At 37.0% G+C, this 144,179-nt stretch overlaps 6 protein-coding genes across 9 annotated transcripts; 3 read left to right on the forward strand and 3 right to left on the reverse strand.

The window, feature by feature from the left end:
* Positions 1–15,345: 15,345 nt before the first annotated feature.
* On the reverse strand, positions 15,346–20,273 carry LOC122034263 (putative disease resistance protein RGA3). Its single transcript, XM_042593440.1, has 3 exons — positions 19,467–20,273; positions 16,326–19,377; positions 15,346–16,135 (listed from the first exon to the last, which is right to left on the reverse strand). The coding sequence occupies exons 1-2, from the start codon at positions 20,242–20,244 to the stop codon at positions 16,379–16,381; spliced, it is 3,777 nt and encodes a 1,258-aa protein (XP_042449374.1). The 5' UTR covers positions 20,245–20,273; the 3' UTR covers positions 15,346–16,135; positions 16,326–16,378.
* Positions 20,274–24,881: 4,608 nt separating this feature from the next.
* LOC122033786 (putative disease resistance protein RGA1) lies at positions 24,882–28,923 on the forward strand. Its single transcript, XM_042592947.1, has 3 exons — positions 24,882–26,948; positions 27,115–28,316; positions 28,642–28,923. Exons 1-2 carry the CDS (start codon positions 24,882–24,884, stop codon positions 28,261–28,263), a joined length of 3,216 nt encoding a protein of 1,071 aa, XP_042448881.1. The 3' UTR covers positions 28,264–28,316; positions 28,642–28,923.
* Positions 28,924–30,561: 1,638 nt separating this feature from the next.
* LOC122034860 (probable inactive serine/threonine-protein kinase scy1) lies at positions 30,562–88,558 on the forward strand. 4 transcript variants are annotated; one of them, XR_006126803.1, is made up of 22 exons: positions 30,562–30,811; positions 32,416–32,514; positions 32,900–33,051; positions 35,616–35,688; positions 36,346–36,468; positions 39,899–40,007; positions 53,345–53,424; positions 53,632–53,713; positions 55,396–55,535; positions 55,645–55,755; positions 55,838–55,954; positions 56,073–56,162; positions 63,594–63,647; positions 63,807–63,881; positions 64,097–64,172; positions 64,339–64,438; positions 65,508–65,577; positions 66,173–66,246; positions 66,695–66,804; positions 84,026–84,169; positions 84,245–84,378; positions 86,682–86,879. XR_006126803.1 is itself a non-coding variant. In XM_042594221.1 (21 exons), exons 1-21 carry the CDS (start codon positions 30,686–30,688, stop codon positions 88,343–88,345), a joined length of 2,445 nt encoding a protein of 814 aa, XP_042450155.1. In that variant the 5' UTR covers positions 30,567–30,685; the 3' UTR covers positions 88,346–88,558. The 4 variants fall into 4 exon arrangements, 2 of the variants coding, with proteins under 2 accessions (XP_042450155.1, XP_042450156.1); XR_006126802.1 differs by having other exon boundaries at positions 84,026–84,378; XM_042594221.1 differs by lacking the exons at positions 84,026–84,169; positions 84,245–84,378 and adding an exon at positions 87,981–88,558 and having other exon boundaries at positions 30,567–30,811; positions 86,682–86,900.
* Positions 88,559–90,902: 2,344 nt separating this feature from the next.
* On the reverse strand, positions 90,903–102,474 carry LOC122034525 (eukaryotic translation initiation factor 2 subunit beta-like). Its single transcript, XM_042593812.1, has 10 exons — positions 102,290–102,474; positions 102,120–102,189; positions 99,655–99,760; positions 99,462–99,517; positions 99,322–99,376; positions 99,098–99,195; positions 96,624–96,769; positions 92,969–93,111; positions 92,360–92,445; positions 90,903–91,196 (listed from the first exon to the last, which is right to left on the reverse strand). The coding sequence occupies exons 2-10, from the start codon at positions 102,162–102,164 to the stop codon at positions 91,119–91,121; spliced, it is 813 nt and encodes a 270-aa protein (XP_042449746.1). The 5' UTR covers positions 102,165–102,189; positions 102,290–102,474; the 3' UTR covers positions 90,903–91,118.
* An 813-nt stretch (positions 102,475–103,287) lies between these two features.
* Positions 103,288–107,977, reverse strand: LOC122034405 (quinone oxidoreductase-like protein 2 homolog). Its single transcript, XM_042593641.1, has 6 exons — positions 107,577–107,977; positions 105,808–105,916; positions 104,623–104,714; positions 104,231–104,489; positions 103,869–104,012; positions 103,288–103,560 (listed from the first exon to the last, which is right to left on the reverse strand). The coding sequence occupies exons 1-6, from the start codon at positions 107,915–107,917 to the stop codon at positions 103,465–103,467; spliced, it is 1,041 nt and encodes a 346-aa protein (XP_042449575.1). The 5' UTR covers positions 107,918–107,977; the 3' UTR covers positions 103,288–103,464.
* Positions 107,978–140,269: 32,292 nt separating this feature from the next.
* On the forward strand, positions 140,270–142,382 carry LOC122034621 (cytochrome P450 78A9-like). The gene is made up of 2 exons (XM_042593936.1): positions 140,270–141,281; positions 141,356–142,382. Exons 1-2 carry the CDS (start codon positions 140,274–140,276, stop codon positions 141,986–141,988), a joined length of 1,641 nt encoding a protein of 546 aa, XP_042449870.1. The 5' UTR covers positions 140,270–140,273; the 3' UTR covers positions 141,989–142,382.
* The last annotated feature ends 1,797 nt before the right edge of the window (positions 142,383–144,179 follow it).

A 144,179-nucleotide genomic window follows, 5' to 3' on the forward strand; every position in this document is an offset into this window, starting at 1 on the left:
GTTGGACTTGGAATAAATACAATAAGGAATATGAATTTATTTTTCATACACATTCATGGCAGTAAGTTGTACTATGTTAATATAATTGATCAAGATAAATATTACTGTCCTGACTGACCAAATGACTGAAATTTATATGTAGAAAATTTCAATCTCACATTACATGGTTCCATTGCAAACGAGAAAAATATTGTATCAAGATGTTTCCATGCATGAGAGTCACAATGATGACACATTATATCTTCTTCATTCACATGTTCATGATGTCAACTCATGTAGCATACTGTTGCAGCAGATACATACAAGCGTTGAAGTCTAACAGTTATGGGAAGTAATACATATCTTTTCATGCAATTTTTTTTCTTCTTTTTCCCTAATATGCAACTACCATACTTATAATGAAGGTGAGTGCAGATTCTGCATTCAATCAGTTCATTTTCTTCATTCCAAAATATCATGCAGTTATTAATATAATAATCAATTTTCTCTATAGGCAAACCTAAACCCCTCACCAATTTCATTGCATTGTAGAAATTATCAGTCATTAGGTAATCAGCAGGAATCAACTCTAACATCAATTGATAAATGTCATCATAATATCATTCTGAGAAATGATATTCAGCTTTGATGTTCAATAGCATTGCAGTATATGATAGTTGGAAATGACCAAATGGAATGTAGTCTCACACTTCTCTTTCACAAGCTTTTAATATGTCATATAATTGCTAAACTTCAGGTGTTGGTATTTCATCTATATTGAAATAATCAACTACATTCATTGCATCATAGATCATTGATTGCATTGCATGGTCATTATATGTTGTTTCCCCTAGAGTAGTTGTGTTAGATGAAAAAGCAACCAAAGTTCCAATTGGTTCTTAAAAATAAGGCTCTCTGTGATAGTACCAGTTGAAGTAATTTGGAACAAATCTTTTTTCATAAAGATGTACTTTCATAATATCCTGATCATAGAAAGCTTTATTTCTATATTTGGAATGATTACACAGACAACGTAACTTGACATCATTCATACATTCTGTATGACTCTTAGCAAAGTTCACAAACTCTTCAACTGCAGCAAAATATTCATTTCGGATAAATCTATTTTCTAATATGTTGTGCATCAAACTGTATTCATATACATTACATCTTAATGAGTATAAAATTGTTGGGGCACCCGGAGCTAAGGGGTGAATAACTCGCTCGCTTTGTTGATGATGATCTTTTGTAGCAGAAATACTCGAAGCAAACTCCTCAATGTTAACACAAAAGATTTACTTGGTATACACCTTAAGATAAGGTGACTAATCCAAGGATCTATGCCAAGCACACTCTTCACTATGAATACACCCCTTCTCAGAATAATCCGGAGGTGGAGAAATCCTGTATAACTCAAGAATAAGAATACAACTCTAAACAAGAAGTAAATATAAAAATATAAATAAAAAACCTTCTTGCTTGATCTCTTGTTGCTTGAAGATGTCTCTTGTAAGCTTGGAAATGCAGCAACAATTCAACCCTAAGCTTTCAAGAACTGACTATGAAGAATCGTAAGCTCGATGAGTTGTTGTGGAGAAGAGATGCGGCATTTGAACTAGCCAACAACTTTATCTCTACGTTTTTAGGATTCCCAATCGATTGGACTTGCTCTCAATTGATTGTCACATCAGATCCAATCAATCCCAGCCGTCCAAAGCTCACAACATGCACAATGATCATAACCCAATTGACTAACTGATCGATTGGGAAGCTAGATCAATCGGCTGATCGATCCAGAAGTCTTTCGTGCTCTCGCAAAAGATCCCAAAATTGATTGACCAATCAATTCTAGTTGTCTCACATCATCGTGAGAAAACTAGCCCCAATCAATCAACTAATCGATTGGAGTAGCCTAATTGATTGACTGATCAATTTCATAAGGTATGGGGATTAAAATTCTCAAAATTATTTTAGAAATATTCTATGATTTTTCTGGAATTTTAGAATATTTTTATGGAATTTTTAGAGTTGCGGAAGTAGCAAAAGAACGTAAAATAGCTTAAGCGGGAATCGAACCCGAGACCTATTGGGTCCTACGACTTATAGTGGACTCTAGTAACCAAGTGAACCCAGCAGGGCCGTGCTGAAAGGAAAGGGAAACAATTTTATTTAAGTTATAATTGGGTGAATTAACTCCTTAATATAAATAGGGAATTAAGTGAGGAGTTTTAATTTTACCGTGACTTACCTCTTCTCCTCACCCTAGTCACGCCACCCCCTTCTCCTCTTCTTTCTCTCGGCGCACCAAGCCCCCAAAGGCTAGGGTTCCGTCCCAAGGGTTCCAGGAGCACCTTCCGGCGACAACTCCGGCACGAGGACGTTTCTCTCCGCAAGAAGAACGCGTGGACGCGAGAAAATCGTCGAGAAGATCGTCTCCACCGGAAATCTAGCGATCAGATCGTAAGGAAATCTAGCGCAAGATGTAAGAAACCCCTCACCTGTAGTATAAGTAGCTTCCGTATGAATTTTATGCTTCAGTTTAGTAGTATGTAGATTTTCGGCACAAAGGATGTGCAATAGTGCACACTAGGTGTTCGATAATATGTGCAGCACAGGAAAAGAATGCAACGTAGGCATTTTAATAGCTTAGTAAATGCAATAGAAGCATTTATTCAGTATGTATAGTTTTACTATAGTCATATGGGGCTACGGTCCAATGGGTGGGCTCCCACAGTCGCCTCTAGGTTCAGATAACCTAGCTATAGGTTTAGATAACCTAGAAATAGCAATATAAGAAGAACTCAGCTATAATCAGTATTTTATTTTAACAGTGGCACTGTACTAGATTAGATATCCATTGGGTTGGACTCCCATAGTCGTCCCTAGATTCAGATAACCTAGTAACCCTACTAAATTCGGGACTCGCGCATAGCACGTCTGGATGTCGGGCCCATCAGTGAGATGATTATTATTTTAATCTATTTATGGTAAATAGTTTTCAAAACTCACAAATCGATTGTGTATTTTAAATTCGGTTCTAGCTTAGTTTTAGTTTTAGCTCAGTTCATGATTGAGCTTAGTTTCCATTATTGATACATGTGATAGCTCTATGATTAGTTTTGGTTTCTATGTTGTATGATATCATGTCATGCTCTCACCTGTTCAGCATGTATTTCAAATAGCATGTTTTCAAATCATAAATTGTTTCGTATGCATGTTTTGTGAAGTAGATGGTTTCTTACTAAGCGAAAGCTTACAGATACTTCTTTTCCTTATACTGCAGATAAAGGTAAAGGAAAGATGGACTAGTGGAGGCTGGGGGACAATGTGATGAAGATGTGTGTGGAAAAAGGAACTTGGAATAACGATGCTTGGGAACTAGCCCACTTAGAACATAGCATTTTCTTTATGTCATTACTTTCCTGCACTTTAGTTGTTTGAGTGTTTTGAATTATGACAGTTATGCATAGATGGTTAGTTGTCATGATATTAGATAGCACTCCATGAGTAATGTTATGCTTAGTAGTTCTATTTTATGCTTATAGAGTTGCTGTATGTGATTTCGGCACGAACTAGTGCTGAAATCAGACTTCTGATACGAAATCAGAAACTCCGATCGATCCACCGATCGATTGGGGGTCTTCAATCGATCTGTTGATCGATTGGTGAACTTGTTCTGCGAACAGTGAGCTCCTGGATCGATCAGCCGATCTATCCAGTCACTTTCTGTCGCGAATAGATCGAGTTCGGGGAAATCGCTCCCGCGAACAGAGAGCTCTAGAATCGATCACTGGATCGATTGACCAGTCTGGATCGATCAGCTGATCGATCCAGAATGCTACCCCGAGCACAGTAGCCATCTGAATCGATCCATGGATCGATCCAACAGCTTGCAATCGATCGAGTTCAATCTGGATCGATTGGGAAGTTGGGTTTCGACCAAGAGACCTTGTAGTTCAGCTCCTTGACCATAGAGGATGTAGGGTATGCCATGAATATCTTAGATTGCATCCCTTAACACGTGTAGGACCAAGAACTTGTATTAGCTTAGCAAAGTTTTAAATTGGTACAGCTTTCCGCACCTAGACTTAGTAATGGTCATGGATATAGCTTAGCACAGCATAATGTGACGGTCCAGCTTTACAGCCTAGCCAGTAGAAGGCGGGTCGTCACAATAGTACACCAGAAAATCAACCTCATCTCCCTAAGCAATCCCAATTTTAGATGCTACAGTAAGTGTTACAGTAATCTAAAGTACATATAAAGATCTAATATTCTTGAAATTAATCTATTCTCTCGAACAATATCACAAATGTCTCTGAGCAATATACTCAAGTTCTCCAGAGTAATACAAATAAATCTCACTAAGCAATTTGTCAAGTTCTGCTGAGCATTGAAGTATCCAAAGCTTCTATTTGTGAATATATGACAATCATTAAGTGGGCAGGCAAGTAGTGGATGTCAGATCTTGTTCCCTTGACTCATTTCTCTCGACACATGGTGATCGATAAATAGATAAGTGAGTAATGTCGGAGGCTATGTTTTAACTCATATAGGAGAAAGTGGGAAGGACGCAAAGGATCCAATATGGAGATGCCTTTCTGATAGTTATATAAGCACTAGGAGAGGTAAGATACAAGGAAGTTGGGTGTCTTTTTCTTGCAAGTAGAGGCAATTCCTTTCTATTAGATTTCTTTTTCATCTTTTTCTTTAGTTTTCATCTTCTTCTTCCTTCTTTGATTGATGGTTGACTTGAGCATCGGAGGAGTCATGCCGGCAAGCAAGCCCAAGCTCTAATCCATGTTACATCTCAAGGTGCTTGGATCTCGCCAGGTGAGAGATCAATCTCACGAGTCGGTTAGCAGTCATTAGCAGTCTAGCTTTCTGGAGAGGAGGATCCCGAGCTAAAGGAAAAAGAGGCCACTAAGTATGTTGGAAAATCATAGATCATCCATAATATGGCAACATGCAATATAAAATTAGTTTTTCTTGCAACATCATAAATCTCTGAGTCTACATTCCATAATTCATTCATCTCAACAATTAGATATTTTAAGAAAATATTTATATTCTCTTTTAGATTTGTTGGACTTGGAATAAATACAATAAGGAATATGAATTTATTTTTCATACACATTCATGGCAGTAAGTTGTACTATGTTAATATAATTGATCAAGATAAATATTACTGTCCTGACTGACCAAATGACTGAAATTTATATGTAGAAAATTTCAATCTCACATTACATGGTTCCATTGCAAACGAGAAAAATATTGTATCAAGATGTTTCCATGCATGAGAGTCACAATGATGACACATTATATCTTCTTCATTCACATGTTCATGATGTCAACTCATGTAGCATACTGTTGCAGCAGATACATACAAGCGTTGAAGTCTAACAGTTATGGGAAGTAATACATATCTTTTCATGCAATTTTTTTTCTTCTTTTTCCCTAATATGCAACTACCATACTTATAATGAAGGTGAGTGCAGATTCTGCATTCAATCAGTTCATTTTTTTTATTCCAAAATATCATGCAGTTATTAATATAATAATCAATTTTCTCTATAGGCAAACCTAAACCCCTCACCAATTTCATTGCATTGTAGAAATTATCAGTCATTAGGTAATCAGCAGGAATCAACTCTAACATCAATTGATAAATGTCATCATAATATCATTCTGAGAAATGATATTCAGCTTTGATGTTCAATAGCATTGCAGTATATGATAGTTGGAAATGACCAAATGGAATGTAGTCTCACACTTCTCTTTCACAAGCTTTTAATATGTCATATAATTGCTAAACTTCAGGTGTTGGTATTTCATCTATATTGAAATAATCAACTACATTCATTGCATCATAGATCATTGATTGCATTGCATGGTCATTATATGTTGTTTCCCCTAGAGTAGTTGTGTTAGATGAAAAAGCAACCAAAGTTCCAATTGGTTCTTAAAAATAAGGCTCTCTGTGATAGTACCAGTTGAAGTAATTTGGAACAAATCTTTTTTCATAAAGATGTACTTTCATAATATCCTGATCATAGAAAGCTTTATTTCTATATTTGGAATGATTACACAGACAACGTAACTTGACATCATTCATACATTCTGTATGACTCTTAGCAAAGTTCACAAACTCTTCAACTGCAGCAAAATATTCATTTCGGATAAATCTATTTTCTAATATGTTGTGCATCAAACTGTATTCATATACATTACATCTTAATGAGTATAAAATTGTTGGGGCACCCGGAGCTAAGGGGTGAATAACTCGCTCGCTTTGTTGATGATGATCTTTTGTAGCAGAAATACTCGAAGCAAACTCCTCAATGTTAACACAAAAGATTTACTTGGTATACACCTTAAGATAAGGTGACTAATCCAAGGATCTATGCCAAGCACACTCTTCACTATGAATACACCCCTTCTCAGAATAATCCGGAGGTGGAGAAATCCTGTATAACTCAAGAATAAGAATACAACTCTAAACAAGAAGTAAATATAAAAATATAAATAAAAAACCTTCTTGCTTGATCTCTTGTTGCTTGAAGATGTCTCTTGTAAGCTTGGAAATGCAGCAACAATTCAACCCTAAGCTTTCAAGAACTGACTATGAAGAATCGTAAGCTCGATGAGTTGTTGTGGAGAAGAGATGCGGCATTTGAACTAGCCAACAACTTTATCTCTACGTTTTTAGGATTCCCAATCGATTGGACTTGCTCTCAATTGATTGTCACATCAGATCCAATCAATCCCAGCCGTCCAAAGCTCACAACATGCACAATGATCATAACCCAATTGACTAACTGATCGATTGGGAAGCTAGATCAATCGGCTGATCGATCCAGAAGTCTTTCGTGCTCTCGCAAAAGATCCCAAAATTGATTGACCAATCAATTCTAGTTGTCTCACATCATCGTGAGAAAACTAGCCCCAATCAATCAACTAATCGATTGGAGTAGCCTAATTGATTGACTGATCAATTGGGGAGTACACTGTGCTCTCACAATTTTCTCTCAATTGATCAACTAATCGATTGAGCTGCTTATGTCAAAAACATGACCTAATAAATCAACTGATCGATTGGGCTACCTTTGCTGACAACACTCTTCTAATCGATCCCTGGTTCAATCGATCACCTGATCGATTGACCAACTCTAACTTGCTTAACTCAAGTCTAGGTTTCCTAATCCCAACATCCGGTCAACCGTAACCTATTAGAACTCCTTCATGCTTAGCATCTCGTCAACCTTGACCTATCGGGACTTCGTCATCAAGTGTCTGACCGATTCTTTGACCCACTTGGACTTTTCTCCCCATATTAAGTGTCCGATCCTCTATGACACACTTGGACTTCCAAACACCAGTATCCAATCAACTTTGATCCACTTGGATTTCCACATGTCTGGCTTCACTCACCAGAACTTCTTCATTGCCTAGCTTCACTCACTTGAAATTTTCACCTGGCTTTACTCACCAGGATTTCCATCTGCCTAACTTCACTCACTAGGGCTTTCACCTAACTTTACTTACTATGATTACCATCTACCTAGTTTCACTCACTAGGGCTTTCACCTAACTTCACTCACAATTTTCCAACTGTCTGGCTTCACTCACCAGGACTTTTTACCACCTAGCTTCATTCACTTGGATTTTCATCTGTCTAACTTCACTCACTAGGGTTTTCACCTAGCTTCACTCATTAAGGCTTTCACCTAGCTTCACTTACTAGAATTTTTCAACTGTTTATCTTCACTTACCAGGACTTTCCAACTTCCTTGATTCACTCACTAGGGCTTTCACTAGGCTTCACTCACCAAGACTTTTCATCACCTAGCATCACTCAATAGGATTTTCCTACTACCCAGCTTCACTCACCGTGACTTCTCATCACCTAGCTTCACTCACTAGGATTTTTTCACTGCATGACTTCACTCACCGGAACTTCCATACCAAGTGTCTGGTCAACACTAACCCACTTGGATTTTCATCTTCTGTCAACCTTTTCGTTGGACTTGCCCTTGCCTAACTTCCAATTAGAACTTTTCTAGTCAAGTATTCAGTCAACCTTGACCTACTTAACTTATGGTCAAACTTTGAACATCAATCTTCATATGGATAATTGCACTTGCAATCTCTATATATTGTCAAGCATCAAAACTCAAACATCAAAACTCAAGCTTGTGCCAATTCAAGCTTAGTCAACCTAGTCAACCTTGACCCAGAGAGAATTGTACCGATAAAAATTTTCAACATTACCACACAAGTACAATAAATTTATAACCTAATTTAGTAACATAAAATTAACTTTTTACCTAATCTATTGTACAACATTGGTAACAAGTTTTGACCTAACATAACTATTCAACAACTACAACATATTGCAATCTAAGAATTGGTGCATCAGAAGGAAATTCATACATAGAAGCTATCATGGTCTATAATATCAAAATATTTTAAATCAAAATTTAGATTTTTTTAATCAAGACCTAGATATCTATGGTCGAGGTCGCGACAACCACGCAACCATCCCCACGGGCGGTCAGGTCCAAGATGACTGAGAGCAACCTAGCTATGATTGCAAGCAAGCTGGTCACAATTGTGCAAGCTCACAACCAAGGGGTCGCGAGAAGTCGGTCATGACTAACCAAGCTCACATCGAAGGAGCTGCAAGCAAGCCAACGGAGCTAGAGAGGAGCCAGAGAGAAAAGAGGCTTACCGGAGTGGAAGAGGAGCTGGACAGAAGATGCACCAAAGAGAAGTCATGCTGAAGAATTTACAGCCAAGATCGAAATAACATAAGGAGAATGAAGGGGGTCAGATTGGGGATATTAGGGAAAATTCACCGACTGAATCTTAATTCTATCGATCTTTTACCGATTGAATTTGGATTCAGTTAGCGAATATAATTCACCGACTGAATCTTAATTCAGTCGGTAAATATAAATTCACTAACTAAATTAGGATTCAGTCAATATTTCATCAATAGATTTCTAATTCAATCATTAAAATCTTATTAAATTATGACGAAATTAAAATTCATCGCTAATTATGTAGTTATTTGAAAACATTCTTCAAGTACAATATTATTACAGCTACTAAAAGACTAATACAATAGTAGCTAATTAGTGGCATTATAATAATATTATGGTGAATTTCAGAATATTGTAATGATTTTGATAAATTTAAATATTTTTTTATCCAATTGTTAAAGATTGTTTGATATAAAAATACTTTATATCTATAGAGTTATAAGACGAACCATTTCGGAGTGGACAAGCCTACCAGCTTGGTTGGGTTAGGGAATCCCTAACCCAACCTAATATGGAATGCCAACTAAGCAGACTAGCCAACCAAAAAATATATTAAAAATATTAAAAACTATAATTTTTAAGTTTAGATTACAATTAAGTGGACCAAAAATTATATTAAAAATATTAAAAATTATAATTTTTAAGTTTAGATTACAATTAAGTGAGTCAGCACACGAGCTCATACAATTTTGTACTTTAATTTTAAATTTTAATTTTTTTTTCAACCCATGGGTCGATCTAAGCTGCCATGGGTCAACTTACTTGGATCCGTAATCTGCACAAGCTAATCGGTTAGGCTTAGGTTGAAATGTGCTAATAAAATTTCAACCAAATCATTTAAATTGTTCAACCAGACTAACCAATCCAACGACTGTAGTACTAACTGTAGAGAAAACCAGAATCGACGAAACTTCCGTCACTCCAAGAATATCGAAGTGACTTACCGTGAAGAAGCTCTTGATATGAAGAAATTTTAAGAGATAAAAAACTGGACGATGGAATAATAAAAACCCTCTTACATTAAAATTCAGAAAAGAAGGAGCCTATAAATAGGCTTTACAAACTATCGCTAGATCCTATAAAATAGGATCGCGTAAGACCAGATCCTATAAATTAGGATCACAAAGATAAATTCTAATCACCTAAAGACTCGGACAAGATTATCCTAATTAAAGACTCGGACAATGATTAACCTTTCAAATTATAAAATAAAATATTTAAATCATAACTAAAAAATTACGAACCAAAAAAATAAAACATCACTTTATAATTCAACACTCCCCCTTAAAGTGATGTTCTCAGAACTAATCCGAGCTTTGATCGCAGATCTTCAAATGCACCCTTTGGAAGTGTTTTTGTAAAAATGTCAGCAATGTTGTCTTCACTCTTAACTGCGACCATATCAATAATTCCGTCGAGCACTTTCTCACGAATGAAATGATGCTCAAGTTCAATATGTTTTGTCCTCGCGTGGAAGACAGGATTAGACGTAAGTTTGATTGCACTCAGATTATCTCCATGAATAGGAATGGGTTTATCAATGGGTACGTGCAGATCTTCAAAGAGTCTACGAAGCCACATACACTCTTGAGCAGCCTGAGCAGATGCTTTGTACTCTGCTTCAGTCGTGGATAGAGATACTGAACTTTGCTTTTTGCTACACCATGATATACTTGTTGCTCCTCGCAGAAATACAAAACCAGAAGTTGATCTCCGATCATCCAAGTCTCCACCAAAATCAGCATCTGCAAATCCTTGTAAAGAAAACTCTACACCCTTCTCATAGAGTAGACCCAAGTTAAGAGTAGAATTAACATATTTTAAGATCTTCTTAGCCTCTTCGAAGTGTGGCTTCCTTGGCTCTTGCATGTATCGACTGACCATACCAACAGAGAAGGCAATATCCGGCCTTGTTATTGTCAAATAAATAAGACTTCCCACAAGTGTACGAAAGGGACGAGGGTCCGACAAACATGTTCCTTCGTCACGACGAAGTCTTGTATTTACATCAAGTGGTGTAGATCGCTTCTTTCCATCAATCAAACCAAATTTCTCAATGAGTCGTTTAGCATAACTGAACTGAGACACATAAATTCCTTTATCCAGATTTTCAATTTGCAACCCAAGAAAATTACTAAGCTCCCCAAGTTTCTTCATATCAAATTGCAATGAAAGTTCTTCCTGAAGACGAGTGACCTCTGCATAATTGCTGCCTGTTAGAATTATGTCGTCCACATACAACAGAACGATCACCATGAGTCCTTGATGTTTCTTGATAAAGAGACTTGAATCTGCTTCAGAAGTTGCGTAGCCACAGAATCTTAAATATTCTGCAATTTTTCCGTACCACGCACGTGGAGCTTGCTTTAATCCGTAGAGGGCCTTCTTTAATTTACACACAAAATCCGGATGGTACTCGGACACAAATCCAAGCGGTTGATCCATATAAATATGTCTATCAAGCTCTCCATATACGAAGGCATTTTTGACGTCCAACTGCCACAATTTCCAATCCAGGCTAGCCGCTAGTGCTAGAACAGTACGTACCGAAGTCATTTTTGCCACGGGACTAAATGTTTCTTCATAATCTTCCCCGTACTTTTGAGAGAAACCTCGAGCTACTAGCCTTGATTTGAATCGGTCTATGCTCCCATCAGCCTTCCTCTTTATTCGAAAGACCCATTTGCACGAAACTGGTTGCACTTCAGGGGGTTTAGGAACCAAGTCCCATGTCTGATTTTTCTGCAAGGCATCCATTTCTTCTTTCATAGCAGCTTCCCATTCTTTTACTCCTTTAGCATCATCATAAGAGGAAGGTTCATCATCATCAATAGGATTAGCAAATAAGCAAGAAAAATTTGTAACAAAATTATCATCTCTATAACGAGATGGTCGCACAATATTTCGTCTCGGGCGTTGGTTGGTTATTTCCTCCTGAGAGCCATCATCTTGGTTTGGACACAAGCTCTCCTTTTCTCCTTGATTTTCTTTAGATATGTCTTCTGAGAAATGGGATAATGGCAAAGTTATCATATTATTTTCTTCCTTGTTGATATCTGCAGAATCATGGGAAGAAATCTCATCAAAGATAACATCGCGAGAAACAACACATTTATTAGTCGTAGGATCCATACACCGCCAGCCCTTTCTTTGTTCGTCATAACCGACGAAAATGCATTTGATTACTTTAGCATCCAACTTACTTCTTTGAGAATCAGACACATGAACGTAGCAGATTGAACCAAAGACTCGAAGATACTTCACGTTTGGTTTAGCATCAAAAAGCAATTCATAAGGTGCCTTATTATTGCTTGATCTGAGTGGCACCCGATTAATAACATAAGCTGCACATTTTATGCCTTCTGCCCATAATGCCTTGGATAAATTCTTCGCATGCAACCAACACTTGCAGGTCTCCACAAGGTGTCTAATTTTTCGCTCAGCCACGCCATTTTGTTGTGGTGTCTCCGGACAAGATAATTCTCTTTTAATGCCATTATTTCGACAAAATGAGAAAAATTCATTTGAACAGAATTCCCCTCCGTTATCTGTCCGTAAAATCTTGATTTTTCTACACAATTCTCCTTCCACAGTTTCCTTGAATTTTAGAAATTTTGAAAATATCTCTGATTTGTGTTTCACAAAATAAACCCATGTGAACCGCGTATAATCATCCACAAACAGCAACATATAGTGACATCCGGAATAAGAAGCAGTTAGAGTGGGACCCATCAAATCACTATGTATTCGTTCCAAAGGAGTTGTGCATCGTGAATTTGAACTTTTGAAAGGAAGTCTATGTGCCTTTCCAAACTGACAACCTTCACAAATTTTTTCATCCTCAACTTTTGATAGATCGGGCAAACCATCAACTAATTTTCTTTGAATCATAACCTTCAACTTAGTCATGTTTAAATGACCAAGTCTTGCATGCCACAAAGAGGAATTATCATTGCTACTCATCTTTTCAATGTATGAATTTGATGCAGATAGAACAAATAAATCATTCACACGCGTACCAGTATGAACAACGTCGGCTTTAATTTCTTTGACGTTCCGAAGAAACTTCACATCTCGCGGTCCAAAGAGCACGAAGTTTCCAGCATCCACCGCATTTGCAACAGAGAAAAGGTTCTTTTGTATCCCAGGCACGTGATATACACTGTTTAGTGTTATTGATTCTCCATGATTATTATCAATAACAACGGTGCCTTCTTTTTGAATTTTATAAATTGTATTATCAGCGGTGATAATACCCTTGCCGCTATCATGTAACTGAGAGCATGAAAAAGTTGATTCGTCTCCTGTGAGATGATGACCACAACCGGAATCTACAATCCATTCATTATTGGTTGGATGCTTTGTGTGAGAAGTTTCTTTTGCTACTAAGCATGTTCCTCGTTGAGTATCAACAATATCAGTAAGAAAGCAATTCTTCTAATCATCTTCTTTTTCAAGCTTTTTGTCCACATCGGCCAAATTTGCATAATTTTCTGACTTTAATTTAACTCGACAATTTTTTCTAATATGACCGAGTTTGCCGCACCTATAACATTTGAACGTCTTCTTAGGTGCATTTGAATGATCTGGAGTACTTTCTTCTATCTTACCCTTTCCTTTATAAAAATTGCCTTTTTTAACAAACAAGGCACTCTTTGGCTCCTCCTTAATACTCGTTGTAGCCATTTGCTTGGCCAATGATTCCTGCGACGAGAGAAGATTTTCAAGTTCTTCTAGTGATGGTTGTTGAGCCCATCCTTGAATTGAAGTGATAAACGGAGTATACTCAGGTTGAAGACCACGAATAATATATCGCTTCTTTCTTGCTTTCGAGATTCGTTCTTCAGGATTTATAAGAGAGATTTCTGAACATAAATTTTTTACTTTGAGAAAATATTCAGAAATAGAGATACCTTCTTGCTTCGTAACTGCCAACTCATTTTCGAGCATTTGCAACTGAGCCTCATTCTTTTTATTGAACAATCGATCGAGAGTTTGCCAAATTTCACGAGCAGACTCACATCCGATTATATGCTCAAATATTCCATGAGAAATGGATCTCTTCAAAACAAATTCTGCCTTAGCATTTTGTTGCTTCCATTTCTTAAACGCTTCTGCATTTTCGATGATATTTGCCGGAGCGACAACTCCATTAGTGGAAACGACATCCCACAAATCTTCACCGACTAGATACGACTCCATACACGTCTTCTAAATCCGGTAGTTGGACTGATTCAACAATTCCAAACCAAGTCCCGCTACACGACCAGTGCCTTCCATATCGAGAGAGCAATAACCTTCTTCACGAAAATAACCAAAGCTCTGATACCATGTAGAGAAAACCAGAATCGACGAAACTTCCGTCACTCCAAGAATATCGAAGTGACTTACCGTGAAGAAGCTCTTGATATGAAGAAATTTTAAGAGATAAAAAACTGGACGATGGAATAATAAAAACTCTCTTACATTAAAATTCAGAAAAGAAGGAGCCTATAAATAGGCTTTACAAACTATCGCTAGATCCTATAAAATAGGATCACGTAAGACCAGATCCTATAAATTAGGATCACAAAGATAAATTCTAATCACCTAAAGACTCGGACAAGATTATCCTAATTAAAGACTCGGACAATGATTAACCTTTCAAATTATAAAATAAAATATTTAAATCATAACTAAAAAATTACGAACCAAAAAAATAAAACATCACTTTATAATTCAACACTAACAACATTATAATTGATATAATTTTTGTCTTAAAATAATTAGGGCCACAACTGCTCCAACATAAGTCAAGATAACTTAACATTATAATCGTTTTGATTGTCAATCGTATTAATGTGATAGTTTAAACTTTACTATCAATACGACTAAAAAGGTTTAGACAGAAAAAATAAATGCAATTAAAAAAATGATATTTGAGTGGATAGTTCGTGTTCCTTATCAGACAGGGCAAAGACCTTCCACTTTGATACAAATTCTTTTGTAGAGAAAAGAGAGTACAAAACATTAAATTTTGTAGTCCCACTTTTCATGTTCCAAGCACATGGCTTCCCCTTTTCTCCCCTCCTCACATGGAATGGAATTGACTTAGAGATAAAAATGTGAACGGACCCTTAACACCTTGACGTGAGCATGCTAAACTATGATCTCGTTCCACTCTTTGATCGACACCATGAAGAAGTCAGAGGAAGACGAAGGGTATAATAGAGCATTGGAGTTTAACCAACTCTTTTGCCTTCCTCTTATGTCCTTGTCCCTCCATGAGAACACATGTATTTGTGCCGTGGTCCACTCTCCATTGTTTGCTTCTAACAATAAACACGCAAGTTGCTCTGCAGGTCGCATTACTTCTTTCTTGCTATGCTTGGGCAAAATCGAGTATCTTCCTCTTCTTAGCTAGGGTCGTAAATGAATTAAATATTGATGAGCAAATTTAGCATTGATTTGATAAATATTTTTTAATTTTGTTTAATATATATAAACTCAATAAAAAGTTATCAGCTCAAACAATCTATCTAATTGCGAGTTCAATGACATATAAGCAAATCAAGCTCAAACTCGTAAAAAGAAATTAAGTAAAGCTTAAAGAGTCGTTTCAACAACTTGATTCATTTTAACTTGACTTGACTTAGCTCACTTATCTTTTTAAATAAATTTGAACAATATAAAATTTAGTTGAGCTTGGCTCATTCACAATCTAATTCTCCTCAGTTTGGCTGGATTGAGTCTCATCAGATGACAACCAATGCCTTTTTCTGCTTCTCTACGTGACTGTGCAAGTTCCAGCCAAGCCTGGCTCGACATTTACAGTCTTCAAGGGATTTTGGAGCAGCGAGGTTCCAAGCATCAAATCAGTGCCCTCCATGAGTTCACCTCACATGCAGTGGCGTGCCGAGGGATCAATTCTTGTACACAAACTACATGAATTCAATGCTGGTGAGGAGAGATTTCGGTGCATGTGGGCTTTATCCTGCAAATCTTGTCTTGATGCCAGGGGAAAGGGAAAGGCCAGGGGATTGGATTTGGGTGGACCAGGAATTAAATTGAAGATCGCAAAAGGGGAGGTTTTGGGACAGGGTCATGTGCACCTCCCCTTCAATGGAGAGCTTGAAGCTATTGAGGAACTAACCATGTGGGGGTGGGGGTGCATTAAATAGTTTGTTAGATTGCTCTTGGTGGAAAGGATTGGAAGTAATGAATGAAATGAAACTGCAGAAATGATTTAGTTGAACATATTGAACCTTGCACAACAAGTGAATCTAACTCAGCTAACCTTCTTTTTTGGTTTGAGTTATCAGCTGAAATGGAGCTCCATTTAACTACTGCACCTGAAAAGAGAATGGTTGAATTGTCACGAGACATAGGGAAGTTTACAGTTTCCTACTTTCAGTTTACACTACAATACTGAATAGTTAAACACAAGAGCCCAGGTAAATTTATAAAAGTTGCATTTTTCAGAAACAAAGAAGGCAGCATCGATAAACCGTTATAACAATTCAAAACATGAAATTTGCGTACCAAGGCTGCAAGTGGAAAGAACACATCAGTAGAGAGTGTCTTCTTTAGTAAGTTTATAACTGATAATTCTCAAATGGTTTCTGCTTGTGCTCAAAAGTCAACTTCTCTAGGTTAGTCAATCTGACAATGCATCTGGGAAGTACCTCAATGCCAACTTCAGAAAGTTCAAGTTGACACAAATTAGCAAGGTTTTCAATGCCACTGGGCAACTCTTGAAGATCCAAATTACCATTCAGATTTAGCACTTTCAGATTAGAAAGCTGACAGAATGATGCAGGCAAAGCCTTGATTTTTGTCTCTGTGACTTCTAGATTACTAAGTTCTGAAAGATCTCCAATACTCTCAGGTAACTTGCAGAGCCTTTGGCAACCATTTAGCTCCAGATTTTGCAGGTTAGATAGCTGACCTATAGATTCAGGTAACTCTTGTATTTCTGTATCCGAGAGCTTAAGTTGATGCAGTTTAGTAAGATAGCCAATGCCATCAGGTAAACTGAAAAATTTTCTGCAGCCATCCATCTCAAGAACTTCCAGGTTCAACAATTGGCATACAGATGCAGGCAACTGTTCAATATTGATGCCAGAAACTACCAGATGGCTTAATCTTTTCAAGGCTCCAATACCACTCGGTAATTGAGAAAGATTTGTGCAACCATTCAACTTCAATATACGAAGTCTATACAAGTAACATAATGACTCTGGAAGAATAGAAATATTTGTATATGAAAGTGCAAGGTAATTCAAGTTGGAGAGGTTACCTATGTCATTGGGTAACTCTGAAAGATTGCTGTAAGCCAAATCTAAAGTGAGTAGGTTGAACAATAAACAGATGGACTCAGGTAGTTTTGTGATTTTTGTCTTACAAGCTGTAACATGTCTAAGGTTCACAAGGTTTCCTATGGAACTGGGTAACGCCATTAGGATTTTGCATTGGTCCAATTTTAGTGTTGACAGTTTGGATAGGCAATGTACAGATCTAGGCAACCTTTTGATAGATGTTCCAGAAAGCCTGAGATGGCAAAGATTGACAAGACTGCCAATGTTGTAGGGTAGATCCTTCAGATTTCTGCAATAATCAACTTTCAAGGATTGAAGGTTTCGCAATTGATAAACAGATTTCGGCAACTTTTCAATGTTTGCTTCAGAAAGTCCAAGATACCGTAGGTTAACAAGCTTGCCTATGTCACTTGGTAGTTCTATTAACTTTAAACATTTGTCCAAGGTCAGTGTCTGGAGGTTGTAAAGCTCGCACACGGCTGCAGGAAGGAGTTCAATAAATCTATCACAAATTCGAAGATATCGCAGGTGAATGAATCTTAGGCTTGATACCGAAGATGCATTAAGTTTATCCAATGCTTTCTCCTGAATTGTTTCAGCTATTGAAGAATCTCCATGACATGTCAACTCCAAGGCCCGAATGCCTTGCACGGACTCGATCAACGTCATAGTTAAAATATCATTAGGTAGGAAACCACCTAAACTTTTATATAATAACTGCAATGTCAAGTTTGCATTAGAAGACTGGAGTTCATTTGTCCCCTTGCTACTTGTCACGTATAATTGACGAATTTTACCTGAGTCCTTATACATCTTCCCATATGGCAAGGAAGAGCATTCTCCATTTGACATATACCTCGACACATCGTATAGCAAGTTATGGATTGTGAATGTCCCATCCCATGATCTGTCAAAAATTGTTAGCATCTGCAACTCATGGAAGTAATTACAACCAACGGTTTCCAGACTTTGACCATACTCATGCTGAATGTAACCTTGTGCCATCCACAATCTGACTAACTCATATTTATCAAACTTATATCCTCTAGGAAAAAGAGAACAGTAGAGGAAACACGGTTTCAAGTAAGTGGGCAATAGATAGTAGCTCAACTGAAGAGCTGGAGAAATGTCAGTTTCAGTTTCTTGTAATTCCCACAATTCACTATCCAAAACATCTAACCATATCTGTTTATCCATTTGATAGCCAAGAACACTTCCAAGAGTTTTCACAGCTATAGGCAATCCCCTACACTCTTGAACAATACGTTTTCCGATTTCAATGAGCTTAGGTGGGTGACTGGAATCTTCACGAAATGCACAGTGCTGGAATAAATCCCATGACAGATCTAGAGGCAAGCAACCCAATGGATAAGATTCGATTCCTCTTAATTTGCTAGCTTCTAGCTCAGTCCGGGAAGTAATTATAAACTTGGCCATTCTGACACCAGCTAAGGGAGCTTGCAAGTATTCCCACAGTCTCGGATTCAGGTCCTGAAGATCATCCAGCACGAGCAAAAGCTTTTTTCCCTTTAGTTCTTCCTTCATAACACTTTGAAGATGAACCGGTAGTTTACCATCACATGACTTTCCCGTTATAGAGACAAAAAATGCTTTTGAAAAGCTTACAGCATCAGATTCCTCAGTGAAGTGAAGCCAGACTCTTGAGTTGAAGTATTTGCATATGAGGGGATCGTTGTATACTTCCTTAGCTAGGGTTGTTTTTCCAACACCTGCCTCGCCGACTATCGAAATAGCAGAGAACTTATTTCTACTGCGTTCATCCTCAAATAGAGAAAATCTGGAATTTGTACTGAATAGCCAACTAATGATAAACTCCTTGTCCCTGTTCCTCCCATAGATTTGTTTAGTTACATCAAAAGCATTGTAATGCTTCCTTCCACGGATGGTATCCGCCGGAAAGTAGTTCAAATCTTTGGTTGATTTCTGACTCGATGACTCTGCAAGAAGAAACTCTCTTACCCTTTGCAACTTCTCAGAATCTTGATTCTCTTGCGAAACTAGCAGCAGGTGGCTTGCGAATTTCTGGGACTTCTGGAGTTGTGCGAGGAGATTGTGTTTCACCCATGCAATCCTGACAACAATATTGAATGGACCCTTGATTGGAGAAGCGTCTACCTCATTCCGTATCGTAGACGGCCCTACCACCTCCCTAAATCCCGGGGAATGCCTTGCCCCTCCGTCAAGTCCCGAGGAAGGGTCTGTTGTTATACAGGAAATTACCTCCTCCTCCTTCTTCCAGGATGAGATTATCTTATCTGTAAAGATTGGATCAGTCTTTAATTCAATTTTTGTATTAGTGGGGATCAATCATCCCCTACTTATTAATAGATAAGGGTTCTCTTACCAATCTTTTTATGTTGATCCAACAACTGATCCAATAACGAAGAATGAGGACCAAAGAATCCGATCCTCCTCCTCCCGTCAAGTTCCGGGGAAAAATCTGGAGAAGGGTCTATTGTAAAAAATTCTGGAGAAGGATCTATGGTAGACCTTGCCCCTCCACCAAGTCCCGAGGAAAATTCTGGAGAAGGGTCTATTGTAGACCTTGCCCCTCCACCAAATCCCGAGGAAAAGTCTGTTATACCCGAATGATGACTTGTCCCTACATCAAGTCCCGAAGAATGACTTGCTCCTACGCTAAGTTCCGGAGAAGGATGTATTGAAGACCTTGCCCCTCCTCCAAGTCCCGGGCAAGAGTCTATTATACACGACTTTGCCGCTCCGTCGAGTCCCGGGGAATGCATTGCCCCTCCATCAAGTCCCCGCAAAGGATCTGAAGATACGTAACCTGACGGCTGCTCGATTTTATTAAGAAATTCCGCTTCGCGTTGGAACATCTTGTATTGATAATCATCCACCAAATCTTCAACCTCGATGACCAAATCTTGGAGCTCCTTCAGCCACAGTTTGATATCATCTTCCCTGATCTGGCGCCCCGAATCATACAGCAGCCCTTTGATATTCTTCAAAATCACTTTAATACCTTCTAATTTATATCGCTGTACCTCGGGCATAGATCTCGCTGCAAGATCTGATAATGATACTCTTATCATCTCTGCAGCAAGCGGCCGGAACAGGTTGCCGATCTTGGTGGCGAAGCGAGAGACAGAGTCGTTCGCCATTGGTAAATAACTAACTAATCCTATTTTCAGGAGAACAATGATATTAGTAGAGCTGTGTTAACTACAGAATCTAATCCACAGGGGAAGACTTGACGAGTCAACGAACACGATATTTTGAGCTCATTTTTAAAATGCCCCTCAAATATTCAGGAGTTTTCTTAAAATACATTTTAAAATTTTCTTAGATTTATTTATTATAAAAAATAAATATATTTTGAATCATTTTTAAAATGCCGCTCAAATATTTTGAGTCATTTTTAAAATATCCCTCGAACATTTAGTAGTTTTCTTAAAACACAGTTTAAAGTTTTCTTAATATTTATTATAAAAAAATATTAAATATAGTATTTATTATAAAGGTCCTTCATTATCTAATCCACAAGAGAAGACTAATCAACCAATTGGATATTTCGAGTCATTTTTAAAATGCCCCTCAAATATTTAGTAGCTTTCTTAAAATATATTTTAAAATTTTCTTAGTATCTATTATAAAAAAAAAGATTAAATATAATATTTATTTTAAAGGATAGTATTTATTCCACAAGAGAAGACTAGCCGATGAACTAGATATTTTGAGTCATATTAAAATGCCCAATAAATATTTTGAGTTATTTTTAAAATGTCCCCCAACATTAAGTAGCTTTCTTAAAATTATCTTTTTTGCTTTATTAAAACACATTTTAAATTTTTCTTAGTATATATTATTAAAAAAATAGGATAAAAATTAAAAGGTCGCTCTAAATTAATAGAAACACCATATTATCATTTTTATTTTAAAAAAAGTCAAATAATCACTCCTCTTACGAGTTTATCTTGAAAATACTCTTAAATTCATATCGTAGAAGCTATCGGTTACCTTCTATATCATGTTTTTAATTTTTTAAATATTTATTATAAAAAAATTAAGTATAGTAGTATTACTGGATAAGACTAGCCAACGATATAAATATTTTGACTCATTTATAAAAAATGTCCCTCAAATATTTTGAGTCATTTTTAAAATACCCCTCAAACATTTAATAGCTTTCTTAAAACTCATTTAAATTTTTGTATTATTTATTATAAAAAAAATTAAATATAGTATTTATTATAAAGGTCATTATCTAATCCACAAAACAAGACTAGCCAACGAGTTGGATATTTTGAGACATTTTTAAAATGCCCCTCAAATATTTTGAGTTATTTTTAAAATACTCTCAAACATTTAGTAGCTTTCTTAAACCACATTTTAAATTTTCTTAATATTTATTATAAAAAATATTAGATATAGTATTTAATTTAAAGGGCAGTATCTAATCCACTAGCAAATCAACAAACTAGATATTTTGAGACAATTTTAAAATGTCCCTAAAATATTTTGAGTCATTTTTAAAAGTCCCTCAAACATTTAGTAGCTTTCTTAAAACACAATTAAAAATTTCTTAGTATTTATTATAAAAAAGAACAGGAGAAGACTACCAAGTCAACGAACTAGATATTTTGAATCATTTTTAAAATGCACCTCAAATCTTTTGCGTCATTGTTAAGGTACATTTTAAATTTTATTAGTGTTTATTATAAAAAGAGAAGAAAATAAAAAAGATCTTTATTCATATAAAATATTTCTTTTTTAAAAAAAATATCAAAATTGTGCCCAATTGATAATTTTTTAATAAAAAAATATTCTTTTTTGTTCTCGACCTTAAAATTAATTTGTACGAAAAAAATACCATTTTAAAATTGCTTTATCCAAAGTAACTTCAAGGTAGATGAAAATAAGGCTATAAACAAGTCAAGCCGAGCTGAGGTTTAGAGTGTTTAAATTTATTTGATAAGATAATCAAGCTGAGCCGAGCCGAGCTGAGCTTAAAATGAACTAAGCTTTTGAAATGAGTGTTCAAGCTTGGCTTGGTTTATTTTTTATGAGCTTGAGCTTGTTTTAAACTTGGCTTGAGCTTGATTCGTTTAGATGTTATCAAGCTCTCAATTCAAGTTTGGCTTGAAATTGGTTCGAGCTTGACTTGAGCTTGGTTGAGCTTGGTTCATTTAGATGTTATCAAGCTCTCAATTTAAGCATGCTTGATTGTTTGAAATTTTTAATTGTTTGATTGATTATTAAGATTGATAATTTAAATTTATTTATTTTATTTTTTATTTAGCATATTGAAAAGAGTTTTATTAATAAATATGGTTTGTGAACATTGTTCACGAACGTATTTATGAACATTGTTCATGAACGTTGTTCACAAACGTTAACGAGCTGAACACATATGTGTTCAAGTTTATTTATTTAGTTTAACGAGCTGTTCAAGCTTGTTTGTTTAATTAATCTTATATATAGTGAATGAACATAAACAAGCTATTACCAAATTGAATATCAAATTTGTTCATGAACGCTTGATTTATTTACAACCCTAGATGAAAAGAATGTTTTTTATTTTATTTCAAAATACTTTTTTAAAAAAAAATAAAAAAATAAAAAAATATATTTAATTTATTTATAAAAAACATTTAGGATTCTTATCTAAAATGGATATGTTATGTGAACCGTTGAACCAAATTAAAATACTAACAAATATTTTATATATTTTAGACTGGTATAAAAAATTAAAATGATTTTTATTTTAAAAAATTAAGTAAAGTTTTAATCAAATCTAGTTGGACCTTTTTCTTGATCGGATTAAAACTTTACTTAATTTTTTAAAATAAAAATCATTTTAATTTTTGTATATCAGTCTAAAATATATAAAATATTTGTTAGTATTTTAATTTGGTTGAACGGTTTACATAACATATCCATTTTAGATAAGAATCCTAAATGTTTTTAATAAATAAATTAAATATTTTTTTTGAATTAAAAAAATGTATTTTGACATAAAATAGTAAAGCATTCTTTTCATCTACCTTGAAGTTGCTTCGGATAAAGCAATTTTAAAATAGTGTTTTTTCGTACAAATTAATTTTAAGGTCGAGAACGAAAAGAGTATTTTTTTATTAAAAAATTATCAATTGGGCACAATTTTGATATTTTTTAAAAAAAGAAATATTTTATACTAATAAAGGATCTTTTTTATTTTCATCTCTTTTTATAATAAACACTAATAAAATTTAAGATGTACCTTAAAAATGACTCAAAAGATTTGAGGTGCATTTTAAAAATGATTCAAAATATCTAGTTCGTTGACTTGGTAGACCTCTCCTGTGGATTAGATAATGTCCTTTAAAATAAATATTACATTTAATCCTTTTTATAATAAATACTAAGAAAATTTTTAATTGTGTTTTAAAAATGGCTCAAAATATTTTAGAGACATTTTAAAATTGACTCAAAATATATAGTTTGTTGATTTGCTAGAGGAAAGATACTGTCCTTTAAAATAAATACTATATCTAATATTTTTTTATAATAAATATTAAGAAAATTTAAAATGTGGTTTAAGAAAGCTTCTAAATGTTTGAGAGTATTTTAAAAATAACTCAAAATATTTGAGGGGCATTTTAAAAATGTCTCAAAATATCCAACTAGTTGGCTAGTCATCTTTTGTGGATTAGATAATGACCTTTATAATAAATACTATATTTAATATTTTTTTAGAATAAATAATACAAAAATTTAAATGAGTTTTAAGAAAGCTATTAAATGTTCGAGGGGCATTTTAAAAACGACTCAAAATATTTGAGGGATATTTTTTATAAATGAGTTAAAATATCCATATCGTTAGCTAGTCTTATTCAGTAATAAATACTATACTTAATTTTTTATAATAAATATTTAAAAAATTAAAAACATGGTATAGAAGGTAACCGATAGCTTCTACCATATGAATTTAAGAGTATTTTCAAGATAAACTCGTAAGAGGAGTGATTATTTGATTTTTTTTTAAATAAAAATGATAATATGGTGTTTCCATTAATTTAGAGCGGCCTTTTAATTTTTATCCTATTTTTTAAATAATATATACTAAGAAAAATTTAAAATTTGTTTTAATAAAACAAAAAAGGTAATTTTAAGAAAGCTACTTAATGTTGGGGGATATTTTAAAAATAACTCAAAATATTTATTGGGCATTTTAAATATGACTCAAAATATCTAGTTCATTGACCGGCTAGTCTTTTCTTGTGGAATAAATACTATCATTTAAAATAAATATTATATTTAATCTTTTTTTATAATAGATACTAAGAAAACTTTAAAATATATTTTAAGAAAGCTACTAAATATTTGAGGGGCATTTTAAAAATGACTCGAAATATCCAATTGGTTGATTAGTCTTCTCCTGTGGATTAGATAATGAAGGACCTTTGTAATAAATACTATATTTAATTTTTTTTATAATAAATATTAAGAAAACTTTAAATGTGTTTTAAGAAAACTAGTAAATGTTCGACGGATATTTTAAAAATGACTCAAAATATTTGAGCGGCATTTTAAAAATGATTCAAAATATATTTATTTTTTATAATAAAATAAATCTAAGAAAATTTTAGAATGTATTTTAAGAAAGCTGCTGAATATTTGAGGGGCATTTTAAAAATGACCTCAAAATATCGTGTTCGTCGACTCGTCAAGTCTTCCCCTGTGGATTAGATTCTGTAGTTAACACAGCTCTACTAATATCATTGTTCTCCTGAAAATAGAATTAGTTAGTTATTTACCAATGAAGAACGACTCTTTCTCTCGCTTCGCCTCCAAGATCGACGACCTGTTCCGGCAGCTTGCTGCAGAGATGATCGAATTATCACGACGACCTTGGCGTGAGGTATCGCAGGAAGAATTAAAAGATATTAAAGCGACTCTGAAGAATATCAAAGGGCTGCTGTATGATTCGGGCCGCCAGATCAAGGAAGATGCTATCAAACTGCGGCTGAAGGAGCTCCAAGATTTGGTCGTCGAAGTTGAAGATTTTGTGGACGATTATCAATACAAGATGTTCCTACCCCAAGCGGAATTTCATAATAAAATCAAGCAGCTGTTAAGTTACCTATATTCAGATCCTTCGCCGGGACTTGATGGAGGGACAATGCATTTCCCGGGACTCGACGGAGCGGCAAAGTCGTGTATAACAGACTCTTCCCCGGGACTTGGCGGAGGGGCAAGGTCTCCAATAAATCCTTCTCCGGAACTTAGCGTAGAAGCAAGTCATTCTTCGGGACATGACAATCTTGTTGTCAGGATTGCAGGGGCGAAACACAATCTCCTCGCACAACTCCAGAAGTCCCAGAAATTCGCAAGCCACCTGCTGCTAGTTTCGCAAGAGAATCAAGATTCTGAGAAGTTGCAAAGGGTAACAGAGTTTCTTCTTGCAGAGTCATCGAGTCAGAAATCAACCAAAGATTTGAACTACTTTCCGGAGGATACCATCCGTGGAAGGAAGCATTACAATGCTTTTGATGTAACTAAACAAATCTATGGGAGGAACAGTGACCGGGAGCATATCATTAGCTGGCTACTACTCGGTACGAATTCCAGATTTTCTTTATTTGAGGATGAACGCAGTAGAAATAAGTTCTCTGCTATTTCGATAGTCGGCGAAGCAGGTGTTGGAAAAACAGTACTAGCTAAGGAAGTATACAACGATCCCCTCGTATGCAAATACTTCAACTCAAGAGTCTGGCTTCACTTCACTGAGGAATCTGATGCTGTAAGCTTATCAAAAGCATTTTTTGTCTCTATAACTGGAAAATCATGTGATGGTAAAGAACCACTTCATCTTCAAAGTGTTATGAAGGAAACGCTTAAAGGAAAAAAGCTTTTGCTCGTGCTGGATGATCTTCAGGACCTGAATCCGAGACTGTGGGAATACTTGCAAGCTCCCTTAGCTGGTGTCAGAATGGCTAAGTTTATAATTACTTCCCGGACTGAGCTAGAAGCTAGCAAATTAAGTGGAATCGAATCTTATCCATTGGGTTGCTTGCCTCTAGATCTGTCATGGGATTTATTCCAGCACTGTGCATTTCGTGAAGATCATTCCAGTCACCCACCTAGACTCGTTCGAATTGGAAAATATATTGTACAAAAGTGCAGGGGATTGCCTATAGCTGTGAAAACTCTTGGAAGCCTTCTTGGTTATCAAATGAATAGACGGATATGGATAGATGTTTTGGAGAGTGAATTGTGGAAACTACAAGAAACTGAAAATGACATTTCTCCAGCTCTTCAGTTGAGCTACTATCTATTGCCCACTTATTTGAAACCGTGTTTCCTCTACTGTTCTCTGTTTCCTAGGGGATATAAGTTTGACAAATACGAGTTAGTCAGATTGTGGATGGCACAAGGTTACATTCAGCATGAGGATGAGGACTATCAAAGTCTGGAAACTGTTGGTTGTAATTACTTCCATGAGTTGCAGATGTTAACAATTTTTGACAGATCATGGGATGGGACATTCACAATCCATGACTTGCTATATGATGTATCGAAGTATATGTCAAATGGAGAATGCTCTTCCTTGCCAAATGTGAAGATGTATAAGGACTCAGGTAAAATCTGTCAATTATACGTGACAAGTAGCAAGGGGACAAATGAACTCCAGTCTTCTAATGCAATCTTGACATTGCAGTTATTATATAGAAGTTTAGGTGGTTTCCTACCTAATGATATTTTAACTATGGCATTGATCGAGTCCGTGCAAGGCATTCGGGCCTTGGAGTTGACATGTCATGGAGATTCTTCGATAGCTGTAACAATTCAGGAGAAATCATTGGATAAACTTAATGCATCTTCGGTATCAAGCCTAAGATTCATTCACCTGCGATATCTTCGAATTTGTGATAGATTTATTGAACTCCTTCCTGCAGCTGTGTGTCAGCTTTACAACCTCCAGACACTGACCTTGGACAAATGTTTAAAGTTAAGAGAACTAGACACTGACCTTGGACAAATGTTTAAAGTTAAGAGAACTACCAAGTGACATAGGCAAGCTTGTTAACCTACGCTATCTTGAACTTTCTGAAGCAAACATTGAAATGCTGCCGGAATCTATTTGTCTGTTGAGAAACCTTCAATCCTTGATAGTTGATTATTGCAGAAATCTGAAGAAGCTACCCCACAACATTGGCAATCTTTTCAGCCTTTGCCATCTTGGGCTTTGTGGAACATCTATCAAAATGTTGCCTGAATCTGTTGATCGCTTATCCAAACTGCCAACACTAAAATTGGACCACTGCAAAATCCTAATGGAGTTGCCCAGTTCCATAGGAAAACTTGTGAACCTTCAACATGTAACTGTTTGTATGACAAAAATCACAAAACTACCTGAGTCCATCTGTTCGTTGTCCAACCTGCTCACTTTAGATTTGGCTTACAGCAATCTTTCAGAATTACCCAATGACATAGGTAACCTCTCCAACTTAAATTACCTTGCACTTTCATATACAAATATTTCTATTCTTCCAGAGCCATTATGTCAATTGACTAGCCTTCGTACATTGAAGTTGAATGGTTGCACAAATCTTTCTCAATTACCGAGTGGTATTGGAGCCTTGAAAAGATTAAGCCACCTGGTAGTTTCTGGCATAGATATCGAACAGTTGCCAGCGTCTGTATGCCAATTGTTTAGCCTAGAAGCTCTTGAGATGGATGGCTGCAGAAGGTTTTTCAGTTTACCTGATGACATTGGATATCTTACTGAACTGCGTCAACTTAAGCTCTCGGATACAGAAATACAAGAGTTACCTGAATCAATATGTCAGCTATCTAAGCTGCAAAATCTGGAGCTGAATGGTTGCCAAAGGCTCTCCAAGTTACCTGAGAGTATTGGGGATCTTTCAGAACTTAGTAATCTAGAAGTCACAGAGACAAAAATCAAGGCATTGCCCGTATCATTCTGTCGGCTTTCTAATCTGAAAGTGCTAAATCTGAATGGTAATTTGGATCTTCAAGAGTTGCCCGGTGGCATTGAAAACCTTGCTAATTTGTCTCAACTTGAACTTTCTGAAGTTGGCATTGAGGTACTTCCTAGATGCATTGGCAGATTGACTAACCTAGAGAAGTTGAGTTTTGAGCACAAGCAGAAACCATTTGAGAATTATCAGTTATAAGCTTACTAAAGAAGACACTCTCAACTGTTGTGTTCTTACCACTTGCAGTCTTGGTACGCAAATTTCATGTTTTGAATTATTATAACAGTTTGTCGATGCTGCTTTCTTTGTTTCTGAAAAATGCAACTCTTAGAAGTTTACCTGGGCTCTTGTGTTGACTATTCAGCATTGTAGTGTAAAAGCTGATGCTTCTTTAAATGGACTTATATAATAGAAAACGCTTGCATGATGCTTCTTTTTCTGGGGAGTTATTGCTTCATCTCTTTTTGCATTTACGAGAGTGGAATTAGTCTGCACGGTCCTGTCTGAAAAAAACATGAAAGTAGGAAACTGCAAACTTCCCTGTTTCTTGTGACAATTCAACCATTTTCTTTTCAGGTGCAGCAGTTAATGGAGCTCCAGTTCAAACTGAAAAGGAGGTTAACTGAGTTAGATTCACTTACAGCATATATAAGTGAAAATAATGCATAATGGACACCTTTACGTGTCCATTGTGTGCCCTTAATAAGGTTCATTTTGTAGTTTTGCTACACACGGTTGGCTGGGAAGTGAAAAATAACTGATAAAAACAGAATTCTGCAAATTACAATTCTGGTATGTTTGTTGCATATGTAATGTTTCGTTTTTCTCTAAATACAATGTCTTTCATCTTTTCTCCAATTGTTTCTAGTATTTACAAGCCTGTTTAGATCGGGTTTCTCAGTTACAATGTAATACAATATGATACACGTTTGCTAAACTTGATTATGTATTAAGGCGGAAAAATAAGATGTCCTATTTTTTGACCTAATCTCTAAATAACTCTAAATCAACTCAACCAACTTCTAAAATTCCTAAACTCATCTAGATTCAATAATTAACCAAAAACAAAGATTGATTTTGGTAAAAACACTAAAAATTCCAATATAACCCTCAAAAGTATAAAAAATATTGATATTAATCCTAAATTGAATGGAACCGGATTAAGAAAAAAAATTATTATTTTGATCGAGTTTAATGACACAAAAAAATTATTTTTTTAAAAAATTACATTATTAGACTCATGATTATCTCATAAATTGATCTATATTTTTTTTTTATTTTTTAAACTTTAAAAATTTAAAAATACAAAAAGAAGATTAATAAAAAATTAAATAATAAAATTAACAATGATCTCCTAGTTTTATTTCACTTTTACTTATTTTCTTGTAGTTAGATATTAAATAAAAACAAAAATATTAAAGATTTTTTTATTTTTTATCAACTTTTTTGTATTTTAATTTTTTTAGTAAAGGTCCAAATTTAAAAATAAAAATATGGAGAAATTTAAGAGATTAACATGAGTTTAATAACATATTTTTTATGAAATAATTAAATTTTATTTTTTTTCTCGATTCATTTCAGTTTGATTTGGCTTAATATATTTTTTTACTTTAAATTATGATTGAAATAGCAGGAAGAATTAAGTGCGCTTTTAATTAAAAAAGAAGTACGATACATTTTTTTTTTTTGAAAACAACTAGAAAATTGAATGCGCCATTTGAAAATATATGGAAACTTATGGAATATTTAAAAACAACTATTAAACTTTAGAGAGGCATTTGGAGTCATCTACTCATCTTATTGCATTGTACAGATGCTATTGTACCACCCTTATGAATTGGTACAGTTGGTCTATATGAATATTTATTTTAATAAATTTTAAAATTAATTTTAATAGATATAAAATATTTTGTTCACATAAAGAATCTTATATTAGAATAAAATATCCCATGATTTATTTATTGTTATCATAAAACCGACAACACTAGACATTAACAAAATCAACTAGTGCTCCGACCACATATGCCATTATATCAAATGTATCACTTAAGATTTTATATTTACAAAAAAAAACAAATTTACTAAAGACCCTCTATTCCCAAAATATTCTTATAATTTTCTGTATATTTGTAAAACTTTTAAAATATTTTGATGATATTTTAGTGATCAAAATCAACAAGTAGGGGGCACAGATAGAATATTATTTTAAATTTTTAATCACCAAAAGACCTCAAATGCATTTCTTTCACATTTTTTTTTTAAAATTTGAAAACTAAAGACCATTAACATATAAATGTATTTGGCTTGCCCCTTCTTAATATATTAAAGTTAGTCATGTGTTTACCTCTTCTAATATATTATAAATAAAATTATAATTAATAATAAAAATATTTAGAGGAACAATAAAAGAATTAAAACTGAATTATAAATTGCATGATATTTTAAAAGTCAATTTATTTATAAATGTTGATATTATAGATACTCAAAGGGCCAAACTATAGGACTGTCCGCATGGTATAACTCCTTGCGCCATCTGGTGCTCCTACTCAGTCAGATCTCGCTAGTCGTTACTTCTCCTTCCCTTTCAGCGTCTCAATCGAGGAGAGAGGAGGAGGAGGAGATGTTCAAGTTTTTGAAGGGAGTGGTGGGCGGATCTGGGACGGGGATCAAGGATCTTCCCTACAACATCGGTGAGTCCTACCCCTCCTCCTGGGGCTCATGGACTCACTCTCGCGGCACTTCCAAGGTTCCGTATTTAATTTTGTTGACTCTGCTCTTCGAATTCCTATCTTGATGCCATTTAGCTCCTCTTGCTGATTATTTACCTTCGTAGTTTAATTGGGAACTGTTTGGTTACGATCTGGGACTGGGAGGAGGTTAAAATTGTTTGATCTATTATCTTCTGGAATAATGTATTATTTTATTCATTTTCCTTTTAAGTTTTGCGCTTTGGGTGAATCTAATGGAGTTGATCACTTCTCTTCTCTTCCTCTCGTACTTCCGTTTATGAAATAGGATATTAGTGTCTAAATTTAAATAGATGGCCAATCTTTTGCACTAAATAATAATAATTCTAGAACAAGTTTAGCAAACGTGTATCTTATTGTATAACATTGTAACTGAGAAACCCGTTGTAAACAATCTGAGTAAATAGCAGAAACAATTGGAGAAAAGATGAAAGACATCCTATTTAGAGAAAAACGAAACATTACATATGCACTAAACACTTCCCAGCTAACCGTGAGTAGCAAAACTACAAAATGAACCTTATGAAGGACACATAATGGACACACAAAGGTTTTACGATCTAAACCAATCTGTAGTAAGTTAAAATCCAAGTTACCATTGATTTGATCAAAACTAACAAAAAGCTATTGTATCAATTGCTTATGTTGATTAAAATGTATTTAACTATATTTTGTTTCTTATGGTATTGGATTGCTTAGTTTGTGTAAATATTTTAACATGGAATTATGGATTGCTAAGATTAATTAGTTGATAGTTTACGTTATCAGGTATACATTTTATAAATGTACGAATTGCTTGTTGATTAGTTTGATATCTTATAATGTAGGTGTAAACTTATACATATTTTTTTTTTTTTGCATTTTTGACAATATTAGTTAACAAAAATGAATATATCTCTGATATGGGTGATATATGTACCGGTATATATGTTTCCATATTGCCTCCATGTGCCGATGAAATTTTTGCTTGTTTCCATCCTTCAGCACAGTACAGGCACCCTTCCTCTTCATCAAGAAAAAATCTAGGACATATTTATGTGTAGTATTTTGTACAACCTACTTGGAGTATACTAGAATCCTATCAATGACAATTGACTAACTTGCCTTTACTCATTTTCTTTTGGTTATGATAGGTTAAATCACAACAAGCTAATTCACATATGTACTCATATTTAGCACTACTAATTAATACATCACTAGCATAAAAAACATACCCACATCAAAGAAAAAGCTTCTTGACTAATTTCTTGCAAGGATAAGGCTATGCCTACCATCTCAAACCTTGTATTTGTTGATGTGTCCTTAGTCTAGTTGAAGTTACCTAAGTTTGTAAGGCTTTTTAGGTCAGTAACACTTTGTATTTTGAGCCCTGCCATGCTGTCACTTTAACGATTTTGCAGAGAAGACAACTCGAATTAGGAAAGCAGTATCGATTCTTACCCTCATTGTTCCTATTTTGTTAGCATAGAAAAACCATCAAAACATTCTCTGTTAACTGTTTGTTTTCAATTTGTTTTTGTTATAGTATTTATGTCCCATTCTAAAATTTGTTAGTTTTCCTTCTGGCTTTGTTGGTTCATAGCTTTGTTGGTCGTGTTTCCAGGAAGATGGATCGGCAGTATCAATTTTTCTTCTTTCAGGAAGCAGTAGTCAAGATGGTCACTTGGTAGCAGGTCGTAATGGTGTTAAACGCTTGCGGACAGTATGCACTTATATGAAGCTTCCACTTGTAGATTTATGTTGCAAATCCTTTTTCTTTTGATCAGAATGATATAATATGTTTCACTTTTCTTACGTATAAAGGATGAGAATTCTTAGATGGGAATTCTTAGTTCCTTTTCTGAAACTTCTCCTTGTTCACTTGAATTACTTCTTCCTTTTTGCATAATACTGTTTTGCTGAAAATTACTCTGCAGCAATTCATGGCATCATGTTTTCACTTTAATTTGATTGGACTATTTTTATTTTTTCCATATTTCTGTCATGTCAATTGAATGTGTCAATGTCATGTTCTCCATAATCATTTTTCATGCACTCTTTGCACACATTCGAGTTATAGTTCGCAAAGTTTATGTGGTTTCTTTCAGGTTAGGCATCCGAATATACTATCCTTCCTACACAGCACTGAGGCTGAGGTTTCAGATGGATCTACTATGAAACATACTATTTACATTGTGACAGAGCCAGTTATGCCTCTCTTAGAAAAGATCAAGGAATTAAATTTAAATGGTACACAGAGGTAAGTGATTTTTCTGATGGGTTGTCTGAAAATATTGTTGTTGACACGAAATATTTATGCAAATATACCTATTTAGATTCTGCTACTATACTCTCTTGGCTAGTAGGTAACTCTTTTTTTGAGGCAATATTTTCTTCTAATGACCTGTTCTATAATCAACTTAATACAACTTTATTCTTTTTAACAATAACCTAATAATAAGATAATTGTTAAGATAGAAGATGACGAGTTATCTAAAAATGAGAGTTTTAAGTACTTATGACCATTTTGGCAAAAGGATAGAGGGATTGAGAGATGTCTTACATAAAATAGAAACAGGATGGTTGAAATGAAGGCAAGTTCATGTGTTCCTTGTGATCGTAAAGTACGTCTAAGAAATAAAGGAAAGTTTTACAAAATAACGGTTAGACATCTTATGCTATATGGAGCTGAATATTTTGTAAAAAATAACGGTTAGACATCTTATGCTATATGGAGCTGAATATTGGGCTACAACTCGAGCACATGAGTAAAAAATTAGAGTTGCAGAGATGAGGATATTAAGGTCGATGTGCATACATACAAGGATGGGCATGATAAGAAATTAAAATATTAGAGAAAAAGTCGAGATTGCACCTATTGAGGGAAACTCTGGAAAATATGTTTAAAATGGTATGGACATGTACTTAACCAATAAATGCTCCAATTAAGCGATGTGAAATTATAACAAATGTGCACATCCAACAAGGATAAGGAAGATCATAAAAGACTTGGTTACAATTATAAAATAAGACAAAATTTATTTAAATATAAATGATGATATAGTAGGGGATAGAGCTCAATGACGTAGAAGAATTCATATAGTCGACCCCACCTAGTGGGATAAGACTTGGTTGTTGACAATAACCTAATAATGCATGTTCAATAAGATACACATTATTTTTACTACATACTAATATCACTTACTTGAATCTAGAAAATTAATAAATATTTTTTTGTACAATTTTGATTTTTCAATAGAATAAATAATATATCGATTTAGGTCCTAAAAAATTTGTTTTATTCCTGCATTTCTATATTTGACAGTTTTCGTGTGTGATATTTTAGTAATTTTTTATGTTACTTCCAAGTTGCAACTATGACACATGACCTATTCAAGCATGATTATTAAAATCAGTATCAATTTTGGACTATCAAAAAACGTAAGTTTTGTCTATATTACATCAGCAAGATCGATTGATTAATTTTAAAAATAGGTTGCTAGTAGTTCTCGGAAGTACTACTACAAGAACATATAACTTATAAGCTATTCGAAGCAACAAAATGATTATAAGTGGACTACTTATTGCATATATTACTTACATCTATCTATTTGTTGCCTCCTATAAGAATACTAGATGGTAAAGATTTATGTACCGACCAAAAATAATCAGGCCATCATGACTTTTTTTGTGAGATTTTTTTTCTTTTCACATTGACTATGAGTTTTTGCATGTAGTGTTGTCAACGCATTACTTCAGGATACACCTTTTTTTAAAAATGTGTTACTTGGTTGATAAATAATGCTTGTATTTGTAACTATAGAAGTCATGCATGGACCATCACTGATTTGTTAATGAATATCCTTTGATGTATATGCCTGATTGATTGCAAGCAATTATCTCATGGATTACGACTGCTGGTTCCAACTATGCCATGAGATTGGTATCTGAGCAACATAAATGATACTTGACATTTTTGTGTGTTGCTCGATAAGTGATGATAATGGTTTGTGAAGCTCCATAAAAGTGATCAAAATACATGGGCTATGAAGCTCCATAGTAATGATATAAAATTTAATAAAGGCAATAGGAAGCTCAATATGGTGATAGGAAGTTTTGTACCCACAATGCAAAAATGTTTGGTAGAAAATTGATGACTCAAATTCAAATGAAAATTCAATGTGCATTTTTCAGGGTTTTAAAGTAAAATTTCAAGTTGGTTTATGCCTTCTGAAATGTGATATTCAGTTCCAGATTAACATTTTCGCCTTTTAGGTATTTATAGGAAAACTTGAAAACCTAAAACTTAACCTTGTTATGTACTATATGCAGAATGAAATATATATCATATATGTTGGATATATATATATATATATATATATATATAATTTCAAATCAATTTGAGTTGGATTTGCAAAAAATAAGTCCACACAGTCAAATTAGTTCCAAACAATATCATGTATTGATATGTGACCGGACTACCACTGGAATTGAAATTGAGATGCATTATAAAAAGGGTAATTTTCCTTTCCATATCTAGAATGTACCTATTTGAGTTTTGATGCATTAGAAGGATGAGATTTATAAAATTGAGGTTTAAGAGAGTATTATTTTCTTACCTTTCAAGTGAATTTAGCCATCTGAATTTTTGTCTTATCACTTTGTGTTTGGCGCCATTGAACTTTGTGTTTTTACCACGTTATGTTGTTTTTCTTCCCTTTTTTCTTCACCTGAAAGCCTTTTCATGCAGGGGTGAATATTTCACATGGGTATACATCTTGTTTTTCTTCCCTTTTTTCTTCACCTGAAAGTCTTTTCATGCAGGGATGAATATTTTGCATGGGGTCTACATCAGATATCTAAAGCTGTGAGCTTTCTGAATAATGATTGTAAGCTTGTACGTAGTCTCTTACATCTTCGACCTGAGAAATTCAGTCTATTTTAAGCTTGAATCAAGACATAATTCTATTATTTTCTTATCTAAATTGCTATAATTGATCATTCCGCTGCTTTCTTCTCTGTCAAATTCTTTGCATTCCATGCTTATTGTTTACAAGTTTGTTCCATATGATTTTTTTTCAAGATATTTCAGGGCTGTCTTCATTACCATGAGAAAATGTAGCTGCTAATTATTTGTAATCGACACATTTATCTTCTTGTGATGGATTATGAACTATTATTCATAAACTTAGAAAGTTTGTGAAAACTAAAAAACACCATTGTGTTCTTATGTGGTAAACAACATAAGTTTTTTTTACCATTTGTTTTATGCTTGGTTATCAAGTTTTTTCCCCAGAAGAAGAGAATATTTTAATAAGTGCTCCATTGACTATGCAGAAAGATTCTTTATTGTGAATCAATCTAGGATGAGCAGGAAAGTTGCTCTTCAAATTTCTGGTGCACTGGTCCTTATGTCTTGTAAAATTAGTAAAATATATACACTTGAATCTGGACTCCTGACATTATGATCTATGTATTGGACAATGCTGTTTCTTTTACAAAACTGTGAGATCATGATACTAATGATTTTCTTGATATACTTATTTTATTCCAGGTTCATGGTAATGTGTGCATGGCCAGTGTTGTGGTGACTCCAACTTTAGACTGGAAGCTACATGCCCTTGATGTGCTATCAGAATTTGATGGGAGCAGCGAAGTTTCTAACAGTGCAATGCTGGTATTTGAATCCTACCTTTTTCACTAGATTCTATTTCCGATGATTTTCTTTAAGTTATAAATTATTAGTTGATCTTGGAACATGCTAGTTTGTACAACAAACTTGAAAATCATGTCTACAACAACTATTTAGCATATTTATTCTTATTATAGTTAACTAAAGCATTTTCACAAGAGAAGTGATCTTAGGTAGATTATTGTTGGAGTTATACAAATTGAAGTATTTGCAAAGTTCATTTGCAAGAACGGATCCATCTGACATAAATTAGATTTAGGCCTGTTTTTGTGTGAGGTTTTATGGTCTATAATGACATCTAGTCCTTGTAGATTACAGTAATTGATCTTTGTATGGGAAATGTTTTTTTGAAGCAAAAGACATGGGAAATATTAAAGCTTAAACCTGCCAAACTCGGGCAAATATCAAAGCTTAATCCCGCCAACCCAGATAGTCTGAAAATCCTTGTTTTCAGACTCAGGCAAAGTATCAAAGTCCAATCATGCCAAGCTAAACTAAAGTACCAAACTAAAACAAATCCTGGACCACAAACGAACAAGTTACATTAATTACTATTGAAGCAATCTCTTCATCGTTGTACATAGTTCGAGATGGAAGTGAGAAGTTCAAGAGTGATGTTAGTATTAGGAGATAAAAGTTGACTCCTATAGTTCTCACTTGTTGCCATTTACTGAGATCAAGGAACTTTTGAAGTTATTCAGGACTTATCTTCTGTAGAACTGTTAATAATTTTCTACTTTATGAATTGTTTAAACACAATCCATCTTATTCTGAGTTCCCAATTATCACACCTAAACTACCACATGAACAGAACTGAACAAGATAAAATGAATTGGTAAGTTTAAGACTATTAGGGAAAGTTTGAGTCCTTGCATTTTTTGGCATTTTTAACCTTGAAAAAAAGAATGGTTTACAAAGAATGTTCGTTGACCATTGTGTTACAAACAAGACAACTATTAGGTTTCTATTCCCAGAGTAGATGACGTGTTAGATTTGTTAATAGGATTACATTATGATTTCTTCAATGTAGGTCACTAAATTAGAATTAGGATACGTAGATACGATTTCTTGCAAATCACTAAATCAGATTAGGATTCTTGATGAATGCAAGATCATTTTTAAAACACAAGATAAGCCATATGAATGACTGGTCATGCCCTTGGTATTTTCAAGTACTTTAAGTGCACTCATAAGGGAGATGAATTAAGTTCTTTGATCAAGTTGTTAGTAGTTTACTTCAGATGTCAGTTTGATAGGCATCAAGAGATATGATAGCAGCCTGAAGCATTTACAACTTGAACTTGGAACTTGGAAGCATTCTGAACCAAAAAATTTGTTTGTAATCAAGACATTTTCTTTCACAACTTAGGCCCTGTTTCTTGAGTTCATTATGTTTGTCCTAGGTATTTCCATGAATTGTGACAAAATTAGAGAAATTAATGATTGACTCAACCCAATTACATCAAAAACATAAAGTTTTCATGATTTGTCTATTTTAATGCCTTTCATTTAGGACTTATGTACAATTATGTTTAGACAAATTGACTCATATCAATTTGTCTAGGAGAGCCCCTCAGAGTTCCATTGGACTATGTTTGAATCTGCAACCTTTTTGATAATGCTCATGATGCATTAGGAGTAAAGGTTGGGTGCATTGTTGTCTGATTCAGTATCGGAATCACGATCAAATGGTGTAAACTATTTCATTGGCTCGGTAGTATCGATGAAATTGAAAAAAAAACAAAAATGAGAAAGACATAATCAAATTATTTCACAAATCAGATTGCAAAAAAGATTATAAATTCTTACAAAGAATATATATTATATGTCAATACACATATTCCATTACATGTTATTACATATCCAATTATTAATAATTGAATTTAAAAATAAAATCATATTTATTAATATAATTAATAAATAATAAAATAATTCATGGAAGATAATAAAATCATATGAACTTACTAACACTTGAGTGTGTATATATACACACACACATACAATAACAACCATGCCTTTATACTACTAAGTGAGGTCGGCTATATGGATCCTTTTGTCTCATTGGGTTCAATTCCCTATTATATTATCATTTACAGTTAAATGAACTTTATCATGTTTTATCGTTGCTAACCAAATCTTCTTTGGTCTCTCTCTTCCTTGCTTAATATGTGTATTTATTATGGTCTCATTTCGCCTAATTGGGATATTTATTGGTCGCCTAAGTATATGTCTTTACCATCTTAGATATGTCTCTGGAAATTTTCTCTCAATAGCTGCAATTCCGACTTTCTATCTAATAGTTTCATTTCTTATCTACTTATGCGCATCCATTTTAACATCTTCATCTATGCAACTCTCATCATCTTCTTCTTCTTTTCTCAATTCATAACCTAAGTAATGCTCATATCATCTTAAACGTGTCTTTTGGAGTTTCACTCAATAGGTACAATCTTAATTTTTTATCTAATATTCTCATTTCTTATCATATCCATCCTCGTATGTCCGCACATCCTCGTTAACATCTTCATTTTTGCAACTCTCATCTTCTACTTGTGTGCTCGATTCATATCCTGACATTTAGCTCCATATAATATAGCAGGTTTAATCGTCATTTTATAAAACTTATCTTTGAGTAGCTTACGATTATAAAGAACACCTGACATCCTTCTCCATTTCAACCATGCTGCATATATTCTATGAAAAACATCTCTATCAACTCCTTCATCCTTTTACAAAAACGATTCTAGATATTTAAAGCTCTCGGTTATATGAATTCATCATCTCATATCTTAACAATTTTGTTCTTACGTCTAATGCTACTAAACTTAAATTCCTTATAGTTGGTCTTTACTCGACTAAACTTAAAACCTTTACTTTTTCCGCCAAGATTCAAACTTAACATTTATTCCTTCACGTGCCATCGGTTAGAAGAATGCCATCTATAAACAACATGCACCATGCTAACATGTCTTGGATATGTTTAGTGAGTCCATGACTAGTGTAAAAAGATATAAACTTAGCGTCGATCCTTGAAAAGCAAGCCCATGCTTTCAGACAACAACTTTTGAAAAGGATGAAAAGGTCATTTTGTCACTGGCCCTTCCTCTTCCTATTTAGTGTTGGATAATAAATGGTCATTATGTGATATATAATACTTTGTATTATGTTTGATAAGAAATGATGTTTGGATGAAGAGTATTTCTAATTTTTCACTGCATGATTACAAAAGATTAAAAGTTCTTCTTTATGGGTTAGTCTTCATGGAATCAAGAATTTCTCTTATATCTGTTTACACCAAAATAATGCATCTGAAATCATATTTTTCTGCATTATTTTCTTTCCATAATGACATTTTGTGCTCCTGTATAATTACAGTAAAGTATAGTATTTCATACATCTTATCCTTACAATGCAGCAATATGAATGGCTGGTTGGATCACAGTATAAGTCAATGGAGTTGGCAAAGTCAGATTGGACAACTATTAGGAAGTCACCTCCTTGGGCTATTGACTCATGGGGAATGGGTGAGTGAAGTTTACAACTAAAAACGTTTCTATTTTTTTCCCTGTGCATGCTGAATGATCTCATTGATGTACTTCTAGAAACTATGGAGTGTTTGATTAAAGAAAGGCATTCTGAAAACTTACTTCATAATGCCGTTTTTATGTACCTACCATTAATGAACTATGGATTCATTGTTAGCATAATGCATAGAATGCATTATTATGCTACTGCAAGTGCACGTTTACATCGTCAGTAATAAAAAATATCGAACTCACATGGATTGGGTATAAGCACTGGAGACTTAGCACAACGAATTAGCTAAATGATCAAGAGTTGTGAATTTACGCACTTAAAGTAAGGGAGAAGTAAGAGAAGAGAGAGTAAGAAAAGAGAGTTGGTTGGAGAAACTTGGTCTAGGGAAGCGTTCTAGGAGTTCGGTTTAGTTGTGACGCTAATTAACATACTAAGAATTGCCCATATTTAATCCTCTATCTTTATGCGCATGTAGGAAGTCTAACTCAATACCAGCACTACCCCTCGACGGTCTTGCTGGTCTATTGATATCCAATGCTACTAAGTAGATGTGGTTACCTAGGAAGTCTAGTTGAAGGGATACCCTGGTCGCTAGGCCCCCCGGTCATACGTTCACTAGGATACACAAGACACCTTCTAATATAGGATTAAAAATAGCCCATTAAGCCTAATTCATTGCTTCCTTGTAGAGAATGGTTCTCCCTTTCGAGGCAATATTCTAGATATCCGGTTAAAGGGATACCCTTGTCACTAGGCCGCCTAGTTATACGATTTAGAGCATCTCCTTTACAAGGCGAACAAATCAATACAATCATTCATTCAAACATGAGATCTAACACAAATACTTCACACACAAATTCAATCAAATAGATACAAGGCATAAACATGTCACACGGATAGGAAATTGGCGAATTAAAAGAGTATACATCAATTACACATCATAACTACTCCCTTAATCCTAGAACAAGAGAATCTACTCCATAACAAGAGGAGATGAATCCAAAGACATTGAAATTGCAAGCTTTAAAACCAAATCTAAGAAGAAGAGGAAGAAAAGCTTAGCCAAGACGACAAAAGGTCTTCGGATCCAATCCTATTCTTCCAGAGATGAAGGAGAGGGCGAAAACGTCTTCAGATCGTCAATCAGAGCACGAAGAATCAATAGATCTAGATTAAGTTCAGTCCTCCCAAAGGGAAGACCTTTCTCCTCTTGAAAAGGGGAAGAACTCTCCTTTTATAGAGCAAGGCACGACCCGGGCACGACTCAGGCACGGGTTGTGTCACGACCTTGCCTTTTAGCACGACCAGCGCTTGAAGAGCCTCTGGAAGAAGTATATGGCCGTGTTCTTTCACACGGCTTGGGCTTGATTGATCTCTGGACGGGAGACACGACCGTGTGAAACTACATAGCTAGGACTTGACCAAGCTCTGTTTAGAGGACACGACCATGTGAAACCACACGACTGGGACTTGATTGAGCTTTGGTGAAGGAGCACGATCGAGCTCTGCTTGCCCACGGGTGGGGAGACACGACCATGCCAGGGGCACGACCGGGCTCTTTTTTTCTTCTAGGGTTGTTCCACAACACGTCTTAACTCTGGAATTACATCCTATCAACAACAAAACGAGCACGAGCAGATCTCCGACAAACAGAGTAATTATGCTGAAAATATGATAAAAAATGAGTGTAATGACATAGAACATACTCAATAAAAACAAATGAATGTGCGTCAAAGTATGCATAAAAGTGTATGAAATCTACTTATATCACACCCCCAGACTTAAAACTTTGCTTGTCCTTAAGTAAAATTCCACAATCCAAATTCATGTGCTAATATAGTGCATCATAATCTCTAGTGAGACATTCTAACTCTGTCAACTAGTTTCATTGGTGAACATGATCATGGAGTAACCTAAATGTGGCCTAAATGTAAGTCCTCGTGCGCAGTGCAATGAGTGACCTAACGTTTTCAAGTTTCAATCCCTAATCATAGTCAAGTTGTCATCTAACTGAATTCCTTATGTTCCCACGCTTGATTCATCTTTTGTAATCTACCCAAGGTTTTAAAGGTGTGCCCAATATCAAGAGAAATAGTATTTATTTTCTTAGTAACTTAATTAGGTCTTAAAGGGGTAATTTGCTAGTTTTCACTTGTGAAACTATTTTTTATATCTCTTATTCTGTTTTTTTTCTTCTCAAAGTAATTGCATTCTACAATACTTGAATTTCATTCATTTTTTTTGGGTGCTTTAGATGTAGCACTAACAAATGTAGGGATATTTTGATTTTTCCAAACAAACTTAAATGATACGAGCATCATCCAGTAACCAAGATGTAGTCTAAGAAATCACTATGAAAACCCAAGTACTAAACAAGTTTGATAAATCATGACTAATCTCAGAGTTATCTATTATTCAAACTTAGGCAAGTGAAATGACGACGACAACAACAACAACCAAGCCTTTTCCCACTAGGTGGGGTCGGCTGTATGAATCCTTTTACACCATTGAGCTCTATCTCCTATTATATCATCATCTATATTTAAATAAATTTTATCTTGTTTTATTATTGCTAACCAAGTCTTTTTTGGTCTTCCTCTTCCTCGTTTGATATACATATTTATCATAGTTTCACATCGCCTAACTGAAGCATTTATTGGTCGTCTAAGTACATGTTCGTACCATCTTAAATGTGTTTCTTGGAGTTTTCCCTTAATAGATGCAACTCCGACTTTCTCTCTAATGCTTTCATTTCTTATTTTGTCCATCTTCATATGCCCACACATCCACCTTAACATCCTCATCTCTGCAACTCTCAACTCCATATAATATAGTAGGTCTAATCGCTGTTTTATAGAACTTCTCTTTAAGTTTAAGAGGTACTTTATGATCATAAAAAACACTCTCCATTTCACCCATCCTGCTTGTATTCTATGTAAGACATCTCTCTCAATCCCTCCATCATTTTGTAAAAATGATCCTAAATATTTAAATCGCTCGGTTCCAGGCAACTCGTCCTCTCCTATTTTAACAATTATTTCATTACTTCTAATATTGCTAAACTTAAATTCCATATATTCTGTCTTTAATCTACTAAGTTTAAAACCTTTCCCTTCTAGTGTTTCCCTCCAAGATTCTAACTTAGCATTTACTCCTTCACGTGTCTCATCTACCAAAATAATATCATCTGCAAACAACATGCACCACGGTACTGTGTCTTGAATGTGCGCAGTGAATTCATCCATAATTAGTGTAAAAAGATAGGAACATATTTATTGGAAATGCTTCAGTTACTCCGCCTGAAGTCTTTACTCTGGTCGTTACATCCTCATACATATCCTTAATTAATTCAATATATGTTACGCTAACACCTCTCTTTTCTAAAATTCGCCATATAATTTCTCTATCATACGCTTTTTCTAAGTCAATGAATACCATGTGTAGATCTTGTTTTTGCTCCCGATATTTTTCAATTAATTGTCTAAGAAGATGTATAGCTTCTATTGTCGACCTTCCAAGCATGAACCCAAATTGATTTTCTGTCATGGTCTCCTTCCTTAATCTTTTTTCTATTACTTTTTCCCAAAGTTTCATAGTATGACTCATTAGTTTAATACCCCTATAGTTTGCACAATTTTGTACGTCTCCCTTATTCTTATATAAGGGAACTAGAGTACTTATCCTCCATTGATCAGACATTTTTTTCGTTTTCAATATCATGTTAAATAATTTTGTAAGCCATTCAATACCTTGTTTCCCTAAGCACTTCCATACCTCTATCGGAATATTATCTGGTCCAACGGCTTTTCCATTGTGCATCTCATTTAAAGTTTGTTTTACTTCTGAAGTTTGAATTCTACGATAAAAAATAAATTTCTATGCTCATTTGACCTAATTAAATTACCCAAGTTAAGTTGGTCTCCTAAACCTTCATTAAAAAGTTGATGAAAATACCTCTTCCACCGCTCTTTTATTTCTCCATCGCTTACTAATACCCTATTACATTCATCTTTAATATATTTTATTTGGCTAAGATCTCTTGTTTTTTTTTCTCTCACTTTAGCTATTCTATAAATGTCTCTTTCCCCTTCTTTTGTATCCAATTTTTGATATAACCGTTCAAAAGTTTCCTTTTTTGCTTCACTCACCACTTTCTTAGCTTCTTTCTTGGCTATTGTATACTTTTTTAAGTTTTCTCGATATAACATAATGCTCACTTCGTGCTACTAGAGATAGAGAAAAGAAGTTCACTAAACATACTAGCACTATTCCTCACAACAACATGAATCAAGAAATGAATGTGTTAACAATTTTGCTATTGGACAAGTCAAAGGTCAAGATTGATGTTCTCAAGTGCCTCAGAGACAACTATTCTAAACAAGCCAAACAATCAAAGCAACTGAAGATCAAAGCAAATGAAGAAAAATTGCATTCAAACTGGAAACTAACATGAAAACAAACAACATACAACTAAAATGAACTAAAAAGTCAAGAAACTAAGTCTGTATAACTCCCCCAGACTTAAACTTTTCATCGTCCCGATGAAATCAATATGGTGGAGGAGGGGGAGGGGGAGGTGGAGGACCTTGTGGTGGAGGGTAGGGGTAAGGAGGTAGATCTATAAAACGAGGAGAGTGTGGCCGAGGAGGGAATCTAGACACTCCAGGAAGATGACTAATATGGTCGTGGTACTGGAAAAGAGTGGCTACCCGCTATCTGGTAATGTCTATTGAACACCTAAAATCCTCCATTCTTTCCTAATCATTGGTATAGTTAGACATAAATTTAGCCAGCTATCTTTGGAAGTTCCTCGTGAATTAAAAATGATCCCGAATTTCTTGGAATTAGTTGTCAAACATTTGAAAGTGACTCTCCAACATTTGTTGTTGGGCACTTTGCTTCTCATGAAGAGAATCCAAAGAAACCCGAAAATCTGAAAAATCGAATCTAAAGGGACCTGTGCCATAAGAAAATGAATGCATAGCTAGATCTGGATGGCCTGTCGGCTTCGAGTTTCTAGAAGACAAGGGTTTAGAGTGCGGAGTGGAGGCAAACTCAGGAGTAATGCCCCTAATAATCCAGTTTCCTGGGGTTGCGAACTGTGGTTCGTTCAGGATTGGGTAGAGGGAGTGGGAATCCATCCTTCTTAGGAAAGGCAAAGTCGTTCTCATCCCGACAGATCATTCTCATAGCAAGGCAAGTATCAATATCAATTTTGGAATTGCCATGAATAACATCCAAATTATAGAGTTCGCATTATAAATTTAAATCAATTTGGGTAATCAACCCGCCAAAGACTATTGATCCCGTAGTTGTCTTCCCAGATTTTATAAGAGTTTGTAAAAAGTAGAACCCTGAGTCAAAGTCAACTTTATTTAACATCGCTCAAAACAAGTAAAGCTTCGCCTTTCTAATCACCCTGTCACTTTCTCGTCTATTGAAAATGATTTTATTTATTCCCCGGTGGAGGTATTGAAATATGGTGTTTTGCATGCTTGAAGCTTTAGATCGAGAGGGGTCGTAGGGTTCATTTAAACTAATAATTGAATTCTAAAAAATATTGCTATTGAAATTATATGTGAATCTGTGAGATCCCCTTTAGGTAGGCCGAAGCAATTGTTAAAGTCATATAGAGTCCACCAAAAATCTTGATTCATTAACTGAAACCAGATTTTACCATCATAATCTGACAAAGTTAGTGAACTCAAAAACTCTAGGGTAATGTGGGGATAAGTTGGTGTGAGTACGTCATGTCATTCCAATCGAAAGCACTAATTAGCAAGTCTATATCATCCTTAATCCCTCATACTTCCATAGTAGTAGGATCTAAATATCTAGTGCAATCCAATTTGCGAGTAACGAGAAAGTCAAATCTAGCTTTTTGTTCATTATTTCAAAAGATAATACCAAATTCATTGTCGTTACCTTTGTCACGTGCAATCTGTTTGCCTTTGTCCTTGGAAGAAGCCTTCCCTTTGTTTTTCCCTGGGTCATTTCCTCCACTTGATCCTCCACTTCCACGTCAAATCCTCTTCAAAATGTTAGACATGGTTGAAAGAAAAGTAGGGGAGAGCGATTATTGAAGACAAAAGAGTGTGTTCTTAAGGAAGGAAAGAGGGATCTTGAGAGAGAGAGAGAGAGAGGAGAAGATCTTGAAGAGGAGTGGAGGTCTGGGAGAAAAAAGGAAGAGGAGAGCTCTTAAATCTAGATCTAGGTCTTAGAAAGAACAGATCTTAGACATAAGGAGGTCTTGGAGAAGAAATTCGAGATGGAGACGTTGAGGGAGAAGAAGGTTGTGGAATCTTACTTAGGGATGAGGAAAGAGGAAACACGATCGTACCTTATAGGCACGACCAAGCCAAGCCGTGTTGAGGTTGGTTGGTCAAATGACATGGCCGCAGCATGAACACCCTCTGCCAGTATCACAAGGTCGTGTCAAATGATATGATCACCTTGAACCTTCTCGGCTAAATTTACACAACCGTGTCAAATGACACGACCGTAGCTTGAATGGCCACAGTCTTGCACGGCCATGTCAAATGGCACGACCAGATCGTGTCTTCTTAGGAGAGAAGGCACGACCGTGTTAAATGACACGGTCATGTCGTGAGGTGTGTGCTTCGTCGAGTTTCTCTACGACATTCCTCCTTTCCGTCTTTAAGGGTGCTTCCACGCCCATGGGAGGGTCATGGCTAGCTCGTGGAGGTCACACTAAACCTGAAAATAAAATTTAAAAAGTGCATTAGACTCGATGAAAAAGAAAAATTAAGACAAATGGAAAAGAAATTTTTGGGTTACCTCCCAAGCAGCGCTTGTTTTAGGTCTTTAACTCGGCCTTGTCTCAGTTCTAACTCAGAGCTATGCCCTTAGAGGGATGGTTTTTCCCTCCAATGATGGGCATTTCTTGTTTTTCCTTCATCTTTGCTCTCGTCGGACAGATGTTCATTTTTTTTGTTGGGGGCCTCGTTTCATTATTTGCTGGACTAGGGACAACATCCGGCAGCCTTCCGTGTGGGTGAAACATCATTGCTTCTTGTTAGAATTCATCCAATCTGTTACAAGTTACAACTGCTTTTAAGAAAAGAGACATGATTAGAGGATTTAGACAAGTCAAATTCTAGCATTTCCTCACCTATCACCAAGGATAATTTATGATTTTTCACATCAATTAAAGTTCCTGCAGTGGCGAAGAATGACCTTCCCAGAATTATTGGGATCTTTAGATCTTCTTCCGTGTCTAGCATGACAAAGTCGGTGGAGATGATGTAGTCCCCCACCTCCACTGGCACATCTTCAATGATACCCATTGGGTATCTACAAAATTGGTCCACAAGTTGCAATGTCATAGTGGTTAACTTAAAGTTTTTTTAAGACCCAGCTTATTACAAATTGAAAAAGGAATGAGGCTAATACTAGCCCCCAAATCACAAAATGCTTTATCATTGACTACAGTTCCTATCTTGCAAGGAATCGAAAAACTTCCTGGATCTTGGAGCTTTGGAGGTACGGTGTCCAGCAATAGAGCACTGCACTCCTCGGTCAATGCCACGGTCTCATAGCCTTCTTTCTTTTGTTAGACATGATTTCTTTCAGAAATTTAGCAAATTTCGGCATTTGATACAACGCATCTATCAAAGAAATTTCGATGTAGAGTTCTTTGATTTTCTCAAAAAAAAAAAAAAAAAAAGATTTACCAAATTCTTTGTCCTTCTTGATGTTGGCAAGTCTTTGGGGGTAAAGAATTGCTTGACTTTGGATTCTTGGAGGAAGCTCTTCAACCTGAACGGTACTCTCCTCGTTTTCTTGAGTGCCACCTAAGTGAGATGAAGAAGGAGAGGGCTCTCCATGAGTGTCAATTCCTTTCTTAGAAGTAGTCACTTGGGGATCTCCCAAGGTTCATCCGCTTCGAAGTTCGATTCTATTACAATGCTCAACAGGATTTACATCTAGCTTTCTCGAAAAAACCCCAGGTGCTCTTGAGGGATGAAGCTATCTGTGCCACCTAACTATCAAGCATTTTCAAATGTTTTTTTAGATTTTTTTTTTAAACTTTGATTAAGTTGCTTGATGTCATTTTTGATCTCCAATTGTGTAGCTAGAATCTCCTCAAGCAATTTATCTGTTCGGAAGGGTTAATAATTGGGTTGTGTTTGTTGCGGTGGATAGCTCTGTTGTTGTCCTGGTCGATAACTTTGGCATTGCCCAATGGGTTGCCCTTGATCTTGGTTATTTTTTAGGAGAAGTTGGGGTGATTCTTTCAACCCAGATTATATGTATTAGAGTATGAGTTATTCTGTCGTGTGTTGAAGTTGTCAATAGCGTCACATTGTTCAATTTGAGCTAATTGAACAGAAATAGCTCCAAGTGGGCAAACTTCTTGAGCATGTTTCTCAGGGAACACAGATGATCGAACCTGTGTTTTGATAATGGCAAAGGGGTTCAAAGTTAAGTTGTCTTGTTGTCTAACAAGTTGAACTAAGTGTGCAAGAAAGTCTTAAGTGATCTTAGGTAAAGGAAAGTTCTAGCTGCGGTTAAGCAAGTGGAAAGTCCTAGTTACGGTTAGACAACAAAATCCTGGTTTGGGGGACTGGGCGAAGTATTGGCGGGTCGAGGACTTTGGGTAAAATCCTAGAGTCGAGGACTCTAGGTGAGAATCTTGGGGGTCGTGGACACCAGGTGGAAGACTGGACGAGTCGTGGATCCAACATTCAGCATAAAGTCTTGAAGTCTCACAAACTGAGAAAAAGTCCATATGGTCTAGAGGATCGTTCTGGCAAAAGGTAATTTCTTCTGAGAGGAGTAGGTGAGGACGTGTTCTCCGAAGAGGAACAGTAGGCATTGTCCGACCTAGAGCGAAACTCAAAGTCAGGACTGGACAGTCCGAAGGCTGTCAAATCTTGCATTCTTTGCATATTATTTGCCTGAACTAACTCTTTTTTGCAGGAAAGAGAAGTGCGAAAAAGGGGAGTCTGGGCGCTCGGAGCTGGTCCGGATGCCTTGTCACCCGGGCGGTTCGAGCGCCCGGAGCTGGTCCAAGCACTCGGACCAGAAAAGTTATCTCGAAGATGAGTTGGAGCGCGACGACTGGCCGAACCCACGTCAAGGGTCTAGGCAATTGGAGGGGTTCTAAGCACCCGGAATGGGCTATAAAAAGAGGCTTCGACCAGTGGCTCAAAAACATTAATCCAAAAAAGTCCTTCTCTTGCGCGTTGCTTAGAAAAAGCTTCCACAACGCCTGAAAGTTGCTCCGATGATGACTATGCTGAAGATTTCATTCTCCAAAGTCGTCGGTATTTTTATTGTCCAAATTACTTGTAATCATTCGAAATTATACTTATACTCTTTACGATTGATTAGTGATTGCCCATTGAAAGCACTCTCACTTGCGAGCCTTGGAGTAGAAGTTGTCACAGGATCTGAACCAAGTAATTCTTAGTTGTGTTAGCGATTGGATTGTTTTTCTCTTTCTGTCTTTATTCCGCTGCCTTTACTCCGATTGATTATAAACGAACGTGAAAGTCACGAGCGCTATTCACCCCCCCTCTAGCGCGTCTCGATACTACAGTTTCGTGCTTCCACATGATTCGATACTCCTACAATTGTGTTCATCATGTTGGTCCCTATGGACTCAAGCTTCTTTGTTAAGACATCTATTTTTGCTGATATTAGACTTAAAGCATTAACGTCATATTTACTAGGTACCTTAATTGGATTTCCAGGAAAAGAACTTCCACTTTTTTCTGACGCCCATTGATGATGGTTAATAGCTACACTTTTAATTATTTCTTCGGCTTCATCAAGACTCTTGTTCATAAGTGCTCCTCTGACCGCAGAGTCGTGATACCTTTATATGATAATTGATTCCATTATAGAATGTGTGGATCACAAACCATTTTTCCTAGCCATGGTGTGGGCATAATCTGAGCATATTTTTGAATTTATCCCATGCTCCATAGAGAGATTCAGTGTCAAACTGTCTGAAGCTAGCAATTAAATTCCGTATATGCGCTGTCTTGCTTGGTGGGTAGAATTTATTAAGGAATAATTGCTCACATTGTTCTCGAGCTGTAATGTTGTTGGCAGTAGTGAAGAGAGCCACAATTTAACTCTATCCCTTAAAGAAAAGCCGAATAAGAGAAGTCTAACCGCTTCAGCTGGTACTCCATTTATTTTTATGGTTTCATATATTTTATAGAAAACCTCTAGGTGCTGATTGGGATCCTCGTGCTGTCCTCCAAACTGATGTTGTTGCACCATAGTAATTATGACAGATTTTATCTCAAAATTATTGGCTTCGATAATTGATGTTGTTGCACCATAGTAATTATGACAGATTTTATCTCAAAATTATTGGCTTCGATAGACGGTCTTGTGATGCTAGACCGGAGTCCTCGAGCATAAGGTGCTGCGTAATCTTTAAGAGGTTTGTTTGTCATCTCCGTTTTTGTTTGTTCTTGTTACTTTTGTAAGTTTCTTCTTCTTCGGAAAGTCCTATCGATCTACGGATCAAGAAGTAATAAATCTCCCGCAGGGTTAGATCTATGCATGCAAGAACAAGACTTAATCAAATCAAGATGCAAAAATTAAATTGCAGAATAACAAATGGAGAAATTAAAAACAAAAATCAAGATGCAGAATTAAAGTGCAGTAAAGAAATTGCAGAAATTAAAATAGGAAAATGCAAGGTATATACCAAAAAGAAAATGTGGAAATATTTACAAAAAGGAAAAGAAAGCAATGCTTAGACTAAATCAAGTGTTTGTCAACTAATGTTATGCTCATAATCCCCGACAACGACGCTAAAAACTTGTTACGCTACCGTAAGTGCACGACTATGTGATAAAAGATATCTAATCCACAGGGATTGGGTACAATCACTAGAGACTTAGCACAACGAATTAGTTAAACGATCGAGAGTTGTGAATTTACACACTTAAAGTAAGAGAGAAGAGAATAGAGAGACTAAGAAAAGAGGGTTGGGGAAACTTGGTTTAGGAGAGCGCTCTAGGAGTTCAGTTTCGTTGTGACGCTAATTAACGTACTAATAATTACCCATATCTCATCCTCTATCCTTATGCGCATATAGGAAGCCTAGCTTAATACTGACACTATCCCGTAATGATCGTGTCAATGTGCTATCTTTATTTGTATCCAATGCTACTAAGTAGATGTGGTTATCTAGAAAGTCTGGTTGAAGGGATACCCTTCTCACTAGGGCCCCCGGTCATACGTTCACTAGGGTACACAAGATACCTACTATCATAGGATTAGAAATAGCCCATTAAGCCTAATTCAATGCTTCCTTGTAGAGAATGATCCTCCCTCTCAAGACAATACTCTAGATGTCCGGTTAAAAGGATACCTTTGTCACTAGGGCCTCCGGTCATAAGATCTAGAGCATCCCCTTTGCGGAACAAACAAATCAATACAATCATTCAATTAAACATGAGATCTAGCACAAATACTTCACACACAAATTCAATCAAATAGATACAAGGCATAAACATGTTATACGGATAGGAAATTGGCGAATTCAAAGAGTATACATAAATTACACATCATAACTACTCCCTTAATCCGAGAACAAGGGAACCTACTTTATAACAAAAGGAGATGAATCCAAAGACGTTGAAATTGCAAGGTTAAAAACCAAATCTAAGAAGAAGAGGAAGAAAAGCTTAGCCAAGACGATGAGAGGTCTTCGGATCCAATCCTATGCTTCCGGAGATGAAGGAGAGGGCGAAAACGGTTTTGGATCATCAATCAAAGCGCGAAGAATCAGCAGATCTGGACCAAGTTCGGTCCTCCCAAAGGGAAGACCTTCCTCCCCTTGAAAAGGGGAAAAACTCTCCTTTTATAGAGCAGGGCACAGCCTAGGCATGGGCCGTGTCACGACCGTTCCTTTTGGCACGGCTAGAGCTTGAAGAACCTCTGGAAGAAGCACACGGTCGTGTGCTTTCACATGGTCTGGGCTTGATTGGCCTCTAGACGGGAGACACGATTGTGTAAAACCACACGGCTAGGACTTAACTCTGGAGGACACGGCTGTATGAAACCATACAGCCAGGACTGGGATAAACTCTGGTGAGGGGTGCGATTGTGCCTTTTGGCACTTCCGAGCTCTGCTTGCCCATAGGTGGGTAGACACGGCCATGCCAGGGAGCATAGCCAGGCTCTGTTCTTCTTCTAGGGTTGTTCCACAGCATGTCTTAACTCCGTTCACTCTAGAATTGCATCCTGTCAACAACAAAACGAGCACGAGCAGATCTCCAATAAAAGGAGTAATTATGTTGAAAATATGATAAAGAGGAGTGTAATGGCATAGAACATACTCAAAGAAAACGAATGAATGTGTGTCAAAGTCGGCATAAAAGTGTATGAAATCTATGCACATCATGCAACAATATTCAGGATATTACCCTTTTGGCACTAGCTATTAGCAGACGGCAGACATCATTTGTTTTGTTGATACAAGCTAGCATGTATCTGTTCTTAATTGATGACAATTATACTATGAGTGCTTAATCATACATCTAAAGGCTTACCTTAAAGCCTTAATTTAGTTGCTATTGGAACATTTCTGATTTAGATCTCAGGTCATGGAAGCTAAATGGAATATCCACTTTGATTCAGTTGAAAGTAGGATCATGATAGTAAGGTAGATAAATGAAGCTGATAGCTAATGAAGCACATGTATCTAAGTATATCTAACAACAACCAAGCGTTATCCTACTAGGTGGAGTCATTTAAGTATATCTAAGCGCATTTAAAATGGAACTGAAGAACCCTGGGGTAATAATCTTCTGGGTTTTAGGATCTGCCTATTCAAATGACTTAATTGTAAAATTAGAAAGTTTAATGTAGCATGTGAATGAATTGGCTATATACTTGTAACGTCAAGAGTTTTGATGTAATTTGAAGTCAAGGCTCAACTAAAAAATGATAGTTGATTGATTTGATTGTATTGACATCCATGTAGCTTTCATTCCTTTGTGATGCTTATTATCAATGAGTGAAATTACAATCTTTGTTGGTATCGTGGCATTTACCTCTCCCACCTCCCAACATCATCAGAAAACCATGTCCATTACATCGGTTAGTGACCTAAATTGAAATACCAGCAAGTTTATGGTTATATTATCAATGCATATGTTCACTTGGGAAATACTGATATGTTATTGTTAATGCTTGTCCGATGTTTAGTGTCTGAAGTTCCAGTTGCAATCGTCTATTTTGTTAGTGCATATTCTATGGATCTGCATTCAATTTAAGTTTGGTTAGCTTGGTGGAATTTTTGTATGGTAACTTATCATCCCTTGTCCAGGGTGTTTGATTTATGAGATTTTTTCTGGGATGAAATTATCCAAAACAGAGGAACTTCGGAACACCTCTTTCATTCCAAAGGTTAGCATTGATAACTTGTTATTTGTTGCATTGTAATTTTGAAAACGTTGATTGTTTAATATTTTTACTTAAATCTATCACACCTTTGTACGAACGAAGGTTTACTAAACAACTAGAAAAGGTTATTTGTTGTTCTTTATATTTGAATGCTAAGCTACTATTAAAAGACCACTATAACATGCGTGTTTTTTCATTTTCATCCCATAGTCTCTGCTTCCAGATTACCAGAGGCTTTTGAGTTCCACACCATCTCGCAGACTGAATCCATCAAAGCTTATTGACAACAGTGGTGAGTTCTTTTCTAATTTATATGAACTTGTCTTTTGGGATTAACATCTACTAAATCTAAAATTCAATGCTTAAATAGAAGCTTCCATACTAGAGGGATTCACTTTTATAACTCCTTAAAGAGCATAGGATCACCAAAATATAGTTTTTGTATATGTTAGATACCAACAGCTGCAGGATGGGTCTCTTTCTTATTCATGTCTCATCCTGCCCTCTCTGATGTAATTTATTCAAATCTAAACAGAATGCTGACATTTTTGATAGTGCACATGTACTTTATTTAACATTTCTTAGGGTGGCAAATGGCAAATGCTAATTTTCAAGCTATTTGAAAATTTTTTTTCCATGTTTTGTTCAGCTTCTTTTTCTTGCACTGTTTTTTCCTGAAATTTTCTTGCCAACTAATTTTTTCATTTACTATCTAACCATATTAGTTACAACAATTGACTAGGTTATATTACCTTATACTTTTTTAATCTTCATATTCATATCTTCCTATAAAGAACTTTAGTTAAAGATATGCTAAAATAGACTACATGTTTCAAAGAAAACTAATCTACAATAGCTAACTTACCCCTCCATTGTAAATACTTCAAGAACATATCAAATCAAAATGAGAAAAACATTATTGACATGTTTGAAAACTTCAACATAAAATTATTAATATTTAAGCAAATAGAACAAATTTACAAACAATTTTTAATGCTTTTTTTTCAAATCGGTATTCACAATATAAATGCTAACCTTGTTCAAATAAAAAATTGATAGTGTGAAAATGGTTGCCCAGAAATTGTTTTCAACTGCAGGAGAGAAATGATAATAAGTAAAAAGTTGCCAATAGTTTGGCAAATAAAAATTCGTATATATCCGAATGAATGCATTTTACAGTTTCTTATTTCATTTTTATTTTCACTATATTTGATAAGCACATTAACTTTCTAATTTTCAAGTGATATGAACCTGTACTCAATAAGACTTTTTGTAGGTTGATTTTTGAAAATAATATTGTATATTTATTTTTATGTAATTTTTAAATTCGTTGTATCATGTATGTAGTTAATTATGAAATATAAATTCAGATGACATGATTGGCAAGAAATTGTTCTTGGGTAATCCACTTTGTGGCAGCAAGAACTTGAAAAATTATAGGTAGCTGGCTAGAAAAAATTTAGATATTCTACTTATGTTTTTGACATTTTTTTTGGATTTTTTTGTTTTTCAAATAATGTGAATGCATGTTATAGATACTCATTTTCCTCATCATGCATGATCTTTTCGAAATTGTTTTTCTAAATTTGATGTTCTAACAAAGTCTCTTGTAACAAAACCTTTTGGTCTAGAAGGTTTTTCTGTAAGTCATAGGCAGGGACTCAGATTGTATACTTGGCTGTTTCAGATTTGCAAAAATTGCAATCATCAGCCCCAATCTGGAGGCATTAGTCTCAGGCATTTGGGAAAATGTGCAACTTTCATGGGATCTGTAAGAGAAAAGTAACTGTTGTCATCCTTATAAATAGCTTTTATATTTTTTATTATCACTAACAACCTCCACTCGCTTGTCAAATTTGTTATTTCAATGATTCACTCATTCATTCTATTATGATCTTTTAAATATTTTATTTAAAATCTGCCTCTTTAAAAGGGAAAAGGACTCAGTCTAACCCAATAATTCTTTCTTATTAGAATATTTTCATAATAAGTTGGTGGAGACTATTCAGTTCATGGAGATCTTAAACTTAAAAGACAGTGTTGAGAAAGATTCCTTTTTCCGCAAGCTTCCTAACCTAGCAGAACAGCTTCCTCGCCAGATTGTGCTGAAGAAGGTTTCTGAAATCTGCACTGTCATTTGTTTACACTTTACAGTGTCTTTTATGTTGAACACTTTAAGATATCTGCAAAAGGCTAACCTTATATTTTGGTTTTCTACTCTAGTTGCTTCCGCTGTTGTCTTCTGCGTTGGAATTTGGTTCAGCTGCTGCTCCTGCCTTAACTGCATTGCTGAAAATGGGTTCATGGCTTTCAGCTGAAGAGTTCAATATCAAGGTCAATCTGCCAATGTTATTTTATTTTATTTCACCATCATTCTTCAATTAAAATACATTGTTAAATTTCCACTGTAATGCAGGTATTACCAGCTATTGTGAAGTTGTTTTCCTCAAATGATAGAGCCATTCGAGTTGCACTTCTGCAACACATAGATCAATTTGGAGAGTCATTGTCCTCTCAGATTGTTGATGAGCAAGTATGTTTCCAAGATCAATGTACATTTTATCTCAAAGAAAGTTTTGATTTTTTTTCTAATGGAAAGGAATTTTCTAAACAGTATGTATATGCTAATTAATTGTGGTTGTACTTAATAGGTTTTCCCTCATGTTGCTAATGGTTTTGCTGATACCTCTGCGCTCCTACGTGAATTGACATTGAAGTCTATGCTAGTTTTGGCGCCAAAGGTGTGGACAGAAGTTATCCTTCATCCCCTTTAACTTTGTTTTGGTATCTTTGGAAGTTGGGTCTACTAAGTTCTTACATAAAATATGGTATTCTTGTATGCTAAAATTTCATGTGTTGTTATTCCTCATAGTGTGCATTACTGTTTACTTCAGATTATTTTTGTTTGTAGCTAATATTTTGGTTTAGATATAAAAACATTCCCCTAATGACTCATATTTCATTCGGGATAATCTTTTTCTTATGGTTAGCAAACTAGAGTATACCTTTTGTAGGCACAGCATGACATGCTGCTGATGTTGATTGACACCTCATCTAATCTACTACCTATAGGCATCATCTAGATCTGCATAATCTTAATGAAAAACTATTAAACTGGTTTTTAGAAAAAACATAATGGAAACAATAGTAGCTTTATTAGATAAACTCATTAGCATTTGAAAATCTAGTGCCTTCATTTCAACATTTGCTCATCTTGAACATATTTGTCAAAATCGGTATCGCGTTGTGATTGAATGGTTATATATATATATATATAGAATCTGCCACCTAGCGGCCCCATACGGTTGGCCCCACGACCATATGTGAGGAGGTATAAATCAGGAAGCTATAGTTAGCCAATACGGATAGGTCTTTTTTTCCTCGGTTTTATTGAGATTCGAACCCTTGCCCTATTAAATATAATGGTCATATCAGATCAGTAGGATCAATGAGATTGGAATCTTTAAGAACAAAAAAAAAAGATACTTCATATATGAGATGATAAATTATGTTTCATGATAATAAAAAGATTCATTATGTTTTATCAAATATCATATAATTAACAACATATATTATAAATAAACAACAACAACAACAACCAAGCATTTTCCCACTAGGTGGGGTCGGCTGTATGAATCCTTTTACGCCATTGAGCTCTATCTCCTGTTATATCATCATCTATATTTAAATAAATTTTATCTTGTTTTATTATTGCTAACCAAGTCTTTTTTGGTCTTCCTCTTCCTCGTTTGATATGTATGTTTATCATAGTCTCACGTCGTCTAACTGGAGCATTTATTAGTCGTCTAGTACATGTCCGTACCATCTTAAACGTGTCTCTCTGAGTTTTTCCTCAATAGATGCAACTCCAACTTTCTCTCTAATGCTCTCATTTCTTATTTTATCCATCCTAGTATGTCCACACATCCACCTTAACATCCTCATTTCTGCAACTCTCATTTTCTGCTCATGTGCTCGAGTCATAGCTCAACATTCAGCTCCATATAACATAGCAGATCTAACTGCGGTTTTATAGAACTTACCTTTAAACTGAGGTACTTTACGGTCACATAACATTCGACGCTCCCCTCCATTTCACCCATCCTACTTGTATTCTATGTAAGACATCTCTCTCAATCCCTCCATCATTTTGCAAAAATGATCCTAAATATTTAAATCTCTCGGTTCTGGGCAACTCGTCCTCTCCGATCTTAACAATTGTTTTATTACTTCTAATATTGCTAAACTTAAATTTCATATATTCTGTCTTTAATCTACTAAGCTTAAAACCTTTCCTTTCTAGTGTTTCCCTCCAAGATTCTAGTTTAGCATTTACTCCTTCACGTGTTTCATCTACCAAAATAATATCATCTGCAAACAACATGCACCACGGTACTGTGTCTTGAATGTGCGCAGTGAGTTCGTCCATAATTAATGTAAAAAGATAGGGACTTAAAGTTGATCCTTCATGTAACCCTATCTTTATTGGAAATACTTCAGTTACTCTGCCTGAAGTCTTTACTCATACATATCCTTAATTAGTTCAATATATGTTATGCTAACACCTCTCTTTTCTAAAATTCTCCATATAATTTCTTTTGGGACTCCATCATAAGCTTTTTCTAAGTCAATGAATACCATGTGTAGATTTTATTTTTGCTCCCGATATTTTTCAATTAATTGTCTAAGAAGATGTATAGCTTCTATTGTCGACCTTCCAGACATGAACCCAAATTGATTTTCTGTGTCTCTTTCCTTAATCTTTTTTCTATTACTTTTTCCCAAAGTTTCATAGTATGACTCATTAGTTTAATACCCCTATAGTTTGCACAATTTTGTACGTCTCCCTTATTCTTATATAAGGGAACTAGAGTACTTATCCTCCATTGATCAGACATTTTTTTCGTTTTCAATATCATGTTAAATGATTTTGTAAACCATTCAATACCTTGTTTCCCTAAGCACTTCCATACCTCTATCGGAATATCATCTGGTCCAACGGCTTTTCCATTGTGCATCTCATTTAAAGTTTGTTTTACTTCTGAAGTTTAAATTCTATGATAAAAATTAAAATTTCAATACTACCTACTTAAATTATTCCTAAGTTAAGTTGGTCACCTAAACCTTCATTGAAAAGTTGATGAAAATACCTCTTCCACCGCTCTTTTATTTCTCCATCATTTGCTAATACCCTATTACATTCATCTTTAATACATTTTATTTGGTTAAGATCTTTTGTTTTCCTTTCTCTCACTTTAGCTATTCTATAAATGTTTCTTTCCCCTTCTTTTGTATCCAATTTTGATATAACCGTTCAAAATTTTCATTTTTTTGCTTCACTCACTACTTTCTTAGTTTCTTTCTTGGCTATTGTATATTTTTTTTAAGTTTTCCTCGTTCTTACAAATATATAATTCCTTATAAGCTACTCGTTTTTCCTTCACTTTCTCTTGTACTTTCTCATTCTATCACCAAGAATCTTTACTTAGTGGTGCATGTCCCTCAGTACACTCTTAGCTACTATTTTCAACTTTGATACCATCTTATCCCATGTTGTATTAGAGTCATCGTATATTTCACCTAATTCTTGTACTTCTACCTTCTCCTTAAATATATTTTGCTTTCTATCCTTTAACTTCCACCACTTAATTCTAGGAATTGTATATATTTTCTTTCTATTGATACTATGTTTGAGGCGTATATCCAACACTATTACCCTATGTTGGGTAGTTAAGTTTTCTCCGGGGATGACTTTACAATCTTTACAAATCTTTCTATTCTTCTTCCTAACCATAAGAAAATCAATTTGCGATTTATTATTCCCACTTTTGAATGTGACCAAGTGTTCTTCTCTTTTCTTAAAAAACGTATTAACTAATATAAGGTCATATGCTATTGCAAAATCTAATATAGTTTTCCCTTCCTCATTCCTCGTTCCAAACCCATAATTCCCATGCACTCTCTCATATTCCTCATTTTTCACTCCGATACGCCCATTTAGATCACCTCCTATTAAAATCATTTCATATGGTGGAATATTTTATAATATTTCATCTAAGTCCTCCCAAAACCTTGATTTGGTAGCTTCATCTAATCCTACCTGTGGTACATATACGCTAATTATGTTCATAGTTTTTTCGCCACTATTATATTAAGGGCTATAATTCTATCCCTTTTTCTAACTACTCCTACAACTTCATCCTTTAACAAACTATCTACAATAATGCCCACTCCATTTCTTGCTTTACTCTTTCCAGTGTACCATAACTTAAAACCCGAGTTCTCTATCATCTTTACCTTCTCGCCTGTCCATTTTGTCTCTTGTACACACAAAATACTAATTCTTCTCCTAATCATCATATCTACTACCTCTATTGATTTACCAGTGAGAGTTCCTATGTTCCATGTTCCAAATCTTAGATTATTAGGTTTCCTATCATATTTGTTCTTATCCAACCTATGGTGTGAGAACTCTTGCCTATTTAACACTACACCCAAGTTCTCATGGAGATGTAGCGGTCCTTGCGGACCCTGTAACGCGAACTCTTATATATTTAGCACTACACCCGGGTTCTAGAGATGTAGCGGTCCTTGCCGAGACGTTACAGTCGGACCCTGCAACACGTTCTTCCGAGGAACAACCTAGCATTAGCACAATAGTTTAATGGATTCATTCATTGAATATTTGCCATAGTTTGATGCTGGCTGGCAACCTAACGCAATCCTCCTCCTTTATCTGGGCTTGGGACCGGCCATGATCGGTCGTCATGCGCGGAGTTTATAAATAATAAACATAGAATTAATTTAGAAAAATTAGTAATACACAGGATAATATCACAATATTGCTAGTCATATTATTATCATTATCAGGCTTTGCCAATACTTTTTCAACTTGGGTGATCAATATTAGTGTCATTCGATCTTGACAACCATGCTCTTGAAATTAGAGTCAAGATAATCAAACTAAAGTATAAATGTAGAAAGTCAATATGAATATCATCAATGCAACCTACTCTATAGTTGCATAATTGATATCTGAATCAACTAATCAAAATATCTAGTCGCAGCCTATCTGATAGCGAGCATTGATATGATCTGAATTGGTAGTAAAAATTCAAAAATAATAACAATAACAATAACAATGTAACTTCTTCAATGTATGAGAAAAAAATGAAAGTTTAAAAACATAAAACCCGAAACATTATGCTTCATTAAATGTTAAGAATGCTTTAGTGATATAAGAAATTAAGAAACATAAATATCACATTTCACCTAATCAAAGAAAATACAACTTCTTCCTAAATTCTGACCAAAAATTGGTTTTTGATAGATAAATAGAATTTTAATGGTTTCTCATTAAACTTCATCTTATTTGCCTTTGTCATTTTTCAAAGATATTAAAATCCTATCTCCCTTTTTATGTCATTACTTAATGGAAATTTCATATGAAATTAAACACGTTATCACTTGCTGCAATTGATAGGTTTATTAAATTTTGGTTTATAATATGATTATTATTAAACAGAAATTCTTTGAGAATATTCATATATAAGTGTCAAAAAAATATTTAATTATTTATATTACAAAATGTTGTTATTATATTATTTTTCATACAATTAATAATTTGATTAATGGCATAAGATTTTTTTCTAATTATATTAAACTAGAAGATACAATGATTAGACATTATTAATGACCAAAATGCTACACTAATATTAATTAGTTTAGAGTATTTATCTAATAGTTAATCTAGTTATATTTATTATTATAAAGATGCCAAATTAGAAATTATAAATTCTAAAATGAAATGATAATTTCCAATTTGTTAATGAATAAGCATAAAGTTATATTGGGTGTTAGGAGTATTGTATCAAACTATTATTTAAAAATTAAACTATCAGTTCATAATATAATCATATTTGTGCATCAGAATAATAGTGAAGTTATCTAATTATATTAAACTAGATTAAAATATAATTATTAAATTTATTATTAATTGTTAGATTTTCTTATTAAGAATTGGGGGTATCAAGTTGTCACCTATTAAGCAATTTATAATTACTAGAGAGCTAATTTATAGATGTAAACATACTACTAATTTATTAAAACCTACACCTGAATTTTAGTTTACTGGCTTGACCAACCCCACCTGCCAACAGTAGTGCATGCATGTTAGGAAGAGGAAGGCTTAGGTGTGTCTTCCCTCTTTCGTCATTTATCATTCTCCAAAGCTTACAAGTTCCAGTCCAACTGTAAGGTCAGTATATGACCCTTGAAAGCCCGCTACTTAGAGAAGTCTTCTCAGCCTTGCTTGTCCTTCACCTAACCTCATTGCTTCTACCTTCTCTGCCCGTTTTTCTATTGATTTTTTTTTTTTTATTTCTGTTGATTCCTACCTATTCTTGCTAATTTTGTATGTTGCCTTGGTCCTTACTTCAAATTCTCTTGGTAATATGTGAGTTTTTGTAAGGTCTCAACAAATTGGATCAGATTTTACCAATCGTGATCCAACTCAGCCAATTTGTAATAGATTTTCAAAATATGTCTAACCTGCTCATCAAGCTGAATGTGGTTGTCGAACTACCAACAGTTGCAAAGAAAATACAATTAATGTAACCTTGTAATTAGTAGAAAATAGAAATTCTAACAATAACACTAATGATAAAGTGATGACTAACTCTAACATATGCATTACAGTTTAACCAAAATGTAACCCATCTATGTAAGTGCATGATCAACAAAACAAAACAAAAATTCAGTCTCGCAGACATAAGTGCATGACTGTATTGCCACAATGAACTAATATATGCCACAATGATAAAATATTGAGTGATAGTAGATCACAAATTAGGTTTTCTCCCAATGCTACCTTATAGTGTCAGCTCTCTTTCAACAAGGGTATGACTGGATGCTCAACAATCTGAAAGTAGTAAAAGATTTTGCCCTAACCTCAAATCTGAGAATGGCCAAGGATCCTACGTCCAATCACAATACTCCCATAGAAATTGAATCACCCAATACCTGCTAGCATTCATCATCAACCAAATAAATACACAACCATTCACCCCTAAGGTCCAATCCTAAATCAACCTTGATTGCCCGAGCTCAACATTGTTGCTCCTTTGGTAATAGAAGCTCATATAAATCCAGTCAAACAATTAATAATTTTTATTTCAAGCATATGATCGTCAACTGGGTTTGTCCTAACTAGTAACTGAATACTTTGCCCCAACTAGTAACTGAATACTTTGTCCCAACTATTGGGTTGGCTATATGAATCTTGTCCCTCCATTCAACTTTATGCATGAAGCTAGTTTTTTATAATTATTTATTATTATGATTATTATTTTCTGTCATTTAGACCATATTAAACTCTAGATAATAACATAATGACAGGGTTGAAGTTGTAAGCTAAAGGAAAACCAATTATCTTTTTTGCTTCACGTTACTCGTGTTCATTAATAAAGACTTGGAAGTGAGGGACTGGAGAGGCCATAAGAAAAATTAATGAACTCAAGGAATATATGATTAAGATACTAGCCGACCAAAAAACAAGGAGCCTGCAGACCCCTGGTTAATGGAACTAACAATAATTGAAAGCGAGAAATTAGAACTTATTGATGAACTTAACTTATTAGTTATTTCTTGTAAAAATTGAGAAATACAAAAATTTACATGACTGCTTACAGTGGTGTTGAGATGGTTGGCTAGGGGTGCCTGAAGGAGGGCTGTGTTTAGGTAGTCTGTCTTACTAAGTTTCTGAAGTATGGCTAAAGGTTGGAGATGATCTGACTATGAAACAAACAAACAAACAAAATTTGAAAATAATAGTGATATTGCCCAATTTATTTGTCTAGTTATTGCGTGCAGTACCTCATCAAGCACCAGAAGTTGAATCATGTTATTCTTCTGATGGATGCACATATGGTTCTGGATTGACGTTTCTATTGCACGTGCTCAGTTTTTCTTTTATACTCCGCAAAAAAAATAATTTACAAAATTTCAGGTTATAAGAAATTGGACCCTTTTTTTTATTGCAGTTCACTTCATAAATTATGATGGTTTGATTTTTTATATTGATAAAATTTTCTGAACAACAGATCATTTCATGTTGTCCTATCAGTTTGACAGTTTGATTGTCCCTGACCTATAAATCATTAATCTGATTGCAGTTGTCTCAGCGTACAATGTCAGGATCTTTGTTGAAGCATCTATCCAAATTACAGGTATGTTTAAGTTTGTGTTTAAGTTAAAGGAATCTTTGAATGTCTTTAGGATCTAGAATTATATTTTCTCTCACATGTAGCATCATGGCAAATGGAGTTTAGCTGAAGATTTTTTTGCTTGATAATCTGAATTAACTACATGGATTATATTGTTGGCAGGTGGATGAAGAACCTGCTATTCGAACGAATACTACAATCCTTCTGGGAAATATTGCTAGCTACCTAAATGATGCGGTTTGTCTTGATTTCATTTTGTTTTCTTTTAACCTGTTCTCCTTTAGTTGTTAAGTCTGCATCAAAATGTGTCACATTCTGTTTAAATGAAAATGACTTTAGAGAGTTTTAGAATCCTTTATGCTTATTAAATTTACATACCAACGAGTATGTGCAATATCTTGTGCTTATAGGTTCATTAACAATGCATACTAAAAGTGCCATGCCTCATGCAGACAAGAAAGAGAGTGCTAATTAATGCATTTACTGTTCGTGCTTTGAGGGATACTTTTTCTCCAGCTCGTGCTGCAGGCATGTGAACTTTTACAGAGGTTTATGTCTGTATCTTAGTACCTTTCTGTCTTAGTTATTCTAGAATTTATTGTTTTTTTAACTAGATTATTGCATTATTTAACCCTGAAGATGGATGCACTTGCAATTGTCCATATGCAATCTTATACTTGCTTGTATGTGACAGGAATCATGGCTTTGAGTGCAACTGTTTCATACTATGACATGACAGAGATTGCTACACGAATACTTCCTAATTTGGTTGTCTTAACAATTGATCCAGATGGGTGAGCGCATTAGCACTTTTTTGTGCAGATTTCCATGCTTTTTTGCAAACTGCATGGACTCAGTTTGTTTGTTCATTAGTGTCTTTGGGTACTACCTCTAGTTATGATCATTATATATTTTGGTTATCAAAGTTTCTCAAAGAACAATAACCTGAGATAGTGAAAAGGGAAATGGTGTAAAATAGTCTAATATGTGAGTGTATTGGTCTGAGATTTAAGTTTAAAATTTGTATCTGCCAAACCTGAAGCATGACATATATAACCAACTCATGTCTTCCAATTGCAGAGACCTTAACCACTAATATGATCCATCATTATACTTGTCATGCATTTATAAATCATTATGGGTGTAATATTCACAAATGCTACTTAGTACTGTTCAAAGATGGATTCATATGATTTTGTGTTTTGATACAAGATTACTACAACTAGTATTAGTATTGTTAGAAATATAAATGTATGAAATTAATTATTTTCTTAATAACTGGAGAGATGGAGCCTAGAGAAACTAACCTAGGAGAGTACTCCCTACTTCCTAAAGAGAGCCTCCAAGTTGATTTTTTTCCCTAGTGCTCTTGCTGCTGGTGTCTTTGCCACTTGTCTCCCTCTGCTCTCTCATCTCCAACCAACTCCATCTGTCCAGTCTCAGTTTCCGTCTCCATCTACAACTCTGAGCCAACTGCCCAGAGATCCTCCACTGGCAGCAATGAGACCGATGATGGTGTGACGAGGAGCGACAGAGCAAGAGGGAGGAAGAAGAAGAAGAGCGGCAGTTGCGGGAAGGAGGAGGAAGAAGAGGATTTTTCATTCGTTAAGTGGGGGAGGGAATCTTGTTTTGGAAAAAAAAAACAACCTGGGACCTCTTTAGTAATTTTACTGGTTAGTAGGGAATATGCCTCAGTTTGCCCCAATTATTGATATGCTTATTGTTTTTTCCCATCTTCTACATACAGAAAAAACCATTAATACAACAATGTTCACCAACTGCTGAATCTACATGAAAGCAAAATAGTTAATACAGAAAAAACTTGCTGTTTTTTCTTTACTTTAATTGTTTTGTTTGCTTCAGTGAGGTGAGGACAAAGGCATTTGAAGCTATTGATCAGTTTATGCTTATTGCAAAGCAACATCATGAAAAGGTGTGTTGGTGGACAAAACTCTTAAAATTGAGTTTTTTGGTTCTCATGAATGTGTTGCTAATGAAGGGGAGCCTTGGCGCAACGGTAAAGTTGTTGCCATGTGACCAAAAGGTCACGGGTTCGAATCCTGGAAACAGCCTCTTGCAAAAAGCAGGGTAAGGCTGCGTACAATGGATCCTTCTCCGGGACCCCGCATAACGGGAGCTTCGTGCACCGGGCTGCCCTTTTTTTTTTTTATGAATGTGTTGCTAATGCTAAGTGGCCTTTTCTTACATTTAAATATTTTTAACTTACTCGAAGTCACAATATACCTAGTTGGTTCAATTAATGCATGATGCGGTTGATCAAGTTTTACAGTCAAAATACCATTAATGCTGAGCACTAAATGATAGATAAATTTCTGCCTTTCTTACTTGGATGAACATCCTTTTTTAGTAATTTTTCAACAAGATATGTACAAATAACATCTAGCTTAGGTTTGTACCTGTTAATGATTATCTATCTGTCACAGGCACAGCCTTGGTACATGGATCTATTTTCCATGTGCATGGGGTTTCTATAACTTCAGCTTTATTCTGTCTTTTCTTTTATGTAGCTTGTCACTGGAGAAACAAATGAGAGTGGACTTTCTGGAATACCTTCAGTGAGCGGCAATTCTAGTTTACTGGGGTGAGTTTTTGTTCCTAGATTATACTCTGAAATCATGACTGTTTTCTTGTCTATTTGTAAAATAAAAAGATTGTTTTCTTGAACAAGATGTGCTATAAGGTTAAACATTTTTCACAGATTTGAGGTATTTGGGAGTCGCCTTTTGATTGAAATAGATCTTTCTCATTTTGTTATACTACCATACAACACAAATAAACTGGAGAAGCTTCTTATTAGTATGTAATCTGTCTAATGATCATGCAGTGCCAATGTGGCGTAAAGCAAGCTTATGACTATTCTTATCCTCGTTCCCATTATTGCTTGCACTATAAGCGATTTCTATTATCAGGAGGCATGCATAAGTAACATGGGTACCAGCATGTGATGTTTATTATATCGATCATATATTCTCTTTCTGGTATGCGAGTATTCTTCTACCAAGACAATTATTTCGAACAAACTTATGCAGGTGGGCTATGAGTTCCTTAGCATCAAAAGGAAAAGCCTCTGAACATGGTTCCCTTGCATTGGCAAATGCCAGTACAACACCGGTTCTGGTAACTTCAAATAGTAGCTCTGGTATGTTTCAGTTATCTATTTTACCTTGGTTCTATAATTGCTTAACCAGTACAACATGGTTCTATAATGGCGTAAAAGGATTCATACAGCCGACCCCACCTAGTGGGAAAAGGCTTGGTTGTTGTTGTTGTTGTTGTTGTTAGTTTTGTTGGAAATAATTTGTGGATCTTCCATTTAAACTGAAAAACTGATCCAAACCAAATAGCTATTTTTTGGTTTGGTTTGATTCTCTACCAAATATTTTTCTTTGAGTTCTGATTAATTGAAGCATTTTAAAGTTTTGTTTTGGTTTCAGTTAGGTTATTGGAAAACCGTTATTCATCATGGAGTTTTAATTTAAACAACCCAAGGTTTCTAAACTTTATTGTGAAAATGACACGATATGTTAATTTAATACTTATTATTTGGAATAAAATTTTTGGCTAGTAAACATTTGTAATTTCATATTAAAATTCAAAAAAAAAAAAACACACAATGTTTAATTGCAAATTTGGTTCAACTGAACTAAACCAATACTTTTGGTTCAGTTGCAATTGAGTCTACGTGCTAGTTCAGTTTGGTTCTTCAATGTTAGAAAAATTAGTTTTATTCAACTGGTTTGGTTTGAACCGAATGGAAATCCCTAAGTACTTGTGCTAATACTAATTGCTATTATTATGGTAAAAAATGCTTTAATAACTTGAGGAACAAATAATGCCAATCTTTTTTTTATAAGAAAAATATCATATCATAGATCAAGAGTACAAAAAATGATTGCCACAAAGAGTACAAAAAATGGTCTATAGTGGATACTTATGTCTGACACAACATCATATCATAGAACATCCCTAAAGACTTGCATATATACTCCAAAAAATCCTCTCAATATTCAATTGTTCATACTCAAAAACACATTTATTTCTCAAGTCCCGAAGTCTTCTCATTATCTCCTGCATTAGAAAAATCTCTTCCAACAGTGTCCCAAGATTGCTTAAAAAACCAAGACCCATAGCCATCTGAACTGGGCCACGCTGATCTCCTTTTTGGGAGATAAAATATAAATGATCATCGGATGCAATTTTATCAGGGCGATGAATGATGGTGTCAAGATCGAAGGTAATGTCGTCATATTTTATAAAAATCTGACCATTATCAATACTCTCCCTACTGCAGGAGCAGCTTCTGCTATTCATGAATTTGATCTTGATGAAGATGAGTATTTACAGATCAAAGAAATTGTATATTATTCTATTGGGACGTCCTCAGGGACTTTCACTGAAAAATTTGGCCCATTATTAAAGGAGTTACAGGATCAAGGTTTTATAGGGGAAAATCCTCTACAGCATTGGTCCAAAAACAAGGTTCTATGCTACTTGGATATTAAGAACCCTGATTTTATCATAGAAGATCGGCCCATCAAGCATCTAACTCCTAATCAGAAGGCGGCCTTTACAAAGCATATTGAGGCCTTATTAAAGTTAAAAATTATCAGGCCCAGCAAGAGTCGTCACAGGACGACTGCTATCATAGTTAACTTCGGAACAACAATAGACCCTGCAACCGGGAAAGAAGTGAAAGGAAAAGAGCGTATGGTATTTAACTACAAAAGGCTAAATGACCTCACCAACAAAGATCAATATAGTCTACCTGGAATCAATACCATCCTCTAAAAGGTCAGTACCAGTACCATTTACTCCAAATTTGATCTAAAGAGCGGTTTTCATCAGGTTGCAATGCATCCTGACTCGATCGAATGGACCGCGTTTTGGGTGCCTGATGGCTTGTTTGAATGGCTTGTTATGCCATTCGGATTAAAAAATGCACCAGCCATCTTCCAAAGAAAAATGGATAACTGCTTCCGTGGAACAGAAGAATTTATTGCTGTATATATAGATGACATCCTGATATTCTCAAAGAATGAAGCTGAATAATACAGCTCCAACAACGGGCAGCGATTCAGGCAACAAATGCCTTACAACAGTTACGAATACTGCACTCACTCAAGCTACGAGAGTGGTAGCATCTCAGCACCAAAGATAATTGGTGGTCCGGGTGGCACCCTATCATTAGGCAAGTAGACCACCAGCTGGAACAAGCTGCCAACCTACTAAGTGATGTAGTGTGAAGAATGAATAACTTTAAAGTTTGAAGTGACCGGGAATCTTTACTTTATAAAAAAGTAATATGAACGTGTCCTACTTTATGTAAAGTATGAGCTGTAAAGAATAAGCACTAAGCAAACGTCGCACTAGGCGATGTCTCTAATACCTCACGAGATTCGATCTTATCTGAGATAAAGGTATCTTGACGATGGGCCCCTCAGAGCACCCGGAGAACCTTTTTCATCTCTATTTAAGACCAGCCTCATTCCTTTGCAAGACATTCAAGCTTACTTGAGCCTTACTTAGGAGATCTGAGTCCGAGTCCTGTAATCAGTTTGAAGTTTATAATAAGAAGAATCTGCTTTTGAGTAAGTTCTAGACCTCATTTGCTTATCTCTTTTATTTAAAACTTGTTGTTCTCGATCCGCAGCTACATTACCTACCTTCTTAGGCCCTCGCTTGGTATCAGAGCTTGGAACAATTTTTCTTAAATTGATAAAAGAACAAGTCTTACCTTGGCATTAAAGGCAATCGGTCTTGATAAGCCCAAGCAAACACTTGTGTGAATCAAGATAAGAAAAACGCCTTCTCTTACACTTGTGGGACTCTTGTTTTATGAGTAATTTTGTTATTACTAAAAATACTGCATTCTATCGTGACGCCTTGCAAGCCACTGAACCTATAGAATCACCTGCTGTAGGTTTTGTTAAACCCAGTGATTATCAAAACTCATCTTCCGTACTCTCCACTATTATTAAACAAAATAACACCCAGATTTAGTTACTCTCCCAAATCGCTGAAAGCCTGAAAGATATTCAGTCCGATATCAAGACAATCCTAGAAATGGGTAAGCTAAAAGGTTCATCCACATTACCAGACGACCTAATCCAAAAACTCCAAAATCTATCATTAGGACGTCCTGATAAACCTAAAGAGGTATTAGATAAGCTTAGAGTTTTCCAAGATCCCAATAAATTACTAAAACAGGAACAGGCGAAACTCAAGAAGTGATGGAACACCAGCAGTCCACTCAAGCCATTTCTTCAACTACCAACCCCCTATTTGAAGATTAAATACGGGAGTATAGGCGAAATCAAAGAAAGCTCTACAACACCTGCAGAGCGGCACAAAGACTTGGCAGAAGACTAACGGGAAGAGCTTTACCAACCTACATGCTGGAACAACAACTAGATCCTCAAGCTCAACTGCAAACACCCATGACTGAAAGAGCCTCACTAGTACATGTTGAAGTACTATATCACTCAAGAAGAGATTATGAGCATCACCGAGTATATACGCATAGATCTGAAGAACCTTTGTTGGTAATCAATTCTAACCAAGTTGATAGAAATTTCATCCAGGAAGAAAGCTTCCTGCAACTACGCAGAAGCATAATGCAATATGTTCATATTGGAATTCTCCAAGTAAGAATCCAAACCCTACACCGACAAGAAGAAGGTGTCCTTGCACTTATTGTCTTTCGGGACAATCAATGGCTTGGAGATCAAGCAATCTTGGCAACTATAGAAGTAGACCTAACTAGGGGTAGTCAGATGGTATATGTTTCTCTTGACATAATGATAACTATTAATGATTTCTACAGGAATATACAAATCTCTTTATTAATAAGAGGTTATGATCAATGGCGAAATGGGGAGGTCAACCTTCTTATCACAAGAGGAATGGTCGGAAGATTATCTAATACCCCCAATGTTGGCTTTGCATATGAAATCCAAGGAGTGGTCGACTATATCTTGCAAGTCATGGGGTAAACGCCTTACCAGAAAGGAGATACCCAATAACACCCTTATTGGGGCTTGATTGGGTAAGGCGGCCAACACAAGTATGCATTCCAATGCAACCAATGGAGGTAAACAGCCACAATCTCATTGATGACAGAATTTCAATTAGTTTTTCTAACTATACTACAGTAAGAGATTGTACACTGGAAGATGAAGAAGAAAGGGAACTTATTGCCGTTCTCACAAAAATAAGTTATGAAGAAAGTTATACTACCCCAACAGAAAAACATCCTGCAATTGATGTTAATATTGATTATGAAGAAGACCCTAATGGAATTATTGCATCATCTGAAGCATATCCCTATATTCTTGTTCATCGGCTCTCTAGCACATCGACTATGTTAAAACCAAAATCATCAGGAGCTGCTGGTCTTGATTTAGCAGCTGATAAAACTATTATTATAGAGCCCAGAGGGCGAGCCTTAGTTTCTACTAGGCTCAGCTTAGAAATTCCCTAGGTAACCTATGGCCGTATGGCAACTCGCTCCAGTGCAGCATGAAATCTTGGCCTAGATGTTGGAGCCGGAGTTATTGATAGTGACTACAGGGGAGAAATTATAATTATGATATTTAATCATTCTGATGAAAGAGTAATTATTGTAGAAGGAACTGCTGTCGCTCAAATAATATTTGAACAAATTATTCATCCAGATGTTTATGAAGTTCCACAATTGTCAGCAACTTCGTGGGGAACTAATGGCTTTGGATCAACTGATGCATTACTTAAGTCCCTCATTCTACACAACATAAGCCAAACTGGGATATATTCCTTCCAAAAGAAAAACATGCGTTATCCATGTTTTTTGAGGAATCACCACCTTTTCTGGAATATCCATCAGAAGACCTTGCAGGGACTACAAGCCCATGGGCCTCTGTACCCTGGTCCAAGGACTCTTCTATGGAAATTTTGGAAGAGGAGGAGGACCTCGCATACATCTAGTATTTGGCACAATTATCTGCTCAATAGGACACTGTATGGGACAAATATAGTGATGATGAGGAATGGGAAAATCCATTTGCCCAACAATTAATTGCTATCGGACAAGAGATGCCCTATCCAACACTAAGGCAATTGTCTACGATGAATTTACCAGAACTAGAACAACAACAAGTATATTCAACAAGCATTGTGATTTCTCCATATCACCCCCCTAATGATACCACTATGGGACCACTAGGCTACCCACCAGCAATACGAGAGCCAGACCCATCCCATGTTGAACCCATCCAACCAACTTTTCCAAAAGAAGGTACTAAGTTGCGAGGGGAAATTAATAATGAAATGTGGAGCTTACCATCAGCCCAACAACAAGGAGGCGCTATATTCGTAATACCTGAACAATTTGGCTTATTTCATGATGTCTTCTCTAAATGGTAATCTATAACTCTGAATCATGTGGCAGCACAAGGATTTACTGACCCCAATAAGAAAATTGAATACATGGAAAATTTATTAGGGGAAATTGAAAAACTAGCTTGGGTACAATGGCGGATGACTTATCCCACTGAGTATGAAACCCTTATCCAAGGTGCAGAAGGAAGACGTGAGACCCAAAATATTATTTCCCAAATGAGGAGGGTATTCTCATCAGAAGATCTTACTCAAGGCTCTACCGTCATACACGACGAAGCACATCGAAGCCTGGAAAAATTATCATATGAAAACGTCAAGAATATAGTTCAATACATGAACGACTACATGAGGTTAGCTTCTAAAACTGGTAGACTTTATACAGGACCTGAATTATCTGAGAAATTTTGATTTAAAATGCTCGGTGATCTTGGTGCCAGAATAAAAACAGCTTTTGAAGCAAAATATACTGGTTTAACAATAGGCGTTATCCCAAGAGTACTATTCGCCTATAAGTTCTTAGAGCAAGAATACAAAGACGCTGCCTTCAAAAGATCGTTAAAGGACCTTTCATTTTGTAGTCAAATACCTATACCAGGTATTACAAAAACCAAAGACAGAAAAAGTTCGGCCTTCGGAAAAGTAAAACATATAAAGGCAAACCGCATGACACTTATGCGCGTATTGAGAAGTGAAAACACTTACTAAAAAATAAAAAATATAAGTGTTATCTCTACGGTCAAGAAGAGCACTTTGCAAGAGATTGCCCTAATGACAAAAGAAGCTCTAAACGAGTAGCTATGTTTGAACAGCTGGATCTTCCCGATGACTGTGATATACTGTCAGTCCAAGAAGGGGAGGACCAAAGTGATGCGATTTTCAGCATCTCTGAAAGGGAGGAAGACACAGGAGATCTACGAAGGTCAATTCAAACCCTTACAATGTTTGAAAATCTTTTTATGCTTGGATAAATTGATGGAGGATATAGACCCCAAATAAAGGTTACTGATGAGTAGTATAATTGCCAACATGAGTGGCAAGCTAATGATAATATTTTTCCTCCACAACCAACAATATGCATTGGATGCAAAAGAGACTCTAAAAAGAGCCAGAATACACTGCTCAAAGTGTTTAGTCACTTCATGTAATTTATGTGACCCTTATTACTTCGAAAAAAAAAGGTACCGGTTCTACCTGCTACTCCTGCACCATTCTTTCCTAACAAACTTTTACAAGAACAACAAAAATATATTTCTTGGTGTGATGCTAAAATAGAACGACTCTAGAAAGAAGTTTCCTACTACAAAGAACTTTATGAGCAATTAATATCGGAAAAGGATCTTCAAAAGGATTATGAGAAGTTAAACCAAGATGTAGTCATAACATCAGAGGAGAAGCTGCTAATATGTTATACTCGGAAATAACTGAGAAAGTATCCTCAGCAGAAAAAGGCCCTCGACTGGTGAAAAACATGCTATACAATCTACATGTGGAAATGGAAATTCTTGGAATCCCAAAATTTTCATTAAAAGCAATATTAGATACAGGGGCAACCACATGTTGTGTGGATCAAAACTCTGTTCCAAAAGAGGCACCGGAGGAAAACACTTTCCTAGTTCATTTTAGTGGGATAAATTCCCAACAAACAGCAAAGTTTAAAATCAAGTCCGGAAGAATGATGATTGGGGACAATCATTTTCATATTCCATATACATATAGTTTCCCTATGATTCTGGGAGGTAAAATACAAATGATCATCGGATGCAATTTTATCAGGGCGATGAATGGTGGTGTCAAGATTGAAGGTAATGTCGTCACATTTTATAAAAACCTGACCATTATCAATACTCTCCCTACTACAGGAGCAACTTCTGCTATTCAAGAACTTGATCTTGATGAAGATGAGTATTTATAGTCAAAGAAATTGTATATTATTCTATTGGGGCGTCCTCAGGGACTTTCACTGAAAAATTTGGCCCATTATTAAAGGAGTTACAGGATCAAGGTATTATAGGGGAAAATCCTCTACAACATTGGTCCAAAAACAACGTGATTTTCCAGTTCTAACTGGTCTATTTTGAACTTGGCTTCCTCCAGTTCAGCATCTCCTTCCAGTTTGACTGCTTGGAGTTCCCTTTCAAATTTCTCCTTGCAGTATGCTAACTCATCCTTCAACCTTTGGATTTCCTCCTCGCACCATCCAATATAATGTTGCTGTTCCTGGATTAGAGATCAAGGATTATATGGGTTAGCATTAACTTTGGCTACTGGTACCTTGATATCAAAATAATTAGGGCCACACTGTCCACATGCTGCAATGTTACATTTTGGGCAGTAAATTCGCCATTTGTTCATCGCCTCTCTTTTGCATGTGTGGCATTTGGTGACTTGTTGAAGTATTTCTTCATTAAATTGCCAAGTATGCTGGCAATTGTGTTTCTCCTCTGATACCTTCACTAATGGTTGCCAACCTCCTTCCTTGCCAAGCCAGTATGTCCTGCTTTCTTCATGCAAGACCATTATATATTCTTTTAATAGTAAAGAATTCATACCATGGCTAAGCTGCAGGGCCTCCTCATTTTCTGAGATACTATAGATTGCATCGCTGACTGGTTCTCCTTCATGAACTGATAGAATGTCATGGTCTTCTGGGATATCTAGTCCTTCGAACATGGCAACTCTTTTTATATTTCTTTTCTCACTGGGGCAGTCTCGAGCAAAATGACCTTCCTCACCGCATAAAAAGCATTTGCATTTCTTTGTTGCTAGGAGATGCTTCCTCTTCTCTACTCGAGCATGAGAACTGTGAGGCTTGCCCTTATAGGTTGTAGATTTTCGTGCCCAAATTTCTTCTTTTCGTGCCCAAAGGGATAGGGATCTCTTTGCAAAAGGATAAATCTTTGAGGGACCTGCTGAATGCAGCCTTTTTGCATTCTTCTTCAAGGTATTTGTATGTAAATAGTACTCTGGGGTGTACTCCCACCTGACTTCCTTTGTATTTGTCATCGAATAATACCTTGATTCTTGTACCTAGATCTCCAGGTAGCTTGATCCAGAATTTCTCAGATAATTCTGAGCTTGTAAATAATTTTCCTGTCTTGGCTGCAAGACGTAAGTATTCATTCATAAATTGATTAATGTCTTTGATATTAGAACAACTTATCCTTTCCAAGTCGCGGTAGGCTTCATCTTGCATTGCCGTTGAGCCTTGGTAGGGATCTTCTAAGGTGAATACTCTTCTGATTTGTGACAAGATGTTTTGAGTACCTTCCGCTCCATCTGATGCATTTAGAATTTCCTGGTACTCATTTAAATAACTCATCCTCCATTGTATCCAGGTGAGTTTCTCTGTTTCGCCCAATAGATTTTCTATAAATTTAGCTTTCTCTTTTCCGCTGGAGAATGATTGCATGGCCACCAGATTTTTGGTGATACTTTCCCATCTCATGAATGTTTCATCGAACAATCCTAACTGTGTTGGGATTATAAAGATAGCACCCGTCTGATGCTGGACTGATGGTAGTGTCCATTGCCCTGAATAATCTCTTGACTTGAATGGGCCTTTTCTTGATGGTCCTGGGCCTTCAAAGTCTGGGCGGTGGGCTGGTGGTGGTGGTGCTGCTGCTGTTGGTGGATAACCTACAGGACCCATGGCAGTGTCCTGTGGAGGCCTGCATTCTGAAATTGCTGAGGAAGAGGCTAATAGCTCCTCCAGGTGACTAATTTGGGGGTAGTCCATATCCCAAATGGGCTCATCAATTCCTGCAGCAATGATTTTGATTGAAATTTGAATTTGAATTACCTCCACCACCTTCTGTTGCGAAAGGGTTAATAAATTCCTCTGATGAAGAATTATCTTGATTGGGAGACGAGTTTTGCTGAATAATATATTCTAAATAGTCAAAATAATCATCCTCTTCATCTTCATCATTGGTTTCCAGATCAAATTCGAAGTAGGCGATATATTCTGAATCTGCAGGAGGGCATAAGAATGGTAGTACATCTTGCAAGGATGGTTCTTTTTGACGTCCTTGCTTCTCATCAACTTCTGGATGACATGCTGGCATGTCTCTGGTTGTACACCATCGTCTTGTTTGCTCTAATTGCCTGAGTTGTTCTTCTAATTGGTTGATTGCTTGTAAATTTTCTTCATGAGATTTGGATGTTGATCCAAAACCTTGATTACCTCTGTCTGTGTCTTCAAGATCATTGACTTGCAATACTTCTGGTGTAGCAATTCTTTCAAGAACTAATTGCGCAATTGATTCATGTTTCTGCAAATATATGTCCTGATCAGTAGTGTTGAATGCCAGAATCCGTACCTCTCCTCTGTAACTCCTCCTCCGATGAGAATTCCTCGTAGCGAAGCACTTGATCGAGGGGCTATCCTTCCATAAGTTCCTTCAGGAACTTTGATAGCTATTCCTGTGGAAAGAAGGGTTCTTCCATAAGCTGGGATATCTTGGGGTCTATTGAGAAATAGATCATATCATTCGGGAGTTGCTCTTCTAGGAAGAAGTGGTTGTCCTAAAGCTCTTGGTAGGATTTTTACTATTAGTGGTTCCTGCTGGATGAACACCGCTAATGTATGACTACGTATCTCTTCTTCATCACTCTGGATTTCTTCATCCTGGTTATTATATCTTGGTTTGGATGACGGCGATGCAACTTGATAATTTTCGAAGCGTAAGGCTACGCTTCCGTCAAGGAGATTCCTAGTGTTTACCTCTGTTGGTTGCATTGGGATGTTTACACTTGACTGTCGAATAACCCAGTTTTGGCCTAGAGCATCTCTGGTGTTGTATCGTCTTCCTGCCAATGCACGAACTCCATGACTTGTTAAATAGTCAACAACATTTTGTACCTCATAGGTGAATCCCATGTTTGGAGTGTTGGATAGTCGCCCTTCGAGTCCTCTGGTGATTAATAAATTGGCTTCACCATTCTGCCAATTTTCATTTCCTCGGGCTAGGATGGAAATTTGTATATTCCTGTAAAAGTCGCTTATTGTAAGCATAGTATCAGGAATCACATATACCAGTTGTGTTCCATGGGTTAAATCTATTTCCATGGTTGCAAAAATCGCCTGGTCTCCCTGCCATCGATTATCTCTAAAGACTACCAGGGCTAAAGTACCTTCTTCCTGGCGATGGAGTATTTGTATTCTTACTTGAATAACCCCCATAAGTAAGAATCGCATTCCACTTCTTTGGAGTTGTTGGAAGCTTTCTGGCTGTATAAATGTTCTGTCCACCTGATTGTTGGTGACCAGTACAGCTTCTTCTGCTCGGTGTACGTATACTCTATGATGAGCATCGTCTTGTCGTGAGTGGTATAGCACCTCTGCAGGAACAATAGAAGCCCTTTCCTGCATTGAAAGCCTCAGTTGGGTCTGAGGGTCCATCTGTTGCTCAAGTGTGGTGTTGTAAGACTCGCCACCAAAAAATCTTCTTGACAGTCTTCTGATTGCTCTTTGCATGTTATATCTTCGTCTTTGGCGTTGACGGTAATCCCGGATTTGATCTTCAAATAGAGGTGTTTCTTCAGTTCCGATTCTTCTTGTTATTGTTGTGACTGGAGGATCTTGTGTTGTGGGTATGGTCGTCATTTCTTCAATAAGCTTGGGCTGTTCTACAAAGTTAAGCACAAAGTCTTGTATCTGCTTAAGGGTTAATGGTTGGACAAGCCATTCAAACAAGCCGTCAGACACCTAGAACGCGGTCCATTCGATCGAGTCGGGATGCATTGCAACCTGATGAAAACCGCTCTTTAGATCAAATTTGGAGTAAATGGTACTGGTACTGACCTTTTGGAGGATGGTATTGATTCCGGGTAGACTTTATTGATCTTTGTTATTGAGGTCATTTAGCCTTTTGTAGTTAAATACCATATACGCTCTTTTCCTTTCACTTCTTTCCCGGTTGCAGGGTCTATTGTTGTTCCGTAGTTGACTATGATAGCAGTCGTCCTGTGATGACTCTTGCTGGGCCTGATAATTTTTAACTTTAATAAGGCCTCAATATGCTTTGTAAAGGCCGCCTTCTGATTAGGAGTTAGATGCTTGATGGCCCGATCTTCTATGATAAAATCAGGGTTCTTAATATCCAAGTAGCATAGAACCTTGTTTTTGGACCAATGCTGTAGAGGATTTTCCCTATAAAACCTTGATCCTGTAACTCCTTTAATAATGGGCCAAATTTTTCAGTGAAAGTCCCTGAGGACGTCCCAATAGAATAATATACAATCTGTAAATACTCATCTTCATCAAGATCAAGTTCTTGAATAGCAGAAGCTGCTCCTGCAGTAGGAGAGTATTGATAATGGTCAGATTTTTATAAAATGTGACGACATTACCTTCGATCCTGGCACCACCATTCATCGCCCTGATAAAATTGCATCCGATGATCATTTGTATTTTATCTCCCAGAATCATAGGGAAACTATATGTATATGGAATATGAAAATGATTGTCCCCAATCATCATTCTTCTGGGCTTGATTTTAAACTTTGCTGTTTGTTGGGAATTTATCCCACTAAAATGAACTAGGAAAGTGTTTTCCTCCGGTGCCTCTTTTGGAACAGAGTTTTGATCCACACAACATGTGGTTGCCCCTGTATCTAATATTGCTTTTAATGAAAATTTTGGGATTCCAAGAATTTCCATTTCCACATGTAGATTGTATAGCATGTTTTTCACCGATCGAGGACCTTTTTCTGCTGAGGATACTTTCTCAGTTATTTCTGAGTATAACATAATAGCAGCTTCCTCCTCTGATGTTATGACTGCATCTTGGTTTAACTTCTCATAATCCTTTTGAAGATCCTTTTCCGATATTAATTGCTCATAAAGTTCTTTGTAGTAAGAAACTTCCTTCTGGAGTCGTTCTATTTCAGCATCACACCAAGAAATATATTTTTGTTGTTCTTGTAAAAGTTTGTTAGGAAAGAATGGTGCAGGAGTAGCAGGTAGAACTGGTACCCTTTTTTCCGAAGTAATAAGGGCCACATAAATTACATGAGGTGACTAAACACTTTGAGCAATGTATTCTGGCTCTTTTTAGAGTCTCTCTTTTGCATCCAATGCATATTGTTGGTTGGGAAAAATACTATCGTTAGCTTGCCACTCATGTTGGCAATTATACTGCTCATCAGTAACCTTTATTTGGGTCTATATCCTCCATCAATTTATCCAAGCATAAAAAGATTTTCAAACATTGTAAGGGTTTGAATTGACCTTCGTAGATCTCCTGTGTCTTCCTCCCTTTCAGAGATGCTGAAAATCGCATCACTTTGGTCCTCCCCTTTTTGGACTGACAGTATATCATAGTCATCGAGAAGATCCAGCTGTTCAAACATAGCTACTCGTTTAGAGCTTCTTTTGTCATTAGGGCAATCTCTTGCAAAGTGCTCTTCTTGATCGTAGAGATAACACTTACATTTTTTATTTTTTAGTAAGTGTTTTCGCTTCTCAATACGCGCATAGGTGTCATGCGGTTTGCCTTTATATGTTTTACTTTTCCGAAGGCTGAACTTTTTCTGTCTTTGGTTTTTGTAATACCCTGGTATAGGTATTTGGCTACAACATGAAAGGTCCTTTAATGATCTTTTGAAGGCAGCGTCTTTGCATTCTTGTTCTAATAACTTATAGGCGAATAGTACGCTTGGGATAACGCCTATTGTTAAACCAGTATATTTTGCTTCAAAAGCTGCTTTTATTCTGGCACCAAGATCACCGGGCATTTTAAACCAAAATTTCTCAGATAATTCAGGTCCTGTATAAAGTCTACCAGTTTTAGAAGCTAACCTCATGTAGTCGTTCATGTATTGAACGATATTCTTGACGTTTTCATAGGATAATTTTTCCAGGCTTCGATATGCTTCGTCGTGTATGACGGTAGAGCCTTGAGTAGGATCTTCTAATGAGAATACCCTCCTCATTTGGGAAATAGTATTTTGGGTCCCACGTCTTCCTTCTGCACCTTGGATAAGGGCTTCATACTCAGTGGGATAAGTCATCTGCCATTCTACCCAAGCTAGTTTTTCAATTTCCCCTAATAAATTTTCCATGTATTCAATTTTTCTCATTGGGGTCAGTAAATCCTTGTGCTGGCGCATGATTCAGAGTTATAGATTACCATCTAGAGAAGACATCATGAAATAAGCCCAATTGTTCAGGTATTACGAATATAGCGCCTCCTTCTTGTTGGGCTGATGGTAAGCTCCACATTTCATTATTAATTCCCCCTCGCAACTTAGTTCCTTCTTTTGGAAAAGTTGGCTGAATGGGTCAACATTGGATGTGCCTGGCTCTCATATTACTGGTGGGTATCCTGGTGGTCCCATAGTGGTATCATTAGGGGGTTGATATGGAGAAATCACAGTGCTTGTAGAATATACTTGTTGCTGTTCTAGTTCTGGTAAATTCATCGTAGACAATTGCCTTAGTGTTGGATAGGGCATCTCTTGTACGATAGCCATTCCTCATCACTATATTTGTCTCATACAGTGTCCTGTTGAGCAGATAATTGTGCCAAATACTGGATGTATGCGAGGTCCTCCTCTTCCAAAATTTCCATAGAAGGGTCCTTCGACCGAGGTATAGAGGCCCATGGGCTTGTAGTCCATGCAAGGTCTTCAGATGGATATTCTAGAAAAGGTGGTGATTCCTCAAAAAAACATGGATAACGCATGTTTTTCTTTTGGAAGGAATACATCCCAGTTTGGCTTTTGTTGTGTAGAATGAGGGACTTAAGTAATGCATCAGTTGATCCAAGCCATTAGTTCCCCGCGAAGTTGCTGACAATTGTGGAACTTCATAAACATCTGGATGAATAATTTGTTCAAATATTATCTGAGCGACATTAGTTCCTTCAGCAATAATTACTCTTTCATCAGAATGATTAAATATCATAATTATAATTTCTCCCCTGTAGTCACTATCAATAACTCCGGCTCCAACATCTAGGTCAAGATTCCACGCTGCACTGGAGCGAGTTTTGCAATACGGCCATAGGTTCCCAGGGAATTTCCAGGCTAAGCCCAGTAGAAACTAAGGCTCGCCCTCTGGGCTCTATAATAACAGTTTTATTTAAATCAAGACCAGCAGCTCCTGATGATTTTGGTTTTAACATAGTCGATGTGCTAGAGAGCCGATGAACAAGAATATAGGGATATGCTTCAGATGATGCAATAATTTCAGTAGGGTCTTCTTCATAATCAATATTAACATCAATTGCAGGATGTTTTTCTGTTGGGGTAGTATAACTTTCTTCATAACTTATTTTTGTGAGAACGGCAATAAGTTTCCTTTCTTCTTCATCTTCCAGTGTACAATCTCTTGCTGCGGTATAGTTAGAAAAATTAATTGAAATTCTGCCGTCAATGAGATTGCGAATGTTTACCTCCATTGGTTGCATTGGAATGCATACTTGTGTTGGCCGTATTACCCAATCAAGGCCCAATAACAAAGAGCGCCTCCTTTATCTCCTCAGCTGTGGGAAACTGGACCAGCTGGTCATCCTGCGCCGTTTGAATAACCTCACCAAACTGCAAGCAAGATGTTGGGAATTCAGTCCTACCCATCCGTGTGTCAAGTTGGTTCTGAAAATAATTAGTAAATACTCCAACAACCTTTTCAAATGATTCAGTAAGATTGTCATCCTCCCTCTCCACCTCTGTGATTTCATTGCGTTTGTTATTCCTTTTTTACAAGCGCATAAAAATAAAGAGGAGTTACGATCTGTTTGAAATATCCTAGCTTGGCACGTTGCAGGCAGAAATTGTGTTCAGCAGCATTTAAACGAAATGCAGCCTGCTGAATTTCTTTGTAATTGACATCCATAGTGCCACAGGATAGTCCAGCTTCTTGGGCCTCCTCCAATCTCAGTCGTGCAACTGCTGCTCGTGCTGAAATCTGCTGAAAATGCACAAAGTTCTAGAATCTGATTTCAGAAGTTTCAGACCTGTACAATTATGTACTGCATTGTTCCTTGGCCAATCTGTTGCTTGTAGGCTGTCCGCCTAGTTTTAACCAGCTCTGAGAAGGTGCTATGGTTGGCCCACATATTAAAAAAACTTGAAAGGCTTAATAATTTGAACATTGCTGTTCAGAATGGAGATGGTGCATGCCGAATGATCTGATAGACAACCCGGAGGTGTGAAGCTAGCAAAATTCTGTAACTCAGCCTCCAACCAACGCTTATTCACTAAAGTTCGATCAAGTTTATTGCACATGTGACCGTTGGAGATATGGGTTTAAGTCCTCCAACCAACACTTATTCTCTAAAGTTCGATCAAGTTTATTGCACATGTGACCGTTGGGGATATGGGTTTAAGTCCTCCAACCAACACTTTCTTAATCATTGCTTATTTGAGGATCTTTTGATAAAGAAGATTATTGGTAAAGGACATGAGTCTGGAGGCCTTTACATTCTTGACACATCGCTCCCAAATTCTTTTGCTTGCTCAAGTGTCGCTTCTCCGTTCGAGGATCATTGTAGGTTGGGATATCCATCTCTATCTTTGCTCAAAAAGCTTTGTCCACAATATGACAAGGTGTCTTTATTAGATTGAGTCATGTCAATTTGCAAAACATCACCGTCTTAGTTCGAGTCCTAGAGTAAATAAACTTGCTACTACCCTTTTTGAATTAGTTCATTTTGATATTTGGGGTCCTTGTCCTGTTTTATCTAAATCTGGTTTTAGGTATTTTGTTACTTTTGTCAATGATTACTCTCGTGTAACTTAGTTATATTTAATAAAAAAATTGTTCCGAGTTATTTTCTCTATTTTGTGCTGAGATTAAAACTCAGTTCAATACATTCATCTGTACTTTGCGAAGTGATAATGCTAAGGAATATTTGTCCGGTTTATTCCAGTCGTATATGAGTCAGAATGACATGCTTCATGAAACCTTTTGTGTTGACACTCCATCCCAAAATGGTGTAGCTGAACGTAAAAATAGACATCTTGAAATTGTAGGGGCCCTTTTATTTCAAATGAATGTTCCCAAACCTTTTTCAGCTGATGCAATTTCTATAGCATGTTTTTTCATTAACTGCAGCCATTCTCTGTTTTTCATGGTGAGATCCCTTACAATATCCTTTTTCCCAATAAGTTGTTTTTTATTAATCCTATGATATTTGGTAGTACTTGTTTTGTTCGGGATGTTCGTCCACATGTCACTAGATTAGATCCTAAGTTTTTTAAATGTATCTTCCTTGGTTATTCTCGTCTTCAAAAAGGTTATAAGTGTTATTGTCCCAGTATTAACAAATATCTTATCTAAATTGATGTTACCTTCATAGAAAACACTTTATTTCCCATCCTCACCTATTCCGACTCATCAAAGGGAGGAGGATGATTTATTGGTGTATTCTATCACATCCTTCACACTTGTTCCAGAACCGGCTCCTGTCAAACCTCCTATTATTCAAATCTACTCCAGGCGTCACCCTGTAGATTCATATCCTGCACCTACTACTTCATCATCAGATCCAGTCCTGAGCGATGATCTTCCTATTGCGTTATATAAAGGTAAACAACGGTGTTCTTATCCTACTTCTTTTGTTTCTTATAACGGTTTGCCTTCTTCCTCTTATTCTTTTAGTACTTCACTTGATTCTATCTCTATTCCTAAGACTGTGTGTGAGGTCATATCTCATCCTGTTTGGAAACAAGCAATGATAGAAGAGATGAATGCTTTAGATAATAATGACACTTGGGATTTGGCCGATTTGAATGGAAATGGGCTATTGGATGCAAATAGGTATTCGCAATTAAAGTTAATTTGAATGGGTCGTTGCCAGATTAAAAGTTCGTCTTGTTGCTAAAAGCTATGCTCAGATCTATGGGGTCGATTATTCTAATACTTTTTCTCCTATTGTAAAGTTGACATCTGTTCGATTATTTATTTCGATAGCCGCTACTTATCATTGGCCTTTACATCAACTTGATATCAAGAATGTTTTCTTCATGGTGATCTTCAGGCGGAGGTGTATATGGAGCAACCTCATGGTTTTCTTGCTCAGGGGAGTCAGGGCAAGTTTGTTGTCTTCAAAAATCTTTATATGGTTTGAAACAAAGTCCTCATGCTTGGTTTGGAAATTTTAGTAAGATTGTTGAAAAATTTGGTATGACGAAAAGCAAGTCTGATCATTCTGTGTTCTACAAGCAGTCTGATATCATTCTATTTGTTGTATATGTAGATGATATTATTATCACTGGAAGTGATACTACTGGAATCTCATCTTTAAATCTTTCATTCATACTCAGTTTCATATAAAGGATTTGGGGGTGCTAAAGTATTTATTGGGAGTTGAAGTTATGAGGAGTAAAAAAGGTATATTTCTATCTCAGAAAAAAATATATCCTCGACTTATTAACTGGGACAAAAAAATTGGGGGCGAAACCTTGTAGTACTCTAATGACTCAGAACATGCATTTCACAGAGATGGGGAACTATTTAAATATCTCTCATTGAATTACTTTACCGTAACTCGTCCAAATATTACATATGTTGTATGTCATCACCAACTATTCATCATTGGGCAACATTAGAGATATTGAAGGTTGGTTAGGAAGTTGAATTACTTTACCGTAACTCGTCCAAATATTACATATTCAGTTAGTGTTGTCAGTCAGTTTATGTCATCTCCAACCATTCATCATTGGGCAACATTAGAGCAAATTTTGTGTTACTTGAAGGAAGCAAAGCAAAACGTTATGTCACGATCTAGTGCAGAGTCATAATATAAGGCTATGACACAGTCTGTATGCGAGATAATATGGATATATCAACTCTTGACTGAAGGACTTAAATTTTCAGCTAAACTGTGGTGTAATAATCAAGCCACTATTCATATTGCAGCCAATCCTGTATTTCTTGAGCAAACTAAGCACATTAAAATCGATTGTCATTTCGTTCATAAGAAAATTCAACAAAACTTAATTTCTACCGGATATGTGAAGACTAGAGAACAATTCGGGGACATCTTTACAAAAGCTTTAAATGAGGTTCGGATTGATTATCTTTGTAATAAGTTGGGTATGATTAATTTCTATGCTCTAACTTGAGGGGGAGTATTATCTATATATATATATAAGTTACCATATTTGTATATATTAGTTACTATATCTATATATATTAATTATCACATTATTGGTAATTAATTAGTTAATATATATATCGGTTAATTAGGCTAATTATAAATTAGCCTAATTATAATTTCTTGAAATAAATCCTAGTTTGTATATAAATATGTCTCCCTTTTCAATAAAGTTGTGTGGTATTCTTTTTATACCAAATTACAGTTACAAAGGAAGTTCTCCACTCCCTTTTCTTTGAGACCTCTATTGAGGTCTCGTATATTCCAGCTAGTGATCTTCATTCCTGATGCCGGGCTGCTCGCGCCCTTTCACCTTGTACCCCCTACTCAGTTTAGTATCAGAAATAAGACTTTCCTGCAGTGACAGTTCTGGTACTGTTGTACCTGCTTCTGCTGTTTGTTTCCCCTTGCTGGCCATCTCTATTTGCTTGCCTGGAGGTTCAGAGGCTTGTTAGTGATTTTTTACAATCTTAAAAGGTGTTCACTCGTACCCCTTTTGCTAACTGTAAAATTCTCAACAATTGGCAAAATTTACTTGTGGAAGGATGAAAAAGATATTTGCAGCTGGCAACAGATAATCCACATGTAGTCAACTAACATTCCATGTCATTGCAGCCTCATGCTTATGCTAAAATAGAAAAATAGTGATTGTCATACCCTAGAAGCAGCCTTACCCCATATGAGGAGGCCATCTCACTTTGGACAATTCCATAACATAGAACCAGAAATATACTCACTAACAATAAATTTCTTCAAGGATCAATGGGAACAAATAAATAAATAATCTTAACAAGAAATTACAAATCCATACTTAGAAATTAAGGTATAGTAGTAGTGAAACATATTATGAGAATATGACACAGTGCATGAATATCGATAATAGTATATCCAAATAACATAATACAAAGAAAAATAATTTAAGATAAACAATGGAGCTAATAATCCAAAGCCTAGAGGAAATATCTCTCAACAAACTCTAGCAACTTGACTCGACCTCGAATATGAAAGAATGGATATTTGATACACATTATAGTGATGATGACTCTCGTGATGGTTTTTTATTAACATCAATAGTATCATTGACTGTCATGATGTTTTCTATCACCAGCAATGTACTATAGGAGATTTGCTTTGAACTAGACCACACTCCAAGATGTGAACTTTATGTCTTGCCTTTGTTCTATTTAAAATGGGGACTCCTATTTTTGAACAAACAAACTTTGTGAAGCTAATAATCCATTAGGTGAACATTTTCATGTTCAAGTATGTACTCTCTCTGATCATATCCAAATGACTTGCTCGTTCAAATACAAGTTGTTCTTCATATCTGCTTAGATATTTCATTATACCCTATGGGAAAGAGTGTTCCAATTGAAACTATGATTAGCTGAGGAAATATGATTAAATTATTCTAATTTCTCCTTAGCTCTCATACCTATATTTGAACGTGATGATTTTGTGGCATTATAAGATAAAATTAGTTCACCTTGTTTTTAAATTATTACCTGAAATGTTTCCTTATGTTTTCTATTTGCAGATGTAAGCTCTTTTGCAAATGTCTCAGATCAACTTAGACCCTCATCCCCAACATCAACAGATGGATGGGGAGAAGTTGATAGCGAGCTTCTCCATGAGGACCATGATAGTGACAAAGAAGGATGGGATGACATTGACCCACTTGAGGAAGAAAAATCTCCTTCGCTAGGAAGCATACAGGCTGCTCAGCAACGACCAGTAGTGCATCAAAAAGCTCAGAGTACGCATCGTTTACATTTTTCATTAAATTTTGAGGGGGAAAATCCCATCTGGCGTTCGGTTGCTATTTCTACGAGTTTCATGTGTGATTTTCATGCTTAGTTATGTCAACTCTCAATGAGTTGATTTTCTGTGAATTTCAAAGTGACCATAATTCACATGGTTTGCAAGATGATTCAGCTCTTGCCACATATTCTTCTTTCAATGTTGATTCTTGATTAGATTTTTTACATTCATGTCTCAGTCATGGTCGGTAAGGACCAAGATGGGACCTGGACATCTCTTTTTTATTATGTAAAATAATTTTTCATCTCAATTAGGCTGTGTTTACTGTGAAGGTAGTAAGAAACGAGATTCAAGGAGAGAGAAGTGAAGGGAAAGGAAAAGATGGACTAAAAAAAATTATCAATCATTTGGCAAACGTTAACCAATCAAATTGCTAAATTATTTGGCCAACCAGTCATAAATCAGTTTGTAAATGTGAAAGCGATTGCATTTTCATCTTCTCTTCTTTTGGGTTGAAGACGAATTTAAGGGGAAAAAATTCATCCTTTCTATGCCCTTTTTCCCCCTTTCAACACAAGAATGATCTGTTGCATTTTTTTTCTCTTTTTCCTTTCCCACTTCTGTCAAAGGTAAAAAAGATCCTTTGCTAACTGATTTTGCCAACCAGTCATAACTCAATAAATGTTGAAAGGTTGTCTTTTTTCGTCTTCTCTTCTTTGGGTTGAACACAATTTTAAGGGAAGAATTTTTATTCTTTCTATGCTTTTGTTTTCCTTCCAACTATAACAAAGATTTGAGGTCTGTTCCTTCTTTTTCTTTTTTCCTTCCTACTTTTCTCTCTAATTAAAAAGACTGTCAATGGTGACTGGAGTGTAGTGGATTCAAGTCATCTGGCTTGGTGACTAAATCAGCTCAGAGAAAGGATTGTTGAAATAATATGGCTAAATCTGTATATCTAATGAGATACTGTGATTATTATTCTATTCTTTTCCATCTTCGTCTTTGACTTCACTTTCAATTTTTTTGCAATTGTTTCAGATGACAAGTGGGATGCCTTTGTATATTTTATTTTCAGGTTCTGGTTCCCTACGACCCACAGTTGCAATTAAATCTTCAAAAGAAGCAGATGATGATCAATGGGACGCTGTTGCAGTTCCAGAACCAAGGACTGCATCGAACTCTCTAAATACAAAACCAGCTGCACAGCAGGACGACGATTTGTGGGGTTCTATAGCAGCGGCACCACCCAAATCAACTTCAAAACCTCTGAATAAGAAGACAACAGCTTCTTTAGATGACAATGATCCGTGGGCGGCTATTGCTGCTCCACCTCCGACTACCAGAGCAAAACCTTTGTCTCTGGGCAGAGGTAGAGGCACAAAACCAGCTACAGCAAAATTAGGTGCCCAGAGAATTGATCGGAGCTCGTCAGGGTCATAGAATTTTCGTGGTATAGATTATTGGCTTATTTTTTGCACCAGTCATCTGGCTCCATTTTAGGGATTGCTTTCCTACAAGGTTGTAATATTCTTTTGCTAATAGAAGAATATGGTTTTTCGCCATATGCTTCGTATTCATGCTCTCTTCAGACAAATGGCGCCGTTACATTTTTGTTTTCTAATTGAGATCTTGCGTTTGTGTTAATGATATCAATAAATGTTGTTTGATACCTATCACACACTTGCAACTTACCAGTGTCGATATGTTCATTATTATCATGCTGTTTCATATCGTATGAAACTATTACTATAAGTCGATTTGATTGGATAGTATAGTGATATGTAGTGTTGGTGTTCTTCTTAGCACACTCGGACCCCTCTTCTTTTCTTTGGAGCTGTGGATGTGTCCGTTCTTCGGCCGATCGAGCGTCAAAAGTTCTGTGAATCAAAACGTGTCAGCGGCCATCAGTGTGGTCGGCATGACCCCTCCGATAGTTAAGTCAGCGCAAGCATTAGCCGGCCATCGGTGTGGTCGGCTACGGCTGTCAGGAATTGTCGAAGATTGAGATCAGAGAAAGTCAGTTCGGCTGGGAGTTTTCCGCGGGAGTTCCCGTATGCAAGCATTAGCTGGGCAGGGTCCACGAGGGGAAATCTACCTCGCACCAGGGAGAAAGAAGGTGGCTAATCCAGACGGATTATCTCCCAATACATGTTTAGATGCATGGATACCGAATACTCAACACTGTATCTTCGATACACAAACTGTAGGAGACCAATTTTCCAATGGTTCTTAATTTTCCAGGGAGAAGTTATTCCAAACAACTTTTTATGTTCAATAGGATTCTTAAAGATAGAGGTGGCAAGTGGGTGCGGCAGGCATAGCCCAACTCCGAGTGAGTCGCGGCTTTCCTGGCTTGAGCTACGAATGGGCTTAGGCTGCCCAACACACATAACATGAGGTCATGCCTGGCACGACAAGCCAGCCGGTTTGCTCCTTGCTGATATCCCTTCTCTTCGGTATCCTTTTATATGGTGCCTGATGGTCAGCCAAATATTTAACTTCACAAGAGAATTTTGATATTAGTATTACCAAAATGGCTAAAAAAAATTTTACAAAAGAGTTTAAAAAATTCTATAAATAATCATATTTTACCATTAGAAATAGATGAAAAAGATTATTGACTTATAAAATAAAAGATATCTTCATTATTATAAGATCTTTGAGGTAAATTGAATTAATCTAAAATTTTAAAATAATGGTAGATTTAATTGAAATCGAAATTAAAATTGATTTTTTTAACAATAATAAAATCAATTACCAATTCTATTTTTTTTATTTTGGTTTAACTAAATAAAAAATTTTAAAATTAAAATCGAACTGAATTAAAAATTAATTTTGCGAGGAAAAAAATCAAAATACCAAATTAATTGAACCGAATTTTGTTCAATTTAATTAAATTTTTGCTCACCCCTACTAAGCACAATAATAGCGTCCGTTAGATAGAACATTAAAGTGATACAAATTATCCGACTACTAAATTTAGAATGCCCTCAATACCTTAAACCCAAAGTATAGGACGATATCAAAGATATCATATGAAAAGGAGGAAAAAATAATTTTCATAATATATTAGAAAATAATTAATTAACATTTCACATTTTTTTCTTAATAATATTATTATATAAAATTGAAAGTTGGACTATAACTCAAACACATGAAAAGAAGATAAAATTATAAAAATAAAGATGTTAAAATGAATGTACATAGGATGGATAAGATAAGAAATGAAAATATTTAAAAGAAAATTAAAATTATACCTGTTCAGAGAAAACTTCCAGAGACATATTTAAAATAGTACGAACATATACTTAGATGGTTAATAAATACTCCAATTAAACGATATAAAATTATGATAAGTGTGGACATCAAACAAAAAGATTTAGATAAAAAACTTAATTAGTAATAATAAAATAAAATAAAATTTATTTAACTATAAATGATAATATAATAAGGGAGATAGAATCTAATAGTGTAAAAAAAATCCATAAAACCAACCCCTAATGAAATAAAACTTGATTGCTAAGATTAAAAAAAAAACCAACTACATCTAATAAGATAAGAATTGTTGATTGTCATTATTGTATTAACTTTACTAGTATATCTTCCCAACTCACATACTTTGAACTTTCTAAAGGGATGGCCGTGGGTAAGATTTATAAAGAACAAGAAATGATCATCATAATAATAAATCGATTGTCGTTGCAGATTGAAATGACTTGTAGATTCATAGCAATCGACAATCTTAACATATGACTTGTAGATGTAATCCAGAAATTACATCCAATTTTTCTCAAAAAGCCATAAATTATAGGCTAAACTAGTAGATTAAAACACCAAGCAAAAATATCTGAACTAGCACCCTCATCGAAATGAAAATGGTGGCAAAAATTATCTGGAAAAACTCCTCCAAACCATTAAAATCATCCTTATTTCTGTTGAACTCAATATCACCTGAATTCGAGGGCACAAGCTAGGGCAAACAATGACAATAAACACCTCAAAGAAGACAAACATAATTTGAAGTCGAAATGGAGAAACAGCATTCCTCAACAAAAAGGTTCCCATGACAGAAAACTGTTTTAAAAAAGTGTTGCAATTGGAGTGCATGAAAGAAAAGCACAGGGTGAGGGTTCAGACAACTGAACAGCAAAAGAAGAGAGCCTCTCTTGAAATGGCTGAAGAGTAGCATTGTTTGACTTGGAGAATATTCTGATCATGTGCCGGCTTTACGGCGGCCAACCCGAGCCACGAAACCAGCTTTAATTGGTGCCACTGATCGTGAAGAACCGCACTGCAGGTTGAACAAAAAATCAAAATGTAGTGAATCCTAGAATGCCTAATATGGAGATTGACTGACATATTGGTGCATTCTAACTTGATAAAAATAGATTGTGTCCAATGACTTCACATAGCACGATAAGGTAAAACAGAAAACTGTTGCTCATGCTAACCAGACATTCATTTTTTTTTTTAAATTATCAATGTGATCATCAGTATTGTTATTCCTTAATCTATAACATGGATCTCCTCCCTCCATTGAACTTGATGGAAGATCATTAACAATATTCAAATCTCTTAAATCACTTTTTCATTAAATTAACTATAATTTCCTTTAATTTTTTTTTATCCTTGCACCATCAAATTCTAGTCAATTTGACTTATCTAACTATAAAATAATTAAGATCATCTTTGAATGTGTTTGCACCAATTTATTGATTTTTTCCTCATTTTATCATCTAAATCCTGCATCTTGCTCCCAAAATTATATAGCTGATTTTATCTTCTTTATCAATCTTAACATTCTCATGCTTGCACATTAACCCTTTTTGTACCTATTGTTTCTTAACTACTAAGTACCCTTCACTTATAAGTACAAAGGATCTGATCCTACCAACACTAATAAATTTTCTTTAGCATAAAGAGGACATGAAACAGCACTCCAAGAATTCTTCTACATTTTAAACATCTACTCTTTGTTCTGTCAACTAATTGAAGGTTTTTTTGATAAACATTGGTAAAAGCAAAGCAAAACAAATAAGCATAAATCTCATTTTGATAGAAAATTCAAAAATCTTAACCAATATTCAACAACTCATCAAAGCCATCATCTTGGGGAATCTTTTGTATCCAGTATTGAGTCATCATAGAAACTTATTAAGTGAAGGAAAGAAATTTTACAGAATTCATAATTCACAAATGTTTTCCTTCCTGTTTATAAAGCTTTTCACTACCAGAGCTGAACAATGAAGCAGAGTGGTATGAAACAGATAGTAATCAACATCATATTTTGAAATAACATGTGCAAGAAATAGAGACTTGGAATGCCAAAGATTTCTATCGTAATATAATGTAGCATCAGATTGGTTGACCATAGTCTCAACAAAAAAAAAAAAAACAGAAAACAAAGGTCTGAAGTTGATGCAATAGAAAGTAGGTGCTGAATGAAGTGCTCACCTGCTCACATCGAAGAAAGAATAGACGATTTTCCTTGGAGAGAATTGTGTCTGGACTTTTACAACCATTGCAAATAACATATTCATCTGCATAAATTGGAACCACAGTAAAAACACAATAATCTATCTGTCCCATTGAAATGTGATTAAGACACGAGATTGCTATGATACTTTCCCCAATATTTTCCGAGTTTAAGAAATATTTTATTATTTTGAGAACCAACAGGAAAAGATGAAGATATAAACTATTTAAATTCATAAACACAAAACACTTGAGCAAGTTGGTCGTTTTGTCCTTCCAAGCACATTGCAAGACAACTCATCATTATTTCGCTAAATATTTACTGGCATTTTCCTCTAAGATTGCATAAAGAAACATAACTGAAACTGGAAGTGTATCAATCAATTAATTTCCCGAGTGCATCTGTGTATCATGCACACTGATGCACCTGCACTGTCACATATGTATGCACAAATACAATTAACTATACAATAATAGTTCAAAATTTTAATCTAGTTACTGAAGTTTGCACAGTATGAAATCTAAGATCAGGTTCGACAAGAAACATGACCGCTATGCTAGTTGATGCAGTTTGTATAATTAACTTACTGATGTATCTTCTTAGGATACCCTCAAAATTCTTTGGAGCGAATCTTCCTTTAATCACCAACCTCTGCTGTCCATCAAGGGAACCACTAGTTCCCATTTCAGCAAGCAAGAAATTCATCACATGCTCTGGTTGCCTATGCATCCTGTAGATAAAATATAAAATCCCTCTTTAAAAGTGCAAGTTGATAATGGCAACACTTTTCACAATTCTTTAGTCACTGTTTACATCTATTATCAGTCCAATAAAACGTATATTTTTTTACTACTCCAACATATCTTATAATGATTCAAAACAATAAGTCTCATGCAAGTCAAAGTCCAGGAAAACACCCTACTTGAAGTACCCATTCTTTAAAAGTACAAACATAGACATTGCTTCCATCCTAATTAAAACAATTGGTACGTGAAATAGAACATCACGACCAAACAAACCAAATTTTTTTGTATATTCGAACATCAATCAAAAATATGAAATCAAAGAAAGTGATTGAATAATTAAACAGAAGCAAATCTGAAGGCAGAAGACCGATCATAGAGTCCACATTCACCACAAATGTCCACAACTATTTTGCATGTGAAAAAAAACAGAGACTATTATACCAACTAATAAAATAAATAAACAAACAAACAAACAAATACTAGTGTTCCAATATTACAAAACGAAGGAGTATGAAGGAGGAATTATATTTAGTTACGTGTCTAGCCATAAAATAAATAAATAAATAAACTAGATAGTCTAGTATGTATTGTCCTAATGTTTAAATTGGAGCAAAAGGTGATTATGCTCATCCCAAGCGCCCCACCCGTCCCCGTTATGTCACTAAATATCATGTTAGAGCTTAAGAATAACATGCAAGCTTAAAAAACAAAAGTTCAATACATATGAATGCAAACATTCTAAATTCTCAGTTCTAACTCTTCACATCAACTCAGAAGAGAAACAACAATGGTTATTGCAACAAGGTTTGAACTTATACCAAGATTTAATACATCCCTCATTAATTTACTTATATACTTAATTATAATATCAGATAATATAATCATAAAATATTACATTACATATTTATCAAAGGTAATTATAAATCTATATGAGATTATATAATATGTAATTTTAATCTTAGTACTTAATAAATAAAGGGGAAAATCCTAAAAGAGTCCCTTTACTGAAAATCTTACTAAAAAGGCTCCAATTTTGTGGAAATTTAGAAGTTCTAATTAAGGCCATTTTTCAAATTTCTTCACCCTTACCTTTCCTTACCCATTCACCAGATTCCATCCATGTCTCCCATTACTCTCTCTAGCTACCAGACCTTGCTAATGCTGAACGCCAACAACCAGCTAGAGCCTCATTGGAACTGACGAACACCAGATTCAACCAACAAGAATGGGGCAAACCTATTTGATCCTTTTAAGTTCAAAATGAATGGCACCTTGCCCAAAGAGAGATTTGAATACTTCACTTCTTGAGAAAAGAAAAATACAGCTACCAACATGACAACTTAGCACAAGTACTCATAAAGTAAATAAAAATAGCATAGCTCCAATCACAACCAAACATTGCTAAAACATGATTCATACCGCCAAGATGTTCAAATGCCCTGCTTTTCACAAAGAATATAATGGGCATCATTCATTACAATTGTGTCAATTCTTCTGAACTGACACATGGAGATTGCAAAACTATATTTGGGAAAAAAATATATGTACGTCTTCCAAATGTCCAAATACCCTAATTTTCATCTAAACATACATCCTTCACATCATCCATGTCACTTCAACTAGGTGTTGACCCTTGGAAGGCATGGAACCATGATTGGTTAAACCATAGTTTTGTGCCAAAAATAGCACTTTTAGCACTTCAAAAGACATAGGTAGATAGTAGATATACCCCTTCCTGATTTTTATGTAGTCTAGATATGAAATATGGGCTGCAAATCACTTCTAAATCGCTAGTTTCAAATTTTTAGCACTTTCTAGCCCTGAACCATATTCTGGAAAAATGTGTTTTGTGCTCTCAAAGAGTCCAACTGTCTTGATTTTCATAAACCCCATTTGATAGCTGGTAACTTGTGTTAACATGTCTGATAAACACTTGAGATGGTAATTATATGCATGTTACTTCTAAGTATATCATAGTTTCTCTACGTTGTTGACTGAGATTGATAGTCATGTTTCATGCATTTTACATTGTAAGATATATATATATATATATATATATCAAATGGTGAAAGTATGAATTAGACTTGTTAACTAATATACTTTATCATACATTTGTTAGACATTTTTATCAAGATAAACAATTTATTATTATTATTATTATTATTATTATTATTATTATGATTATTATTATTATTATTATTATTATGATTATTATTATTATTATTATTATTACTATGTCGTGTGCCCCCTATATGCCTACACATATAAATGCACTATACAATTAGTTCACCACGGTTTATAATATTGAGCCATGCTGATTAATATGGGCAGAATTTATAGTTCCACTAGCCAATAGGACTAATGCATAAGAAGGGAGAGACGCTTCGACATGGCTACAAAAACCATGATGTGAGAGAAGCACTCCTTCCTGCACAAAAATGAAACTAGGTTCCACAAGACTTCTTTGAGGTACGCCTCTTCATCCTTCCTCTACCCCCTCTTTCTTTGTCTCCCTCCCTCCACCTCTTTCTCTATTATCTCTTCCTCATCCATCTGGCTCTTCCTTCTCTTCCATTGTTGCCTGTTTCTTTGTCTTCTCTTTCTGCCACTTCTTCCTCCATCTTCCTCTATTCACCTCTTCCTTTGTCTCCACTCGACATCTTCCTTCATCTTTCTCTATCCGCCTCTTCCAATATCTTCCTCCATTAGATCTACTTTGTTGTCTTTCCTCTTCTTCGATGGGAAGCAAACCAGCAAAGAATGGAACAAGATCTCTTGCTTTCTCTTCTTCTTCCTCTTTCTCCTCCTTTGCTATTTCGGAGGAAAAGAAGAAAAAGGTGCCCCACAATCTATTGAAAAATAGAACTTTTACTTTATTTTTCTATTTTAATTTTTTTTCTTCAGGCCCAACCCGATTCAAAGACGAACAACTTTCATTATCCTTTTAGATTCTATATTCCGTCTTTCCATATCGGGGAGTTCTATACTTCTAATTCAGTCAAGAAAGACCTTTATTTTGGATCTAACAGTTGCATTATGAATATAGCTTGTTATCGTTTTTTTTTTTCTTTCATTTCTTTCATTATGCTTTCTCTCTTTTTGTGCAATCTATATCCATAGATATAGAATTCTCAGCTATGTTAATATTATTTACGTTTTGGATTTTCTTCCCTATATTAATGTTCTGTTTTGTTGTTCAAGGATAGGAGATATATGTGCTATCTTGATTACAATTTGAATCATGATTGATCCACTTTTATTGATGCTACATTTAAAAATGTAAACTATTTTTTTGTTGCAATCAAATCGTATGTTTCTAGTCTGAGAGCAAGCCACAACACAGCTCAAAATTTTAAATTATGTTGTATACCACCTGCATATGCTTTTTAAAAGCTTGTAGCTTAGCCAAATTCTATGATCAAGTGAATGAAACAAACAACACAGGATAAAAAAAAAGGATAACACGTGATATAAAAGGAAGAGACAAGTATAATACGTTTTGCAAAGGTCCATGAAATTAACAAACACTGTCTTCTTGGTTCCTTCTCTGAGAACTTGTGGAGGCCTCATCACTGTCCGACGCCTATCTCCAGCGAGATCTGGATTATTCTCCCGAAGTATATTAAATACCCTACCTAGCAACTGGAAGATCAACAATAAAACAGTGTTCTAATGGTTGATGAAACAATTTCTGTTTCTGTACGAGAATGAACCAAACAGCATGCATTATAGACAAGAGTCAGGAGAAGCAACACAGAACAAGTTAATGTGCTACAAGAAACAAAACATAAACTGAAGTATAAGGGTAAACACATGCTAGACACCAATTGGAGACAACATTTGCCCCGTGAAGAATTTGATTTAGAAGACACGCTACTTCATGTGTTAAATCAATGCAGCATAATAAGCAATACTAGAGGTCTGGGACAATTAGAGTCCTGTTACAATTTGTGTCCCGCATAATAAGCAATACTAGGACCCTTATTCTCTCAAGATATTAGCCATTTTTATCCTCCCTGGCAGGTTTGAAGTATGCATAAGCCCCTTCAAGGCTCCACCCAGAATTCCCCATCTATTCATTCTCTAACCCTCTCAAACATCTCTCTTCAAAACTTTGTAAGTTTTTCCTTATATATTCTCTTTCTTCCAGTTCTTTTGAAGTTACTTGGTTTTCATCACCAGTACAAAATCACATGCTGTTGATCGATATCAAAATTCCAGATTGTTAATTGTGAAGACAAACATTTCAATAAGAGAAGTTAGTTAACAAAGTAAAAAAGACTAACTCACATTGCTTTTTCCAAAATTGAAACATTTTATTCACTTAACAGGAATCACAAAACAAGCTAAATGGATTCCAACATGAGGGAAATAGATTCATTTGGTTCCAAAAGTCCATCTTGCATAAATCTAAATAAGATTTCACAATCCAACTTGTGCAGGATTCATTCTTGGAGTTAATTGCTAAGCTTGTTGACAATTGCACAGATACGATAACAATTGACTTTTATGGTTAGCCCCTCCTCCCCTTATGGGTGAAATCGGATGTAATTGCAAGTTTGATAGGAATTTGATCCTATCTAGAAACAGAGGTAGATTCAGATCATAGAATAGGTGACGTAGCACAACCAACAAATAAGAACAACGACCTTACACATAGGAAAAATTCTTGCACGGAAAAGATGAGAAAACAAATGAAAATTTGTTTTTTTTTTCATTGACTCAACATTGCTTTTATAAATAGTGCCCTAAGTGAACCCAGCAAATTGCCCTGAATGAATGGATTGTCTCAAATGAAAGAAAGACAGCCCGGTGCACGAAGCTCCCGCCATGCGGGATCCCGGGAAATGATCCATTGTACATAGCCTTACCTTGCTTTTTGCAAGAGGCTGTTTCCAGGATTCGAAGCCGTGACCTTTTGGTCACATGGCAACAACTTTACCGTTGCGCCAAGGCTCCCCTTCAATGGATTGTCTCAAATATTGGGTTAAATTGGTTAGTGGCTTGGGTTTCAGCTCTATCTCATTAGGCTTGGTTGAGTACAACCTAATATTTTGTCCATTGTACTTGAAGGAGTTGGTGCTTTTTTTAGTAATAAGAAACAGAGAGATTAAGCGCTTAACTTGTCATGGAATTATAAGCCTCAGTCCATTGATAAGATGGATTAGGATTTTCTAGAGTCTAGTTGGGATTGCAATTCATGTGCAAATTCTGAAACTTACTTTTGTATTCAATTACGCTTATGATTGCTTTAGATTGATCCACATGGTGTATTGTTGATTTTTGAAGTATGATAGAACACACTTCTCCATCATCTTATGCTTCATCTCTACCCAAATTATCATGGGCTCGACTCCTAGCAGCAAAGTAGGTTTGGACACTGTCAGTAAATTTCCACCCAGCCAACAAGTTTGATCTTTACAAACTTCAATATAACATCATCATATATGCAAGAATATCAGTACTCGCTACCTCAGCTTGAAGCCAAGAGGCCATGTACTGCATGAAAATGTTTTTCATTTTTAGCATATTTTATGTCATTAAATACCCATCACAAATTTAAATAACCATAAATGAGATACATTTTAAGAATTTCCATATTGTATATACACTGTCCAGTAATAGTATGCCTTGGTTCAGTCTTTAAGAAACTAAGTGTCTCGGATAACCACTATACACCATATGTTTTATTTACAATACTGTTTAATCTGAGTTCTAGATTCGTGTAAGTTTCTTCTGTTCAAGATGTGGCAGCTTAATATATTAAACACTTTTGGTTTAAATAAAGATATCCTCTGAAACATACTGTGGAAATGTTGATGTAGGACCTTAGTAAGATTACAGGTTAAATGAATGATAAAAGCAAAATAATAACTAAGAAGATAAATGAAATGACTTGCACTAACATAGAGGATGTATTTCTTGGACAAACTATAGAAAGTTAATTGACAAGATAAGGTTCATCTTTACCTCTTCATACTGATAATCACGATCAGTTCCTTCCCATGGGTATCGAGCAAAGCCTAAGACGATACCTTCACCTTGCTCGTCCTCTCCAACTTGATCGCCTGAATATTTATGAAAGCAGTGTGAGTGGTGATATAATTGACCAATATATTAACAATTAACTCCTTGAGCATTATTCATATTATCATCAAAATGGAACCAATATAAGCCACACTAAAGAGTCCTACCATTGGGATCTTCTCCAGCATCTCCATTATCTTCGTTCAGAAAATTTGTTTCAACCTAAGGAAAAAGTAATATTGTGCAATAGAATCAATATAGAATGGAAGCCTGATAAAAGAATGAAATCAAGCAACCATTTACTAACAGGTTTCTTCTTCTTCTTCTTCGTCCCCGCAAAACTAGGTTCACCTATCTCATCAACTGGAACAGCATATCAGTGTCAGCTAGGAGATGTTTGAGCTTTTAAAGCTTAGTCAATGAAGTTTAAATGCTAGACTTAAATTATAATAAAAACACAATATTTTTGATTGATTAGAGATGGATCCTAAAAATCATACCTGTTAAGCTTTCTGTTTTCTCTGCTAGCTTTTCTACCTCCTCAGAAGGATCTTGAATTACTACCTTCTTCTTTTTCTTTTTCTTGGTTGGATCAAAGGGAACCAACTAGGCAATCATCCAGAAACGTATTAAATATAATTGAAAGGACAATCCAAGACATGCAAACAATACTAGTTTAGAGAAGCAAAACAACTGAAAATCAACGAACAAAATGGATTTTTTTTTTTTATCGCTTACAAATGCATGCAAATCTGATAAACTTGTCCAGTGAAGTATCTGTTACAGGTATTACATTAATAGGATTATTGGAAAAATGAATTTAGTTCTACTTTAGGGTTTTATCATGAGACTATAAATACCCATATAATACTTATCTCATTAATGATATGCAATATAGTAATCTACTCTTCCTAAAATTCTACATGGAACTAGAGCCCCCTTTTATTGTTAAGTATTCCCCCCTCCCCATCTCTTCTTGTCTCTCTATCTCTGCCTCCAACACAAAGCATGAGCGAGCAAGGGAGATTGGGTCAGAAAAGCTAGTTCTTGTCTATGATCTTGAACGTGATCCATGTTAACCTCTTCGCAGCATACTTAGGAAGCAATCTGCTATCCCCTAACAACCATTGACAATCCACTATCCCCTCCAATGCGTCACTCATACTCAAATAACAATGAGCAACTATCCAAGCATGCCCTGGTGCAGCACATTCACATGCATCCACGGGTACAGAATCCTAGCATCTACGAGCACTCATCCTCCATTGTTGCAAGCCAACAAACCCCAGTGAGTCTTTCTCAGCTTGCTTCCTCATTCGTGAACCACACTGGTGTCACTACTACTCTTGTCAAGAGTATCAATGTTGGATGGTTGTCTCCTACTATTGAGCACATAAGATAATCTAGAAGCAACCAACAATCCTAAGCAGTTATCTCATGTCCACCTTCCTACTAGGGGTGTAAACGAGTCCTCGTGAGCTATTAGGATCTCGGCTCGAAAAAAAGTCCGTTCGGTTAAGTTAACGAGCGAGTCTGATGGAGCTCGAAAATATCATCGAGCCGAGCTTGAGCTTAACAGTATTTGATTCATGAGCTCGCAAACATGTTGGTTAGAGGTTTGCAAACATGTTCGTTAAGAAGCTCACGAACATGCTCGTTAAGAGACTTGTTTATCTTATTATATATATAACTAAATATCACATGAATTATAAATATAATAATATCTTAATAATTAAAACTTACAAGAAAAACAACACGGTTAACTTGAGCTCGATTATGTGCCTAACGAACTAGAACTCAAGCTTGTTTAACGATTTGAAAATGATATGTTAACGAGCCAAGCTCGAACTAAATTCATTTAACTTTTAAATGAACTATTTTTGAACCGAACTCGAGTCATTCGCGAACTATTTAATTTCATTACAAACCGAGCTAGAGCTTAAGAATTAAAGCTTGAATTGAACTCGAGTCAAGCTCGAGTTTAGGGAAAAACCAACCGAGCCGACTATTCAGCTAAACTTGATTCGATTACACCCCTACTTCCTACCACATGCTTGCCCAACCTCTGTTAGTGACTTCTCCCACATGCCACAAGCCTTTCATCAAGCAACGCCCATCACATCTACTCTTGCCAATGTGTTGCACATGAATCATCTAAAAGCCTATCAATTTACTATTACATGCTGATAATCACCCCGTCAAGGCATCTTTTTCTCATTCTTTTCTCTCTTCATTGAAGTGTTGATTTGAGGTTAAAGGCATTAGTAGTTGTGCTAATCCAAGATCGAAGGGATCATCAATTGCATGCTCTATTATTTCATCCGGTCTTATTTTGCATATGTATTGAAATATAAATAATGATATAATAAGGGATAGAGGCCAATGGCATAGGAGAATCCATATAGCTGATCCCACTTAGTGGGATAAGACTTGGTTGCTATTATTGTTGTTGTTTTTATTTTGCATGTGTGCAAGTATCATGCTTTCATTCCATTGCCATGCCTAATCTATGTTTTGTTAAGTTTTTTAGTTCATATAACAAGTTAGACATATATGGTATAGACGTTCCATCTTGAAGGTGAATGTTAGAGATGTTAGATTGAGATAGTTATTGATCGAGTGGGTCTAGTCTCATATTAGTGGTTCTAAGTTTAAAGTTTTATCGTCTGTAAGTACCCAGAAAATAGTTACTTTATTAAAGATATGCATTAAAATATTCCCCTTCCCCGAATTCTCCAAAATCAAACTTCCAACTAAAAAGATAATGAACTCCGAGAGACAAGCAGAATAAGTAAACCTAAAAAGCAACATAACCAGGAGCTAAGAAAAACAACTTTTGACACAAAATTTAGCATATACTGAAAATTATAGGAGCAAATGAATCCTAGTTGACACGCACACAAAAAGAAAAAAGAAAAGAAAAAGAAACAAGTATGGAACAACGAAAGTCGAGGAATAATCTTACCTCTGGAACCTCCTCTTTCATCTCAGTTGGATTCTCGCTAGCCATGTTCTCAATCTCCAAATCAATCAAACTACGTACAAAAAGTATAGAACATTAAAGCTGCATATCGAGCAGAATCCACCAAAACCTAGCTCCTTACTAAAAGTAAATTGGGATGGGATCAGATTTACCGAGTTTCTATGACGAAATCGCCGTGGTTCCCTCTACTTCTATCGATCTCCGCGAATTATCCAGAGAGAAGCAGCAAAATCGCCGTGCTTCAACGATAAACGAGGCGAAGGATTATGGGCACGGCAGGAACACGTCGGAGTGGATCCAAGTTTATAACAGTTCGATGGAACAAAGCTAACTATACCCGTTACATTGATGTGATAAAACCGTTACATACTATGATGCTATATAACATTGGTTTGGTCTTCTTTTCTTCGTGAAAAATTACATTGTAATCCTTTATTTTAATTATATTTGGCTTCTTCTGAAACAAATTGATTTTCTATTTTTTATGTAAATTAGACAAAAATCGATATAATAATGAGAAAATACTCATAGTTCATTTTTAATTTTGAATATTCAAAAATAAAATATGTTATTTATTTTTATAATTTTTTATTATTGTGGGGTGTTGTGGACACGCGAGATGACCTTGCACGGGACGTCAGCCATGACCGCAAGAGATGACCTCACACGGGTTATCAATAACAATTGCATAAGGTCGTTATAAAAATTCGTCTGCATCCATTAAAAAGTAGTCCGATGCACCAAACTCCCGTCATACGGAATCCGAGAAAATAATCCATTGTACACAATTTTATCTTACTTTTTACATGAAATCATTTTCAAAATTCGAAACCCGTAATCTTTTGATGACATGATAACACTCCTTCCGTCTGATTTAGAATCGGATAGACGAAAAAAATCCAAAAATAATCCACATATGGAATATTAAATCTATCTGTAGAAGAAAAGAAAATAATTTTTTTTATGAAGCAAAAACAAAAATACACTTAAAATCATCAGACATTTTTTTTTCCGTCCTCCCAAGTAGTAAATAAGGCAAACAGTGCGATCGCTTTATTGAAATAATCTGTCACTGATCGGCAATCATAATTTCCAGATGCCAAACTTGGTGCAAGAACACTAAATTAAATCTTGGTTGAAGAGTTAGCAATCACACTAACAAATATTTCCTTAATTTACTAGATTAACTGAGAAGATATTCATGGACTCTGCAATAGATCAAATTATTTAACTATGACAAGAGATGGAGCATGATATCAAACAGATTTTTCCATGTTTTATTTGCCAAGAACTTTCTATATTGCAAGTGATACAATCCACTGGGACATTATAGCTTTGATCTTCCTACACTGGAGCTGCCAGGAATAACCATCACTTTGCCAATAACTTTCCTGTCTTTGATATCACCAAAAGCTAGATTTGCCTGTCGGACACAACAGAAATTAATCTAATAAAAACTCTAGCAGGAGCAACAAAAACTTATCATCAAGGAAATGCTTATTGCGTTCATCTTTTTTTGTTTTGTTTTGTTTTGGTGATTATGCTCTGTTCTTGAGTGTAGCTCAACTTGCAGAAAGGTTGAAGAACTCATTCAGGAGAGGCAAAAAATGAGCTGCTATTTTGATAATCTAAAAATTAACTGGCATTAACCAGAAATTCACAAGTCACATTGAAGGAGAAAAGTGAGTGCACTGCAAATTATTTTGGTAACTGAGTTGAAAGAGTATGGACCTCTTGTAAACTATAGGAATGAGATATGTGAATAGATATCGTGCCATTTGATAACCAGGATAGCAGCTCCCTAAGAGAGTCTCTCAATAGTTGTGGATTATGTAGCTTGTAACTGCCCCAGTAGAGACCATGAACTGTCCAATTCTGATCCAAATTGCACAAGAACGAGTTAGCACCAATAAATTTACAAGAAAATGACATATTAACACTGATTGAGTAATACATGAAGAAATTTGACAATTTCTTTAACCATATAATAAAAAGCAGTAAATTGGTCCATAAGAATGTGCATTCTGAGTAAAATGTGGATAACTCTGAAGTCAAATTCATACAAATAGGAGGATGCTCGACAAGATCAGTACCTTCACAAGAGCAATGTTTGCTGGGATGACTGGAATTTCACCACTTGCAAATCCTATGATAAGAATATTTGCTCCCCAGTTTAAAAGCTTCATGCTTTCTTTTGTGAGTTTACCACCGACAGGATCGTATAGAACATCGACTCCTTTCAGATTTCTTGTCTTGAGAAAATTCTTCACACTCTCGATGATATTTCCCTTGCTCAAGTCAACAACATAATCAACACCTAGTGACTGGAGAAATCTCACCTTTTCATCACCCCTAAGATACATAGTTCAGTTGGAGTTTAATATTACACTGCTTGCCATTGAGACAAGTGAAATAAATTATGGGAGAAGGCTCAAGAAATGCAACAGTGTAATGGTTAAATTTTCAACAAAAAAAAAAAAAAAACCTTGCTACAGCAATAACAATGGCTCCACAAACTTTGCCTATCTGCACAGCTGACAATCCAACACCACCAGCTGCACCAAGGACAAGGAGTACCTGCAATTTCCCATTCATTGTTATCACCACCAAAAAACTGGAAGTACAATAAATGATAATCAGGAACAGGCACTGTCAAATTATTTGTAGTAGATAAGTTATGCTGAGTATGCCCCGTGAGCCAAAGGTTGCAAAAGTTATTTGACCATTACTGAAGATTTCAGATCTCAGACAGAAAACTAGCATCCATGCTTACAGTATTACTTCACATTTGAAAGGGGAAAGAAAAGACTATATGACTATGCTATACTGTTGTATGTTAGACTTTTCATCTATTCCTTCAATATCCATTTCAGATATTGATGCTCGGTGTAACTGTGAGTTAACACATCCGTTATTGATCATGTGTTAAAAAATATGACCGTCGGTCGCACGAGCAACCTCTGAGGTCGCTCGCACTTACAGGGCTGCCTCCTCCCTACCGCGTGTGGCGCCCTCGCGGAGCTGCCGTCAAGAAGAGGAGATTGTGAAGGAAGAGGATGTCACGATCACATGAGGTCAGTTGCTACTCCGAGAAATAGCTGTGCATGTTGAAACATAGAGGGAGGGAATTGCTTTCCGTCGTATTAGGACGGAAGCAAAAATGATGAAAAAATGATTCGTCGGTGGATTTATAAATCTATCTGTCCATTAGGTAAACAAAAGAAAAGAAAATAGCTCTTATTTTTCAAAGTAAATAAGAGAGAGAATATAATCCACCTTTTTTACAAAGTAAACAGAGGAAAGTTTTTCACGATGCTAATGATTCTGAAGACTTATTTCCCAGTTTCACAAGTTTAACAAATTCAGCAATGCCAATGATTCAATGGCGGGCATCAAACTGTGTTTCTCAGCTATCAAAAACATATGTCTATTGTGTATTATAAGATGTTAACATAAGCATGAGACTATGAGAGGCCAATTCGAAGTCAATTCCTTAACAACAAAATAAAATCATATTACACTATAATGCAATATATGTCAAATTTAAATTATTTGAATAAATTCCATAATAGCAAAATAAAACCACATTACACTCAAATGCAGTATATGTCCGTCTAATATTTTGTTCAAATCATACTAAGGGAAAGAATTCAAGACAAAAGCCTCCAACCTGACCAGGTTTCAGCTGTGCTCTATGAACAAGTGCCAAATGCGAAGTCCCATATGCGACTGGTAAAGCACCAGCAGCGACTAAGTCACATCCATCAGGTACTAAGAATCTTCTCTCAAAAAATTTAGAAATGTCAGCCAGAATAAATCAAAAAAAGTCCATCTATGAACTTTTGCATGACACAATGTGAATGTATAATCTTCAAAAAAAAAAAAAAAAAAAAGCGTCTCCAACATTCTATTAAATAGCAAAGCAAAAAAAAAAGCATTCTATTAAATAGCAAGACAGAAATTTGTTATCATCTAACACAGCATGCTCTATGCATCATGACACTAGAATGATATTTCAAGAACAACACCTGCATAAGCACAACCCAAATCAACAAACTCTAGATCATTTTTTATGATTATCTCATCTAAGCATAGTCGTAACTTCCATGAGGCCAGAGAGGCAACCGCCTCAGGCTCAGTCTAATGAAGGGCCCATTTTTTTTTTAAATTATACTAAAAAAAATGAAAGACATGGACCTTAAATGACCGTTAAACCTATTCTCACGGCTCCGAGGCACACACCGACGTATGACTCTTCTTTGCATGCAATTTATTCTCCGATGTTGCTCTTCTTTGCACGTAATTTCTTCTACGACATTCTTTCTGCCAAGGCACGGATCTATGGAACAAGAGGTAATCATAATCTTCTTCTTCGACCATCTTCTTCATCTTGCAACACGTGGCACTAATTGTAACCTAATTGTTCAACAAGGATCATTTGTGCGACCTAATCGCATCGATTCTCGCAATGGTTATCTCACTCGACGCGGACTGGCGGTTGACCTTTGCTCGTGTGACCTAATTGCGTAGCACAGGGCTGTCACACACTACCTCAGTTGCTTGTGCGAACTGCGACCTAATTGCATGGTGGTCACTACTTGTCGCCTTGCTACTGCCTGCGGCCACCGCATTAGTCTCAATGTTACATGATACACTAAATTAGCTATCAATGTTATCGATTGAGAAAGAAAGAGTTCGACAATTGAATTATGCAGGTTTAATAAATATTTTTATCTCTAAAACAGCTAGACAAGTAGTGTTTATATAATTATTTTAAATATTTATTAATTTTTTATTGATGTAATGTATTTTTTTTAGTTTATTTATATATTTAGTATATATGTTATTTGTAAATTGAACTTTATTATTAGTTATTGTAGCAAAAGAATCATTTTTTAGTATGCGTTTCAAGTCCCGTCGAACACAGGTATGGCTCTGCATCTAAGACAATTAGTTTTAATGAAAAAGGTTTAGGATTTAGTGGAAAATAATCAACAAAAAGAATTTATAATATATCTAAATAATATTCAAAACATTCAGCAATAATTTTCAGATATGGTTTCCACTAAATTCATGATTTCTGTTCAGATTTCAACACGATTTGGGTTTTAGTAGTAATGTACTTCGGTTTATGAATACACCACACTATAGGGGTAATCAGAGTAAATTAAGATTTAATATTCAAGAACTAAGAAATTAGATATGAGATGTCATCAAAAATTTATTTATTTTTCTTATTTTTGTTAAACTGAATTCCCGTGAAATCCTTTTTAAAAAAAAAACAAAGAAACAAATATATGGAGAAAAGTCGATTAAACGAAAATAACAAATAAATGTCCATGAAAGGAAATATTCATTAACTCTTGCTAGGTTTCATTATTTTGCCCTAAAAAAGTGTTCAGAAAGGAAAGAAGCACCAAGAATAGAAAAGACGCTCACAATTCCTTCTCGTCCGTGACGATGAACTCGCAGAAGGAATCGGATGTGGCCAAGGAGCAAACTTTATCCCCGATCTTCACCGTGGAGACAGCGCTTCCAACCGATTCAACGACACCGGAGTAGTCCGACCCGGGGACGAACGGGAGGGGTAGCTTCTCCTGGTAGCGGCCGAGTATCTGTAGGTAGTTGGCGTAGTTGAGACTGGTGGCCGCAATTCGGACGCGGACAGAGGTGGGAGAGGCGATCGCCGGGACGGGGTGCGATCTGGAGACGACGATGGGGGAGGAGTCGGAGATTGCGACGGTGGGATCACCGAGCTTGGTGCAAAGAAGCGCTTCCATGGAAGAGACGAAGAGAGAGGATGTTCCAGCTGGAGACGGCTGAGAGAATGAATAAATGAAAAAGGGGCAATCGTACGGTTTTATTTAATTTGTGTTGGGCCGAATTATTGTCCGTCCAACCACTGGTTATCATTTTATATATATTTGGATGATATAAGCTAAGGTTTGTTTGAGAAAAGAAAGGTTTATTAATGTAATATGTATTAGAGTAATAATATGTATAAGGAAAGATGGTAAGAAAATACAAAGATAGATACCTAAATTTATGGTCTATTATTTTACTTTTTTGTGGATTTTATTATTTTACGTGTCTATTTTTTAATATTTCCTTGAAATTCTTTACTTATGCATATAGTTTCATATGTGCTATCTTGTTTAAGACAAAAGTGAGGGTTATGAAAGTGAAATATATAAAGTTATAAAATTATCCTCACTTTTGTTAAAACTTACGCGTTCAAGAATCTAGTGCATCTTGCATATATTTATTGGTGACTTACACGTTAAAGCAATTATAACTCATTTGTTAAGGTCGACGTTGGTATCGACATCGAAGTCTGCGTCAATGGCAAAGTTGACGTCGGCGTCAAAGTCGGCGTCGACATCGAAATCGGCGTTGGCATTGAAGTCGGTGTTGGAATCATCGGCGTCAAAGTCAGCGTCAGCGTCAACGGAGTGCTAGCATCGGCCAATGCGAGCCGGACGATGCGAGCGTTTTTAGTCACTACGCAGAAAATACCTAAAACAATAATTTTTAAAATTAATATAATAAAACAATAATAAAATTGAAACATAAACTTTTTTAGTTCCTTTTACCCTTCCTTATATCCAAATCAAGATGTAAGAAATTTTTTCGTTTCATGGATAAGGAGGGTTAAAGCTTACATTCCCTTACCTTTACCCTCCGTTGCTCATAAGTAAGAAATTCTTTTGTTTCATGTGTAAGAAATTCTTTCGTTTCCATAGCTCACTTCCTCCCAAACAGGGTTTCAAGTTTCTTTTCTCCTTCTTTAACCTTCCCTCCCCCTCCCTCACATCCTTCCAAATAGTGTGTTAAAGACCTATCTAGATACAAAGACTCATGCGAATTATGGGCCCAAGCAAACTGGCCCAGGTGTCTAATCCATAATTCAAACTTAAAAAATTGCTACACAATCTATCGGAGATTTTAGGGTATTAGATGAATTTAAATTACACTGAATTAAATTCACTTATCTGTCAAGATAACCTGAGCAGATAATCTCAAGCTACCAGTAGGAGTTGGTTACTGCTCAGTACCTAATGCAGACTGTGCAATGATCAAGCGGCTGAGCGGGCTGAGAGGCTAGGCGAGCAAGCATACGGCCGAGCGGACATAGCGAGGGATCGGAGGAGTGAACGTACGGAAGAGCAGACTAAGTGAGCGGTCGGACGAGTGAGTGTACACCCAAGTGAACGAAGTGGTCGAGCGAGTGAGTGGCAGGACGAACGGATGAAGAGTCCGAGCGAGTGAGCGGCCGGACGAGCGTGTGGTCTGATGAAGAGGTCAAGCGGACAAAGAGTCCGAGCAAGTGAGTGGTTGGGCGGGCGTGCAACTGAGCGAATGAGCAGCCGAACGGGCGGACGAAGCAGGCAGGTGGCCGATCGAGCAAAGCAGTAGAGCGATCGAACGATCGAGGCCTGCGACGGTCGCAATTTCCTTGAAACAGATTCACCCCATCTCCGGCTGTGCTTCGAGGTTTACTTAGGTCGTTTGTTTTCTAGGATACAATGGTTAACAGTGATTCCCACCAAACAATGATGGTCATGGCGAACTGAGTGGTACCCGACTGCACAACAGAGGAAGAGGGGAGCGTAGGTGGAGAGCTTTTGCTTTGTGTGTGTAACGTTTTGTCTGTAGTTGCAGTCTCCTTATATAGGAGCTCAGACCAATGGACAACATTAATAATCATTTAATAATCATTATTCGTCGAGCTGTGAAACATCAGCATTTCGTTCAATTGCATTAATCTCTAATTAATGCATCTGTTATACCCTAAATAAGCAGCAAAAAGGTCTATGTGGCAAAATGTTGGTTGTTCCACACAAGAGTCAACTTAGTTTAGTGCAATCCGAGTCTTGGATTTGTACCACCTGCATGCCCACGTGTGAGAGAGTCTCTCTCCATGCATTTATTCACATCATCAATATATGTGAATCAATATAAACCAACTAAAATATCTTAAAACTTTCAATATAGACTAAAGTCATATTCACAATGAAGTCTATTTCCATTTCCACCTCTTCTCCATTCACATCACATGTATCCAACAAAAATTTCATTATGTTCTATATATATTTTTATTTGTTTAATCTTTTGATGAGTTCATGGGTTGATCCATCTAACTCATCTTCAGACGGATTGGATTGGATTCAATCTCAGTTGGATTGGATTGAAAATTTTTCAATAGGATAGGATCGCGGACCGATTTGCTCGCTCGATATATGACATGTTTTTGATGGGCTGTCTACCCCGCGCGGATATCACTAGTTTCATTTTAAGGGCAAAATTGATTATTGTAGTCTCATTTTATTTTGTATTTTTCTATAATTTATCTATTGACATTCACACTTAGAAACCACATCCAAAATATTGAGTAGATCGTAATCTCATTTTAATCTTTTACCTTTTCTAGTAATTTTTTTTAGAAAAATGATATGCTCAAATAAAAAAACTCAATGAAAAGCTCAAGAATAGATACATAAAGTGATGGAACCCAAAAAAAGTGAAATTGTGGGCCATGACTTTATGTATCTATCCTTGAACTTTTCCTTGAATTTTTTTCCCTTGAGCATGTTTTTTTTTTTATTTAGAAATATTTTTTTTTCTATCTTATAAACTTTAAAAATAACTGTTACCATTTTTATTTTGGGTAAAAATTAAAAACAAATCACTTTCTATTGGATTTGTCAAAAAAAAAAAAAAAAAAAAAATTATTTTTAAAATAATATTTTATCTATTTCAATTCATTTTTATTTTTAAAAATATCTTTATTTGATGTAGTTACCGTAAAAAACATACTGTCTCTACCATCCTGATAAAAATAAAATAATACCTTTTTGTTTTTATAGTTTCATTTTTTATTTAAGGATCCGATATTCTACTTTGAAAATTTTTTATTTATAGATATTTTTTCCTTTGTTAATGCTGTGTTATTCATTTTTACTTCATTACAATCGGATAATAAGTTTATTCAAAATTATTATTTGATCGTGATCTTTAAAATATTTTTTATTTAAAATTAAATATATATAACAACTGTATAAGATTATAAAAAAATTATATGATTTATGTGTGTCAGTTTTGTTTAAAATTATTATACGACTTTATTTAGGACATCTCTCATCTATTTTAATCTTTTTCATGAACTGACCCCCTAAAATTTATCCTATTAATAAATTTATTTCTTATGTACATATATTTACCTCCTTTTATACCTATTTTAGTATACTTTGGAGTTAGAGGATGATGAATATCTTTTCACGCTTTATCGATGATGATATGCAGTGGATAAACTCAACGCAAATCTCCCAAATGTTAACAAGATGAATTTATTTAGTATCCACCTCAAGAAGAAATGAGTAATCCAAAGATTCGGTCCTCATACACACTCTCTATTATGAAACACTCATTCTCGGAAACAATCTAGAGGAAGAGAAGTCTCATACAAACTCACACGCTAAGGCTACGTTTGGTTGGACGTAATATAATTGAGCTTGTAATGTAATCAAATTTGTAATGTAATGTAATGTAATGTAATCTTGATTACATTACTACATTTGATAATGAAATGTATGTAATCTTTGATTACAAAGGTGATTACATTCTTTTGTTTAGTGTTCATTATTTTTATAAGAAATGTAATTCGTATTATTATAAAATGACAAAAATATCCTACGACTTCTACCGGCGGGCGCTACATCTCTGTCGGAGCTTGCGGTGGCTGCTGCCGTCGTCGGTCACCGGCCGCCGCTGGTCGCCGGCCATCGCCAGGCATTGCCGGCCGCCGCCAGTGGCCGGCCGTCGTCTGGCGACGGTCGCCGGCAATCGCCGGCGGTTGTCGGTCGCCGGCAATCGTCGGCAGTTGTCGGTCGCCGGCCGTCGGCGGTCGCCGATAATTGTCGATCACCGGCCGCCAGCAATCGCCGGTCGCCGCCGCCCGCCGGTCGTCAGCCGCAGGGGGGCGGTGGTGGGCGGTGGCGGTGGCAGTGGCGGCGGGCGAAGATGGGTGGCGACATACTAGGGGTATATTTGACATTCAAATTTTTATTAAAAGGTGACCTCGTAATGTAATCAGATTACAATGTGTTTGTTTTGTAATCCAGATTACAAAACTTCATTACATTTTGTAATCATGATTACATTACATTACAAGTTAAAAATGAAACCAAACAAAATAATCAGCCTTGTAATGTAATCTGGATTACATTATAAGGCAGATTACACCCTACCAAACGCAGCCTAAGAAATACAATCATGAAACTCTAACTTGCTTCTTCTTCTTATTTGGGAATGTCTCTTGACCTTGGAAGTATAATGACACTTGTCTCCAAGAAGCTTCAACAATTGGCGGTGATGACCTCTGAGCTTGGCGAAGAGAGTGGGAGAGAAGATGTGTTGGACAGTACACGCGAAACCTTTTATCGAGCGCACAACGGCTAGTTTTCAACGTTAAGTGATTACTCTAATCAGTTAATGGTTCTTAATCGATTATCCAAGTCGATTAAGAGCCTTTCTATTCGCACGAGAATAGGCCATAAGCGATTAAGTTTCCCTACTTAATCATTTACTGCAGCTTCTGTTTCACACAGAGGACTTCTTAAGTGATTGCTCTAATCACTTAAGATATGCCTAATTGATTAGCCTAATCGATTATGCACCTCTATGTGCACTCGCGAAAAAGAGCTTAAGCGATTACCCTAATTGCTTAAGCTATGATAATCTATTAGCATAATTGATTACCAAACCCTAACTTCCAAAACAAAGTCTAAGGTTTACATCCAACATCCAATCAACCGTAACCTGTTGAAACTTCTCAATGTCTAGCATCTGATCAACCTTGACCTGCTGGGATTTCGTCACCAAGTGTTGACATCCTTTGACCCATTTAGAGTTTTCTCCTCATACCAAGTATCGAGTCAATCCTTTGAGTTACATAGATTTCCAATCATCAAGTGTCCGGTCAACCTTAACCCACTTGAACTTACCATCTCGTGCCAAGTGTATGGTTAGTCTTGACCTACTTGGACTTACCAATCACCAGGTGTTCGGTCAACCATTGACCCACTTGGGTTTTCACATGTTGGCTTTACTCACCAAGACTTTTTCACTGTCTAACTTCACTCACTAGGACTTCCACCTGACTTCACTCACCAGGATTTTTCCTCTGCCTAATTTCACTCACTAGGATTTTTCATTTGCTTAGTTTCACTCACTAGAGCTTTTCATCTATCTAACTTCACTCACTAAGGCTTTTCACCTGGTTTCACTCACCAGGACATTCCGCACCAAATGTTTGGTCAATACTGACTCATTTGGATTTTCTTCTTCTGCAATCTTTCTGTTGGACTTACCTTTGCCTAACTTCCAGTTAGGACTTTTCAATCAAGTATCCGGTCAATCTTGACCTACTTGACTCTTCTTCACATTAAACTGGTCAACCTTGACCAATCTTCCCATAACGGATATTACATTTGCAATCACCATATATTGTCAAATATCAAAACTCAAACATCAAGACTCAAGGTTGAGTCAACTCAAGCTTAATCAAACTGGTCAACCTTGACCTAAAGAAATTACACTAATAATCTGTGGGATCGGCACTAGAGGGACCGCTAAGATAACGGATTTATTTTTTTTTTCTAAATGATATTTCTTTTTCTAAAAGAGATTTTTTTAGCCCCGCGTAACATAAATGATAGACACATGACATCTCTAGCGTAATGATTATGAGTCAATTGTTAAGAACTGATGATGTAGGGTTTATCCCACCATACGTCTAATGCATGTATATTTATATTTATCTTTTTTTATATCTATAAGACTGACACTAAGAATCGTTAAGATAACTAATCTATTATTTTCCCTAAATGAGATTATTTTTACGGTTTATAAATTTCAAATCTTATAATTAATTAATTATTAATCCACATATAGGGTTTATTTCGAGAGAGAAAAACATATTTAAATTTTTACTATTGCAAATAAACTAAAAATCTCAAATCTGGATGGTTTAAGCTTTTGTTCAGTTTTTTTTTTTTATAAATTTCTCCAAAAATTTTACATTGGAGATGTCCGTACCCTGAATTGGACAAAAAAAAAAAAAACATATAGCACCTTAGGATTTGTGAAATTATACCTATTTAAATCAATATAATAACTTAATATAAAATTATTATATGAATCCAAATTGGTCAAAATGAGAGAATGTAAATGACGCAGAGAGTGACGCAGGAGGCTTCCACGTGGGATTCGATATATATATATTTATATATAATTAATGTAAATGACGCAGAGAGTGACGCAAGAGGCTTAATATATATATATATATATATATATATATATATATATATATATATATATTTTGACCCTTAATTTTAACTATATAAGATGATTACAATTTATGATTTGAAATTATCAGTTCACAGTTCAATTTATAATTCATCATGGTTCAAGATTATTATATTAAAAAAATTAAAAATTAAAAATTAAAAATTATTTTAAAAAAAGACTTGCACTCATTTGATTTGCTTATGTGTATCCCTTTAAGGTATAGGAGAATCAAAACACACGTAGTTCTTTTATATTTTTGTCCTTTTACATTTGAAAGTGGTGCTAACACTCATTTCCATTTCCCGTTCAAGTTATATTCATTCCTTCGGTATCAAAATCTTCAACTTCATCATTTGAAAATTGCATTCCTTAGATTCTTTTCTCGGCTCTAGTCCAATCGTCGAGTAATGCTTGAGTTTCCAATGAGTCGGAGGATAAAGTTGATTGTCGTTCATTTAATATGTTACCGTCGACACTGAACGTCTGCTCCACAACAATAGTTAACACTGGAGAAGCTAAAATTTCTTTAGCGATCACGGAAAGGACGGGAAAGATTTGAGCCTTCTATGACCACCACTTTAAGTTATCGAAAATTTCGCTATTTGTTTTATTAAAATCGAAAGAAGTCTAAAATAATTCTAAGTTCTTCCATCTATGTTGTCGTTGGCACTGAATGCTTGCTTTACAACAACAGTTGATACTGGACAAGCTAAAATTTCTTTAGCGATCATGGAGAGGACGGGAAAGCTTTGAGCCTTTAGTGACCACCATTTTAAGATATCAAAATTTTTATTATCTGTTTCATTAAAATCAAAAGAAGTTGTAAAATAATTCTTAAGTTCCTGTGTGGAACTTGATGATCCTTATGGACATTTCGTCCGTTCTTTTAATAAAAGTTATGTTTTTATAAGTTTTAAATTACACTAGTAGTTTGTTATATTTTAGAAATATTGGTTTATGTTCCATATTTTATATAATATTGATTATAAATATCATATAAATAAATTTTAATATTATATATAATATTAATTGGATTAGAAAAAGAAGAATCTCTCATTGGAATTAAAATGTTATATTATAAAGTTAACATTTCTGATAAAACTTTTAATTTAAATCTAGGATTAAAACAAATATAATTAAATAAATTTTAGAAATAAAATAAAAATATTTTTCTCATTTAGTTTTTATAGATAATATGCAAGAAGATAAAGATTTCTTATTAATATGTTCATTTAAAATTAATACTATATTAGAAAATTTTTCTAAAACTAATTGAACTGTGGTATAATAAATACTGAAAAGTTGTTCACTTTAATCATTAAATACTTTTAAAATTTCACAAATACTACTACAAATATTCTATTATTGTGAAAATAAATATATAGTATTAGTATTTTATACAAAAAAAATAAGCATAATAATTATTTATATTGAAATAAATCTTATAATAATTGGCATGTTGAATTTCAACCTGTTAGTACATCACGTGAAAGTTTTATAGGTCTCATTCCATTAGTTTTACAAAATCTACACCATTGTTTCATTATAGATGGATGCAACCATAAATAAAAAAATTACAATTCTAATTGGTTTAATATAATTTTCTAAAATTATTAATCCATCTTGAACACATAAATTTAAAACATGACATACACAGTGAATATGAAAAAAATAAACCACTAATAATAGGTTAACAAACAAGATCATCTATATAAGCGGTTGAAACTAGAATTATCTAATGACATTGAAAATATGTTATGAGTTAATCCATATTTTTCTAAAATTAAATATAATAATTGTACGATGTTATGATCATATGTGATTAATCAAAAACTCAATAAGCTAATAATCTTTTTTAGAGGTTCCAAGAGTTATCAATTCAATAGCAAGTCACACTCATATATGAATGTGTTGCCAATGATCACTTCAAATATTGAAACATAAAGAAACTTTATTATCTAATTTACTAAATTTATCAATTAATTTTTTTCCTTGTTTTATTAATTTTTTAATTATATGAGTAAGTATAGTCTCAGGAAAACGTTTAGCACATGGATTAAGAGATTCTTTACAAAAATATTCAAATGTGTATTTAGATCCAAAACTAAAAGGAAGATGCTCTAGAAAAAAAAAATTAGCTAATGATTCTCTTAATTTATTATCCGAATATAAAAATAAATTGGAATCAGTACTACCGCTAGTTAAAGAAAATCTAGATAATTGTATTTGAGAACGGTCGAGTGCATATTTCGTCGGGTGCTTCGTTTCTACATGTCGTTTCAATGACCCATAGCCGCCGCCGACTTGGAATTTGTAGGAAGCATTGTAGTACTTATATTTTGCACTCAATTCTCCCGACGGAAGAGTAACATTCTCAAAATGTTTAGTGAAAATAGTAGACTTTAGAGGAGAAAATTTTCAAACTGTAGAAGTAATTGTATCGGTACTTCCTTGTGTTTCGGGTGTCGAATTCGGAAGGTGCTCAATCTCATCATCGATGGATTGAATGTTGGGGTCCTCGTGAGGATTCACTATTTCCTTTCCCTTTCGAGCTCGAGATGATGCACCTCCACAGCCTCCTTCCATTGTAATTGAAAATGAAAATGCATAGAAATGAAGATGATAACGTATAGAGAATTCAAAATTGAGATTAAGAGTAGAGAAGATGTGTTTGAAAATGATGAAATGAACTCTCTATTTATAGAGTTTGGATAGTAACGGATACTAAATCATAGTTATTGATCAAAAAATGGTTAAATGCTCTTAACCTTTGAAAAAAATATCCAAAAAAAACCTCCACTCCTCCCTCAACGGCTAGGAACCGCAACCGGGGGTTCCAACGGGCAAAAAAAAATATTTTGTGTGAACCGGTAGGCCGAACCAGCGGTTAATTGACGGTTCATCGATTTTTGACTTATGGAACCGGAATCGGCCTGACAACCTGCCGGGCTAGTTCTGGTTCGGCTCGGCGAACTAGTCAACGGGTAATCGGCCCATTGACCCAATTATGGGTCGAGGCAGGGTCTGGGTAGGACCTGACTCGAGGGCGGGTCTACTCCATGATTTGCTCAACTCTCCCAAACTTTACGTCTTGCTTAGCTGTCCTAGACCCCACGCTTTGCTTAGTTCTCCACAACCCCACGCTTCACTCGGCTCTAATTTGCCTCGCCAACTCAACTCGGGGTTTAGCCTCCCGTGTTCTCTTGAGGTTGTGTTTCTCAAACTTGGTCATCCTTAAGTTCAACAGGTCAAACCCTTAAGCCCAATATACCCTCATCCTATAATTGGGCTCCATAAATGCTACACACATAGATTGTCAGAGCACATGAAATGGTATGATTATATAAGATAGGGCATGTGGCACACAGTGTAGATACAATGATGTGACATTTTCTTTGTCATGACGCGACATCCAATTAATGAAAAGAATACAATGTCGACAATATTATAAAAGGAGCCCACAATCATGGGCTAAGGTAACAAAGAAACACATATAAACAAACCTCAACAAACTCTCTTTATCTATTGTTGTTCATCTTACTCCCTCACCGGAGCCTAACTTAAGCACTGGAGTAGCTAAGCCAGGTTATCCCTGACCTTCCTTCTAATGCTTCTTCCTTTGTCTATTTTTCTAGCTACGTGAGTCTTCTTAGTGATCAACTCCCTTTGCCATCCAACAACTTGGTCAACATCGAAGATAGCTCACCGGTGATTCATTTGTCGATGATCTTAGATAAATCATTATATAATAACTTCGTGATAAAATATAAGAAACATATAAGAGTATTTGTTTTTAAATTTAGAGCATTTTAAAAGAATTTTAACCACATGGATATAATCTTGAATGAGCTTTCCAATCTCATAGTTTGTCTTTGAACTTGAGCAATTATAATCGAGAATCTGGAGAAAATTATCTGAAATTTGGCACCAAAAATCAGGTCATTTGAGTTGACCAACTAAAAGTGCTTAGCCAACTAAATTCAAAAAATTCTAAACATTGAACATGGACATTCAAATGGTGGTTGACCTACAAAAGTCTTCACTTATCTTAATAATAAGCTTTAATCAATTAATCAAAGTAGAGGCAAATCATAAATAGGGCGGTCTCTAGCCTAACCAAAAAAAAATATTACTCATATGAGTTTTTTACTTAACTCACTAAAGCTCATCTCTTCACTATAACAAATATGATTTTCCACAGTACGCAATTATATTATCCACATCGCGCATCGCATGCTGCACAACTGTAACTGTTGAAAGTCATAAGACATCTACAGTGCACGATGAAAGCATTCACAACACGCGCAGCGTGCTGCGGTTAAGAGCATTCACAACATACACCGCGCGCTGCAGTTATGAGTAAGGGTGTCAATTCGGGTGGGTCGGGTTGAATTTTTTTTAACCCAACCCGAACCCGACCCGAACCCGAACCCGAATTCAACACGAAACTCCTAAACCCGAACCCAAACCCAAACCCGACCAACCCGAATCCGACCCAGGTAACCCGAAAATCCGATTCAAAATGACTTTTTGGGACTATTTTCTCTATAATTCTTCACTTTTATCTCAATATTTCATCATTATCATACTAACATTATTAATATACATAAAAATATCTTAATTTTTAAAATAAAATTTGATTTAACTCCAAAAAGCCCCACTAATCCCTATATTTGGGTCAACCCGGGTCAACCTGAACCTGACCCGACCCAACCTGAAAACCCTCCAACCCGGACCTGACCCGAACCCAAAAATGCCCAACCTGAACCTGATTTTGTTTTGGTCAATTCGGGTTGGGTCATCGGGTCGAGTTCATTTTTGATGCCCCTAGTTATGAGTATTCACACTGCACGATGCATGCTACAAATAGGGATGTAAACAAGCCGAGCTGAGATTTGGGGTGTTCAAACTTGTTTGATAAGATAATCGAGCCGAGCTGAGCCGAGCTTAAAATGAACCAAGCTTTTGAAATGAGTGTTCAAGTTTGACTTGGTTTATTTTTTATAAGCTTGAGCTTGTTTGAAGCTTGGCTTGAGCTTGGTTCGTTTAGATGTTATCAAGCTCTCAATTCAAGCTTGGCTTGAGCTTGGTTTGTTTAGATGTTATCAAGCTCTCAATTCAAGCTTGTTTGATTGTTTGAAACTTTTAATTGTTTGATTGGTTATTAAGATTAATAATTTAAATTTATTTATTTTATTTTATTTTATTGTTTATTTAGCATATTGAAAAGAATTTTATTAATAAATATAGTTCGTGAACATTGTTCATGAACGTTGTTCACGAACATTGTTCACGAACGTTGTTCACGAATGTTAACGAGCTAAACACATATGTGTTCAAGCTTGTTTGTTTAGCTTAACAAGCTGTTCAAGCTTGTTTGTTTAATTAATCTTATATATATTGAGCGAACATAAACAAGCTCTTACCAAGCCAAACATCAAGCTTGTTCACGAACGCTTGGTTCATTTATAGCCGTAGCTACAAATAAAGGCATTTGCATAATGCACTACGTGTTAGGACCTTGACGTCCGCTAGAGGGGGTGAATAGCGTCTCACCCAAATCATCACTTCTTACACTTGTTAGTACACAGTGGAAAATAAAATACAAACTAACAAGAAGAAAGCTAAACCCTATAAACAATAAGGAAAGATAATAAACCAAAACAAATCGTAACACAAGGTGTTTACATGGTTCAGATATTAGGGCTCTTACTCCACAACTGTCCATAAAGTGGATGATCCCGATCCGTCAGTGGATGACTCCCCAGAAAACCTCCGGCTAGCTCAATCTCCTTATGGGTAGAGAAACCTCGTCACAATCTTGATCACGTACACACGGATCACACACAGGAGCTTGGCAGATTACTAATAGGGGTTAACCACCTCTATTTCGTCAACCATGCCCAAGCACCCCGAGTTTTATTAAATAAAGCTCGATAGGAAAACATCGAGCTATTTTCTGACCACCAGTCGATTGGTAAAAATATCAGTCGATTGGTCCTAAGTGAAATTCTACCGTTACAAGCCAACGACTCAATACCAGTTGACTGATAAAGATATTAGTCGACTGCTCCACATGGGTTGAGCGAACAGAGACATTCTATTCGGTACTAGTCAACTAATAAAAATACCAGTCGACTGTTACAATAATTGCTACAGTAATTGTAAACCCTAAACCTAGGATTTTTTCCTGAGTACAATCTCTCATGCACTCGTCCTTACCCGCACAACCTAGACCTAGCCTTCTAGTCCCCTCCATCAGCCTCGCATCCCTCGGATGCCTCCCCATCCTTCACGCCTTGCTTTCTAGAGCCTTCATCAGATTTATCATTATTGTCGGGTCTTCCTTTGCCAAGAGGTCCTGCCTCCGGGACTTCATTCATTAACAAGTCACACTTGAACTCTCCTTGTTGTACCTGTATCCTGCACACTCACAATGCATATCAAATATAATAATAAATCTAACTTAAACCTTTGTCCAAACATCAAAATCTATGGTCATACTAGATTGCTCCAACAATCTCCCATTTTTTGATGTTTGACACCCCGTTTAAGTTAGAGAAACATAAATGCAATAAAAATACAAATAAAAGTGCATATTTACTTATGCATAAATCATGGAACCTAATCCTAGGCCCCCCCTTCACCTAAGCTCTGTCGCAAAGGCAAACTTCTCTCCCTTTGTAAATAAATGAGCAATCGCTCCTCCTTCACCTAAGTTCCCTCTTGAGTTAGGATTTCTTGCAAATATATTTTAAGTTTCCCACTTAAATTTAACACTTCTCCCCCTTTGTCATACATTAAAAAGAGCTCCAATAATATCACAATTATTGGATTCTTTAACCTCTAATGACCATAAACATCATGTATTAATCTCCCATAAGATTATATATATGTATACCATCCTTTTGGTCAACTGATCTGAATGCTGGAAAACAGCTTCAGATTGTGTCAGTCGACTGTCATATGCCATCAAAATGAACTTACATAAATATTATGTACTCGAAAAATACTGTTACCAATCGACTGGTACTCTATTTCAGCAAAAATCAACTTTTCTGACCCAACTTCAGAAATGCATCAGAAATTCCACATACCTCTAAAAATTCTCAAATTTTGTGGAAAGATCTATTTTTACCAATGTATACTTAGAAAAAAATATATTGATCATGGATCCCAAGATTAACACAAAATATAAAACTAGCTAAATGATTCAATTGAACCTTGGCCAAAAGTCCTAGTTTTGGCTTCCTCTTGATGTATCTATCCATACTAAATTATAATGCATCCCTAGCATTAGTTTATATGGCATCTATATATAAAAAATTAATTTTCATGCAATATGAACCCAATTCATATTTCTATACATGAAACTCAACCTAATTGTATAAATTTCTTAGATTTGAGACTCAAATCCGTCTTTAAACCTCTTTGGTACATTTGATGACCCATCTTGAGTCCCAAGCATGGTTTGCTTGAGATACATTTACCATATGTCCCAAAGACTCTTTGAGCTCCCCCTAGATCTCTTATCCTTAGCCACCTCCCTAGGTGACTCATTCACTATGGTTAGACACACTTCGATGCACCTCGGGTGATACTTGAACTACAAACTTGACTTTTTTAACCTTAGGAACCTTGTCTTTGGTTAATTTCTTCTTGTCATTAACCTTAGACACCTCATCCTTGCCATAATTATATGCAACCCTTACATATTTCTTCTCATTGGCCTTGGATGACACTCTCTTACCCTTGGTCACTCCTTCCTTACCAATGTCATGTGCCACCCTAGCACTTGACCTCCTTTTAGTCTTGGAGGGGCCTAATTTGATATTTTTGTGTCTTTGACCACCTAAACACATGTCAAGTCCTCTAGGTCCAATAATGAACCTATCTAGGACTTTCTCCAACTCCTCAAACCTTGACTTCAAGGTTTGATTTTCCAACTCTAGATTTCTCACCCTAGAGTCAACTTGTCCACCTTGGACATCTCTAGATCTACCCACCTTCCTAAGCATATATCTCCCTTTCTTGGGATTAATGCTTAGGTTTTCGCTCACTTTCCTCCCTTAGGTAAAGTGGTTTGGGTCTTATTAGGTCTAACTTTAGTGTTTGATTTCCTAGGGTTATCTACTGTGTTAACCCTATTTCTATCATTATACCTAAATCCATACTTATACATGGGACATAATTTTTAATATTCCTAACAAGCATGAAGGAATTTAAACTTGGATTAAATTTTAAAATAGGGATTACCTTCCCTTTTACCTTTGAAGCTCCTACTTGACTTAAGCTCCTCTTCTTTTCTCATTTTTTCAAGTGCACCAATTTCTTGAGCTCTCCTCTCCTTGGGCACTTCGTGTGGTAGTGTCCCCACTCACCACATGTGAAACACCTAATGTGCTACAACCTACATTAGTTCTTAAAGCAACTTTACCAGGTTTAGGGATTACCTCATTTACCTTTTTAAGCGAAGGGCATCTACTCTTATAGTGCATCATCTTACCGCACTCAAAGAATTTGATGTAGCCCTTTGTGCTCTTCTTAGTAGTTGAGGTGGAGGGTTGAGCTTCCAAGATCTCCTCTTCCTTGGATTACTCTTCTTCCTCTTCACTTGAAGATGTGGACGATACCTCCTCATCTTTCTTCTCCTCCTCGGATGTTGAGGACATGTGAACAACCGATTGGTCCTTCTCCTCTTGGACCAATGAGCTCTTCTCCTTGGGCTCCTCTACTCGGAGTTTTGTAAGATCTTCATGAAATGTAATTACCTTTTTCTACATGTCACTTGCATTCTTGAATTTACCTACACTTACAAAAATGTTAGGGGGCAATAAATTCAATAGAATTTTCATTACCTCTTTATTTGCCTCTGGTTACTTCCTTTGCTCCTTGGCCCAATACTGAGGACAGAGGTGTTTTCCCTTCTTTTCCGTCGGAGCTTCGAATGGATCCTCCATTGCCATCTAATGGTCCCAATCTATTTAGAACCAAGCCTCCAAGCGCGACCTCCAATACCCGAAGTCTTCTCGATCATATGAAGGTGGGATCCGGATATCCCATCCAAGCGGACCTTTTGACTCCATCTTCCTCTAGCGCTTTGTTCCCTCAACGATTAGTCCGTAGAAGAGCAACCCGCTCTGATACCACTTGTTGGGACCTTGACGTCCGCTAGAGGGGGTGAATAGCGTCTCACCCAACTCGTCACTTCCTACACTTGTTAGTACACAGCGAAAAATAAAATACATACTAACAAGAAGAAAGCTAAACCCTATAAACAATAAGGAAAGACAATAAACCAAAATAAACCGTAACACAAGGTGTTTACATGGTTCGGAGATTAGGGCTCCTACTCCACAGCTGTCCGTAAGGTGGACGATCCCGATCCAAAGTGGATGACTCCCCAGAAAACCTCCAGCTAGCTCAATCTTCTTGTGAGTGGAGAAACCTCGCCACAATCTTGATCACGTACACATAGATCACACACAGGAGCTTAGAAACCTACTAATAGGAGTTAACCACCTCTATTTCATCAACCATGCCCAGACACCCTGAGTTCTATTAAATAGAGCTCAATAGAAAAACATTAAGCTATTTTCTCGCCACCAGTCTGTTGGTAAAAAACTAGTTGACTAGTCCTAAGTGAAATTTGACCGTTACAGGCCAACGACTCGATATCAATCGACTGATGAAAATACCAATCGACTACTCCACATGGGTTGAGCAAAAAGAGGCATTCTGTTCGCTATCAGTCGATTGATGAAAACACCAGTCGACTGCTATAGTAGTGCTACAATAATTGCTACAGTGATTGCTATAGTAAACCCTAAATCTAGGATTTTATCCTTAGTACAATCTCTCATGCACTCATCCTTACTCGCACAACCTAAATCTAACCTTCTAGCCTCATCCATCAACCTTGCGCCTCTCGAATGACTCCCCATCTTTCACGCCTTGTTTTCTGGAGCTTCCATCGGCCTTGTCATTGTTGTCGGGTCTTCCTTTGCCAAGAGGTTGCACCTCCGAGATTTTATTCATTGCCAAGTTACACTTGGACTCTCCTTGTTGTATCTGTATCTTGCACACTTACAATGCATATCAAATACAACAATAAACCTAACTAAATCTTTGCTCAAACATCAAAACCTAGGGTCACACTAGATTGCTCCAACACTGCGCACTATAATTAGTATGTGATGTTAAGCACATACAATTATCAACATCATATAATTATCATTAATATTTATTTAAAATATATAATCTAAATTTTAAATTTAGACATATCATAATTCACTCATCACTTAAAATAAAAATAAAATTTTCAAAATATAATCAAAATACAAATACTAATTTTTATTCATCTAATAAACATTTGAATCAAGTTTACAAATGAAACACTAATGATAAATTTTTACAGCAAAAACGAATACAACATTTATCTACAACCAAAAAACCAGATCACTCACAAAACTATGCTCTTCTATTAACACAATTGGAAACAATTAGGTAGAATTAAAAACTAACTAAAGCAAGCTGATTACATAGCTTCCCATCGAATGGTCACCACATTGACCTTCAAAAATTAGTAGGTTGTGTCACCTTGGCTGACATGCATGAACTTAAATAATACTCCTCTCTTGCTGACCTGTGCTCCTATTGAGTATGCATGAGTTGAGTTAGATATTCAGACTCAGTAATAGATTAGTAACTTGAAAACTAGCAAGTATTTCTAAAACTAAAAGTTGTTTAGTACTTGGATAGTTGTTGAGTTATTTTACGGGCATAATTATTGTTGGCAAGCTTGAAAACATAACAAGGGAACCATTGCTTCATTCGAAAGCATAAAGTTAAGCAATTTATTGAGATAGGTTTATTTATTCTAGATCAAGATAAGATTGATAGCATTTAAAAAAAATTAAGCAGTAATTATATTTTTCAGCTTCAGATTTATGTACTGGTTTCTTTCATTTTGAATTTAAATTGTGTTAAAAAATAATAACTCAATACATTAAATTATTACATTATAATTAAGATAAAATAACTTATATAATCAATACATTAAATCCAATGAATAAATTTGACAAAGACAATAAGTTAAACGAGCTCAGACGGGGACTGAAGGCACTGAGGAGCAAGCACACTGCCACAGGTGAACGAGCTCGAACATCAGCGTAAGGGCGGCTTTGCTAGCACTATACGAATAGATTAATCCTAGGTGTGGGTGGCACGGATGAGGGTTTTGGCAGAAGAGGAGGAGGTTAGGTCGCGGAGGGTGGGTTTAATTTGGCATAGAAGGGTTCTAGAGAAAATAATTAGGGATTTGGGTAGGATTTAGGAAATTAAATTTTTTTAATTTTTTTTAAAGATTATTAATCGCGCGTGTTTTGCATGTTGTTAATAGTTTAATAATAATTAGTCACAGCGTGCCTTTTTTATATACCATCATTTATATAAGTATAATAGTATTAATAACACGCTTTGTAAACCGTTAATATTAAGTTTTAACAGTATACTTTGTATGTCGTAGAAAAAATTATTAACAACGTAATTTTTCTTTGTTAACAACACGCCTTTGATGATACATTGCGAAAAGTCACATTTATTGTAATGCTTCCACATCTAAAGTCCCCATCTCCTTAATAATTTGTTGTAAGTCCCTCCATTCCAATTCTTGGATTAGTCCCTAATCATATGTCTTTAATCTATGAAACTTGGTTATTATCAAATTTTTTTTATAATAAGTAGATGACTCTCTCTAATTTATTATTTACAGGCTAAATCTAAAATATAACATACATACTTAAAGGTCAACCTTATCAAATATTGATCTTTATTGGTTGGGACTCGAAACATGCTGTCTTAATTGTTTTTCTGAATGATTTAACATTGCATCACCTAAAATTTATCATCTTTAATCAACTCACCAATAACATAAATTTTTCCTAGTTAACCAACCTTCAAATGACCTAGATCCTTGAATCTTCCTACATAAGTTGACCAAATAAATTGTCTCGCCCAACCAGGCCATCTCAACCATTTTAAATAAATATTATTAGAAATATTTAATTTTATTAGTTATAGTAAAAGGTGAAATTTGTCACGCTAGCAACCCAACACGATTGACTCAAGGACCAAGCTGTAGTTGGCCACTGCGGGGAGAGCATTTTTCGTGCCTTTACCGAGATTCGACACCTTACCCATTGTAACAATATCTATCCCGTATTAGTCAACTCAACCATGTCCCGAGGGTGACATTTAATTTTATTAGTAAAATTTAAAAAGGTAGTTTAATATATTGTCAATAAATATTTATACAATTGGAAGAAGTGACCAATTAAGCCATGTAATAATAACTTTATTTTATGTCAAACCTCACTTTTTTTTATTATTAGTAAAATTTTAAAAATAAAAAATAATTTATATTAACTAATTTAGAAACAAGTAATAAATTATTGTAATACTATTAATATAAAATTTAATTACAATATTTTTTTAAAAATATCAATCATTTTTAATTTTAAGGAAAAATGTCTCGACACAACGGTAAAATTATTATGTGACCTAGAGAAAATAAGTTCGATTATCATATATAATCATCACGTATAATAAACTCTTCCTCATAATCATATATTGATGGGAGAACTAAATTATTTTTTTATCTATTTTAACTTTAATAAATTATTAATAAAATTTATTTAGTTAAAAATATTTAACTAGAAAATTTAAGAAAGAAATAATATACAATATTAAATGTGCTTTTTTACTTTAAAAAGTATTTTTATAAAAAATTATTAATTAAGTATAATCAATAAATATTTTTAATTAATTAATAAAATTTAATTTTGATTAATAAATTAAAGGTTTAATAGTAAAATATTTAAAATTACTAATTAAATTTTAGTTAAAAAATAAAAATAAATTATCAAACAAATCTAATTTTAATAGTAAAAAAATTAAAATTATCAATTAAATCTAACATGAGTAAAAAAATAAAAAAAAAATCTAGATTTAATCTATAAAAAATTTAAAATTTTTGACCAAATATAGTTTAGCTTTAAAAAATTAAAATTATCGATGAAAATAAATCTTCCAAACTCATATATTTTAAAATTAATATTCATATTTAATTTATATATATATATATATATATATATATATATATATATATATATATATATATATATATATATATATATATATATATATATATATATATATATATATATATATATATATATATATATATATAATTTGTAGCAATATGGACCTTAAGCATAGGTCTTAATGACTTATGCCTTGAGCTGGCCCTACGCCCAACCTACCTTATGCCAAGAGTTTTGGCTTTAGAAATTTGCAACATCAATAAACATCTAATACTAGAGTACCTAAAACTCCCATGCCACTAATTAGGCTTTTAAAAGTATCTTTGAAATTTAGTCTTCGAGTCGATCTAGTGATCCATCATCAAAGTAGATTCTCCACATAACTTCTTGCTTGCCCTTGATCACTCATCAAATTTAATCACCTCTACCATAATCTCCCTAGTCGATATGATGATCCTTCAAATTCAAAAGCAAATTATCAAATCCAAACCACTAATCTAAAGCATTTAATTTATATGCTAACTTTTGCAAGGATAAGGGATGAACTCTTTTTAAAGAGGATGAGTTGTAGAGCATTAAGTTTGCCATTATAACTTTTTTTAATTTGTTTGATTTGTTCTTTACATTAAATTTATTTCTATACAACATATAACTAAATTCCCCTAAATTATTTAATAAAAGTATGTCTTAACTTGGAACATTTTTGTGATATCGATTGGAATGATTACCATAATAGGCAAGGAAATCTTGAATGTTTAATTTCACTTTCCACTATATTCTCTCAAATCTTGTTCCATTATAAGATTTGGCATCATTCTTCCTCATACTCAACCACTTCCACCTTAATTCTATGGATTGTTTTTCATAACTATTCCTTTAGAAGTCTTAAAGAAAGATGATATTCTAATGTCTTTGAAAATATAATTCTAAAAGATATTCATGAAAGGACAACATATAAAGAATGTGATTCAAGAGATATTTGATCGATATAATGTATGAAATTAAGAATAAATTTGTCATTTAAGTATGCCTAAGCAAGAGCTCTTATACTTAACTTGAGCTATTGAACCTAACAACTATAGAAAGCATAGATTAGGTGAGTGTCAAGTTAAGCCATAAACTAATCATCTACTTGGCCTACGACTTGGCACGATACAATTAGGGGCACAACCCAAAATGAGGCCTCATTGTGGTGCCTTGCGGAGCTAGCGAGGGAGACTCGATGGCGATCGCCAATGGTAGTCGACAAGCGAGGCTCTGGGTCAACAGTGATAAGATCATGGTGTGATTGATGACGCTAGGAGGGTCATGGTGTGGTCGAGATACCATCGGGGTTAGACAGTGAAGTAGAAGTCAATAAGCGTTGAATCGAATTTGTGCCATTGAAGGAAGACGATGCATGTACTTAGAAACTGATGTGTTAAATATGACAACTAAATGATAATAAAAATAATAAAGTTGATTGAGAAACTATCTTATGGAATTTAATGGGAAATTATAGGAATTTTTAGACACTTTAAAAAAATCTATAATTTTTAGAATTTATATTTTTAATTTTTAATTTAATTTTGTTAGAGTATATATATATATATATATATATATATATATAATCCTGTCCGAGTGCTGAGTCGATGAGCGCTGGGTACGCGGCGTTCCCGGTGATGACATATAGACCTCCGATTGCGGTGAACCTCCGGCGAGAACCTGCAAGCACAAAACCGAGCCGGGAAGGGATTCCCGGCAACGACCCTCCGACGCTCAAGTTAACTGAAGTGGCCATGTCAGAAAAGCGTGTCTGACGCCACGCAACTGTCCGAGCATATCCCTGACAGGACAATGGAAACTTCCACCGTACGATTCTCTGTACGACCTGGTCGCCGACCATGCTGCCCGTTGGCGGCAACTGTCTCGAGGTCGATGTCACCCACTACCCCTTTTGTCCTCTTCTGTGTTTTTTGTCTATCACCGGGCCGAACGGGATGGCCTCTTAGGCCTCCCAGCATCTGATCAAGGGAGCGTGCCGGACCGAGCGGGACCCGCTCGACCGCACACTCGGACGAGCAACACTGTTTGGCTTGGCGTTCAGCTGGGCGGACAGACCGCTCGGCCGACCAATTCCCCTTCTGAGCGTCGACAACCCGACTTGCGGTTCAGTTCGGCTACGTACTAGTTCGGCTGCTATCTCGGCTACTAGGTCAAGTCTTGTCTCCTATCGGCAGGAACCATTGGCAGGCCCCCTAGACTTTGACTTTCCGGCCCACGTGTCGTTGACCTCTACCAATGTGGGCCCCCCTATCCTTATCCCCGGATCACTTGCCTTCCCCTCAAGTCTAGTCGAAAGAGGCTGTAGGTCTGACTGACTGGACTATTAGCTCAGTGGTATGATAACTGCTCGGCCACTGATGTAAACATTTTTCTGCACGGGCCTAATGAAAGTGCCCTACGGCCGTTCGGCAGATTACCTGATAGAACTTATTTCATTTCTTTCCGCTAGCTGCCGGGCCGGTTGTAAGTCGGTCCATGCTGACGTTTTTAGAATCCCCTCAGCATTCGCACAAATCCTCGCCATTAAGGCTGAGCATGCGTCCCTGAACACGTAATGACACTCATTAAATGTGATCCTATGACCGGGTGCCACGTGGCGTTGTCGCCATCATCATGCAGCGGTGGTGTCACTTCCGATGGGACCCTCGGCTGTTTGAAATGAACGGTCAGATGCAGGCCTCGGGTCCCGTGACCTGAATCCGACGGCTAGGCAGCATCGGGCCCATCCTTGTAAAGCCTTCATCGCTATCCCCTGCCGCACTTTTACGTTCGTGTGTTCAGAGGCTTTCGTTCGCGCTTCGTGCTCCGGCGAACCAATTTCTCAGCGTCCCAGCAATCTCTCACCTCCTCTCTCTGCCATCCTTTCCTGTAAGGACTCCCTGCCCTTTATCTTCTTCTTTGTGCTTTCTTTAGTATTCTAGCAACATCTGTGTTCGTTCAGTACTGTTCCGACATTCTCTTTCATCCATCTTTTTGCTTCTCTCTAGTTCTTGCTTTCTCTACTGTTCCGGCGATGGCGAGAACCTTGCAACCGTCTAATCCCTCTCCCGGCCTCTGGTATACGACCATGGAGAGCCGGTTTGAAGAGGGTGACGCGACGAACTTCGTCCGCGACTTCGAACTCCCATCTGCCCATAGATTATCCGATCGACCACACGACCTGCCGCCCCGCACTACTTGTTTCTTCCGAGACTAGTTTGTAGCCGATCTGCGTTTTCCTCTACATCCGTTTATCCTTGAAGTGTGTAATTATTTCCGCCTCCCGCTCGGCCAACTCATCCCAAACTCATTCAGGTTGTTGTGTGGAGTAGTTGTCCTCTTTAGGCTGCACGGCATTCCCTTAGTCCCCAAGATTTTCCATTATTTCTACTATCCCAAACAGTCCGAGTGGGGCACCTTCATCTTCCAGTCGCGGATTGGCCTTGTTTTCTTCGACAAAATGTTGGCCTCGAATAAACATTAGAAGGAGTATTACTTTTACCTTCGTCTTCCCGAGCTGCCAGCTTTCCGAACCAAATGGCAGACCGCCGTGCCGACCCCGCTGGACCTTGGTAAATACAAGATCCAGCCGACCTACCTCCATGCAGCCAACCAACTGGTCGTGCAGAAATTCAACATCCATAAGCTGCTTTGTGAGGGTGTGCTGTACATATTCGGATTGAGTCCGATTCGAACGAAGTTTCTGAGCAGCATGGGTAAGCGTTTTCCTCGCCCCCTTTCCTTTTGATCTAACTGATTTATTCTTCTTTTATGCAGCCGACATCATGTGGCGCGCCAAGGCCACTGAACGTATGAAGTTGAGGGCCGCCGAGATAGAGGCGGCGACAGCTAAAGAGATGGCCGACCGGGGCATTGCGCCGGTCGACTCACACGAGGGTGAGAGCGAAGAAGATCCACCCGCCGTCAAAGAGTCGACCATTCGGGAACTTGCAACCGAAGCGGTCGGCGATGCTACCTCGTCTGCTGGACATCCTACGCCAGAGGACGTTGGGCACTCGACCGATGACGCTCCGCTGGTGACACACAAGCGACGCCGGACGGATCCTCCTGCCCATTCGGCTACATCTATGGAACCAGTGTCAGAGCAGGTCGGCGCTCCTGCAGCAGTCGACCCAGCCCCCGTTTCGATCGAGGCAATTTCCTCGGATCGAACTCCCTCACAACTCGATCTGCCAATGGCTTCCCTCGAAGCGCAGCCCGTCAGTTCTCCGCCCCCGAGCCCCTCGTCGGCTTAGGCGCTCGGGCATAATCTCTGCTCCGCTTGGCGAGTCGTCCGGTCGTTCAACTTCAGCCCAGTCTGATCCGAGCGGTTGTCGAGTGATTAAGGCTGTCCTACATCTCCCAACAGAAGAATTCCTTCTGGCGGTTGATCGGCCAACTGCCCCTGAACATCAGATCACCATCTGCGGACCACTTGCCAAAATATGGGAGGATGCGAGGACCCGTGTTGCCCTAATGAATCCCGTTTAGCTCGGTGACAGCCACTTGCAGCATGCTACCGGGGTATGCCCCTCAAACTCCTATATGATTATTTTGCTTGGTTTATGATATTATTTCATCTAAGCGCAGAACTGGGTGGAGAACATCGCAGTTAGCAACCGCCTGGTGGTGCTGGAGGAAGAGTTGAAGAAACTTCAGATTTCTGGAGGGGCGCCGGCTCAGGGGCCCTCGTACGCCATGCTTCGGACCTAGCTGAACAAAACAGAAAAACTGTTGGAGGCCGAGCGGCACAAGTCTTCTGGCTTGGAAACCAGGGTAGCTGGGCTCGAAGCCCAGGTTAAGTCTCACGACCAGGAGATCAAGCGATGACTAACAGGAAGAATAGGGTCGTTTCTGATCTAGAGGCAAAGAATGTGCAAGCCCGAGCGCTAGAGCAACGCGTCCAAGAATTGACTGGCCTGCTATCCGATGAGTGGGAAAGCCGATCGGCAAACCAAGTTAAATTTCAAGGAGATAAGAAGGATCTCCAGGACGCCTCGAAGCTGTCCGAGCCGCTCTCAAGGAGTACCAAGATGGCAAATCAGGTCGCTTCGCGGTGATGAGGCAAAACTATGTCCGTTCGAAAGAATTTGGAATTAAGCTCAGTGATCGGCTTGTCTTGGCCTTTGAGGAAGCCATCCATGCTACAACTGCCTATCTGAATGGCAAGGGCCATCTTCCAGAGACGGTGTCCGTCCCCCCCAGAGACCTGGCCGGATTGCTGGAAACCATCTCCGAGCCAATCTTCGATGTTCTGGAGTGAGGAGTGCCTTTAAATTTTGAAGTTCCATCTGTATAATCGCCGTTCGGCGAGTTAGTATTATCCGAACTTTATCCGACTTTTGTCTGCGTACTGGCCATGCGACGAGTCAACATAACCTTTCAATTTTGTTCTCGTTTACTTCTCAAAACACATTCTTTCTGAGCGACACTCGGTGGTCTCTGGGCCGGGGGGTTTATAGTCGTCGGTCCGACTTTGGGATTTAACGTCGCCGCTCGATGATCTCCGGGTCGGGGGGTTATAGTCACCGGTTCGACTCTAGGATTTAACGTCGCCGCTCGATGGTCTTCAGACCGAGGAGTTTATAGTCGCCGGTCCGACTCTGGGATTTAACGTCGCCGCTCGACGGTCTTCGGGTTGGGGGATTTATAGTCGCCGGTCCGACTCTAGGATTTAACGTCGCAGTTCGACGGTCTTCGGGCCAGGGAGTTTATAGTCGCCAGTCCGACTCTGAGATTTAACGTCACCGCTCGACGATCTTCGGGCCGGGGGTTTATAGTCGCCAGTTCGACTCTGGGATTTAACGTTGCCACTCGACGGTCTTCAGGCCGGGGGGTTTATAGTCGCCGGTCCGACTCTGGGATTTAACGTCGCCGCTTGACGGTCTTCGGGCCGGGGGGTTTATAGTCGCCGGTCCGACTCTGAGATTTAACGTCGCCGCTCGACGGTTTGGGAAGACTAGTCGCTCGGCCATGATTTTGCAAAAACCCTTCTATTTTTACTTCCTGCGGTTGAAAGAGACAAAGGGTGACAAATATATGTCGTGTATTACATTGGCACACCTTTTATCCAGCTCGGTACGGCTGGAGGTGGCTCGCACTCCAGGGTCACTCTAGCTTCCGTCCGTTTTCATCCTCGAGGTAATAGGCGCCTGAACGGAGCTTTTCTACAATCTTGAACGGTCCAGCCCAAGGAGCTCCCAACTTGGTCACATCGCCGACCAGCTTGACTTTCTTCCAGACGAGGTCGCGGACCTAAAAAGATCTGGGCATTATCCGCCTGTTGTAGTTTTGCTTCATCCTCTGTCAATACGCCATCAACCGGACGACGGCCTTGGCTCGCGCCTCGTCCACCAGGTCCAGCTCCAAATGCCTCCGCTCAGCATTATTCTCGTCATAGGCTCGGATCCGATCGGATTCTACCCCGACTTCTACTGGGATGATGACCTCTCCCCCATACACCAGGTGGAAGGGGGTCGCTCCTATTCCTTCCTTAGGTGTCATCCAGAGTGCTCATAATACCCCGGGCAGCACGTCTACCTAACTCCCACCTTCATGGTCGAGCCGAGCCCGGAGAACTCGCAAGATCTCCCGATTGGCGACCTTAGCTTGCCCATTGCTTTGGGGATACGCAACGGAGGTAAAAGCTTGCTGGATGCCGTACTCCTCACACCACTCCTTGAGTTGTTGGCCCGAGAATTGTCTTTCGTTGTCTGAGATGAGTTGTCGCGGGATGCCGAACCGACAAATGATGTGATGCCAGATGAATTTTTTGATCATCTGCTCGGTTATTTTAGCCATTGGTTCGACCTCGATCCACTTAGAGAAATAATCGACTGATACTAGTAAGAACTTCCACTCTCCGGTCGCCATTGGAAATGGTCCCACAATGTCCATGCCCCATTGATCGAATGGGCAGGACACTGTGGATGTTTTTAATTCTTCCGCGGGACGATGTGAGAAATTGTGGTACCTTTTGGCAGGATAAGCACGTGACGACTGTCCGGGCGACGCCCTCCTGTAAAGTTGGCCAAAAGTAGGCGGCCAAAAGTAGGTAGCCAAAAGAATCTTCCTCGCCAACGAGCGGCCGCCCGGATGCCCGTCGCATGAGCCTTGGTGTACCTCTTGCAGAATATAGTCTACATCCTCCGGGCCAACGCATTTAAACAGAGGCCTAGAGAACGCTTTTTTGTAGAGCTGGTCACCAATGAGGACGAACCGACCGGCTCTCCTTCTGAGCAGATGCACTTCCAACCGATTGGATAGCATTGTTCCTGACTTCAGAAACTCTGTTATAGCCGTCTACCAGTCATTTGGAAATGTGAGTCCCTCCATCCGGTCGATGTGGGCGACCAGAGACACCTGCTCGACTGGTTGCTCGATGACGATCGGTGATATCAAGCTGGCTAGCCTAGCCAGCTCATCTGCGGCCTGATTCTCCACTCGGGGGATCTTCTGTATTAGCACCTCTCGGAAACCGACTTTCAGTTTTGCGAAGGCTTCCGCATAAAGCTTGAGCCTAACGTTGCTTATATCAAATGCTCCCGAAAGTTGCTGAACAGCCAACTGTGAATCTGAATGAATCAAAACATTGCTAGCTCCCACATGCCGAGCGGCCTGCAAACCTGCTATTAACGCCTCATACTCTGCTTCATTGTTGGTTGCTTGATAGTCCAGCCATACGGACAGGTGCATCCGTTCTCCGTGGGGGGAAATCAGCAGCACGCCAACCCCACGCCCGGACGCCTCGGGGTTCAGCAGAACTCGGCCTAAGGGACTATTTGTCATGATAATGATCGTATGCCCCAGGAAATAGGGCCGGAGCCTCCGAGAGGCGAGAACAAGTGCGAAGGCAAGCTTCTCAAGACCAGTGTAGCGAGACTCAACATCCTTTAGAATGTGGCTAAGGAAATACACTAGCTGTTCTTCGCCGTTCTGCCGGACTAGCGCCGAACCGACCACGTGCTTGGTTGAAGACAAATAAATGCGGAGAGATTCGCCGACAGATGGCTTTGCTAATATAGGTAATGAGTTTAGGTAGGCCTTTAATTCTTTGAATGCTCGGTCACAATCCTCATCCCATTGGAATTTGGTTGCTCAGCGCAGAATCTTGAAGAAGGACATGCTCCGATCGGCTGTCCTGGAGATGAACCAGGATAGTGCTGTTATGCGACCCGTAAGGTGTTGGACTTCCTCCAAGTTTCTGGGCGGCGACATATCCTGTAGTGCTTTGACCTTGCTAGGGTTGACTTCAATGCCTCGCTCGGTGACTATGTAGCCTAGGAAGCAGTCACTTTTTGCTCCGAACAGACACTTTTGTGAGTTCAACTTGACCCCGTACGCCCGCAATGTCTGGAAGGTTTCTTCTATATCTGCATAGAGGTCGGTCGTTCGGAGTGATTTAATGAGTATATCATCAAGATATACCTCTAGGTTTCGCCCGATCTACTTTCGGAACACCTTGTTCATGAGTCGCTGGTACGTAGCCCCGACGTTCTTCAATCCGAATGGCGTTACGTTGTAGCAATAGGTGTCGTCCGCCGTAATGAAGCTCACTTTCTCTTGGTCTTCCCAGGCGAGCGACACTTGGTGGTACCCCTGATAAGCATCCAACATGCATATCAGCTCGTATCCAGCGGTCGAGTCCACCATTTGGTCAATTCGAGGCAGAGGGTAGAAGTCCTTTGGGCATGCCTTGTTTAGATCATGGAAATTGATGCAAACCCGTCATTTGTTACCAGGCTTGGAGACAAGTACCACATTCGCTAACCAACTTGGGAACTGTACCTCACGTATGTGGCCGGCCTCCAAGAGCTTCTCGACTTCCGCCCGTATGATGACGTTCTGCTCGGCACTATAGTCCTGCTTCCTTTGCTTGACGGGACGAGCGTCCGGCCGGACGTGGAGCTCGTGCTGCGTGACGCTTGGCAAGATCCCTGGCAGCTCGTGCGTTGACCACGGGAAGATATCGTGATTCTGCTGGAGGCATCTGACCAACTCTTCCTTCCGTTCCTCTTCCAGATCGGACGCAATGAATGTGGTGGCCTCCGATTCGCTTTCCTGAATCTGTACTTCCTCCTTTTCTTCATAAACCAAAGTAGGGGACTTTTCAGTTATAGCGTTTACCTCAAGGCACGGTGCTTTCCGAGCGGACTTTGCTTCGGCTCGGACCATCTCCACATAGCATCGTCGGGACGCCAGCTGATCTCCCTGGACTTCCCCCACTCGATCTTCTACGTGGAATTTAATTTTTTGGCAAAAGGTTGAGACGACTGCCCGGAACTCATTGAGGGCCGATCGTCCCAATATTACATTGTAGGCAGAGGGGGCATCAACCACAATGAAGTTAGTGGTCCGCGTTCTCCGTAGCGGCTCTTCTCCTAGCGAGAAAGCCAACCTGGTCTGCCCAATCGGAAGGACTTCATTGCCAGTGAACCCATATAACGGGGTCGTCATTGGCAATAGCTCGGCTCGGTCAATTTGAAGCTGGTCAAACACCTTCTTGAAGATAATGTTGACCGAGCTGCCTGTATCAATAAATATGTGGTGAATAGTGTAGTTAGCTATTACCGCTTGGATGATGAGGACGTCATCGTGGGATACTTCAACTCCCTCAAGGTTCCCGGGATCAAAGCTGATCTCGAGTCCAGATGGCCATTCTTGGCTGCAACCAACTGCGTGGATCCTGAGTTGCCGGGCGTGCGACTTTCTGGCTCGATTCGAGTCGCCGCCCGTCGGTGTCCACTGGCGATGATGTTAATCTCGCCCCGAGCTGCATTACTTCTATTTTCCTCCTCCTGAGCGGATGGTCTCGCTCGCTCCTGTGAGGCTTGGGGGTTAGCCCTTGGCTGGTGATGATGCTGCCGATGGTGATGCTGCTCGAGTGAACGCCTGGCCATTCGTCGTTCGGTGTTCTGATGACGAGCTCGCCTATCCAGTGAAGGTGATCGGCGACAATAGTTCCTTGGCTCAGGTTGGCTAACTGGGGGGAGACTTCGGCAGTCTCGAGTGTTGTGAGTGGTTGATTGATGGATTCTGCAAAACAGGAGCGCCCATACCTTGCCTTTTTGTCTAGGCCGCTCGGCCGCAATGTGCTGAACGGCAGGCGACCTGGAATCTTGATGTGGCCTCATCCCCTCGGCACGTGGTCCTCTCGGCGGTTGCTGGCTGGTGTGTGGTCTCCGTTCGGTCAGGGCCGAAGGCTCGCCTGGTGCTTCCTTCTTTCGGACCTCCCGTGCTTCCTCCACGTTAATATACTCACTTGCTTTTTTCAACATGTGGTCGTAGTCGCGTGGCGGCTTCCTGATGAGCGAGCAAAAGAAGTCCCCGTCGACTAAGCCTTGTGTGAAAGCATGCATCATTGTCTCGGACGAGACTGCGGGGATATCCATAACTGCTTGGTTGAAGCGTTGGATGTAGGCTCAGAGTGTTTCTCTTGGCCCCTGCTTCATGGAAAAGAGGCTGACGCTGGTCTTCTGATAGTGTCGGCTGCTAGTAAAGTGATGAAGGAATGTCGTTCGGAAGTCTTTGAAGCTCTGAATTGATCCGTCCAGCAACCTCCGGAACCAGCGTTGTGCCGAACCGGACAATGTAGTGAGGAAGACTCTGCATTGACTCTGTTAATGTATTGATGGAGAGTAGCAGCATTATCGAACTTACCGAGGTGGTCGTCCGGATCGGTTGTACCGTTATACTCTCCGATCGATATGGGAGCGTAATGCTTTGGGAGAGGGTCTTGTAAGATAGCTTCTGAGAACTGGCGATTGACCCGCTCGGGGGATGTCTCAGCCCGCGGCGCCTTCTCCTTCCTGGAGTCCCGCGCGGACGCTTCATCGGACGATCCCTGGTTGGCTAGGGCCAGCTCCGACGGAGTCTGGAACAGTGCTCGATGAAACGGAATAGGGGTGGGCAGCGCGTCTCCTGGTGTGCCGGTCTGCCCCTTATTCTATGCCCAAGTAGAGTATTGCTCCGGTCGGTCCTCCATCGCCGCTCGGCCACCAGAAACCGAAGTGGCCTGCTGCACTATCCGCTCGGCTTGGGCCTTCTGCTGTTGCTCGACCATCTTCGCAGCTCGCGCTTGGATAAGTGCGTTGAGTTCCTCGGGAGAGAGCGTCACCATGAGTTGGCATCCAGTTTCTTCCATTTTCTCGGCTCGGATTCAGGTGCGTTCCCACAGACGACACCAATTTGATCCTGTCCGAGTGCTGAGTCGATGAGCGCTGGGTACGTGGCGTTCCCGGTGATGACATATAGACCTCCGATTGCGGTGACTCTCCGGCGAGAACCTGCAAGCACAAAATCGAGCCGGGAAGGGGTTCCCGACAACGACTCTCCGACGCTCAAGTCAACTCAGGCGGAAAGAGAGAATGACGAGAATGAGAACTGTAGCTATAGTGATATATATTGCATACCTCCGTCGAAGTATAGAGGTCCTTATATAGGGCTCCCGGGGGGATGTGTGCACGCATCCCAAAGTGTGCACGCTCCTCAAAGCATACCTGAAGTGGCCGTGTTAGAAAAGCGTGTCTAACGCCATATCGCAACTGTCCAAGCATATCCCTGACAGGATAGTGGATACTTTCATCGTACGATTCTCTGTACGACCCGACCGCTGACCATGCTGCCCGTTGGCGACAGCTGTCTCGAGGTCGATGTCACCCACTGCTCCTTTTGTCCTCTTCTGCGTTGTTTGTCTGCCACCGGGCCGAACGGGACGACCACTTAGGCCTCTCAGCATCCGATCAAGGGAGCGTCCCGGGCCGAGCGGGAAGCCCTCTCGGCCGCACACTCGGACGAGCAACACTGTTCGGCTTGGCGTTCAGCCGGGTGGACAGACCGCTCGGCCGACCAACTCCCCTTCTGAGCGTCGACAACCCGACCTGCGGTTCGGTTCGACTACGTACTGGTTCGGCTGCTAGGCCAAGTCTTGTCTCCTATCGGTAGGAACCATTGGCGGGCCCCTTGGACTTTGACTTTCCGGTCCACGTGTCGTTGACCTCTACCAATGTGGACCCCCCCTATCTTTATCCCCGGATCAAAATATATATATATAATATATATAATTTAATTTTTTTTCCCACTAAACACGTTTTTATCTGTATTTATTTTAAAAAATATTTAAAAAAATGGGCCCACTAGAGGAATTTAATGAGAATTTATAGAAATTTTTAGACACTTTAAAAAAATCTATAATTTTTATAATTTATAATTTATAATTTAATTTTTTTAATAGGGAATTTTTTTTTAGTGTATAATTTATAGTTTTTATAAATTATTTTTTAATTTACATGAACCACATTTTTAATTTAAAATTTTTTCCACTAAACACGTTTTTATTTGTATTGATTTATAAAAATATAAAAAAAAATGAGCCACCAAAGGTGGGGCCTGTGCATTGGCCCTATCTTGAGCACCCTAAGGCCAACTATGATCTTATATATAGTTAAATTGGTAATTACATGATATATTTATAGAATTGAACAATTTCAATGAAATCGATGAAATACCTTGCCATGGGTTCACATAATAGTCAGAACTACTATCGCACCGTCCAAGTGTCTTAACTCCTACGATCGCACCGTCGATGGTGGCGTTGAGCTAAGCTTCTCTATTTAAGAAGCCTGAAACACCTCACTCGAACCATTGCTCTCCTCTCATGGCAATGGCCACGGCAGAGACTGGCTCGCCGGTGTCGCTTTCCTTATTAGCAGCCCAATGCACCGCGCTCTCCGCCAACCCTCCCCGCTTTCTCCCCCTCGCCGCCGTTCTTGCAGTTTGGTGGCTCTTCACGCTCCTCCTCCACTGGGCCTCCCCCGGCGGCCCTGCCTGGGGGAAGTACTGGTGGAGCAGAGGACGGCCCCTGTTCCCAGGCGCTACCGCCATCCCCGGCCCCCGCGGCCTCCCCGTCTTCGGCAGCATGGGCCTCATGTCGGGGCTTGCCCACCGCAAGCTCGCTGCTGCGGCGGACGCCATCCCTGGCGCCCGCCGGCTCATGGCGCTAAGCCTCGGCCACACGCGCGTGGTCGTCACCTGCGACCCGGAAGTGGCCAGGGACATCCTCAACAGCTCCGACTTTGCCGACCGCCCGGTCAAGCAGTCGGCCTACAGCCTCATGTTCCACCGGGCCATCGGGTTCGCCCCCTACGGGGCCTACTGGCGCGCCCTCCGCCGCGTCGCCGCCACCCACCTCTTCTCCCCCAAGCAGGTCGCCGCCTTCGCCCTCCACCGCGCCGAGGTAGCCGCCGAGATGGTGCGCGCCCTCGACGGCCTCGTCGCCGCCGGTGGACCCGTCCAGGTGAGGACCGTCCTGAAGCGTGCCTCCCTTAACCACGCCATGCGGTTCGTCTTCGGAAGGCAGTACGCAATCGGGTGCGAGAGCCAGGAGGCGATGGAGCTGAGAAGCCTAGTGGAGGAAGGCTACGACCACTTGGGGAAACTCAATTGGGCCGACCATCTGCCTTTTCTCTCTAGCCTCGACCTGCAACGAGTCCGGGGGGACTGCTCCGGCCTCGTCAGCCGAGTCAACCGGTTCGTGACCCGCATCATCGAGCAGCACCGAGTCGACCGTGAGCTTGACTCGGCAGCGCCGCCTGGCGATTTCGTCGACGTTCTGCTATCCCTCGAAGGCCCCGACAAGCTATCGGACACCGACATGGTCGCCGTCCTCTGGGTAACCTTGCGCTTCGATCGCCGTCAAATCGAAAAACAGAGGATTAAAATTGATGTTTAATGTCGTCTATGTAGGAGATGATATTTCGCGGTACGGACACCGTGGCGGTGCTGATAGAGTGGGTGATGGCTAGGCTGGTGATGGACCGCGAGGTGCATGGGAAGTTGCAGGCGGAGCTGGACGACGCGGACTGGGCGGTGACGGGAACCGAGACATTCCTCGCGCCGCCGTATCTGCAAGCGGTGATCAAGGAGACGCTGCGGATGCACCCGCCGGGACCGCTGCTCTCCTGGGCCCGCTTGTCCACGTCGGACGCCAGCGTGGGCGACGGCGCCTACGTGGTCCCTGCGGGGACCACCGCCATGGTCAACATGTGGGCCATCGCACGGGACCCGAGGGTGTGGCCCCACCCGCTCCGGTTCGACCCGGCGCGGTTCACCGGCCCGGCGGCGGAGTTCACGGTGATGGGGTCGGACCTGCGGCTGGCGCCGTTCGGGGCGGGGAGGCGGAGCTGTCCCGGGAAGGGACTGGCGATGGCGACGGTGGAGCTGTGGGTGGCGGCGCTGGCGCAGGCGTTCGAGTGGCGGCCACCCTCCGAGGATTGCGCAAGCGTCGATCTTTCAGAGGAGCTGAGGCTGTCATGCGAGATGGCTTCGCCGTTATCCGTACGACTGCGGCGGAGGCCAGCTCAGCGAGTAGTGGCTTGATTAAAATACAGTGGTTTAATAATAATAATAATAATAATTATTATTATTATTATCGGTTTTTTTAAGATATATAATTGAAAGCAAATTAAATCCTCCGTCCTCAATATCACATGTCCCCGTGTTCAACTCGTCGTCCCAATCCACCATCAGCGGCTTTCGGCCACCGTCTCGATCAACACTATAATCCTTAGAGAAGGTGAACCTAAGGAGATCGCCATTGACACAATTGACATCGGAATCGGCCAGATCTGAGCAAACTTTCCTCAACATCGATCTAAGTCCCTGTTCAGATTCTGTCGAATTTCGACGCCGATCGTACCGATGACAATTCCTTTGGATTTACCTTCCCTAAGGATTATAGTATTAATCGGGACGATGATCGAAGGCCGCCGATGGTGGACTGGGATAATATATGAGATACAGGGATAGAAAAATTTAGGGAGAGAAAATTTGAACTCCGTTTCTCTAGCTCTAGTTTTGTTTTTAATATATGTTTGGAAGAAAATCCATCTTGATTTGCAAAAATAATAATGACAACTACTTTTGCATAATCGCCCAGGTGCAGCTCTACGGTCCCATAAGTATTCATAATTTGATTTCAATTATAATATATTATAAAATATTTTTTTAATAGGAAGATAAACCTAAATTGTTGGGTTACTGGATTATTAATTATTAGTACTTTAGATACTCTGATGATAACTCTGATGAAAAATTAGGAATTTCTGTTGGAGCTGACTAAAAATGCTTATTATAAATTTTTTTTTAGTCAGATGATAAATTTAAAAATATTGATAGTCTAACGATCCATTCCTATAGTTATTAGGATAAATCAAAAAATATATATGATGAATAATCTAGACTCAGTGTTTAAATGATAATCTCAATGTTTTATCATAATATAGCTCATGGACAAGAGATATTTTTTTAATGGTCCTCCTAATTATTATTTTATTGTATTAAATCAATTCTGATTAAAAAAACACAATCAATGTGTTTTAATATTGATGAACACAATTAAAGTATTTTATTCATGAAAGTAATATTGATGAACAGATGGACTCTTGAGAGTACTTGGAACGTGTAGTCATCCATACCGTAAATTTGATCATAAAACTATCTTAACTAAAACAACTTAATATTTTGATTGTTAAATTGAAAAAAAGAAAAATTGATTATTTGAGTTATTTCTGAGATGATCGATTCGATCTTATGAAAAATTTCTACTAGTAATCAGGATAAATTGAGAAGCAAATGCGATGATCAATCCAGAAGCCCAGTATCTTTTGATTAAGTCTCTCATTTTGAACCGTAAATACCTGGATGATAACCTAAATATTCTATCGTGACATCATGACCATGAAGACTTGTTAAAATTATCTTAACTATTGTTGTTAAAAATGGAAAAAAATATTCATATTTGTTATGGTCTTAATTGTTTAATTGAGATATTTATTGTACACGTTTATACTCTTTTAAATACGTTTTTTTTAATTTTCACAATAAATATAATTTTAATTTTCTCTCTAATAATTTTATATATTTTTTTTTTCATTCTCATATATTTATATATTTATTTTAATATTTTTATCTAAAAAACTCATCTACTCGTAACTTAATATTCAATTTCATGTCATGTTAAATGTAAAAGTGATATGATAAATAAAATGATATTTTATTAAATTGTGTATCTCACGTTTACTAATATTAAATAGTGTAGTAAAAATGCTCATCTCCAAATTATACGATGAGAAATAAATTAGAGATTCAATTTATAATCGACCATCCAATAATTCAAAAACGTGGCAAAAATATTTCCCCTAGAACATGTACTTCCATATTTATCAAATCATTCATCTATTTTTCAAAAATGTCTCATAATGTCTCATCCTATATACACACTACCTACTAATCCCTAAATTATATTTAATTTTAAAGCACTATTTCTGTCTTTGGAAAAAAAAATAATTTACAATAAAACCTCACAGTGGATTAAATATAGTGTGGAATCAAAATCAAAGAGCCTGATTATAATCAGAGAATTTCGAGACTATAATTGTCTTGATTTTAATTAAATTTGATAAGTTTAAATCATCCGAATGAATTTAAACTACGACCAATGCACTTTTAATAATCTCCTAAGGCTCACTATACCCTCTAACTTTAGTTTTATACCCTAAATAAGTTGCTG

The sequence above is a fragment of the Zingiber officinale genome, chromosome 11B, assembly GCF_018446385.1.
Source record: "Zingiber officinale cultivar Zhangliang chromosome 11B, Zo_v1.1, whole genome shotgun sequence".
Classification (NCBI taxonomy): Eukaryota; Viridiplantae; Streptophyta; class Magnoliopsida; order Zingiberales; family Zingiberaceae; genus Zingiber; species Zingiber officinale.

What these genes read in the sequence shown, in the direction of transcription:
- LOC122034621 (XM_042593936.1), top strand. Translation starts at nt 140,274, where the DNA reads ATGGCCACGGCAGAGACTGGCTCGCCGGTGTCGCTTTCCTTATTAGCA. An exon ending in ACATGGTCGCCGTCCTCTGG is followed by an intron (nt 141,282 to 141,355) that starts GTAACCTTGCGC and finishes TCGTCTATGTAG; the next exon opens with GAGATGATATTTCGCGGTAC.
- LOC122034860 (XM_042594221.1), top strand. Translation starts at nt 30,686, where the DNA reads ATGTTCAAGTTTTTGAAGGGAGTGGTGGGCGGATCTGGGACGGGGATC. An exon ending in AATTTAAATGGTACACAGAG is followed by an intron (nt 33,052 to 35,615) that starts GTAAGTGATTTT and finishes CTTTTCATGCAG; the next exon opens with GGATGAATATTTTGCATGGG. An exon ending in GCCAGATTGTGCTGAAGAAG is followed by an intron (nt 55,536 to 55,644) that starts GTTTCTGAAATC and finishes TTTCTACTCTAG; the next exon opens with TTGCTTCCGCTGTTGTCTTC.
- LOC122034525 (XM_042593812.1), bottom strand. Translation starts at nt 102,164, where the DNA reads ATGGCTAGCGAGAATCCAACTGAGATGAAAGAGGAGGTTCCAGAG. An exon ending in GTGATTATCAGTATGAAGAG is followed by an intron (nt 96,770 to 99,097) that starts GTAAAGATGAAC and finishes TTGATCTTCCAG; the next exon opens with TTGCTAGGTAGGGTATTTAA. An exon ending in TTCATGGACCTTTGCAAAAC is followed by an intron (nt 93,112 to 96,623) that starts GTATTATACTTG and finishes TTTTATCTACAG; the next exon opens with GATGCATAGGCAACCAGAGC.
- LOC122033786 (XM_042592947.1), top strand. Translation starts at nt 24,882, where the DNA reads ATGAAGAACGACTCTTTCTCTCGCTTCGCCTCCAAGATCGACGACCTG. An exon ending in ATAAACTTAATGCATCTTCG is followed by an intron (nt 26,949 to 27,114) that starts GTATCAAGCCTA and finishes AAATGTTTAAAG; the next exon opens with TTAAGAGAACTACCAAGTGA.
- LOC122034405 (XM_042593641.1), bottom strand. Translation starts at nt 107,917, where the DNA reads ATGGAAGCGCTTCTTTGCACCAAGCTCGGTGATCCCACCGTCGCAATC. An exon ending in CAAACATTGCTCTTGTGAAG is followed by an intron (nt 104,013 to 104,230) that starts GTACTGATCTTG and finishes AATTTGGATCAG; the next exon opens with AATTGGACAGTTCATGGTCT. An exon ending in ATTCCTATAGTTTACAAGAG is followed by an intron (nt 103,561 to 103,868) that starts GTCCATACTCTT and finishes TGTGTCCGACAG; the next exon opens with GCAAATCTAGCTTTTGGTGA.
- LOC122034263 (XM_042593440.1), bottom strand. Translation starts at nt 20,244, where the DNA reads ATGGCGAACGACTCTGTCTCTCGCTTCGCCACCAAGATCGGCAACCTG. An exon ending in GGATCAACATAAAAAGATTG is followed by an intron (nt 19,378 to 19,466) that starts GTAAGAGAACCC and finishes CAATCTTTACAG; the next exon opens with ATAAGATAATCTCATCCTGG.